At 44.5% G+C, this 141926-nt stretch overlaps 5 protein-coding genes, 2 long non-coding RNA genes and 8 other non-coding genes across 15 annotated transcripts; 5 read left to right on the top strand and 10 right to left on the bottom strand.

Moving 5' to 3' along the window:
• The first annotated feature begins 9911 nt into the window (after positions 1 to 9911).
• Positions 9912 to 10859, top strand: LOC126070354 (olfactory receptor 2V2). The gene has a single exon (XM_049874485.1). The coding sequence runs from the start codon at positions 9912 to 9914 to the stop codon at positions 10857 to 10859; it is 948 nt and encodes a 315-aa protein (XP_049730442.1).
• Positions 10860 to 64701: 53842 nt separating this feature from the next.
• On the bottom strand, positions 64702 to 64773 carry TRNAP-UGG (transfer RNA proline (anticodon UGG)). The gene has a single exon. It is a non-coding gene; the product is annotated as a tRNA-Pro (tRNA).
• A 3175-nt stretch (positions 64774 to 67948) lies between these two features.
• Positions 67949 to 68021, bottom strand: TRNAT-UGU (transfer RNA threonine (anticodon UGU)). Its single transcript has one exon. It is a non-coding gene; the product is annotated as a tRNA-Thr (tRNA).
• A 69-nt stretch (positions 68022 to 68090) lies between these two features.
• LOC126070362 (uncharacterized) lies at positions 68091 to 74818 on the top strand. Its single transcript, XR_007516198.1, has 3 exons — positions 68091 to 68249; positions 71826 to 71883; positions 74595 to 74818. It is a non-coding gene; the product is annotated as an uncharacterized LOC126070362 (long non-coding RNA).
• Positions 69746 to 82578, bottom strand: TRIM7 (tripartite motif containing 7). The gene is made up of 7 exons (XM_049874455.1): positions 82060 to 82578; positions 81022 to 81117; positions 77329 to 77559; positions 76625 to 76647; positions 76215 to 76330; positions 75903 to 75938; positions 69746 to 71712 (listed from the first exon to the last, which is right to left on the bottom strand). Exons 1-7 carry the CDS (start codon positions 82576 to 82578, stop codon positions 71201 to 71203), a joined length of 1533 nt encoding a protein of 510 aa, XP_049730412.1. The 3' UTR covers positions 69746 to 71200.
• A 3498-nt stretch (positions 82579 to 86076) lies between these two features.
• Positions 86077 to 86148, top strand: TRNAA-UGC (transfer RNA alanine (anticodon UGC)). The gene has a single exon. It is a non-coding gene; the product is annotated as a tRNA-Ala (tRNA).
• A 383-nt stretch (positions 86149 to 86531) lies between these two features.
• On the top strand, positions 86532 to 86604 carry TRNAK-CUU (transfer RNA lysine (anticodon CUU)). The gene has a single exon. It is a non-coding gene; the product is annotated as a tRNA-Lys (tRNA).
• Positions 86605 to 93137: 6533 nt separating this feature from the next.
• On the bottom strand, positions 93138 to 97572 carry LOC126070363 (uncharacterized). The gene is made up of 3 exons (XR_007516199.1): positions 97183 to 97572; positions 96600 to 96621; positions 93138 to 93329 (listed from the first exon to the last, which is right to left on the bottom strand). It is a non-coding gene; the product is annotated as an uncharacterized LOC126070363 (long non-coding RNA).
• Positions 97573 to 98223: 651 nt separating this feature from the next.
• TRNAV-AAC (transfer RNA valine (anticodon AAC)) lies at positions 98224 to 98296 on the bottom strand. Its single transcript has one exon. It is a non-coding gene; the product is annotated as a tRNA-Val (tRNA).
• Positions 98297 to 104733: 6437 nt separating this feature from the next.
• Positions 104734 to 104806, bottom strand: TRNAV-CAC (transfer RNA valine (anticodon CAC)). The gene has a single exon. It is a non-coding gene; the product is annotated as a tRNA-Val (tRNA).
• A 3096-nt stretch (positions 104807 to 107902) lies between these two features.
• Positions 107903 to 118105, top strand: TRIM41 (tripartite motif containing 41). The gene is made up of 6 exons (XM_049874445.1): positions 107903 to 109015; positions 112962 to 113057; positions 114870 to 115100; positions 115710 to 115732; positions 115933 to 116060; positions 116482 to 118105. Exons 1-6 carry the CDS (start codon positions 108203 to 108205, stop codon positions 117081 to 117083), a joined length of 1893 nt encoding a protein of 630 aa, XP_049730402.1. The 5' UTR covers positions 107903 to 108202; the 3' UTR covers positions 117084 to 118105.
• Positions 118106 to 119270: 1165 nt separating this feature from the next.
• RACK1 (receptor for activated C kinase 1) lies at positions 119271 to 124695 on the bottom strand. The gene is made up of 8 exons (XM_049874488.1): positions 124477 to 124695; positions 123294 to 123465; positions 122533 to 122680; positions 122213 to 122308; positions 121021 to 121131; positions 120464 to 120604; positions 119848 to 119958; positions 119271 to 119388 (listed from the first exon to the last, which is right to left on the bottom strand). Exons 1-8 carry the CDS (start codon positions 124583 to 124585, stop codon positions 119323 to 119325), a joined length of 954 nt encoding a protein of 317 aa, XP_049730445.1. The 5' UTR covers positions 124586 to 124695; the 3' UTR covers positions 119271 to 119322.
• Positions 122850 to 122925, bottom strand: LOC126070742 (small nucleolar RNA SNORD96 family). The gene has a single exon (XR_007516265.1). It is a non-coding gene; the product is annotated as a small nucleolar RNA SNORD96 family (small nucleolar RNA).
• LOC126070748 (small nucleolar RNA SNORD95) lies at positions 124153 to 124220 on the bottom strand. The gene has a single exon (XR_007516271.1). It is a non-coding gene; the product is annotated as a small nucleolar RNA SNORD95 (small nucleolar RNA).
• On the bottom strand, positions 124638 to 139030 carry LOC126067361 (uncharacterized). Its single transcript, XM_049869157.1, has 3 exons — positions 137660 to 139030; positions 126677 to 126780; positions 124638 to 125086 (listed from the first exon to the last, which is right to left on the bottom strand). The coding sequence occupies exons 1-3, from the start codon at positions 137806 to 137808 to the stop codon at positions 124638 to 124640; spliced, it is 702 nt and encodes a 233-aa protein (XP_049725114.1). The 5' UTR covers positions 137809 to 139030.
• Between the last annotated feature and the right edge of the window lie 2896 nt (positions 139031 to 141926).

The raw sequence follows: 141926 nt of genomic DNA, 5'->3' as shown, positions 1-141926 counted from the left end.
TGGTCCTTCTCGTTTCTTATTCGGGTTATTTGTTTCCTCTCCTGTTTTTCTTTAGTCAGTCTAGCCAATGGTTTATCAATTTTGTTAATTTTTTCAAAGAACCAGCTTTTGGCTTTGTTAATTCTTTCAATTGTTTTTCTGTTCTCTAATTCATTTAGTTCAGCTCTAATTTTTATTATTTGTTTTCTTCTGGTGCCTGATGGGTTTCTTTTGTTGCTCACTTTCTATTTGTTCAAGTTGTCGGGACAGTTCTCTGATTTTGGCTCTTTCTTCTTTTTGTATGTGTGCATTTATCGATATAAATTGACCTCTGTGCACTGCTTTTGCTGTGTCCCAGAGGTTTTGATAGGAAGTATTTTCATTCTCCTTGCTTTCTAAGAATTTCCTTATTCCCTACTTGATGTCTTCTATAACCCAGTCTTTTTTGAGGAGGGAATTGTTCATTTTCCAAGTCTTTGATTTCTTTTCCCTAGTTTTTCTGTTATTGATTTCTAGCTTCATTGCCTTGTGGTCTGAGAAGATGCTTTGTAATATTTCGATGTTTTGGATTCTGCAAAGATTTGTTTTATGACCTAATATGTGGTCTATTCTAGAGAATGTTCCATGTGCACTAGAAAAAAAAGTATATTTTGCAGCAGTTGGGTGGAGAGTTCTGTATAAGTCAATGAGGTCAAGTTGGTTGATTGTTGTAAGTAGGTCTTCCGTGTCTCTATTGAGCTTCTTCCTGGATGTCCTGTCCTTCTCCAAAACTGGTGTGTTGAAGTCTCCTACTATAAATGTGGAGGTGTCTATCTCACTTTTCAATTCTGTTAAAATTTGATTTTTGTATCTTGCAGCCCTGTCATTGGGTGCATAAATATTTAATATGGTTATGTCTTCCTGATCAATTGTCCCTTTTATCATTATATAGTGTCCTTCTTTATCCTTTGTGGCGGATTTAAGTCTAAAGTCTATTTTGTCAGAAATTAATATTGCTACTCCTCTTCTTTTTTGCTTATTATTTGCTTGATATATTTTTTTCCATCCTTTGAGTTTTAGTTTGTGTCTCTAAGTCTAAGGTGTGTCTCTTGTAGGCAGCATATAGATGGATCGTGTTTCTTTATCCAGTCCGTGACTCTCTGTCGCTTTATTGGTGCATTTAATCCATTTACATTCAGCGTAATTATAGATAAATAAGTTTTATCGCTGTCATTTTGATGCCTTTTCATGTGTGTCCTTGGCCATTTCATTTTTCCACATACTTTTTTGTGCTGAGACGGTTTTCTTAGTAGATTGTGAGATCCTCATTTTCATAATGTTTAACTTTATGTTAGTTGAGTCGTTACGTTTTTCTTGGCTTTTTTCTTGAGTTATGGAATTGATATTCCTTTTTGTGGTTACCTTATTATTTACCCCTATTTTTCTAAGTAAAAACCTAACTTGTATCGTTCTATATCGCCTTGTATGACTCTCCATCTGGCAGTTCAATGCCTCCTATATTTAGTCCCTCTTTTTGATTATTGTGATCGTTTATCTATTGATTTCCATGATTCCCTGTTATGTGCATTATTTTGTTTATGTATTTATTTTTTAGAATTAATCTTAATTTGTTTGTTTTTGTGCTTTCCCTATTTAAGTTGCGTTGATATCAGGACGTTCTGTTTTGTGACCTTGTATTGTGCTGGTACCTGATATTATTGGTCATCAGGCCAAACAATCTCCTTTAGCATTTCTTGCAGTCTTGGTTTAGTTTTTGCAAATTCTCTAAACTTGTCTTTATCTGTAAATATCTTAATTTCTCCTTCATATTTCAGAGAGAGTTTTGCTGGATATATGATCCTTGGCTGGCAGTTTTTCTCCTTCAGTGCTCTGTATATGTCGTCCCATTCCCTTCTTGCCTGCATGGTTTCTGCTGAGTAGTCTGAACTTATTCTTATTGATTCTCCCTTGAAGGAAACCTTTCTTTTCTCCCTGGCTGCTTTTAAAATTTTCTGTTTGTCTTTGGTTTTGGCAAGTTTGATGATAATATGTCTTAGTGTTTTTCTTTTTGGATCAATCTTAAATGGGGTTCTATGAGCATCTTGGATAGATATCCTTTTGTCTTTCATGATGTCAGGGAAGTTTTGTGTCAGGAGTTCTTCAACTATTTTCTCTGTGTTTTCTGTCCCCCCTCCCTGTTCTGGGACTCCAATCACTCGCAAGTTATCCTTCTTGATAGAGTCCCACATGATTCTTAAGGTTTCTTCTTTTTTTTTAATTCTTTTATCTGATTTTTTTTCAGCTATGTTGGTGTTGATTCCCTGGTCCTCCAGATGTCCCAGTCTACATTTTAATTGCTCGAGTCTGCTCCTCTGACTTCCTATTGCGTTGTCTAATTCTGTAATTTTATTGTTAATCTTTTGGATTTCTACATGCTGTCTCTCTATGGATTCTTGCAACTTATTAATTTTTCCACTATGTTCTCGAATAATCTTTTTGAGTTCTTCAACAGTTTTATCAGTGTGTTCCTTGGCTTTTTCTGCAGTTAGCCTAATTTCATTTGTGATGTCTTTAAGCATTCTGTAAATTATTTTTTATATTCTGTATCTGATAATTCCCGGATTGTATCTTCATTTGGGAAAGATTTTGATTCTTTTGTTTGGGGGGTTGGAGAAGCTGTCGTGGTCTGTTTCTTTATGTGGTTTGATATGGACTGCTGTCTCCGAGCCATCACTGGGAAACTAGTTTTTCCAGGTAATCAGCTAAAAAAAATGCAGTCAGATCCCTATCTGAATTCTCCCTCTGGCTCAGGGTATTCGGATGTTAATGGAGCCGCCTGGGAAGGGTGGGGGAGAGATCAGAGAGCTAGGAGTGTAGCACCTCAGAATATAAAGCTGATTCCCGCGTTCACGCTCCGCCTGCGCCTGCCAATATCCCAGCGGGACGGCTCCCCAGCTGGGACGCTGCTCTCCCCATTCCAAGACCAGTCACTTCCTCTCGGGGACTTCTCCCTCTGGCGCTCCACTCTGCTGGCGTGAACTGGGTGGGCATCACCCGCACTAACGGCTGGGCCCGCCCCCGGGGTCAATTCAGGGAAATATAACTGGTCCCCGCGCTCACACTCCACCTGCACCCGCCACAATCCCAGCGGGACAGCTCCCCGGCTGGGACACTGCTCTCCCCACTCCGAGACCAGTCACTTCCTCCCGGGGACTTCTCCCTCCGGTGCGCCGCACCGCTCGCGCGAACTGGGTGGGCATCACCCGCACGAACGGCTGGGCCCGCCCCCGGGGTCGCTTTAGGGAAATATAGCTGATCCCCACACTCGCGCCACGCCCGCTTCCTGCCAAACTCCCGGCGGGACGGCTCCCCGGCTGGGACGCTGCTCTCCCCGCTCCAAGATCAGTCACTGCCTCCCGGGTGCTTCTCCTACTGGCTGCGCCGCTACGCCGCCCGTGCCAACCAAATAGGCTCCCTCCCGGGATGAGTTCGGGGTGTAGGGCTGGGCCCCTTGTCTGTTCCGTCTGCCCCTCTGGGCTCTGCCCCAGATCGGGCTCCAAAGGTCACCTGCCTGGTACGCTGGCTCCTGGTTCTGAAAACGATCGCTGTCTGCCCGTATTTGTTCATTCTCCGTCTCTAAGTCTGTGTTTGTTGTTCAGAGTTCGTAGATTGTTATGTATGTGATCGATTCACTTGTTTTTCTGAGTCTTTGTTGCAAGAGGGATCCGCGGTAGCGTCCACCTAGTCCGCCATCTTGGCCCCGCCTCCTTGAAATGTTCTTTTTTACAATGAACACAACATCTTTCCTCTTCAATTTGTCATTCCTAGTGTAGTAGACTATATGATTGTGTCATTCAAAATGGTCAGTTCCAGTCCATTTCAGCCCACTGATGCTGAGGATATCAGTCTTTATGCATCCCATTCCATTTCTGACGACTTCTGATTTTCCTAGATTCATACTGTACACATTCCATGTTCTGATTATTAATGGGTATTTGCAGCTGTTTCTTCTCATTTTGAGTCATGCCACATCAACAAATAAAGGCCCAAATGCTTGACCCCACCCACTGCATTAAGGTCAACTCTACTTTGAGGAGGCAGATCTTGGCCAGTTGTATTTTGAGAGTCTTCCAACCTGAGAGGCTCATCTTATGACGTTTTATCAGACAATGTTTTGCTTCTATTCATAAGGTTTTTTCACTGGCCAATTTTTTCAGAAGTAAACTGCCAGATCCCTCTTCCTAGTCTGTCTTAGTCTGGAAGCTATGCCAAGGATGACCCTGCTGGCATTTGATACACCAGTGGCAAAGCTTCCAGTATCACAGCAACACACAAGCCACCACAATTTGACAAACTGACAGACACGTGATGGAGAGAGGTTGGAAGGAGATTGGAGCTTATACGCACTGCTGGTGAGAATGAAAAATGGTACAACCCTATGGAGAATGATATGGCACTTTTTAAAGGCTAGAAATAGAAATACGATACAATCCAGCAATTCCACTCCTAGGAATATATTCTAGAGAAATAAGAGCTGTCACACAAATAGACATATGCACACCCATGTTCATTGCAGCATTATTCATAATAGCAAAAAGATAGAAACAACCTAAGTGCCCATCAACAGATGAATGGGTAAACAAACTGTGGTACTTACACACAATGGAATACTATGCAACAATAGAGAACAATGATTAATCTGTGAAACATCTCATAACATGAATGAATCTGGAAGTCATTATGCTAAGTGAAATAAGTCAATCACAAAAAGGCAAATATTGTATGAGACCACTCTTATAAAAACCCAAGAAAAGGTTCACACAAAGAAAACAAAACAATCTTTGATAGTAACATGGGAGGGGAGGAATGGGAAGGGGAAATCACTAACTAGATAATACACAAGTGTTAACTTTGGCGAAAGGAAAGAAGACACACAATATAGGGTAAGTCAGCACAACTTGACCAAGGCAAAGCCATAGAAACTTCCAAGACACATCCAAACACCTTCAGGGACCAAGTTACTGGGATTGACGTCTGGGGACAATGGTTTTGGGGGACATGTAGGTCCATTGGCATAACATAGTTCCTAAAGAAAATGTTCTACATCCTACTTTGGTGAGTAACATCTGTGGTCTCAAAAACATCTAAAATACATCTATTGGTCTCATCACATCTGGAGCGAAGGAGAATAAAGAAAGCCAAAGACGCAAGGAAAACATCAGTCCAAAGGAATAATGTACCACATGAACTACATCCTCCACTAGCCTAAGCCCAGAAAAACTAGATGGTGCCCGGCTGCCACCACCAATTGCTCTGACAAGGATTACAATACGGGGTTCTGGACAGAGCAGGAGAAAAACGTAGAAAAAAATTCAAATTCACAGAAAAAACCAGACTTACTGGTCTGACAAAAGCTGGAGGAACGCCAAGACTATGGCTCCTGGACACCCTGCTAACTCAGAACTGATCCCACTCCTGAAATTCACCTTTCAGTCAAAGATTAGACAGACCTCTAAAACAAACAATAGCACACGTGAGGAACGTACTCCTTAGTTCAATCAAGTGTACGAGACCAAATGGGCAACACCTGCCCAAAAGTAAAGATGAGAAGGAAGAAAAGGGCAGGAAACCTGGACCAATGGACAAGGGGAATCTGGGGTGTAAAAAGAAAGAGGGAGAGTGCTGACACATTGCAGAGATTGCAATCAATGTCACAAAAGAACTTGTATATAAATTTTTGAATGAGAAGCTAATTTGTAAAATTTCACCTAAAAAAATACTAATTTTTTTTTAAGTTTTTAAACTGCTGTTGGAAAGATGCCTAAGGAACTAAAAACTTCAAAGAAACAATAACAAAAATTTTTCTTTTATGACAGCCTTTTGCCAAGTGGATTATCAGCACATTTACCATTGAGAAAAAAAAAAAAAAAAAAAAGAATGACTTGCCTCTGTGGGAGGTAAAGCCAAAAATAGGGCGACCATACAATTTATAGTCCCACATGAGACACTCACGTTACTGAAATGGAGTGCTATACATAATTAAACTGGAACAACAGGCATAATAACTGTAGACTACAGCACTGTCTACAGCAAACCATGAAATGTGGTGATCTTATAGAAAACTCTCAACAGTGTTTGGGATGAAACCATGTTTTCATGCCACCAATGGAGTCCCATGAACGCAAGTATATAAACTCCTAAGGCCAGGAATTTTGTTCAGTTCCCATCTTTAATCTGAGCACATCTCACCCAGTACTCTGCATAATATGGGTGCTTAGTAAAGGCTGGCTGATTTCGCGGGAATGAAAAAAAAAAAGGACAGATGTGGATGATAGGGTGCAGGAAATGGAAAGTTGAGGCAGCAATAGGTAGATTCCCTAGAATGAGAATTGCTGAAATGTGGAGGGCGCATGGATCACAGGGACAACTTGTCCCCATTCCTGTTCCTGACTGGCCCTGGGCTTCCCCTGACTGAATTTCCTCACACTGTCCCCACTGGCCTTGCTCCCAATCCTGTCCCCAAACTCTCTCTTTGGGTTTCTTTAATTGTAAACTTGGGAGTTCCTATTCCAGGGCTAAAGTTCGGTTACCTCTCCTGAGAGACATTAGCTTCACCCTCCTCATTCAGTTTCTGTGTTAAGGAGCTGGGTGGGCAGTGGGAAACCATTCTCTGAACTGGACTGCGAGGCAGGGCTCTGTGGAAGGCAGGCAGCCAGCAGTATGTGGCTTGGATGCAGAGGTCCTGGCTCTGACCCCATCTGCCCACCACCATCTCCTTGACCAAGTCACCTTCCTCTCTTCCCCTTTTGCTGAGAGGAGGCTGTTGTTGTCTGTGTGAGATGCCCTGTCTGACCTAGAAAAAAGACCTAGACAGTCCACAATTAGGCTGAGGGTGACATGGGTATCCACAGCCAGACTGTCTAGTAGTGGAGAGTTAAGGAAAAGGTCAGAACTGGGTGGGTGCAGGGGTGGCTCCTGCCTGTCCACTCTGACCCAGCTTGTGCAAACATGGAAAGAAGATGAAACAATTTTGATGCTAGAGACTTCTCTACAAGGTTTCTCTGCTGAATTTGTTTTCCTCCAGGGGACCCACCCAAGGGCGAGTAAGGATCTCTCTGTCTTTTTCCCCTATCTCCATTCTCTCTTTCTTGCCGTTCCTGTTATTGGTTTTGCTGGTTAATTTCAATTTCTATTTATTTCTATCAGCATTTCCTCTTCCTTGTATTGTCTGCCTGTATCAAATCGGGGCGGGGGAGGGGCAATGGAGGGGCAGGGTTCATTTTCTACTGTTTCTGTGTTTTGTCTCTCTTTCTTCTAGTCCTCTTCCTTTTATCTACTTTCTTTTTCTAATGTCTCAATAACCTGTGCCCTCTGTCTGGATTCAGCGTGAGGGTGATTAGCTATGGGTTCCTGAAATGAAGCGTGATCAAAAGCAGGAAGACTAAGGAAGACTGGGAAGAAATGAAAGTGAAGGGACAAAAGGAGGGGGCAGATACAGGACATAGAGTCACCTGGTCCTTGAAAAAATACTGGGAGAACAAGGAAGCTTCTTTTGTGTTGTCGTTTTTAGGGAGAAAAATGAGGTCATCAACTAAACACACAGCAGGAAGGACTGACGTTAGTAAGAAAAAGGAGCATGTAAAATACTAGAATAATTTCTTGAGATGTTTTAGTTTAATGTAACTATTATGGGGTTTTTTTATTATTATTCCTTCAACAAATATTTATGAGAACATAATATATGACAGGCACTGTTCTAAGAGCCAGAGATCCCACTGTGAACAAAAGTGGCATCAGGGAACATAAGTTCTAGTTAGAAAGCAGAGACACTCATGTGAATAAGATGAAGCCTGTCCAATGGCTTTGAGTGCTATAGGAGACATAAGTCAGGGAATGGAGGAGCAAGAGGGGCAGAAGGATTGTAACTTTAAGTAGGGTGTTGAGGAAAGGTCTTGCTGAAGAGGTAGGAAAGAGGTGAGTGAACAAGGTGAAGAATATCTGGGAAGAGTCTTCCATGAAGAGGTAAGAGTGAGCACCAAGGCCACTCAGGGCTGATGTCTCCCTGCTGTTCCTCCCTCACAGCAGGGAGTCTGGTGAGCCTGGAGACAGGGAGCTCCATGGAGAGCAGAAGGAAGGGGATATGGGCAGTGATGGGGGCCCACCAATGACAGTTTTGCTTTTTAATCTTGAAGTATTTTTACCTTTGTTCTGACTGAGATGGGCTCGCTCCACTGCTGTGTTGCAAATAGACTGGGGAGCAAAAGAGAAATCAGGAGACTGGTACAATTAGGAACCATTGTGTTCATCCAGGAAGTGGGAAGATGGCATGGGAAGGAGGGAGCACGGAAGAAGAGAGAAGCAGTCAGGCAGCAGTTATATTTTGAAAGAAGAACCTACAGTGTTTTCTGATGGATTAGATATGTGATAGAAAGAGAAGAGTCAAAGAGACATCAAGTGTTGTACCTGGGCAACTGGAAGGAACTACTGTTAACTGAGACAGAGAAAGTGGGAGGACAGGCAACTCTTCAGGGGAGGACAAAGAGCCCCGTCTGGCACATCAGGTAGGACAAGCCTCTTGGACATGTGAGGGGAGATGCTGAGAACATAGTGGAGCCAAAGGGAGCCATCCAATATAGAAAGATAAATACTATTAGTCAATCACATAGTAGTGATTGTAGTAAACAGAGATTTTAGAGCTTTTTCTTGGAAAATTTCACATAAACTTCCTCACTGGAGGCTCACAAGAGTGCAGGAATAGAGAACTGGCATAATTATCCTCATTTCACAGGGATGCAGCTGCATCTGACAGAAGCTCAGAGCACTGGACAAAATTCACACTTAGTGATAACTGAGATGGTTCTTGGACACAGGACTCAGATATTCTTTGCTGTTTCTTCAGAAAAAAAATAATAAAAGACTTTTCTTGGGTGAGGCACTTGTTATATATGAGCGTGGTGACCAGAAAGAAGTGTGAAAATTTTGAGAAGTATGATGAGAAAGCGACACAGAAAGACCAAGAGTGCACTTATCTCCTTGAAGGTGCTTGGAGCTGAGGGTCTCAACACATGGTGGGCAGCACTAGGCATCTTCAGCACAGGAAGAGGAACTTCTGCTATGAGGCAAGGTCTGGGGTGGGGCTTACTTGTGCTGGTTGGTTAAGCATTGAGCCCTTATTACCATGATGCAAGATGGTGCTTGAAGGCTGTGGGAATAGCAATTGCTCAGGTAGAAAATTCCTTCAACAACACACCTGGGTGCTGTTGGTAGCAAGAACACCTAAGCTCATCTTTTTGGGTAGGAGACAGGCTGTGATCTGGTCTGTGAAGACACAGCTCACCTATGACTTTCCTGTCACCCACAATACCATTGACTATGACGGCATTCAATTACAACTCTTCCTTTCTCATATGGGGAACTAGATGAAGACTTCCTTTATCTACATCATAAACATAACGGGATGACTAGCATGCTAAAACTCTCAGAACATAGAGAAAGATATACAGGGTAAACAGCAATTCATGCTGCAATCCTCTCCCTTGCTGTTGCAAATATAAATTATTTCTGTGGGAAAAAATTGTCCAAGTCCTGTTAGAAATACTTTTTTAAGTCCGTATGATCCCTGATTTAAAAAAAAAAAGTTATTATCTCCTGACAAAACCAAGACTTTGGATGCTGAAGAAGGATTTTGTAGTAGTCCTGTTTCTACCCTTCCTGGTATGGATATATAAATATGAGTATGTAGTCCCAGTCTGTGAGCTACAAGGGCTCTATTTCTATGGCATGGAGATATGAAGGAGTGCTCTTTCTATGTCCCAAAACTTATTTTGAATCCTGATGAGTTACAATAAAAACCACTGACTGAAGAAGTAGAATGAAGAGATAAATAAAGAAATGCCAGTGAGTCCAAACTTTTATTTTGTCCATGTTCTCAGGTGACTGGAAACAATTAAGCCATGGAGACCTGGTCGAACCGATCATCCACAGACGACTTTGTCCTCTTGGGCATCTTTTCCCACAGTCCAACTGATCTTGTTCTTTTCTCTGCACTCATGGTGGTCTTCACAGTGGCCCTCTGTGGGAATGTTCTCCTCATCCTCCTCATCATTATAGATCCTCGACTTCACACACCCATGTACTTCTTCCTCAGCCAGCTTTCCGTCATGGACCTCATGCTGGTCTGTACTAATGTGCCAAAGATGGCAGTCAACTTCCTGTCTGGCAGGAAGTCTATCTCCTTTGTGGGTTGTGGCATACAAATTGGCCTCTTTGTTGCTCTTGTGGGCTCTGAGGGGCTCTTGCTGGGACTCATGGCTTATGACCGTTATGTGGCCATTAGCTACCCACTCCACTATCCCATCCTCATGAGTCAGAGAATCTGTCTTCAGATTGTTGGAGGATCGTGGGTGTTTGGGATCATAGATGGTTTGATTCAGATGGTGATAGTAATGACCTTCCCCTACTGTGGCTTGAGGGATGTGAACCACTTCTTCTGTGAGATGTTATCTGTATTGAAGCTGGCCTGTATAGACACATCCCTTTTTGAGAACGTAATATTTGCTTGCTGTGTCTTCATGCTCTTCCTCCCCTTCTCCATCATCGTGGCCTCCTATGCTCGTATCCTGGGGGCTGTACTCCATATGTGTTCTACTCAGGCTCGTAAAAAGGCTCTGGCCACGTGCTCCTCCCACTTGACAGCTGTCTCCCTCTTCTATGGAGCGACCATGTTCATCTACCTGAGGCCTAAGCGCTACAGGGCCCCTAGCCATGACAAGGTGGTCTCTGTCTTCTATACAGTCCTTACTCCTATGCTCAACCCCCTCATTTATAGCTTGAGGAACAGGGAGGTGATGGGGGCACTGAGAAAGGGGCTGGATCGTTGTAGAATCAGCATCCAGAACTGAAAGTCAGGGCATCCTGAGCCTGGCTCTGCTACCTCCTGGCTCTGTGACACTGGGTAAATAACAATGAGTCTCAGTTTACTCATTAGTAATAACGATCACCACACCTGCACTACCTCACAGGGATACTGGGAGAGTCGCCACATACTTAGAAAGAGGTTTTCAAACCCTAAAGCGGTGCTCTCTAGCTCCAATTAAAAACAAACTTCCCATCCCCCAATCTTTTATACACTGGTTCTTTTGTAAAATAATGATCAAGAAGAATGTAGTACTTCGTAAACTGAAGTACTATGTAGAAGTAAGACACTGGAATTTTTGTCACTTATTATTTAAAACTGAAGTTTCTGCTACTAAAAGAGGATGCCCTGAGCTTAACTACTTAGCTCTTCCTGCTAATCTACCATTTATTCAAAGTTTACTATGTGCCAGGCACCCTGCTTTGTTCTTTATGTGTATTTATAGGCACCACTTTTCTACCTGTTTAACAACTCACACTAGCATAGCCTCACACTAGTATCTTAGATGAAAAGCCTACTTATGGCAGAAAATTATCCTGTACAACTCTCTTTGGAGAGTTCCCACCTTTCATTCGTGTAATTGGAAACTTTTTAAAGATTTTTTAAAGGAATGAAAAGGTGAAGTCTTTGAGATTCACAAGGAAAAGAGTGAAGACTTGATTATTGTGTATTCACGGTGTCTGACACATAGTGAATTCACATGAAAGTGCTGCATACATACGATCCTTGTGTAAAAATGTCCTCTTTTATCACTTTAGCTTCTGTGACAGGAAAATTGGCTAAATGGTTTCCCCTTTGGGGGATCAAGAATGGAATATAAATGGCAGAATTTGAACTGCTAGTTGAAAATTTATTTGTATCCACCCATCTAAGCTCTTTAGCAGCCTTTTGTACATATTTGCAAAAAAAAAAACTATCTTTTTCTGAGCAAAAAAATGATCTTTGCTGAAGGCAGAGGAAAAGTGAAGACAGAATGCAGTTCTGGGTTAGGATACACCACAGGTGTTTGCTCAACTTTTAGGCTTTGGAGAGAACAGAGCAGTGGCATTAATAGTAACTGCAATTCTTAAGGCCTACTATGAGGAGATGACTTTAGATTGTATATCCAGTTTAATTCTCACAAGCATTTCATGGCTCACATCATTATTTCCGTTTTACAGATGAGGAAACTGGGGCTCAGATTGGTTAGGCCCCTCCCCCTCACTTCCCAGTTTTCCTCTCCACCTTCGCCTGGGAGAAAGACTGTTTGTTGGAACAGCTGAGGTGATCAGAGAACTTTGTAGGAGGCTCCCATCCCTTGGAGGTTTAATCGCCAGAAAATGGGAACAAAAGTGTGGCAGAAGAGGGGTTTCCAAGGATTTTTAAAAACAGAAGCAACTTTCCTTGGTCATAGCAGAACCCCTTTTCTACTCATTTTTGTTGTTGTTAGTTTCCATGGAGTCTGCTCTGACTCATGGCAATCTTATGTGTACAAAGAACACAATGTAGCCCAGTCCGGTACCATCTTCTTGATCATTGGTATGGTTGAGTCCATTGTTGTGGCTATTGGGATAATTCATCTCGTTGAGGGTTTTCCTTGTTTTTGCTGACCCTCTACTTTACCAAACATGATGTCCTTTTCTAGTGATTGGTCTTTCCTGACAAAGTCTCACCATCCTCTCTTCTAAGAAGCATTCTGGTTGTATTTCTTCTCAGATTCATTTGTTCATTTTTTTGGCAGCCCATTTGGCTGTATATTCAATATTCTTCTTATTTTAACCAACCTTGATGGATTTCTTCAAAATATTTTCATAGCCCTAGTGGAAGGCTCTGGTTATTTCCTGCCTATGTGTGGTGTGTGTCCCAAGCACCTTAGTCAATGCTTATTTTCACAAGATGAGAGGAGACTCTAGAATAGTTCTATGGTCTTTCTTGAAACACTTACATAAGCCTTTCTTTCTCCTGGAATTTTCTGCTCTCCAAATTTCCCAGGTCTCTCCTGCTTCCATTTCAGGCCCATTTCCTTCAAGGAGATGGAGGTACATCAGCTTTCCTCACCTTATAGGAGAGGAAACTGTAGCTCAGACACCCCCCTGATTGGTGGTGAAGTTTGGTCACAAGGACACACAGCTCCAGATTGGAATAACGCCCGCCTGATTCCCCAGCCCTTCCTGCTGTCATTGATTAATGTGCTTCTGTTAAGGGTCTATCCTCCTTTCTGAATATGTTCACCACTTACCATTTCTGTCATCAAGTATTTTTAAATGTCTGTCCTTAATTCATTATCTTGAAAACTGTTAAAAAAGAAATGAAATATCCCTTTTCTGTATGAATTTGTCAAAGTATAATTTCATAAAGTTAAGAATAACCTTTCATGCAATTATAGAATAAATGTATCAGAGATTTTATTCAACTCATTTGTTAAAAGAAGTCAGACAGTAAAGCTAGTTGTAAGAACAACAGGCCAAAAAGTAGAAACCCAAATACTCATCAACAGGTGAATATGTCCTTGATTATTGAAATAACAGAGGTAAAGTAATAAAACAAAATAAGTTCCTTACATCAAAAGCTCCAAGATGCTTTTCAATAGTGCTACCTTCTTCTATGTCTAATATTGAATTGTTATTTTGATTAAATAGATAGCTAAGTATTAGTTATCAGGCTGTGATGATCTTAATCATGTGACCAAATTTCCTCTGACAATTCTTTTTTTTATTGTGCTTTAAGTCAAAGTTTACAAATCAAGTCAGTCTCTCATACAAAAACTTATATACACTTTGCTATATACTCCTAGTTGCTCTCCCCCTAATGAGACAGTACACTCCTTCTCTCCACCCTGTATTCCCTGCGTCCATTCAGCCAGTTTTTGTGCCGCTGTGCCTTCTCATCTCCCCTCCAAACGGGAGTTGCACACAGAGTCTCATGTGTCTACTTGAGCCAAGAAGCTCATTCCTCACCAGTATCATTTTCTATCTTATAGTCCAGTCCAATCCCTGTCTGAAGAGTTGGCATTGGGAATGGTTCCTGTCTTGGGATAACAAAAGGTCTGGGGACCATGACCTCCAGGGTCCTTCTAGTCTCAGGCAGACCATTAAGTCTGGTCTTTTTATGAGAAGTCGAGGTCTGCATCCCACTGCTCACATGTTCCATCAGGGATTCTCTGTTGTGTTCCCTGTCACCAGTTGTAGCCAGGCACCACCTAGTTCTTCTGGTCTCAGGCTGATGTAGCACCTGACAATTCTTTTGATTTTTGCCCTTCCTTAGATCAGATCCCAAATTTTGAAAATTTTCGATATTTTTTACACCTAAAACTTCTTTTGAACTTCTGAGCCCCTGGAAAACACAAAGATATGTTCCTTAGTCTTATGAAAACAGAGATGCTAGAATTAATTAGGTTTGTTTGGTATACTCCATAGTTCTTAATTATCTCAACATTCTTACAAAAGCAAATTAAAATTAATATTTTTAATTTCAAATTTCAAGAAATACTTTTCCTGAGTTTCCTTACTTTTCATGGCAATAAGAATCTGCCCTTCTTCAAATGCATACAGATCAGAGTTTAGTAGTGATTACCAGGGGTGGGGAAACCCTGGTAGCGTAGTGGTTAGGTGCTATGGCTGCTAACCAAAAGGTTGGCAGTTTGAATCCACCAGGTGCTCCTTAGAAACTCCGTGGTGCAGTTCTACTCTGTTCTATAGGGTCACTATGAGTCAGAATCGAATTGACTCCACAACAACGGGTTTGTTTTTGTTTTTGTTTTTTTAAAACCAGGGATGGGAAGGGAGGGGAAAGGAGGAAATCATTGTTTAGGTAGCACTGAGTTTTTGTTTATGTGGATGGAAAATCTGAAAGTAAATATTGGTGATGGTTGCACAACATGATTGATATAATTGGTTTATTGAATTGTACACGTGAAAAATGTTGAATTAGCAAGTGTCATGTTATCTATATTTTTACAACAATGATAATAAAAAATAATAATCACCTGCCCTTCTTTCTTACCATTTTTCAATTAGATTGGTCATACCTGGAGACTGACACTTGAGAATAATGTTCATTGAGTCAGGTATAACAAGCTCAGCATGAAGGAATAGAAATTTTAATTTATAGTGGCACTAATGCCTATAAAGCCTTCCCAGAAAAACTTGCTTGGTACCTCTTACAGGTGGTGAGAAAGATCATTTCTTGGCAGGCTAAGAACCGTTGCAAATTTGGAGGCCCTCAAGAAGAGGGGAAATTTACCCAAATTTATGGTTACTGTGAATGAAATCTGTTAGAGGAAGTGTCTTGGGTTTGGTTTCCTAGCTTTTAGAAAGAAGGCAAATAACAAATTTTTAAAAGTCCAACTTGAGATTCTTTATGGAAAATTCTAGACAGAAATTAACTCTCAGCCTTTAGTTTGCTCAATTCTTTATGTTTAATTGAAGCTTTTTATATGTGTTAATTAACATGTCTAGCTGCACCTTTGTAAATAATCGGGGCAAAAATACAAGGAGGCAGCCTTTATTTTTGTGACTAAAAATAATCATTGGCGATCGCTGATGATCAGAAGAGGCACACTGTTAAAACTTATTCAAAATTTAGAAGTAAAGATATAGGATGACGCATGTCCTGTCAATGTCAGTTTCACAGGTCCAATCAATAATTATTTAATTTTGGAGAATGTACCTGTGTTTGACTTTGCTATTTATTATTTGATGTGAGTCCAGACATGATGCAGTTCTATGTTAAATTGTAGACTTATGTCCACTAGAAAATATGACTCCACATCAGTTTTGTATCTAATCTAGAAATCTTATTCTAACATTCTTTTTTAAAAAATGAATTTTCTTGTTTGGTGAGAAACTAGTTTGTTCTGTAAACCTTCATCTAAAGTTCAATTTAAAAAAAAAATGAATATTCTGATGGCCTGTTGGTCCAAGGAACTACTGGTGGATTCAAACTGCCAGCTTTGTGGTTAGCAGCCTGAGCTGTTAAGCACTTCACCCCCAGTGCTCCGGGATAATACACGCTTAGGCTGAAACGGCCCATGAGGAATACTTCGTCAGCAAAGAACGTTACCTGGCTCCATCAGGTGAGTCCACCCAGTTACCTGGGTGGGACCTCCAACGCTGTCAAAACATAATTTTTAAAAGGTGAAAACATGACCCTCACGCAAATATAAAACAAACGCACATCAAAGATTTTATTCAATTTATTAATTAACGAAGAAACCAGTAAGATGACAACTCTAGTTTAAAGAACACTTGAGGAGCTGGGGATTTATAGGCAATTTAATAGAGAAATTAGAGAATAAAATTGTTAGGTTAGTGTCTTAGGCTGGGTTCTCTAGAGTAAACTGTATACATAGAGACATAAATTTATATCAAGGAAATGGCTCACATGGTTTTTAGAGATTGTGACGTCCGAAGTCCGTAGAGCAGGGAAGAGCATTCTCCTGATTCATGTAGCTGCAGGGGCTGGTAAACCCAAGATCAGCAGGCCAGAGAACAGGCTGTGAAGATCTACAAATTTCAAGATTGCCAGGCCAACTGCTAGCTCAAGTCCCAAGAACCAGAGGTAAGAGGAACAGGAGTCAGCTGCAGTATCCAGAACAAGCAAAAGCCCCAGCAAGGGGAGCAGGAAGATCCAGGCAGCAGAAGGCAGAGGGATGAAGGCTGAGGGGACAATGAGCTGTCACAGGCCCCCCCCCCCACCAGTACCGCTCACCAGATCCCATCATGGGGGTGATCACCTATCCAATTTCAACAGGAAAGTGATCATAACATTACACGACTGCCAAAACACTGAGAATCATGCCCAGCCAAGTTGACACACGACCATAACCATCACAGGTAGGTATAATACTGGTTAATGTCCTATGGGGTAATAAATTATAATCTTTGGGATTATATTTTTCCCAACCAACAGAAATTTACAAGTTTATGATGTAACTTCACAATGTCTGAGCTCTAATCAAATAGTAAATAACAAAGTCAAACACAGGTATAGCCTCTTAGAGAATATATAATCCTTAGTGAGCCTGTGAAACAATTACGTTGAAAGGATGTGGCATTCCTCCAGCCTTACTTGCAAATTTTGGGTAATTTTTCTTAACAGAAGGTACAAATGATATTTAAAGGCATGAGACTAGATCATGGCAGTATTGAACTTTACCCAAGCACTCAGTTGCCTGAAAATAGGAATGGTTAAGAAATACCTAAATTTTTTGTGTTCCCAGAAATGGGTGACTACAAACACTACCCTGCTTTTGCATATTTCAAGATAAGACCCGTCTCCATCCTTCCTCAGTAACTCACTTTTCTATGAGACCTTACGTTTTCTCCTTTTCTTTGAGACGTTCCTCCTTAGTGAATGTCCTCCCTATTGCAAAACCCTGAATAAAATCAGCCTTTAATTGTCCAATGAATTTCAGTGGGTTAGGGAATAATTGTAGAGAAATAAGAGTCTTGGCCTTCTCTATGAAACCCTCCATTTTTTGCCCACATTTCTCCCAATTAATTAAATTTATTTTATGCATATTTGAAAGGTAATAAACCCAAAATATGAATATAGAAAACAGCTTTACGCCTGTAGTTGCCAACGGATGTTGGTGTATGTGTTTCCGTTTGTAATTTATTAAAATATATGTGGATTTCATGTATTTGTGTGTGTGATTTATTAAAGCTAGGCTGGAAGTTCCATAAAAGTAGGGATCTTAATTGTCATATTCACATGAATCTCTGCTGTTGTGAGTCGAGGGCATCAGACATAACCTTTCCCCACAAGGAAAATAAACAGCCACATGAGGGCAGCAGAGAGCTAGGAGACCAGTCATTATCAATGGATCAAGAAGTATTTACTGAAGAACAGAATATCCCAGATAATAAGAGATTCAGTGCAGTTAAAAAAAAAAGAAATGGCATAGGCCCTTCCTCAAGAAGGGGAGGTAATATTAGACAAAAGAAATTGTTACCGCAAAGCGCAGATTCAAGCCACCTGCCGCAGAAGCCAATACTGAGACAGGTGTGAGGTGAGCAGCAGCATTGTATACCGGTATACGAGAGACAGAGAGAAACGGGCTCCTCCAACATCTGTCTGTTGGAGGCCGACCGGAGGGTTTTATAGGGATGGGTTTTGGGTTTGAAGAACTCAAGGAATTTGTTAGTTCCCCCTTGAGGTGGGCATGATGGCCCCTTTCCGGACCTTCTGTGAGTATTCTCAAAGATTCTCTGATGCCATCTTGGTTCCGGTCACGAGACTGGCCCTTGGTTTAGTCTTTCTCTCTTCCACATTTATTGCTTGTTGTTCTACCTGCCAAGGAAGAACAGAGGTTAGTTTTAAACTTCATAGGATCATGGAAAAGACAAGTGGGGGCGGGGGGGGGGGAAGGAAACCGTAAAATCACAGAATCCCTGGGATATGCAAAAGTTAACTATGTAAGCTAGGTAAAAACAATACCATAATCCCCAGGATGTTAGGCCGATACGCCCCCTTTCCCACGCTTCCCACTCTGCCCCTTTCAACATTGTTGTTGTTAGGTACGGTCGATTTGGTTCCAACTGATAGCGACTCTGTACAACAGAACAAAACAGCGCGTGGTACTGCGCCATCCTCACAATCGTTGCTACGTTTGAACCCATTGTTGCAGCCATTGTGCCAATCCAGCTCATTGTGGGTCTTCCTCTTTTTTGCTGACCCTCTACTTTACCAAGCATGATGTTCTTCTCCAGGGAATGGTCCCTCCTGATAACATGCCCAAATACGTGAGACAAAGTCTCGCCATCCTCGCTTCTAAGGAGCATTCGGGCTGTACTGCTTCCAAGACAGATTTGTTCATTCTTCTGGCAGGCCATGGTATATTCAATATTATTTGCCAACACCATAATTCAAAGGCATCAATTCTTCTTCCTCTCTCTACTCACAGCCACCACCATTAGTTGTCTGGGACAGAGCTATGTCCACATATTTCCTGGAGACCCACTGTAGTAGGGGTCAGATATTCACAGGGCTGGGGACCTATTCCTTCTCCAGCTTTTGCCTGCGTATGAAAAAAAAGAGGCCATTGAAAATAACATGACTTGGGTCAGGTGCACCTTTGTCCTCAAGATGACATCTTTGCTTTTCAACACTTTAAGAAGGTCTTTTGCAGCAGATTTGCCCAATGCACTACATCATTTGATTTCTTGACTGCTGCTTCCATGGACATTGATTGTGAATCCAAGTAAAATCAAATCCTTGACAACTCTTTAGTTGTTATTATTAAAATACAACATTATGCCATCTCATTGGTCTGAAAGAGCTAGGGACATTTTCATGGAGATTTGAACTAGACCTTGAAGAATGAATCTAATGTTAGGTGAAGGGAAGGGAAGAGAGGGGAGAAAAGAAGGGAGGAGAGGGGAGCCCAGACTATTCCACTCTCGCTATCTGTTACGCTTGACAGTTCTCAGTTTCTTCATCTGTACAATGGAGATTATAGTTGTACCTACTTCGGAAGGTTGTTGTGACAGTAAAGTGGATAAAGTCTGTAAAAGTAAGCACAGGGCCCGGTACCATAGCAAGACAATGTGTTGGTTCTTGCATATTATTATTAATATTAAAAAAAAAAAGAAAAGGCATAATGGTGAGGATGCATGTGGTGGGACTTCTGGGTAATGGGAACTTTGAAGCACAGTGGGAAGCACATATAACCAGGAGGATGGGTCGTGATTGCGGGGACCTGGAAAACCAGACCAAGGAGACTGGCCAAGGTAAGTTGAAGAGGAAAGGGCTGGAACAGGGAAGTTGCCAAAGGCCTACCTAAGGATGCTGTAATGGGCTGAGGTTCTCTCCGCTCTACTCACAGCCACCATCATTCCTTAGTTGCCTGGGACATCACTATGTCCATATATTTCCTGAAGACCCACTTTGGTAGCTGTCAGATATTCACAGGGCTGGGGACCTATATTAACAGCCATCCAGGCAGGACAATTCTGGCCCTCTCTGTGGAGCAAGCAAATTTGCTCCAGGCAGCCTCTGCTCCGGGGTCATTCAGAAAAGTCCCATTTATTTGGCTCTTTCTGTGCATGATCCTGAGCTAGCACCTGAGGGTTACACACAAACTGTCACATACTATAAAATAAGATAAATAACAGCCTAGCCAGCAGCAGACTGGCAACCCCACAAAGACAGAACATTACAGGGAGAAGGAGTTGGTGTAGAGGAGGCATATGAAGGCTTTGACCTGGAGAGCCCTTGAGCTCAGAAAGGTGTAGAGGGTTTGGCTAAACCCACATTAGGTGCAGGGGGTGGGAAATCCATTGCAGAAGGAGGGGAAGTTGCCTGGGGAATGGTGAGATAAGAGGTAAGTGCCCAGCCGGCTGAGGTTCTGGATGTGTTAGAGACACTAGAAAGGTGGGCTGGAACCAAATGATGGGAAGTCAGGTCTGGAAAGACAAGTGTGGGCTAGGGCTTCACAGTTGGCAGTGAGGAGGGGGAAGCCAAGACCTAGAAATCTCTCCTCTGGGTACATGTTCCAAGAAATCCTCCCAAGAGCCGAGTGGTGATCAGTTTCTCGGCGTCATTAGGGAATGGACAGCCGTGTAGATGAGCTGAAAGACACAAGACAAGAGAAAAGGAAGAAATGGGATGGAATTGAGAGCACAATACCATTCACAGACATTTACACATGCTGGCACCCTGGACAAGCACACAAACAGACAGGCCTGCGAATCTGTCAGAAATGTCTGGGGAAGGGAAATGGTAGGACATGGGTGAAAGAGAGGATAAATAAATGAATTAAACAAAATAAATAAACTTAAAGACTAGAGAAGGATCTTGCACAGACCAATCCTGAACAGAACTGAATAGAGGAGCCTAATTAACTCTATGCCGGAAGCCCAAAACCAGAGCTTTTTAATCAGGGCCTGGAGGCAGGATGATCAGGGCAGAAAGAAGCCTTAGATAAGACCTTAGATGAGGAATCTCCCAACCCACTAGATCATCTTAGTCCCCATCTCCTCCCCTCCGGCTTTGCAATGTCCCTCCCTCTTCATACTCCCAAAGCCTGGAGGAGAGAGGCAAGTCCATGGTTGGACCAGCATTCTATTCCTGGGTTCCTCATTTGTGAAAACTGGAGGCAGAGCACTCTGTGGGTATTTGACAAAATAATTTCAGAACCCCCTTCTGGTTCCACCATGACACTTTGCATTTAAGCTCCTTGAATTCTTGTCTTTGAGGACTGGCTGATAAAAAGACAGTTCTGAAAAACTTGCCCAGTCCCCCTTTGTCTTCTAGGACACATGTGTGGGTCCTTCTTAGACAATAGCTGGCTTTGTCCCTCCCAGAACAGGTGAACCAGTGGTCGGAATAGATCTGGTGACAGACAATAATTTCTCTGACTTTCTGCTGTGTCCCAGGCCCAGACCAAGGGCTCTGGGGGGAGGGGAAAGGGGAATCAACTAGTTAGGAAGAACAACAATAACAGGAGGGGCACTTGGGAGGTATTTGGGGGTGGGTGGCTCCTCCCATGTCCCATGGGCTACCTTCTCCAACTGTACTTAAGGGCAGCCAAGAAAATGGGCTCTTTATCTTGGCCTTCACCCACCCTGATGAAGGGTAGGAGATTCAGCAAAGATGCTCAAGACAAGGACAAATCTAAGTGACGGAAAAGTAGGGAAATTTAGAGACAAAAGGAACTTTTCAAGATCACCTCATTTCACCATCACATTTTCTAGATGTGAAAACAGGCTCAGAAATAGTCAGTGGCTGATTCTGGGTCACCAGATCAGGTCTCTACATTGCTCAAGGTCCCCATGGTCTCCCAGGCCCTGTGCAGCCTTAAATCTGAATTCACAGGGATTTCCAAATGGGCAAAGATGGAGCTAAATTGGTTTCCCAGACACCAGCCCTGTAAGATAATTTCCTTTTGCCTCTCCAGTAAAGTGACACACGATGCCCCACTCCTTGAAGTCTGGGCTCTGCCTCTGCACTTAGCTACCAGTACCAGTTGCCCCGGAGCTGATTCTGACTCGCAGCAACCCCATGTGTGTTAGAGTAGAACTCTGCTTCATAGGGTTTTCAGTGACTGATTTTTCAGAAGTAGAATGCCAAGCCTTTCTTCTGAGGTGCCTCTAGGTAGACTCCAACTTCCAAACTTTTGGTTAGCAGTTGAGCTGGTTAAGTATAGCCAGAACTAAACAAATTAGTCCCCAACCCTTGGCTGTATGGAGGAGTGAAAGACATTTTCACAGGAGGACTGGAACAGGATGGCTCCAAAACCAAGAAAAACAGAAAGGTAATGGGAGCCCAGCATCAGATGGCCTCCAGGTCACAGAGGAAGAGGGTACTTGGTTGGCTCCTGTTCCCAGGGCTCATGGACTCATACAGGAGTTGAGTGTAGAACCCACCTGCTCAGAGACCACCTTTCCAGAAAGCCTTCCTTGAGTCCCCAGATGGCAGATGCCCACCCCCCTTCCTTGAACTCCCTCAGCACCTTCTCTGTTCCTGTTTTGGCATCTGCAGTTTCCTATCTAGGACACAGCATTGACATTCAGTTAAGTTTAGGGGAGCCAGTGAACATGCCAAGCTCTCTCCCACACCCAGACCAAACCCTAAGAAAAGATATTCCACGTGTTTGTTGTTGTTTTTATTAGGTGTACAACAGAAGGAAACACTGCCCATTCCTGTACCATCCTCACAATCATTGCTATGTTTGAGCCCATTGTTGCAGCCACTGTCAATCCATCTCATGGAGGGTATTCCTTTTTTGTTTGACTCTCTACTTTACCAAGCATGATGTCCTTCTCCAGGTTATCTCCTGATAACATGTCCAAAGTACTTGAGACAAAGTCTTGTCATCCTCACTTCTAAGGAGCATCCTGATTGTACTTCTTCCAAGACAGATTTGTTCATTCTTCCGGCGGTGCATGCTATATTCAATATTCTATGACAATACCATAATTCAAAGACATCAATTCTTCTGTCTTCCTTATTCATTGTCCAGCTTTCACAGACATATGAGGCCATTGAAAATACCATGGCTTGAGTCAGGCACACTTCAGCTCGCAAAAATACATTTTTGTCTTTTAACACTTTAAAGAGCTGTTTTGCAGCAGATTTGCCCAATGCAATACATCATCTGATTGCTTGAATTCTGCTTCCGTGGGCATTGATTGTGGATCCAAAATGAAATCCTTGAGAATTTCAGTATTTTCTCCATTTATCATGATGTTGCTTATTGGTCCAGTTGTGAAGATTTATGTTTTCATTATGTTGAGGTGTAATCCATATTGAAGGCTGTGGTCTTTGATCTTCATTAGTAAGTTCTTCAAGTCCTCTTCACTTTCAGCAAGCAAAGTTGTGTTATCTGCATATGGCAGGCTGTTCATTAGTCTTCCTCCGATCCTGATGCCTGGTTCTTCTTCATATAATCCAGCTTCCCAGATTATTTGCTTAGCATACAGATTGAATAAGTGTGGCGAAAGAATACAATCTTGAAGCACACCTTTTCTGATTTTAAACCATGCAGTATCTCTTTGTTCTCTTCAAAGGACTGCCTCTTGGTCTATGCACAGGTTTCACATAAGCACAATTAAGTGTTCCAGAATTCCCATTCTTGTTACTGTTGTCCATAATTTGTTATGATTCACACAATTGCCTTTGCACAGTCAATAAAACACAGGTAAACATCTTTCTGGTATTCTCTACTTTCGGCCAAGATCCATCTGGCATCAGTAATGATATGCCTTGTTCCTCGTCCTCTTCTGAATCCAGCTTGAACTCTGGCAGTCCCCTGCTGTGACTTTTTAAATTATCTTTTAGCAAAATTTTACTTGCATATGATATTAATGATATTGTTTGATAATTTCTGTATTCCGTTGGATCACTTTACTTTGGGATGAGCACGCATATGGATCTCTTTCAGCCGGTTGGCCAAATTTCTGGTCATAGAGGAGTGAGCATTTCCAGCATTGCATCCATTTGTTGAAATATCTCAATTGTTATTCCATCATTTCCTGGAGACTAATTTTTTGCTAATGCCTTCAGTGTAGCTTGGGCTTCTTCCTTCAGTACCATTGGCTCTTGATCATATGCTACCTCCTGAAATGGTTGAACATCAACCAGTTCTTTTTGGTACAATGACTCCATTGTCTGTTTCATCTTTTGCTGCTTCCTGCATCATTCAATGTTTTGCCTGTAGAATCCTTCAATATTGCAACTTGACACTTGAATTTTCTCTTCAGTTCTTTCAGCTTGAGAAATGCCAAGCGTGTTCTTCCCTTTGGTTTTCTATTTCCAAGTCTTTGCACATTTCATCATAATACTTTACTTTGTCTTCTTGCAGTATCTTTTGAGATCTTCTGTTCAACTCTTTTATGTCATAATTTCTTCCATTTGCTTTAGCTACAGTACAGTCAAGAGCAAGTTTCAGAGTCTCTTCTGACATCCATTTTGGTCTTTTCTTTCTTTCCTGACTTTTTAATGACCTCTTGCTTTCTTCATGTATGATGTTCTTGATGTCAACCCACAACTCATCTGGTCTTTGGTCACTGGTGTTCAGTGTGTAAAATCTATTCTTGAGTTGGTCTCTAAATTCAGGTGGAATATACTCAAGGTCGTAATTTGGCTCTTGTGGACTTGTTTTAATTTTCTTCAGCTTCAAGTTGTACTTGCATATAAGCAATTGATGGTCTGTTCCGCAGTCAGCCCCTGGCCTTGTTCTCGCTGATAATATTAAGCTTCTCTATCTTCTCTTTTCACAGATGTAGTCAATTTGGTTCCTGTGTATTCCACCTGGTGAGGTCCACGTGTATAGCTGCCATTTACATTGTTGAAAAAAGGTATGTCCAACGAATAAGTTATTGGTCATGCAAAATTCTATCATGTGATCTCCAGAGTCATTTGTATCACCAAGGCCATGTTTTCCACCTACTGATCCTTCTTTATTTCCAACCTTTGCATTCCAATCACCAGTCGTGATGGTTAAGATTGTATGCCAACTTGGCTGGGCCATGATTCTCAGTGCTTTGGAAGTTGTATAATGTTGTGATCACTTTCCTGTTGAAATTTGATATGTGATCACCCCCATGATGGAATCTGCTGAGTGGTACCAGTGGGGTTGGGGCCTGTGGCAACTCACCACCCCCTCAGCCTTCATCTTTCTGCCTTCCACAGACTACTTCCTTTTCCTGCCCACCTTGCAAAGGTTGTTGTCTTGTTCTAGATCCAGCACCTGTCTCTTGTCTGACCTTTGGTTCTTGGGACTTGAGCTAGTAGCTTACCTGTCCATCTCGGGATTCCTTGATCTTCACAGTCTGTGAGCAAGAGTCCTGCTCCCCGACCTGCCTGTCTTGAGTTTGCCAGCCCCTGCAGCTGACTCAGGAGAAACCTTGCAGTCTTGCCTGCCAACCTTGGGGATTCCTCGACTGTCACAACCTGTGAGCGGGATGCCTTCTCTTCAACCTGCTCATCTTGAGTTCACCAGCTTCTGTGGCTCCATGAATTGGGAAAGGACTCTATCTTGATCCAAGGACTTGGGACATTCCACCTCCTACAATCATATGAGCTGTTTCCTTAATGTAAATCTCTCTCTACATATATTTTTTTATATATATTTATATGCATTACTGCTTTTGCTTCTCTAGAGAACCCAGCCTAAGACACCAGTAATTATCAATACATCCTGATTGCATGTTTGATCAGTTTTAGACTGCAGAAGCTGATAAAAATCTGCAATTTCTTCATTAGTGGTTGGTTCATATAGTTGCATAATAGTTGTATTAATTCGTCTTCTTTGTGGGCATATAGGTATTATCCTATCACTGACAGTGTTGTACTTCAGGTTAAATCTTGAAATGTTCTTTTTAACAATGAATGTGACGCTTTTCCTCTTCAATTTTTCATGTCCGGCACAGCAGACCATATGATAGATTCAAAATGCTCAGTACCAGTCCATTTCAGCTCACTAACTCCTAGGATATCAATCTTTAACCATTCCATTTCATTTTTGATAACTTCTAATTTTCTTTGATTCATACTTTGTATATTCTATGTTCCAACTACTAATGGATGTTTGCAGCTTTACTTCTTATTTTGAGTCATACCACATCAATAAATGAGGACCCGGGAAGCCTTAACGACATCCACGTCATTAAGGTAGACTCTACTTTGAGGAGACAGCTCTTCTCCAGTCTATTTCCCCAACCTGAAAGGCTCATCTTCCTGCACTATATCTGACAATGTTCTACTGCTATCCATAAGTTTTTCACTGGTCAATTTTTTTCAGAGTAGATGGTTGGGTCCTTCTTCCTAGTCTGTCAGTCTGGAAGCTACACCAAAACCTGTCCACCGTGAGTGACCCTGCTGGTATTTGAAATACCAGGTGGCATATCTTCCAGCATCACAGCAACAGGCAAGCCACCATAGTACAACAAACTAACAGACAAGTGGTGGGATCCACATGGTACTCCCCCTCACATAGCCCTCCCAGAGGAGAAGTCTGGGAGGTGGGCAAGGCTGGGGGCCAGTTGGGGCTGCCAGGAGACAGTCCTGTCCTGGCAGGGGAAGCAGCCGGCAGACAGGGTAATTCCTGCTTCTACAACGGAGACAGCAGCGCTGTCCGAGCCCTGGCGCCTGCAGGTAGGTTTCCCTTGAGCTGTTTCAGAGAAGGTGCTTGGGACACCTGGCTTCGGGCCAGCAGCATGGGTTCTGGGGCTTCTCCCATGGGGTGCAGGGAATGAGCAAAGGAGCTCTGGGCTAGGGGAGATACTCCCTCAAGCAGAGTTGCTGGGCTGGGAAGTGCCTTGGCACCACCAAGGGACCTGTTAACCTCCTTACCACAGCACAGCCCTAGGGCAGCTAGTTAAACGCTTGTTAGAAAGTTTCAGGTTAACAAGCCCCAGAGGGAGTTACTGGGCTCTGAGAAGAGCCCGGGAGCTGCTTGCTTCCCACGCAGATGAGCCTGAGGACTGAGGACAGGTTTCTGAGGGGAGTCCCGGGTTGATCGAACCCAACAGGCTCCTGTGCTCCCAACTGGGTTGCTACTAAAACAGATCCCTGGGCCGCAAGTTGTATGTCTGCTATCTCAGTTCATAGCAAAACACAAGTGTAGGTTGCAGGAAATGCGCTTTTGGTACAAGTCCCAACACTTTTTTCCTTAGTATTATGATTGTTGCTCCTGTTAGTACACGCTTAGCAACCCCTTAGCCCAGCCTCCGCTCTCTTCCGCCACCATGTCGCCCAACACCTCCACCTTTGTCTCTCACTGTCACCTCTGCAGGAAGCCCCTTTCTTCCTGATCCTCCCAGTGCTTTCTCTGGTCAGATTTCCTCAGAGAGCCGTCCCAGGCCCTCAACCTAAAACCGCCCCTAGCCTGCTCCAACACAGTATGCTCTGCTAAGTCCCACGTGGTGTTTCATTTTTGTTAACCTGTGTATTGTCTGCGGCTCATTGCTCCTCATCCCCCATCCCTTTGACTGTAAGCACCATGAAAGCAGAGTCCTTGTCTGTCTGGTTTTGCTCCAGTTCTATCCCCTGGACCTAAAACATAGCCTGTCTTGGCACCCCTATTGATTAAGTAGGCATTTCTATAGTCCTTGCTTTGTGTTTTAACCCTCATCATCACCCTATAAGAAAGGGACTGTATCATACTATACTCCCATTCTACAGATGAGGAACCTGTGTCCCAGTTGATGCTAACTTGCCGGAGATCACCCTGGTAGTGGAGGACCATCCAGACCCAGGTGACAGGTTCCAGAGGGTCTAAGACACTCTTAACTCCACAACTGTTCTGCAATCCTGAGTGCTCAAGCAAACACTAATTTTCTTTTCTAATTTAAAAAGATACAGAAAATTAAAAGTGAGAGCCCCCCAGCTTTTCAAGCACCAGTATGCCCACTGCACCTTTCTTCCACAGGTCCTTCTGGACCTATGTGCACATTACACACAAACATACCAACGTACACTGGCATGTCATGCAAATACACACCATTGCGTGAAGGTGTGTATATTTTTACCATAAATTGAATTAGTCTGTTCCCTTGCTGTGACAGGCAAGTTGTCCATTTTGGCAATCCTGGATTGGATGACTTCCATTATTCACACACCACCATCTTCATTGCTGCAATGACTGCTCATCTCCTGTGCCCTCATTTGCTAGGCATTTCTTTAAATTTACCCATTTTTTCTTTTTTTTACTACTTTAGCTTCATCACAAGCAATACTATCAATAAATTCAGTTGCAAGATGCAAGTTAAGTTTTCTAACACAACATTAGTGTTACATAAACATTAAGATTTTTAAAGTATGTCTCAGTGTCACTGGAATCATTTTCACACTACAATTGGCATCTGAGTCATTCTTTGTGAAACACTGCCTGGTCTAGTTGGGTTTGTTTGTTTTGGCCTTATATAAAAGTTTTATTGAGTTATACTTTACATAAAATGAGTTCTACCCTGTCCTACAGGGTTGCTATGAGTCAGAATCAGTTTGAGGGCAATAGGTTTGTTTTAGTTTTGTTTTACTTCCAATAGATCCTCAGGTGATTCTTATAGATCTTAGAGATTCTTGTAGATCTTGTTAAAATGTAGATTCTGATTCAGTGCGTCTGGGATGGAAATGCAAACTCTCAGCGGGGGCTGAACTAAAGTGAACCAGTTCGAAGCCCTGGATGAAACTGTTCCGTGTATCAAGCTTGGGGTGGTAATGGCAGCAGCCCCAGGTAAGAAGGTGGCAGGGTCCAGCTGGTTCTTACCAGAAGTTCCAGCAGCTTTTTACTATGAATAAATATTTTTTCCATTTAATGAGTTGACCTTGGTCAATTTCAAGAACCCTAAAATAATTGCTTTTGACATTTTGTCCAGTTTTATACTTTTGGGTACAGAGAAACAATTTGCCAACTTCTTCACTTTGCCATAGCTGAAGGTCCCTACCTCATTGTTTTTAGCAGTTGAGTATATAATGTGGATATGCCATGCGTCATGTAACCATACCTCTAGTGTTGGAGGAACAGGCAGCCTCTACACCTCCCATCCGGGCTGCCTAAGCAGAGGCCTTGGACCCAGAATATTCTCTGATAAGGAGGCTGGGAATTGGGTCGCTTTCTCTCTCCTAGTGTTTTCTTTATATCAGAGAAGCCTTCCCCCTGTTCTGGGCACACAGTAACTTTATCTGTCTCTTGCACATGTGCACCATATGGCACCTGGCCAACGCCATTTCTACATCTGTTCTTGGAGGAAAGGGAACAGGGTCTCTTCAGTCTACGAGAGGGGTGTACATAGTACATCTGCCCTGCACTGACTGTGTGCAGGGGGATCCTGCTGGCTGTGGAGATCAGTGCCCACTAGACGCTGATCTCGCTCTGTCTCTTCTCTATGTGAGTAAAGCGTTAGTTCATGCGCAAGTGGAGCATGAGTGTGTCTTTCGTTGACAACTTTGAACCCTGGTATGACAGTTTAGCAGTTTACCAGTTTATCAACGTCTTCTCAAGAGGCCTCTGCCAGTCACACAGACACTGGATGCCAAGTAAAAGGGAAGGAAGCACTACCATGTGCACTGAGCTCTGTGCTGGATGTTTTATCCATCATTCAGTTCTCCTAATTACCCTATGAGGTGACCATTATTATCTCTATTCTACAGATGAGGAAACTGAAGCCCAAAGAAATTAACAGACTTGAATGGAAAGTGACTGGAGCCTAGATAAGAACCCACATATGAGTGAGTACTCTTTCTACTACAGCATATTCCTTCCTTTACCTCCATCTGCATCCTTGGATTAGGAATGAATTGTTAAATGTAAGTAAGACAAAAGTCGTTATCCAGGAAGCCACAAGTTCCCTGCAGATAGGATGGTCTGATACGTATGAATATTAAGTCCATTTCCCACCCCTTTCTCATTCCACTGACAACACTCTACTGGAACACAAAGTTGAGGTTGCGTCTGAGAGACAGGCTGGAAGGTTAGGCACATTTTGGGATGGGGAGTGGAGCCAGGGCACAGTTTACAGGAAGTAGACACTGTTCTCCTGGGGACAGCATTCATTGACATTTCAATAAACTATTATACCAAAGAATATGAAACATCTTAGGCACATTGGAGTGCTACCTCAGCCTCCCTTTCAGATTACAGCTAGATCACCATACTGAACTCAGACCCAACTCTTGCCCCACAATTTACTCCCAGTCTTAGTTAGCTAGTGCTGCTATAACAGAAATACCACAAATGGGTGGCTTTAAAGAACAAAAATTAATTTTCTCACAGTTCTGGAGGCTAAAAGTCCAAATCAGGATCTCAGCCGTGTCTATTGTTTCCTTGTCAATAGCCCTGGGTGTTCCTTGGCATTCCTCACATGGAATCTCTCTTCCCCTATGTGTGTGTATCTGTGTCTAATCTGCTTTTTTTATAACTCAGAAGTGATTAGGTTTAGTACCCACCCTACACTGACATGGGCTCATTAATGTAACAAAGAAATCCCTATTTCCAAACAAGATTACATCCATAGACATAGAGGTTAGGATTCCAACACATGTTTGGGAGAGACAATTCAATCCACAGCACTTCCCTTCCCCAAAACCAAGCCTCACCTTCCACGCTCCCTGCCCTAGGTCCCAGTTTCTGGTGATAAGACTTCTTCTGTGACCCCTCCCTGGGCCCCCCACACCATCAGAGGCTCGGGGGAGACCACGCGCCACAATCCAAGTACGGCTGGGGAGGCCTGGCGTGCCCTCTTTAGAGAAGAGTCTAACAGGCATTCACAGTTCAGCATGGGAGTCTGTTTGTCTTGATGTGGGGCAATCCACTAGTAGGGCTAAAGGTTGAGGGAGATCAAGCTCTGAAGGAAGGCACCTGGGAATGAAAACCCAGCTCTACTACACTGTTAGCTGATTCAGTGACACAAACAGTTAAGTGCTCAACTACTAGTCAAAAGGTTAGCGGTTCAAACCCACTCAGAGGCACCTCGGAGGAGAGGCCTGGCAATCTGCTTCTTGAAAGGTCACAGCCTTGAGAACCCTATGGAGCACAATTTCATAGGGGTCACCATGGAGGTCACACACAGGGTTTCCATGAGTTGTAGTCGACTCAAAGGCAACTAACAACAATAAAAAGCTACACTGTTGGTCTCTTACAGGCAGCCCAGAGATGGCATCCATGGGCCCTAGCCCCAAGGCTCCTGCCCAGGGGCCAGACAAGGGTGAGCAGGATGAATGCAGGGTTGGCTGAGGGGAATGCGCAGGAAGGACACTAAGAATGGCAGTTCCTGGTGCAAGGTCAGCAAGGGCTGGGAGTGAAATGGAAGCCAGTTGTTAGCATAAAGGGTAGCAGGTGGGGTAGTCAGGCTGCCAGACAGCAAAAGGCCAGCAGAAGATGATCCTGTGTGCACTTGGAGAGATGAGACAGGAATCCAAGGGATCAGCCTTGAATTTAGGAAGATGCGTTCGTTGGATATAAAATAGGAGTGGCTGGTGGGTGTGAGGGCAGCAAGACCAGCAAAAACATTTTTGCAGTGGTTTCCATGAGAAGTCTGGACAGCTCAGACAAAGGAGTGTATTGAGCCATTTTATGAAGAATGTGAGGTGCCTCACTATTGTTCAAGCGATGCTTTCAGAAGGGTGTTGTCCACCTCTTCAAAAACTGGCTCTACCATCTCCAGCAAGGCCAGACCCTGTCAGATGCTCCAACTGCTTCTGCAACTCTGGGCAGGGATGTGTCAATGAAGAAGAAAGGGGGCTTGGAGGTGGGCTCCCTAGGCCTGATGAGAATGTGAGAATGCTGGCTGGGCCAACTGGGGACCAGTACTCTGAGATAAAATTTTTAAAAAGGAACGCACACACACTTTGGTGAGAGAATAATGAGTTTGATCCCATTGTACCCTTTCTTAATTCTCTGCAGACATTTGTTAATAAATAGAAGTACCCACCCCTGTATGCCCATGGACAATTAATAAAAACTACCAAGGAGCTCAAAAAAGATTGGAACACGGTAAGGCATATCATGTCCTTCATAAATGGCTCAACATCATGAATATATACTCTCTAAACTAATACATAAGTTTAATTTGATCCCAATAAAATTGTCTCCTTTTGTTTAAGTAAACATGCCAATTCTAAAGTTCAGCCAGGAAAATTCTGAAAAAAAGAGAGTAGTAACAGGGACCTAGCCCTGCTGGTTATTCAAACAGATTACAAAGTTATGAAAATCAGGACAGGTTGATTATAAGTACAATACACGGATGAATCATGGAACAGAGCAGGAAGTCCACAAATAGGCCAAATGTACATGAAAATTCAATATGATACATTGAATGTCAAATCAGTGGGGTCAAGAGGGATTCATTCATCTTTTCATCAGATGTTTATTGAGCACCAATAACATAGCAGTGATTGTTCTGAACACTGGGCATCAATGATGAACACAGCTGCCTCCTCAGTGAGCGGACTCTAGGCAGATGCCTCCTTAGCAGTAAGGCCCAAGCCCAAAACGCATCTACCGATACAAAGACTCGACTGAGATATTTATGATTTTGCTCTATGTCTTAGCTTCCTAGTGCTGCTTCCTAGTGTGACCTTACAGAAGTTTATTTTCTCACAGTTCAAGTGGCTAAAATTCTGAAGTCAGGGCATGGCCCCAGGGCAAGATCTTTTTTGTCTATTTCAGTTTCTAGTATCTGCCAGCAATCTTTGGTGTTCCCAGCCTTAGAGATGCATCTGTTTCCACCATCAGATAGCATGTGTCTTCCCCACTGTATGCACGTGTCTCTGTGTCTATGCTGCTCATTGTATAATTCAGAAATGACTAGGTTTAGGATCTGCCGTACACTGGTATGACCTCAATGGACTGATTGATTACGTTATACTAGATTGCATTATAGAAGGTGATTACTTTATATTCCATTCCAAGAAAACTAAACTTGCTGCTGTGGAGCCTAGTGTGACTCATGGCAATTCCATGTGCTACTGAGTAGAACTATGCTGCATAGGGTTTTCTTGGCTGTAATTTTTATGGAAGCAGACCACCAGGCCTTTCTTCTATGGCACACACTTGGGTAGCTGTGAACCACCAACCTTTTGGTTAGTAGCTAAGCACAAACCATTTGCACCACCCAGGGACCTTACATTACATTAAATGTAAGATAATTACATTACATCCACAGGTGTAGGGGTTAGAATTCCAACACATATTTTAGGGGGGCACAATTCAGTCCATAACATCCTACAAGGCCTTCTCTGGTCCTGGCTTTGTCTTTTATCTCATTTCTTAATGTCCTTCTCTGAGCTCCCTCCATTCCAACAATGCTGGTCCATGTTCAGTTCCTGGAATAAGTCAAGATAAGTTAAGTGGAAAAAAAAAAAAAAACAAGTTATGAAGATACATAGTTTTATCGTGTATTACTATTTGGAAGAAGACATACACACATATATACATATGTATATGTATGTGTATATAAGTAGACAGATGGATAGATAGTCAGGTATAGTCCCTAGATGGCACAAATCGTTAAGTGCTCACTACTAGCCAAAAGGTTGGTAGTTCGAACCCACGCAGAGGCATCTGGGAAGACAGGCCTGGTGATTGGCTTCCGAAGGTCACAGCTTTGAAAACTCTATGGAGCAGTTCTACTCCGCACAGGTGAGGTCACCATGAATTGGAATCCAATCGATGCGAACAACAACAATCATGAGGATGGTGCAGGACCTGGACTGTTTCATTCTGTTATAGGGTCTCTATGACTCAGAACTGACTCAACGGCACCCAGAAACAACAACATATATATATGATATATATACAAATATATGTATATTATGTATATTGGAGCCCTGGTGGCGCAGTGGTTAAGAGTTTGGCTGCTAACCAAAAGTTTGGCAGTTCGAATCCACCAGCTGCTCCTTGGAAACCGTATTGGGCAGTTCTATTTTGTCCTATAGGGTTGCTATGAGTCAGAATCAACTCAACAACAATAGGTTTTTGGTATTATGTATATTTATATATATAGATATATAATCTCTGGAGGATGCATAATAAACTGGTAATGGTAACAGTAGTTGTCTCCAGAGAGAGGAACTGGAGGGTAGGGACCTGGGGAAGTAGAGAGACTTTTCAGTCTATTCTTTTGTATGTTTAAATTTTGAACTAACTGCCTGTATTAATCCTGCAAATGAAATAAACAAAGCTGATAATTTGTTCTGAGATGCTCCTTTGAGCCAGTGAAATGTCACACTGTGAAAAGGATTCACTGAGTCTTTGATGGTAACTGAACAAAGCACCAGGCACTAACCCCCTGACACCTAAAACACAGCCATGCCATATGTAAGCTCTGCCTGAAAGGAAAAGGACAGCAATGCAATGGTCATACATGAAGAATGGATCTTTTATAGTGAAATAAAGACAGACTTTTGCTGCTGTATTTATTAATTTAAATAGAATTCCATGAAATACATTGTTCTGCAACTTGCATTTTTCACTCAATATCTCTTGAACATCCTTCCATGTTAGCACTTAATATAGGTCTTCTCATTATTTAAAATGATTGCAAAGTATCTCAGTGTGAAAGTACCAAAATTAATTTAACCAGTCCCCTCTTGACGAAATTTAAATCAATAGAACAAAATAAGGAACCCAAAAATTGTAACAAAGGAAAATATTTTTAAAATCATGCCTTCTTAAGCAAAACTCAGAACCCGTAGAGAAAACTACTGCAAACATTGACCATAAAACATTTAAAACTTTATCACAGTTCAAAGACTCAGAGAAAATATTTGCAATATATATATAACAGATGAGAGAATAATATATATTATACATAAAATATAAAACAAAAAAATATAGTGAATGCATATAATAAATAAACATATGTGTAATAAATGGTTAGCTACCATCGAGTTAGCTCCCAGCTCATGGGAACACCATGCACAACTGTTGGAACCCCTAGGGTTTTCATTGCCTGATTTTCAGAAGTAAATAGCCAGGCCTTTCTTCCTAGCCTGTCTTAGTCTGGAAACTCTGTGAAATCTGTTCAGCATCATAGCAACACGCAAGCCTCCTCTGACAGATGGGTGGTGGCTGCACATGGGGTGTATTGGCCAGGAATCAAACTTGGTTCTCCCACATGAAGAGTAAGAATTCTACCACTAAACCACCACTGTTCCCTCAAAACATATACATATAAAGAACTCTTAAAAATCAGTAAAAACATTAATCCCATAGGAAATAAAATGGGCAACGGATGTGAACAGACGATTCACAGAAGGAAATTAAATGGACATACTAAAATATATTTATTAAAATGATAGTAAGATATGTCTTGCTTAGCTGATTGCCAACACTGGCAAGAAATCGGGAATCCAGCACCCCTGCTTGTGGGAGCATTAATGGCCCGCCTTCTAGAGGGCAATTTGGGAGTATTCACTGAAAATTCTATGGAGCCCAGCTCTACTGTGATGCACACGGGGTCCCCATGAGTCAGAGTCAAGTAGATGACAACTGGTTACAAACACGTGAAGATGCCTTTCCTTTAAACCAGCCTTCCAGTTCTGGGAAACCCTCCTGAAAATTCTGGTACAAAGATATTTATACAAGTAAAAGTTTATCTCTATTACTTACTGTAGAAATTTTTGAAGTTTTGTCCTGGTGCAGGAAGAGCCAGCTAGATCAATGGAATAGAACTGAATCCAAAAACAGATATGTATATGGGAATGTATATGGGAATTTAATACCAAATGTATATGGAAATTTAGATAGTGGTGGTGTTTCAATGGAGTATAGAAACTGTTTAAGAGAGCACAGTTATTTAAGGGATGAAAAACTAAGTTGAGGATAATAATAAAAAAAATGATTTTGGTATATTTTGGTAATAAAAAAAGGGAAATATATTCCGATTAGCGTCTGGTCTCTAAAATCTACATGATACTGCAAAAACTCAACCACAGAAAGACAAATAACACAAATAAAAAATGGGCAAAGGATATGAACAGACACTTCACTAAAGAAGACATTCAGTAGCTAACAGATACATAAGGAAATGCTCACAATCATTAGCTGCTGGGAGCCAGGCTGCAAGGGCGGCCCCTCTGCACCCACTGCCCCCAGCATAAACATTGAAGAATTCCTGAAAAGTCAGGAAGAGCCAGGCTGCAAGGGCGGCCCCTCTGCACCCACTGCCCCTAGCATAAACATCGAAGAATTCCTGAAAAGTCAGGAATATCTCTGTCATCTGTGTTCTGTTTCTGTTTCATTTTCAGCCTGTGTATAGCAGAATGTATAAGCATAAAATTCCATTATAGATTTAGAGACCTTTGGACGGGGGGCGTCCTACTCATAATCCCCTGGTGAAATCCCGGGTAGGGACAGCCCGTGTGTTACTTGGGGATCAGCATGAAGTTGTCTTAGGGGAAAAACAAATAGCTCGACTATGGAAAACAAGAATAGGATGGTGAAATCCTGGTATTTACCAAGGCCCTTTTTTGTGATTAAACCACCACCCACACATGACCCCATAAAAGTGGAAAAACAAAAGGCAGTGAGTTCTCTCAGCCAATCTCTCAGCCAATTACAGGTCAACTTTCTCGTCCACCTCGCTCACTGCTGCGCTTGACTGGTCTTTGGGTATAGAGATTGGGCTAATTGTCCTTGGCATAATCGTGGACAATATGACGTAACCCAAAGTGGCTGGACTTCAGGAACTTGACCACCCTGGACAAGATGGACAAAGCCTATGTAACAATGATTTTGCAAAAAGATTAATTGTTATAAAAACTGTGGAAGGTATTGCAAGATTAAGCATAAGTGTAAAGCAATATGAAGTCAATTATTATTTTGTGTAAAAATATATCAACAAAATATTCTCTTCAATTAAACAAAAAACTCATTGTACTTGTGTATGTATGCGGAACTGTACTATGTGTCACTTGGAAAATTATGTCTCTGGGAAATGATGTTTATGATTATATCTTGTACTGCCCCTTTATTGATCATGCGATGTTATGCTTTTGTAAGCTTATGATATAAAAGACCATGTAAAAAATAAAGAGCAGAGAGAAGGCTTCTTTTTCTGCAGAATGAAAATATAAGACACTCTACCGCTCATTCTTTTTTCGCCAAACTCTACCCCTCCTCTGGTAACCCTGTTCACTGCTGAGGCTGGCCCCCGGCAACTGGCGCCTGAACAGGGACCAGAAGGTAAGCATTGTCGTCTCGGGGTAGATAGGGCTGTTGCCTAGAGCTAAATAAGAAAGGAGAAAAGCTCCCTTTAGCCACCCCGTCGTTAGAGAGGACGGGGATAGGAAAGGAAAGATAGGCAAAACATATGAGAAGTTGTTAGACCCCTGTATAAGCAGGAGAATACTAGAAAAACACTATGGGACAAATATCCTCTGCAGAAAGGAAACTGTTTATTGATATCATCACGTGTATGCTCAAAAAAAGGGGAACCGCAGTGACTAGAAGCCAAGTAGCTCGGTTTTTACATTTTGTTCAGGAACAATGCCCCTGGTTCCCAGAGGGAGGCTCGGTTAATTTGGACATATGGAAAGCTGTGGGAGAACAGCTACAAAAATATTATACTAGATGTGGTCCTGAGGGGGTGCCTGTTGATGCTTTTGCACTATGGATGCTTATCAGAGATACTCTTGACCCAACTCCCGATTCTGTTAAAGCATTCCAAGTACTAGACAATCCTGACTCTGACCCCACTTTAGAGGAGGAAGAAACACCTCTGCTTCAGAAACATCCTTCTGTAGTGTCTACCCCTTCAGCCCCGCCCTTTGTTGGTCTATCTAATCCAATCACGAATGACACTCTGAGCCCGGAGGAGCAAGTCGATCTAGAGGAGGAGGCTGCTAGATATCATCAAGATGAGGATATTGTTCTTCCTTTACGAAAGTTGCAAATTGAGTCACAGCCTCCAAAGTATGAGGTTAAATCATTGACCTTTACTCCTCGAAATAGAGTACCTTTACCTCCCCCACCTCCTTCTCTGGCAGGAAAATCAAAAATCAAAGCAGCCTTAAAACAAGGCTTGTCTGAGGGGGACGTTACCCTCCCTTTGTGCTTTCCAGTACATTACAGTGGGGAATTTGATGAGGATGCAAAATGGACTCCTCTTTCTTATAAATTCCTCAAGGAGGTTAAAAATGCCTGCAAAGAATATGGACCCCTGTCTCCATACACATTGTCGTTAATAGATATTCTGTCAACCAGCTGGATGACTCCTTATGATTGGTATCAGCTGGCAAAAACCTGCTTACCAGGGGGTAGTTTCTTGTTATGGAAAATGGAAAAGACCTGACCCATTAATCTCTTGTGGAAGAGGCTATGCTTGTGTTTTCCCACAGGACGAAACTTCCCCTTTGTGGATACCCGACAGACTCATCAGACATGCAAGACCCAAAAACCACCAAAAATCCTCCAACACTTCCTCCCTCACTGCTCACAAACCTAACACCTCCCACGACTATTCTGAGAAATCTGTCTCTTGAAAATGCTCCATCTACACCCCCACCTTCGCCTGTCTCTAGTTCCTCCTCTTCATCTTCTACTCCACCCCTTCTCACTGACTTTATACAACCCTCTACAAACCTCAACAACTCTTCATCTCGAGACAAAGTGCGGTGGAGAAGCCGGAGATATACTCCCTATTCAAGAACCCATCAAACCATTGCGGCTGAGCCCCCAACTTGGGGCCAACTCAAAAAACTTACTCATCTGGCTCACACCTTAACCGTGGATCAACATATTCCCGTAAATGCGGGTACTCTTTTTGTGGCTATGCTCGCTATCATTTCCTGTCAGGTATGTGTTGTTACGGCTGATATACATTGGGCTTATGTCCCAAAACCTCCTATATTTTATCCCGTCACCTGGGAAGATCCTTCCCCCTCTGTATTTACTAATAATTCTGCATTACTGGGTGGCGAAACCATATTTTGGAACCCTCAGGGCTTTAATTCTAATTATTCCTATTCTGGTATATCAGATAATCCTCCTATTTGTATTCAATTAAGAAATTTGCAAAAAACTATCCCTGGCTGTATTCCTTTTGGCTTCAAATCAATGATTACTGACTCACCTAATGGAAATCAAAACCAACAGCCTTACAGATTATTATGGGCTCTACGCCTCATCCTTCCAGAAAAATCTGACTTTCTTAAAGGTATCCCAAAAGTACACACTCCTCTTTTTCCTACCTGTGTTGAGTCGCCTCCTGAGGATTCTAAGAGCAATCAAGATTGGGCTATGATTGACCCTTCAAAAGGATTTCCTATTTGGAGAAATTGTATGTATAATTCACAAGTTGTATATGCTCTGCCTGAAATGTCTGCACGTCTTATTGATTGTAGTATTTTAGATCCTGAATATGATTATCGCCAATATTTAAAATTAGCTGGATATCGTTTTAATTGGCAAGATACCTTAGTCCCTCTCCCACAAAAAGTTAATCGTTGGCATATAAATGGATGGGTTCCCCCTATTCTTTCTACCTTCACGGGTAACATACATCCATCTTTGTGGAGACTGGCAACTGCTGCCGGCAATGTCACTTTGTCCCGTCCTTTTAATAATGAGAGTTTTGATATTCAAGCTTGTGTACCTGCTCCATATGTGTTATTAATTAGCCGCAACAATCACTCTAGTATTGTTATAGAAAACAAGAAAACACATTATGTTAGTTCTTGTGAAAATTGTATACTGACCAGTTGTATAAATCCTGCAATTCCTGTCGAAAGTATGATGATTTTACAACAGCCAAAATATATTATGATTCCTGTACATTTACAAGAAGATTGGTATGATGATTCAGGCCTAGAAGCCTTAAAACAAGCTTCTGCTATTTTATCTCGAGCCAAACGGTTTGTAGCAGCTTTAATACTGGGGATTTCTGCTCTCATAGCTTTAGCAACTTCTCTTTCACTTTCTGCTATGGCGTTAACACAACAGATTCATACTGCAAACTATGTAAATAATTTAAGTAAAAATATTACTTTAGCCTTAGCCACACAAGAAGCCATTGATAGAAAATTACAACAAGAAGTTAATGCCCTTGAAGAAGCAATTCTATATATAGGACAAGAAATCACTAATCTCAAAGTGCGACTTACTTTGAGATGCCATGTAAGTTTCAAATGGATTTGTGTTACTCCACTGCCTGTAAATACTACCATACATAATTGGGAAAAAATCAAAAATCATATCCAGGGCATATGGAATCATTCCAATTTGAGTTTTAATATTGACAAATTACATATGGAAATACAAGATATTACAAATGCAGAAAAAGATTTTTCCTCTTCTCAAACAGCCAAACAATTTATTGATTCCTTAAATTCCTTTATTCAAAAGCATAGTCTTAAAAACATTCTGTTAAACACGGGTATTTCTTTATGTTTATTCTTGATTTTGTTGTTCTTTCTTCCAGTCATCTTCCGAATCTTAAATCAAGCTATCCAAAAGGTGGCTTCAGATCTTCATCTGGCGAAATTAAAAAATAAAAAAGGGGGAGATGCTGGGAGCCAGGCTGCAAGGGCGGCCCCTCTGCACCCACTGCCCCCAGCATAAACATTGAAGAATTCCTGAAAAGTCAGGAAGAGCCAGGCTGCAAGGGCGGCCCCTCTGCACCCACTGCCCCTAGCATAAACATCGAAGAATTCCTGAAAAGTCAGGAATATCTCTGTCATCTGTGTTCTGTTTCTGTTTCATTTTCAGCCTGTGTATAGCAGAATGTATAAGCATAAAATTCCATTATAGATTTAGAGACCTTTGGACGGGGGGCGTCCTACTCATAATCCCCTGGTGAAATCCCGGGTAGGGACAGCCCGTGTGTTACTTGGGGATCAGCATGAAGTTGTCTTAGGGGAAAAACAAATAGCTCGACTATGGAAAACAAGAATAGGATGGTGAAATCCTGGTATTTACCAAGGCCCTTTTTTGTGATTAAACCACCACCCACACATGACCCCATAAAAGTGGAAAAACAAAAGGCAGTGAGTTCTCTCAGCCAATCTCTCAGCCAATTACAGGTCAACTTTCTCGTCCACCCCGCTCACTGCTGCGCTTGACTGGTCTTTGGGTATAGAGATTGGGCTAATTGTCCTTGGCATAATCGTGGACAATATGACGTAACCCAAAGTGGCTGGACTTCAAGAACTTGACCACCCTGGACAAGATGGACAAAGCCTATGTGGCAATGGTTTTGCAAAAAGATTAATTGTTATAAAAACTGTGGAAGGTATTGCAAGATTAAGCATAAGTGTAAAGCAGTGTGAAGTCAATTGTTACTCTAAATCAACTAAACAAAAGCTCATTGTATTTGTGTGTGCGTATGCAGAACTATACTATGTGTCACTTGGAAAATTATGTCTCTGGGAAATGATGTTATACTGCCCCTTTGTTGATCATGCGATGTTATGCTTTTGTAAGCTTATGATATAAAAGACCATGTAAAAAATAAAGAGCAGAAGGGCTTCTTTTTCTGCAGAATGAAAATATAAGACATACTACCTCTCATTCTTTTTTCGCCGAACTCTACCCCTCCTCTGGTAACCCTGTTCATTGCTGAGGCTGGCCCCCGGCAACTGGCGCCCGATTTGAGTTTTAATATTGACAAATTACATATGGAAATACAAGATATTACAAATGCAGAAAAAGATTTTTCCTCTTCTCAAACAGCCAATTTATTGATTCCTTAAATTCCTTTATTCAAAAGCATAGTCTTAAAAACATTCTGTTAAACACGGGTATTTCTTTATGTTTATTCTTGATTTTGTTGTTCTTTCTTCTAGTCATCTTCCGAATCTTAAATCAAGCTATCCAAAAGGTGGCTTCAGATCTTCATCTAGCGAAATTAAAAAATAAAAAAGGGGGAGATGCTGGGAGCCAGGCTGCAAGGGCAGCCCCTCTGCACCCACTGCCCCCAGCATAAACATCGAAGAATCCCTGAAAAGTCAGGAGGAGCCAGGCTGCAAGGGCGGCCCCTCTGCACCCACTGCCCCCAGCATAAACATCAAAGAATCCCTGAAAAGTCAGGAGGAGCCAGGCTGCAAGGGCAGCCTCTCTGCACCCACTGCCCCCAGCATAAACATTGAAGAATTCCTGAAAAGTCAGGAAGAGCCAGGCTGCAAGGGCGGCCCCTCTGCACCCACTGTCCCCAGCATAAACATCGAAGAATTCCTGAAAAGTCAGGAATATCTCTGTCATCTGTGTTATGTTTCTATTTCATTTTCAGCCTGTGTATAGCAGAATGTATAAGCATAAAATTCCATTATAGATTTAGGGACCTTTGGATGAGGGGCGTCCTACTCATAATCCCCTGGTGAAATCTCGGGTAGGGACAGCCCGTGTGTTACTTGGGGGTCAACATGAAGTTGTCTTAGGGGAAAAACAAATAGCTCGACTATGGAAAACAAGAATAGGATGGTGAAATCCTGGTATTTACCAAGGCCCTTTTTTGTGATTAAACCACCACCCACACATGACCCCATAAAAGTGGAAAAACAAAAGGCAGTGAGTTCTCTCAGCCAATCTCTCAGCCAATTACAGGTCAACTTTCTCGTCCACCCCGCTCACTGCTGCGCTTGACTGGTCTTTGGGTATAGAGATTGGGCTAATTGTCCTTGGCATAATCGTGGACAATATGACGTAACCCAAAGTGGCTGGGCTTCAGGAACTTGACCACCCTGGACAAGATGGACAAAGCCTATGTAACAATGATTTTGCAAAAAGATTAATTGTTATAAAAACTGTGGAAGGTATTGCAAGATTAAGCATAAGTGTAAAGCAATATGAAGTCAATTATTATTTTGTGTAAAAATATATCAACAAAATATTCTCTTCAATTAAACAAAAAACTCATTGTACTTGTGTATGTATGCGGAACTGTACTATGTGTCACTTGGAAAATTATGTCTCTGGGAAATGATGTTTATGATTATATCTTGTACTGCCCCTTTATTGATCATGCGATGTTATGCTTTTGTAAGCTTATGATATAAAAGACCATGTAAAAAATAAAGAGCAGAGAGAAGGCTTCTTTTTCTGCAGAATGAAAATATAAGACACTCTACCGCTCATTCTTTTTTCGCCAAACTCTACCCCTCCTCTGGTAACCCTGTTCATTGCTGAGGCTGGCCCCCGGCAATTAGCCATTAAAAAAAAAAGAGAAATGCAAATCAAAACTACAATGAGATTCCATCTCACTCCAACAAGGCTGGCATTAATCCAAAAAACGCAAAATAATAAATGTTGGAGTGGTTGTTGAGAGACTGAAACACTTATACACTGCTGGTGGGAATGTAAAATGGTACAACAACTTTGGAAATCGATTTGGCTCTTCCTTAAAAAACTAGAAATAGAACTACCATAGGATCCAGCAATCCCACTCCTTAAAACATATCCTAGAGAAATAAGAGCCTTTACATGAACAGATATATGCACACCCATGTTCATTGCAGCACTGTTTACAATAGCAAAAAGATGGGAGCAACCAAGGTGCCCATCAATGGATGAATGGATAAATAAATTATGGTATAGTCACACAATGGAATATTATGCATTAATAAAGAACAATGATGAATCCGTGAAACATTTCATAAAATGGAGGAATCTGGAAGGCATTATGCTGAGTGAAATTAGTCAGTTGCAAAAGGACAAATGTTATATAAGACCACTATTATAAGAACTCGAGAAATAGTTTAAACAGAGAAGAAAATATTCTTTGATGGTTATGAGAGTGGTGAAAGAGGGAGGAAGAGGGTTTCACTAATTAGATAGTAGATAAGAACTATTTTAGGTGAAGGGAAACACAACACACAATACAGGAGAGGTCAGCACAATTGCACTAAACCAAAAGCAAAGAAGTTTCCTGAATAAACTGAATGCTTCGAAGGCCAGTGTACAGGGGCAGGGGTTTGGGGAACATGGTTTCAGGGGACATCTAAGTCAATTGGCATAATAAAATCTACTAAGAAAGCATTCTGCATCCCTCTTTGGAGAGTGGCTTCTGGGGTCTTAAATGCTAGCGAGCAGCCATCTAAGATGCATCAATGGGTCTCAACCCCCCTGGAGCAAAGAATAATGAAGAACACCAAAGGCACAAGATAGTTATGAGCCCAAGAGGCAGAAAGGGCCACATAAAGCAGAGACTACATCAGCCTGAGACCAGAAGAACTAGATGGTGCCCAGCTACAACCAATGACTGCCCTGACAGGGAACCCAACAGAGAACCCCTGAGGGAGCAGGAGAGCAGTGGGATGCAGACCTCAAATTCTCTTAAGACCAGACTTAATGGTCTGACTGAGACTAGAAGGACCCTGGAGGTCATGGTCCCCAGACCTTCCATTAGCCCAAGACAGGAACCATTCCCAAAGCGAACTCTCCAGACAGGGATTGGACTGGTCTGTAGGCTAGAAGATGATACTGGAGAAGAATGAGCTTCTTGGATCAAGTAGACACATGAGACTATATGGGCATCTCCTGTCTGAAGGGGAGATGAGAGGATAGAGGGGGTCAGAAGCTTGCCAAATGGACGGAAAAAGAGAGAGTGGAGGGAAGGAGTGTGCTGTCTCATTAGAGGGAGAGCAATTAGGAGTATATAGCAAGGTGTTTATAAATTTTTGTGTGAGAGTCCGATTTGATTTGTAAACTTTCACTTACAGCACAATAAAAATTTTTAAAAAGGAAAATATATAGGAGAGGAAGTTTGCAGCAAGTTGGTCCCCTCAACCAGTGGAGTCACTAGGAGGACGAGGTGGGTGCAGAGCACACTGGGTGACACTATCAGAGGGGGTGCACCAAAATGACTGTCTGTCAAATGTGCAGTTCCAGCAGAAATTCCTTATTTTTTATACAGATATCCCTTTAGTTAGTTATAACAACAAAAATATTTTTGTAAGCCCAGCGTACATGTATCAACATATCTACAAGGCTAAAAACTCTATGCTAATTTATTTTTTGAACTTTCAAATGTGCTCCGGTCAGAGCTGTCATTACTACCCAATTACAATGACGCTTTGAATCACGTGGTTTAATCTCCATGTGCTACAAGCATGTGCTGTTGTTTTGTTTGCTGCCAGTGTTCTTACGGTCACTGATTTTGACAAATTTTCAGGCGTTTTAGCTATGTATTTGTGGAAAACAAAATTCGTATTCATGAACCTATATCAGTAACTTTTTTGAGACTGAAGAAGCAATTACAGGAAAGAAAGAGAAAAACCAAGAAAGGTTCCTGCTCAGCTACTCGTAATGTTATAACTAATAATGTTGTAATTCAATGTAGAAAGATTTGACAAAACAGTTTTGTGGTTGGTATTCATAAAATCTAAGAAATACTACATTTAAGCAATTTTCAACTATATCACATATTATTCTATGATTAAAATTGATAAGAAACTTGCATGTATAACAATTATTGATTGTATAACTCTGATAACTAAATAGAGAAACTGACAGTTTAAAACCTGAAGTGGGGAAAATGCTGTTTCTTCACACATGTTTAGAAATATAACTTAAACCTTAAATTCAGTTTTTTTTATTTTAATCTTTTTAACTTCTTTAAAAACATCACTGTCTTACAAATACATATTTGATTTTAATGAAATTTTCTGGGCTTAAGTTTGAATTATGTCACTACTATTGCCATTACATTCAGTGATATACAGGAATTACAATCCACAAGTAACATTATACAAAAAATATTACTAAGGATTCTGTGTGGTCTGGTAGGGAGGAGGTCCATGGGGGAGGGGTGACACCCTGAGTTACGACACTGGATGACACCAACCCTAGTGACGCCACTGTCCCTACTTCACCCCTTATTCTTCAGATCAAAGGTCAACAAACTACCCTCCAGAAAAAAACAGCCTGCAACCTGTTTTTCTACTGTCCCAGAAGCTAAGAACATGTTTTTACTTTTTTTTTTATTGTACTTTTGATGAAGGTTTACAGAACAAACTAGTTTCTCATTAAACAGTCAGTTCACACATTGTTCTATGACATTGGTTAACAAACCTACAACATGTCAAAACTCTCCCTTCTCAACCTTGGGTTCCCTATTACCAGTTCCCTCCTGCCTCCTAGTGCCTGCCCCTGGGTTCCTGTGCCCCCTTAGTCTCATTTTGTTTTATAGGCCTATCCAATCTTTGGTTGAAGGGTGAACCTCAGGAGTGACTTCATTATTGAGCTGAAAGGGTGTTCGAGGGCCATACTCTCAGGGTTTCTCCAGTCTGTCAGGCCAGCAAGTCTGGTCTTTCTTTTTGAGTTAGAATTTTGTCCTACATTTTTCTCCAGCTCTATCCAGGACCATCTATTGTGATCCTTATCAGAACAGGCAGTGGTGTTATCCAGGCACCATCTAGTTATACTGGACTCAGTCTGGTGGAGGCCGTGGTAGATGTGGTCCATTAGTCCTTTGAATTAATCTTTCCTTTGTATCTTCAGTTTTCTTCATTCTTCCTTACTCCTGAAGGGGTGAGACCGGGAGAGTATCCTAGACAGCCTCTCACAGGCTTTTAAGACCCCAGATGCTACTCAGCAAAGTAGAATGTAGAACATTTTCTTTACAAACTATGTTATGCCAATTGAGCTAGATGTTCCCAGAGACCATGGTCCCCACAGCCCTCAGCCCAGCAATTCAGGCCTTATACAAGACATGCTGGCTTCCCCAGTACTGTGTACTGTCTTGCCCTTCACCAAAGTTACCACTTATCTATTGTCTAGTGGTTTTGTTTTTACATTTTTTTAAAGTTTGGAAAAAATCAAAAGAAGAATAATATTTCATGACACGTGAGAAATTGATGAAATCCGAATTTCAGTATCCAAAACTAAAGTTTTACTGACACACAGCAGCACCTATTCATTTATGTATTGCCTTGCCTGCTTTGGCGCTAAAATGGCAGCTCTTGTAAATACCCGGAAGGCTAAAAATATTTCATACGTGGACCTTTACCAAAAAAAATTTAAGACATCTAAAATTTTCGATTTTTGTGTAGGTTGCTGGGGAGAGCTAAGGGTCGAGGAAATTGCATTTCCCAGTGGTCTCCTCTGTTTCTTGTGCCTGTGATAGCCTCCTCCTCTATCAACCATCCATCCATCCAAAACTTTCTGAGCGCACGCGGACTTGGAACATCACCAAAGGCGCTGGGAATCAGTGGAGAGCTGAAGAGCCAAGGGCTGCTTCCTCTTACAGGGGTTCCTGCCTGGACCAGCCTAACCCTGCCCACTCTGTCATTAACCCGCGGCTGAAGACAATTCCCTGGGCGCCACCTTCTCCACAAGATCCCTGCCCTAAATCCGTCGTTATATTGCTTTCCCACTATTCCTCCCCGGTCTCCGCTACCCCAGACTCCACAGGCAACACTGCCCGCCCAACATTCATTCTTGACCCTGTCCAGGCGCACCAGGGCAGAGGCGGCAAGCAAGGGCCGCCACACCCCATACGCTGACTCTGGGCAGCCTCCGCCCAGGTCTACAGGCGGCGCCTCCCAACACTTGGGGTCGACTGTGGAAACCAGTTCTCAGCCTGTTGGTCACTATCCCCACCTCCCCAACAAAAGCCGTGCAGCCTAGCACCGCCACCTCCCCAAAGCCGAAGGCTAATCAGCATTGGCTACAGGGTTACCAAGAAGGCTAAGGAGAGCAACTGCTGTTCAAACCCACCAGCCGCTCCTAGGGCAGTTCTACTCTTTCCTATAGGATCGCTATGAGTCAGAATCGACTTGACAGCCATGAGCTTTTTTTTTAGTTTGTGGTCTTAAAATTCCTCATAATTTTATCTTTAAACTTGTGGTTTTCAAGTGGAGTCAGATGGAACAAGGGAGTGTTACCTGTGAGCAGAGGAGATATCTCTGAATGTGTGTATGCTGTTCCTTGCCACCCAGGAACACAGAATTCCAGTGGGCCCAGGATGTGTGGAAGGTCTGCAAGGCTCAAAGTAAGCTGTTAACATCTATGACTGAGTAAGGGGGTTTGGGGGTGGGAGTGCTCACCAAGAGGCCATTCCAACAACCAAGGAAACCTATGGTAGGTATCCTTTCTTACTCATAGCAGTCCCTGTATTAGCCAGCCACTTTACAATGAAAATGGCATCAAAGGAAGGAGAAAGACAGGGCAATTCATAGTTCCTTTTCCTTTCAGTCCTTCCTTACTTACCAGTGATCTGAAGGTAGAGAATGTTGGGAGAATGTGATGTATAAGAAGTGAAATTAAAAAAAAAAAAAAAGTGGGTTGGTTTTGTGTGGCATTTCCACTATTCTGGTAAGAATGAAATAAATGTGCTTGTATGAGCTACAAAATGAGAACTGTGTGATTTTGGCGATTCTGCATATACATTAAATGCTCTTATATTTGCATTTAAAATTAGCATTGCACAGTATAAAGATGAACAGAAGATTCATGCTAATAATTTAAACTTTTAATTTTCTTTACATAGAACTGCATTAAATATTATATAGAAAAACACCACGATGAGTCATAAGAGAGACTGCAGTTAGAGAGGGAAAAGCTTTGTGTGTTCGTATCTTTAACCTTCCTGCTGTTTTGAATAAGGAGCCCCATATTTTCATTCAGCACTGGGCCCTACAGATTACATACCAGGAACTATCCTTGAACCTGGGGCCTTCACTTTTCCATCCTTCCTAGGGCCCCTCACTCCCAGCAGGTCCCCTCTTTCCTGTCACACAGGTCTTGAGTTACAATAGTGCACCAGACAAGGATGCCCCAACCTGGACCAGGAGTCGGCAGTGCTGTCCCTGCTGCCCACAATGCTGCCACCCTTGCTTACCCCTCCACAAGTGCTCACAACCTTCTCCTCCTCCTCTTGTGTTCCCTGTCTTTCACCCCTCCCTTTACTGCCTTGTTTAGGGTACATACCTTCATCTCTCAATCTGAATGTCTGTCTTCCCCACCAGACTGTGAGCTCCTGAGGGCAGGAATCCTTGGACCCTTAGGATATAGATGAGGGCCTGGGACAGGAATGGCACATGTAAATGCTTGCTGACCAAATGAATGAAATAAAAGTAAAGATGTGTGTGGTCATGACACTTCTGTCGCTCAACATCAGCCCTAATCAGCCCCGATGGCATCCTGATTTCCGTCAGCCTCTCCTCCAACAGAGCCTATTGAAGGCCACCAGTGCATCCTTCATATTTGTCTAGTATAAAGCTATCCTCAGTCCATCCCTCCCTGACTACCCTTTGGATCCAGAGCCCTCCTTGTTCTCTGAAAGTCATTTTATCCTTTATAAAAGAGGTGCCCCTTGGTTCCATCTTTCACCCACACCTCTTCTTGCACTATTTGCAAGAGTCTCAACCCTTTTGGCAGTCTGTTGAAACTTATGGACCCCTTCTCAGAAAATGTTTTTAAATGCATAAAATACATATGACTGAAAAAGAACTCAACTCTATTGGAATAGTTATCAAAATATATTTTTAAATCAATTTATAACAATAAATGTGTTGCTTTATTAACACAATAACAAGATCTAGCAACATTTTTGAAGGGCTAAGCAGCATAAATGATATTTCAAGATGTCCACCACAACTATGGATGCGATATTAAAACATGCATGGTTTCTATTGGCAAAGAAGTCACGGGTTCTGTTCTGTTGTTGGTAACCTCCATTCACAATGTAAAGACTTAATTTCAGCTACAGATTAGGGAAAATACGATTCTGTTACTTTTCCCATCCAAGTTCACAGACTCCCTAACTGTTCATCACTGGCCCCAGAATAAAAGAACACTTCCCCACAGGATAAAAGAAACAGCCTCCCACCCCCAGCTCCTACCGACCTATGCACTTCTACCTGGGCGAGTCTTTCATGCCAACGTTGCAACCACTGTCGACAGTAGATGGCGCCAATAGCAAGAAACTCCTGACTCACCGGAATAACGTTAAGGTAGAACTGACTGAATTAAGTGGCATCTGTGAGCTGGGACTCGAATCTGTTGATATGATTGAGTTTATATGATTTGGGCATGACTACATTAGGGGCGCTATGAGTTGGCAATGGGTTACGGGTCATGGTTATAACAACGTATACTGTTGTCTAAGTGATGGTTGTATTTTATGAGATAATGTGCATCAAGAAGGGAAATTATCTACAAGTCATCTGCAAAAGGCGGTTCAGAGAGATTATGTCTGTCTACACACTCTCCTCCAACACTGTCCGGGGGAGAGGATGCAAAGTGCCCGGTCCCTGCATGAGGTGGACCCTTCCTTGGCAGAGGACCTCAGACCCTCAGGACAATGGATGGTGAGATCTCCATACTCATCAATTACCTTCTGGTTGTTCCCTAATTGCCTAGCACCCACCATAGTATCTATTCTGCTTTATTTCTCACTGTAAATTCTGGGCTTTTTTCAGCATCCCTTTGAGCTTGGTTAATGGGAGAGGGACAAAAGAAGTGAACACCTTTCTGATATGCTGGCATAAGTAAATGTAGGGAGTCCTGACTAGGGGTGTGGCGGTGATCCTGGAAAGGGATGATGGTGGCAGTGGGGATGGCAAACTGGGGATGTAGAGCACTGGGATGGCTAATCCACAAGACTTGGTGACTGAATAGCAGGTGAGAGGGTGAGGGGGTTGTCAGGAGTTGCCCAGTGGGCATGTGGGTTAAACAGCTGGACCCATTTTCTGAGAGAGGGGCACACAAGAGGAGCTGGTTGGGGAATGGAGTCATGAGTTCAAATGTGTAGAGCTGGAGTTTGAGGGCCTGGAGAGACCTGGAGTGGAAATGCCAAAGAGGAAGCAAGGTGAGAGCTCTGGGCTGGAGAGAAAACCAAGGAAGACATTGATAGTATTTGCAACCATGGCAGTGGTCACCAAGGGAAAGAGTGGGGATGAGGAGAGTAGAGACATAGGCTCATGCCCTGAGGATTTCCAACATTTATACCAGGTAGAGGAAGAGGAGGTGAGACTGAGAAACTGAGGTCCAGGAGGTGGAAGGAAACCAGATGTGGAGTTATATCTCAAGGACTAGTCTAGTGTGTTCATGCTTCAGAGAAACTGAGGATAGGAACTGAAAAGTGCTCATGACCTGAAACACCTAGAGGTCATTGGCGACCTTAGTGAAAGCTGTGTTGAGTGATTCACTCATCATCCAACAGAGATTTGATGCATCTACTCTGTCTAAAGCAAGCTTGTGGAGCGGCATTCTGTGCAAGGTATTAAGGATATTGCAGGACTAAATCAAATAAGCTTTCTGCCCTCATGATGCTTACACACTAGGGGAGGGCCAGGCAATAAAAAGGAAACCAATCAGTGAACACAATGATCTGAATTACTGCTCAGGGCCAGTTCAACATCTGAAAAATCAATCAGTATAATTCAATTACTAATAAACTAAAAAAGAAAAATCATATGTTCATCCCAATCTGATGCAGAAGAAGCATCTGACAAAATTCAATATTCATCCTTAATAAAAAAAATTTCAGCAAACTAAGAATAGAAATTGCTGGATGCTCAGGTGTGCTATAATTTCCCCCTCACCAACTCCCTAGCTGCTAGTGGACATAATAGCTACTAAAGGACATAAAGTAAAATGTGTGCTTTAGGGCAAGATGGTTGTCCTTTGAAGAAACCCAGAACTCTATCTTAGTGGAGTAAAGAAGGGAGGGATGTTCTCTGGCACCAGTAAATCTAGAATAGCCTAACCAGGGGCAATAAATGATGCCCATTGTCTACAGGGGATGTTTCACTTTTATTACCCCCTTTTACCTTTTATTGCTTCCTTTCATTACCCCTTCCCCTACCTGCTCCCTGTATATGCTATTTGGCATGTAGACATGGCTGTCCAATTAGTATTTAATCCCAGGAGAGAGGAACTTAGATGTTCTCCTCCCAGGACAGGAACTGCGGAGTGCTCGGATGCCATCTAATTCTGTGGACAGGAGCCTAACTTCAAGGACCCTAGGCTAATGAGGTGTGTTAGTCTACTCATTCATGCCCTGTTCTGTAAGTAATAAATACCTGTTAGTCACACCACTAGAGGTATCTGATCTAGTTGTGCTGGACTCAGTTTGGTGGAGTCTGGTGTTGTTTTTCTTGTATAACAGCTCTGGCTAGAACTATGTTAAAAAGAATTGACCATAGCCACCATCATTGATTTGTTTCTGAATACTTTCAATACTTTAAAGTGATACACGTACTTTCAATATTTCATTATTACATATATTTTACAAATATTTTTTTAATTTTTATTGTGCAAGGATATTTTATATATACGAAGATTCTAAGTCTGCAGCTAAGTGAATACAGACAGATACACATACACATGTATAACCATCACCCAGATCAAGACAGAACATTTCCAGCATCCCATAAAGTTTCTTCATGTCCATTCCCAGTCAGTTCCTGCCCGTTCCCTGCAAATAACAAGATTTCTAACGTTTATCACTATAGATTAGCTTTGCTCATCCTTGAATGTTGTAAGTATGCAATCAACAGAATACAGATTCTTTTATATCTCGCTTCTTTTGTTCAACATTAATGTCATCTGTATTGTTGCTTGTAGCAGTAAGCTCACTATCACGGTAGTGACTATTCCACATATGACTATATCAGATTTTATTTATCCCGTATAAAGATGACGGGCATTTGGACTGTGTCTATATCTGGGTCATTGTGAGTAAGGCTGCAAAGAACATTTTTATACATGACTCATGTGTGTATTTGTTTCTGTGGAATTGCTCTGTCACAGGGTGGAATATACTTAAGTGAATTGAAGATTTGGCACACCTAGCATCTGTCTTAGTCTTGTATAAACATGAATGTGGAGGGTAGAAATGGGGAGGGGGTAGCTTGGGATGTATACTTGAGTAGGTTTTAAGTTTCTGACAAATGTAGACAAGCGGTTCCTTCAGGCATCAGGAAGACCAGGTTGGAGATCTTTGTTTTTGCAAAACTGTCCATTATTATCTAGGCCTTTTTTTTTTTAATTAAAAATATATATCTTTTTTCACCCTCTTAGAGTCTTTCACAGAAGGAGAAGCTTTTAATCTTGATGAGGTGCAATTTATCAATTTTCCCTTTTACAGATCATGTCTTTGGCGTCAACTCTGTCAAAAATAAACAGCTCACAACACCATTAACAGATTGCTGTACAGGTTTAAGGGACAACTTTAAAGTTGGGCAGCACATCATTACTGAATAAATCAATGCTGCAATTAATTTAGATTTTCAAAGTGCAATATATACAATTTTACCAGGAACTTTGAACAAAAAACTTTTGATTGGTTGAAGATTATGTCAGAATACATAAATCTTGTAAGTGTATGCTCAAACATTATCACACTTAAATAGAACCCTTGCAGTACAGCATGTCAACCATTTGTACTACCCAGTGACTCCTTGTGAACAAGAACTGCTTATTTTATCCAAAATGGAGCCCAAGGACCATGTCCATGGAATTTGGGTTGGCCTTCATGGTGGCTGGATCCCTCAGCCTGGAAAATAAGAATAGACTCTGTTCCAGGAGGAGAACTCTATGCTTGGTTGGGGCTCTTGTAAGGAGAAGTACAAGAGGGTGACATGCTCAGCTGTTAACTGAAGGGTTGAAGGTTTGAGTCCATCTAGAGGTGCCTCAAGGGAAAGGCCTGGTGATCTACTTCTGGAAAATCAGCCACTGAGGACCCTATGGAGCACAGTTCAACTCTGATGCACACACAAGGTCACTGAGTCAATATTGACTCCACAGCAACTGGGTTTTTTTCTAAGTCAATACATACAGGTCTATTTTATTCTTTGTAATATCCGCATAGTATTCCACAGACTATAAGGTTTTCAGGTTCATTCTTCTATTATAAACAATTCTATAATAAACGTCCTTGTTCATACCAAAAAAAAAAAAATAGAACCCTTGCTAAGATAATCACAAGATCAATGAGCAATGGTTGCAAGGCTTCTGAAGTCTTGGACAACAGAACATGTTCCTTAATCTTCCATTGTTTTCTAAAAGAGTAAGTTTCAAGTGTTTCAGTGACCCTGATCACCTAAATACAAGTATATGAAATTAGACAAGCCACTTCTAAAAGTCAGTTATAGTTCAAGGCATAACCATAAGTTTAAAAAACATGTACTTATTCATGATTATACAACACATAGGTTTCTAACATTTAATAAGATGACCTTTAGTGTTGTGGGTAAGAGAACTCTCTGTCTACATAAAACAAAACTTATAATTTTATTTCACAAGTCTAAGAACTTCACCTAGCTTGAGGTGCTAAAGATTTTCTCCTATTCTTTTTTTTTCTGAAACTTCTGTAGTTTTACATTGATGTCTGTGACCCATTTTGAGTTAATTTTTTTCATAAAATGTGAGGTTTAGGTCAACTTTCATTCTTTTACCTATGGATGGCTCCAGCACCATTTGTTGAAAAGACTATCCTTCCTCTTGTTTTTACACCTTTGTCAAAAATCAGTTGGGGAGAAAATATTTGCAAACCACGTATTTGACAAAGGGCTTGGAGCTGGAATATATACCGAACTAGCAAAACTTAACTTTCTTTTTTTGTGTGTGTGCTTTAAGTGAAAGTTTACAAGCCAGTCTCTCTTACAAAAATTTACATACACTTTGCTATATGTATTAAAAAAAATTTTTTTTAATATATAGGAATTTCAGAACACTTAATTGTGCTCGTGAGGAACCTTTACATAGATCAAGAGGCAGTTGTTCAGATAGGACAAGGGGATACCGATTGGTTTAAAGGCAGGAAAGATGTGCATCAGGGTTGTATTCTTTCACCATACCTATTCAATCTGTATGCTGAGCAAATAATCCGAGAAGCTGGACTATATGAAGAAGAACGGGGTATCAGGATTGGAGGAAGATTCAGTAACAACCTGCGTTATGCAGATGACACAACCTTGCTTCCGGAAAGTGAAGAGGACTTGAAGCACTTACTGATGAAGATCAAAGACCACAGCTTTCAGTATGGACTACACCTCAACATAAAGAAAACAAAAACCCTCACAACTGAACCAATGAGCAACATCATGATAAACAGTGAAAAGATTGAAGTTGTCAAGGATTTCATTTTACTTGGATCCACAATCCACAGCCACGGAAGCAGCAGTCAAGAAATCAAAAGACGCATTGCATTGGGTAAATCTGCTGCAAAGGACCTCTTTAAAGTGTTGAAGAGCAAAGACATCACCTTGAAGACTAATGTGCGCCTGACCCAAGGCATGGTATTTTCAATCGCATCATATGCACGTGAAAGCTGGACAATGAATAAGGAAAACTGAAGAAGAATTGATGCCTTTGAATTGTGGTATTGGCAAAGAATATTGAATACACCATGGACTGCCAAAAGAATGAACAGATCTGTCTTAGAAGAAGTACAGCCAGAATGCTCCTTAGAGGCAAGGATGGCAAAACTGAGTCTTACATATTTTGGACATGTTGTCAGGAGGGATCAGTCCCTGGAGAAGGACATCATGCTTGGCAGAGTACAGGGTCAGCAGAAAAGAGGAAGACCCTCAACGAGGTGGATTGACACAGTGGCTGCAACAATGAGCTCAAGCATAACAACCATTGTAAGGATGGCTCAGGACTGGGCAGTGTTTCATTCTGTTGTGCATACGGTCGCTATGAGTCGGAACTGACTCGACGGCACCTCACAACAACATATACTCCTAGTTGCTCTCCCTCTAATGAGACAGCACACTCCTTCCCTCCATTCTCTCTTTTTGTGTCCATTCGGCCAGCTTCTGACCCCCTCTGCATTCTCATCTCCCCTCCAAACAGGAGATGCCCATATAGTCTAATGTGTCTACTTGATCCAAGAAACTCACTCTTTACCAGTATCTTTTTCTATCCCATAGTCCAGTCCAATCCCTGTCTGAAGAGTTGGCTTTGAGAATGGTTCCTGTCTTGGGCTAACAGAAGGTCTGGGGACCATGACCTTCAGGGTCCCGCCAGTCTCTGTCAGATCATTAAGTCTGGTCTCTTTACAAGAATTTGGTGTCTGCATCCCACTGCTCTCCTGCTCCCTCAGGGATTCTCTGTTGTGTTCCCTGTCAAGGCAGGCATCGGTTGTACCTGGGCGTCATCTAGTTCTTCTGGTCTCAGGCTGATGTAGTCTCTGGGTTATGTGGCCCTTTCTGTCACTTGGGCTCATAATTACCTTGTGTCTTTGGTGTTCTTCATTCTCCTTTGGTCCAGGGGGGTTGAGACCCATTGATGCATCTTAGATGGCTGCTTGCTAGCATTTAAGGCCCCAGAAGCCACTACCCAAAGTGGGATGCAAAATGTTTTCTTAATAGATTTTATTGTGCCAATTGACTTAGATGTCCCCTGAAACCATGATCCCCAAACCCCTGCCCCTACTATGCTGGCCTTAGAAGCATTCAGATTATTCAGGAAACTTCTTTGCTTTTGGTTTCGTCCAGTTGTGCTGACCTCTCCTGTATTGTGTGTTGTCTTTCCCTTCACCTAAAATAGTTCTTATCTACTATCTAATGAGTGGAAACCTCACTCCCTCCCTCATCTCGTAACCATCAAAGATTTTCTTCTCCGTTTAAACTATTTCTCAAGTTCTTATAATAGCGGTCTCATGCAATATTTGTTCTTTTGCAACTGACTAATTTCTTCCAGATTCCTCCATTTTATGAAATGTTTCACGATTCATCATTGTTCTTCATCAAAGCATTGTACTCCACTGTGTGAATATACCATAATTTATTTATCTATTGATCCATCGATGGGCACCTTGGTTGCTTCCATCTCTTTGCTATTGTAAACAGTGCTGCAGTAAACATGGGTGTGCACATATCTGTTTGTGTAAAGGCTCTTATTTCTCTAGGATATATTCCAAGGAGTGGGATTGTTGGATCCTATGGTAGTTCTATTTTTAGCTTTTTAAGGAAGCACCAAATCAATTTCCAAAGTTGTACCATTTTACATTCCCACCAGCAGCGTATAAGCGTTCCAGTCTCTCCACAACCTCTCCAACATTTATTATTTTGTGTTTTTTGGATTAATGCCAGCCTTGTTGGAGTGAGATAGAATCTCATTGTAGTTTTGATTTGCATTAGCTACTGATCATGAGCATTTCCTCATGTATCTGTTAGCTACCTGAATGTCTTCTTTAGTGAAGTGTCTGTTCATGTCCTTTGCCCATTTTTTAATTGGCTATTTGTCTTTTTGTAGTTGAGTTTTTGCAGTATCGTGTAGATTTTAGAGATCAGACGCTGATCGGAAATGTCATAGCTAAAACTTTTTTCCCAGTCTCTAGGTAATCTTTTTACTCTTTTGTTGATGTCTTTGGATGAGCATAGGTGTTTGATTTTTAGGATCTCCCAGTTATTTAGTTTCTCTTCTGCATTGTTAGTAATGTTTTGTATACTGTTTATGCCTTGTATTAGGGCTCCTAGTATTGTCCCTATTTTTTCTTCCATGATCTTTATCGTTTTAGATTTTAGGTTTAGGTCTTTGATACATTTTGAGTTAGTTTTTGTGCATGGTGTGAGGTATGGGTCTTGTTTCATTTTTTTGCAGATGGATATCCAGTTATGCCGGCACCATTTGTTAAACAGACTATCTTTTCCCCATTTAACTGACTTTGGGGCTTTGTCAAATATCGGCTGCTCATAGGTGGATGGATTTATGCCTGGATTCTCAATTCTGTTCCACTGGTCTATGTATCCGTTGTTGTACCAGTACCAGGCTGTTTTGACTACTGTGGCTGTATAATAGGTTCTAAAATCAGGTAGAGTAAGGCTTCCCACTTTGTTCTTCTTTTGCAGTAATGCTTTCCTTATCTGGGGCCTCTTTCCTTTCCATATGAAGTTGGTAATTTGTTTCTCCATCGCATTAAAAAATGCCATTGGAATTTGGATCAGAATTGCATTGTATCTATAGATTGCTTTTGTCAACTTTTTAAAAAAATAAACAATCCGATTAGAAAATAGGCAAGAGATATAAAGAGACATTTTGTGGAAGAAGAAATAAGCATAGCACAAAAGCACATGAAGAGATGTTCAACATCACTAGCCATTAGGGAAATACAAATTAAGATCATGGTGAGATATCACTACACACCTATTAAAACAGCTAAAAAAAAATTTTTTTTTAGGTTATAACACCAAATGCTATAGAGGATGTAGAAAAAATTGATTTCTCATACATTGCTAGTAGGAATGTGAAACAGTACAGCCACTTTGAAAATAGCTTGGTAGTTTCTTCTAAAGCTAAAAATGCACTTACCGTATGACTCAGCAGTTAACGCTGTTGAACATTTATCCCAGAAAAACAAAAACTTACTATTATGCAAAAGTTTGTACAAAATGTTCATAGCAGCTTCATTTGTAATAACCAAAAAAACTAGAAACAATCCAAATATCTGTCAAAAGGTGAATGGTTAAGCAAACTGTGGTACATTCATACCGTGGAATATTTGTTGCTATTCTCAGATGCCATCAAGATGGCTCCAACTCAAAGCAACCACATGTAAAATAGAATGAAATGTTGCCCAGTCTGGCACCATCCTCGCTATGTTGCTGTTTGACCCCATTGTTGCAGCCAGTGTGTCAATCCATCTCATTTAGGGTCTCCTTCTTTTTCACTAACCCTGTACTTGACCAAGTATGATGTCCTTCTTCAGTGATCGGTCCCTCCTGATGACATGTCCAAAGTAAACAAGATGAAGTCTCACCATCCTTGCTTCTAAGTAGCATCTTGACTGTACTTCCTCCAAGACACATTTGTTTGATCTTCTGGCAGTCCATGGTATATTCAGTATATTTCACCAACACCACAATTCAAATGCATGAATTCTTCTCCCGTCTTCAGCATTTATTGCCCAGGTTTTCCGTGCATATGAAGTGATTGAAAATACCATGGTTTGGGTCAGGCACACCTTAGTCCTCAAAGTGGCATCTTTGCTTTGTAACACTTCAAAGAGGTTTTTTGCAGCAGAATTGCCCAATGCAAATACGTCTTTTGATTTCTTGACTGCTGCTTCCGTGGGCATTGATTGTTGATCCAAAGAGAATGAAATCCTTGACAACTTCAATTTCTTCGCCATTTATCATGAAGTTGTTTATTGATCTGGTTGTAAGGGTTTTCATTTTCTTTACGTTCAGACGTAATCCATACCAAAGCCTATAGTCTTTTACCTTCATCAGTGAGTTCCTCAAGTCCTCTTCACTTCCTGCAAGCAAGGTTGTGTCATCTGCATTTCTCAGATTGTTAATGAGCCTTCCTCCAATCCTGATGCCATGTTCTTTTTCATATAGCACAGCTTCTTGGATTATTTGTTCAGCATGTAGATTGAATAAGTAAGGTGAAAGAATACAACCTTGCCACATACATTTTCCAATTTTAAACCAAACAATATCTCCTTGTTATGTTTGAACAACTACCTCTTAATCCACACACATATTAAGTGTTCTGGAACTCCTATTCTTCTCAATGTTATCCATAATTTGTTATAACCACACAGTCAAAGGCACACAGGTAAACATCTTTCTGATGTTTTAGAGGAAAAAAAAATCGCAAAGTTTAGTAAAGCAAAAAGAAAGTTTTATTCGGCTTATATTCAAAAAGACCAAAGTGGGAAGCAGACAAGCATGATGCCAGAGCTAATGTCTTCCCAAATCCGAGGAAGGTTACAGAATCATCAGTAGATATTATCACAAAAATAGGTAGAATCATGGAAAGCTTCATCTTTTCACAGATTGGCTAGAAACTGTGATCTTACATTTTGAACTGCCTTTCTTAACAATCATTGGTATAGGTTTCAGTAACTGACAGTCAGGAAGGTCTTCCTTGGTCCAACAAATTTCTATTCACCGAACATTAATAGAAAGAGTGGAAAGTCTCCTGTGTTCTGTTTGATTAGCTTTATGCGAAAAGTTCCCAAAAAGATATTTTTCTTCCCTAAAAGATAATTTCTAAGATTGTCACATCTATTATTATCTTTATCTCAAGGCCCAGTTGATGTGTCCTTGTGAGTCCTTGCCGGCCCAGCTTCAGCTGGGTCACATTCTCTATGCTCAAGGACAGGGAATAATAATTTTCATATTATTTTCTAAATCACTGATATTCTCTCCTTTCAGCCAAGATCCATTTGACATCAGCAATAATATCTCTTGATTCGAATCCTCTTCCGAATCCACCTTGAACTTCTGGCAGTTCTCTGTCCATGTACAGCTACAGCCATTTTTTAAATTATCTTCAGCAAAATTTTGCTAGTATGTAATATTAATGACATTGTTTGATAATTTCCTCATTCTGTTTGATCACCTTTCTTTGGATTGGGCACAAATATGAATCTCTTCCAATCAGTTGGCCAGGCAGCTATCTTCCAAATTTCTTGACATAGTTGAGTGAGCGCTTCCAGTGTTGCATGTGTTTGTTGAAGCATCTCATTTGGTATTCCATCCATTCCTGGCGACCTGTTTTTTGCCAATGCCTTCAGCATCCCTTGTCCTTCCTTCAGTACCAGCAGTTCTTGATCACATGCTACCTCTTGAAATGGCTGAACGTAGATCAATTCTTTTTGGTACAGTGACTCTTTGTATTCTTTCCATCTTCTTTTGGTGCTTTTTTCTTATTCATTTTTTTGCCCATATAATCCTTCAATATTGGAATACTGTTCTTGTTGTGTGCAGTTTTTTTTTTTTTTTTTTTTGGTTGTTGTGTGCAGACTCATACTGACCTATATGACAGAGGAGAATTGCCCCATAGGGTTTCCTAGGCTGTAATCTTTACGAGAGCTGATTGCCAGTTCTTTTCTCCCACAGAGCCGGTAGTGGGTTCGAACATTCCGACCTTGCAGTTAGCAGCCAAGAGCTTTAACCACTGCCCCAGGGCACTTTTATTGGAACACTGTTGTTGTTGTTGTTAGGTGCCCTAGAGTCAATTCCGACTCATAGGGACCCTCTGTACAACAGACGGAAACACTGCCTGATCCTGTACCATCCTCGTAATTGTTGTTATGCTTGAGCCCATTGTTACAGCCACTCTGTCAATGTATCTCCTTGAGGGTCTTCCTCTTTTTCACTGACCCTCCACTTTATCAAGCATGATGTCCTTCTCCAGGGACTGATCCCTCCTGATAATATGTCCAACGTATGTGAGATGAAGTCTTGCCATGCTTGCTTCTAAGGAGCATTCTGGCTGTACTTCTTCTAAAACAGATTTGTTCCTGCTTTTGGCAGTCCATTCAATACTCTTCACCAACACCATAATTCAAAAAAAAAAAAAAATTCAAAGGCATCAATTATTCTTCAGTCTTCCTTATTCATTGTCCAGCTTTCACATGCATATGAGATGACTGAAAACACTGCTCAGCAATAAAAAAGAATGAACTATTGATGGGATTTGGATGATCCCCAAGGGAATTATGCTAAGTAAAAAGAGCTAATCTCTAGAGGCTATATAGTTCTTTTAGTTGACATTCTTGAAGCAACAAAATTGTAGAGACAGAAAACAGATTAGTGGTTGCCAGGAGTTAGGGATTGGGGGAGGAGGAAGGTTGGATCTGATGTGTGTGTCTGTAAAAAAGTAGCCTGAAGAAATCTTGTGGTGAGGAAACAGTTCTGTATCTTCATTGTTGTGGTGATTATGGGAAGCTAAACCTGTGATAAAATTCTTTATAAAAGGCCTACACACACACACATGCACACACACAGATGCACACACACAGACACATCAGTGCATGAGTAGCTGGAGAAATCTAAATAAACTCTGTGGGTTGCACCAATGTCAATTTCCTGTTTTTGTTTTGTACTATATTTATACAAGATGTCAGCACTGGAGAGGTTGGGCGAAAAGTGCACAGGACCTCTCCGTAAATTCTTTGCAACTTCTACGAATCAATAATTACTTCAAAATTAAAGTTTTTTTTTTTTTTTAAGATCGCAGAGTCCAACACAGCGTTCTCTTGTAAGAAGTTAATGCTCTCAGTTGGGGAGATGGGGAGTTACTAAGAACTCTGCTAGTGGCAGGGGCTGGGGTCAGTTGATGATTCCATTTGGTTATTGGCAACACATTTTTAATCTGCACTGGGGACCTTATTGTCCGTGTGAAGATGGTCCTGACTGAGTAGAAAACCATGTTATTAAAACCCAAAACAAACGTTCACTTGAAGCTCAATAAAAGTTAAAAAAAAAAAAAAAACTGAGACCATCTCTGCATGCCCATAAGTCCTGTAGGGCATACCCAGAAACATGGAGTTCTGGTGATGTAGTGATCGGCTGCTACCCAGAAGGCCCACAGTCCAAATCCATCAGCCGCTGTTTGGAAACCCTATGGGACAGTTCTACTCTGTCCAATACGGTGGGAATGGAGTCAATAGCAATGGGCTCTGACCAGGAATATATCCACCTACGTATAGCAGTGGTGGCATAGTGGTTAAGTGCTATGGTTGCTAACCCGAGGGTTGGTAGTTTGAGCCCACCAGGCGCTCTTTGGAAACTCTATTCTACAGGGCAGTTCTACAATGTCCTATAGGGTCGCTATGAGCCGGAATGGACTCAACAGCACTGAGTTTGGTTTGGGGTTTTATAGCAGTAAAAAAAAAAAAAAAAAAGTTCCCGTTTATTCTACGCCAGGCCAGGTTACCCTTCCTGTCTCACTGGATAGGGATTGGGGGAGTTACACTATCATTTTTTTCTTTTTGAACGGTGAGCCTGTGTTGTTTTCACACTTTTTTTTTTTAAAAAAAGAGGGAAAAAATCAGCACCCTCCTTTTTTTAAAAAAACCCATTACTTCTTTGGCAATGGCACTGACACATTTAGAAGGGGCTCTGAAGTGACCACGTTGACTATCCCATTCGAAGTCAGGGCGCCAGGGATAGCAAGCAGGCTATTTCCGGACTTCAGAATTTGAGCCAGCCATTCAAACAGGATTTGAGAAATTTTAATGATATAAAGTCTAAGTTTAAAAAGCATAATTCAAGTCTGTAATCTACAGCATGATCACAACTAAGGATATAAACATATTGGTGCTGGAAAAATCAACAGAAAAACAAACTGTAAATCCAGTTCACCAAATGTTAATTATTATCTATGGGTTGTGGATTTACTGGTGTTTTGTTGTTTCTATAGACTTTTCTATATTTTGCTTTTTTTAATGGTGAATTTTTATAATCTGGAAAAAAAAAATCCGTTTACAGTGTGTAGCCAAACGTGTTTTAACAATGTCCTCTCAAGATCCAATACCTTGAGCTGGAAAACTTGCTCAAAGGGTGGAAGCTTGTTCGAAGAGTGCAAAGCTGCATGGATAGAAGCTTTTGAGACCGCGGCCAACGTGGTCACTAAAGAGCCACTTCTGAATGTGTCGGTGCCATGGGCAAAAAAAAAAAAAAACTTAAGGGATTTAAAAAAAAAAAAAATGGAGACTGAGTACTGTTTGCCCCCCTTAAAAAAAAAAAAAAAGGTATAAAAACAACACACGCCCACAGTTAAAAAAAAAAAAGTGTAAGCCCTCACCCCTCGCCTGCTCCCGCGCCCACTCCCCAACGATGACAGGCAGGGTAATTTCTTGAGTGCCCTTCCTAAAACCAAGCCGTGGGGTCTGCGCTTCCCAAGTTGTCCTCAGTCCGCGCTCTTGTGGAGCCCAGTTTCCGCGCCCGGGGCCCTGCGTGAGTGAATTCTGCTGGATGGGATGTGGGTAGTCAGTTGATTGGCCCAACGACTTGTTTGGACCCAGAACCTTAGGGATAATATTCATCCTAAAGAGAAACACAGAAGCGCTTACAGCACTGAAATATCCTGGCGGTGTGATTCGAGGCATTGCATTTGAGTACAGCCGCTGCCCACCGCTAAGAGGATTTTGTTTCCTTCATGATTACGAACCTCGTGGCGTAGTGGTTAAATATTACAGCTGCTTATGCAGAATATCAGCAGTTCGAATCCGCCAGGTACTACTTTGAAACTCTATGAGGCAGTTCTACCATGCTCCGCAGGGTCGCCGTGAATCGGTAGTAGGTTTGGTTTCGGTTTCTTTTCTTTCTTTTTTTTTTTTTTTTTTTCAAAAGATGGACTGGATGGAATTAGGCGCCCGCCGTCGGTCCCATGGGACTCCGGGTATGGGATTTTGTTTCGCAGTGTCTGGTTGCGGCATAAGCCCGGTCCGTGGGCGCCAATGTCCTTGACGTTATGTGTGACGAAGTCAGGACGCAGAAGATGGATGTCGAGTCTTCTTAGGTGCGGGTGGCTGAGGCTAGAAGCCGGCCATGTAAATAAATGTCTTTCTCTCTTTCCTGGATAACAGTACACCTCTGTAACCAGGTGCAGACGTTAGTGAGGTACCCTGGGCAGAGACCACGCTTGTCTCGCTGAATCTCCAGCTTTCCCCCCAGTGTAATAAACTTTAAGTAACTGAAGAGTTTGTGAGCACCTTTCCGCCCGGTTTAGAACCGGGGATCTTTCGCGTGTGAGGCAAACAAGATAACCACTATACTACGGAAACTACAGAGGCGAAGTCCTCTGAGGTCTTCCTGACTGTTCGTAATGCCTCCCACAGCTTGGGTGAACACACAGGTCTAGGTTTACCGGGTGGTTGTGTAAGGCTGGCCCGACGACCCAAGCTTTGCAACCAGACAACATTCGCTTGCCGGCCACGCCACGGCGTACGCAGACGTTCCCGCTTGCGCACAGCATTCCCATGCATTAGGCAAATACCGTCCTTGGGAGTATGCTTTGCGCTTATCTCACACCGCCAAGCCTGTGTTCTGGCGTGGCCACTCACTCTCCCATCTACTCTTCTACCCTAGCAGTGGCGTCCCCAGGCTTGCCCAGGAGCAAAACTGTCAAAAAAAAAAAAGCCTGTGTTCTGGCGTGGCCACTCACTCTCCCATCTACTCTTCTACCCTAGCAGTGGCGTCCCCAGGCTTGCCCAGGAGCAAAACTGTCAAAGTAACAAGAAACTCGGTCAGAATATAAGGGGAAGTTAAAAAGCGGGCTCGTCCGGGATTTGAACCCGGGACCTCTCGCACCCAAAGCGAGAATCATACCCCTAGACCAACGAGCCGGACGCTAAGCGATGTGCTCATGTATCAATTTCTGAGTCGATTCCCTGTGGGTCGTTTCATCACCAAAAAATGGATTTGTATTTCCAACAGTTCCTAATGTCTCGGGGTTTCAGTGGTCCCTATGTCCGACCTATCTGTACTCAGCTATCTCCGCACCCACCTTCAGCTCGTGATATCGGGTGGCTCCAAGCAGTATAACTCGCCGTATCTCTTCAGCCTTCTGAGATGTCCTGGAATCAGAATGAGCGCCTCCCCGCTAGTGCTACTCGGACAGCTGAAAGGGGCATCCATCCGCTCTGGGAGTGGGACGCTGTCTCCCAAGGGAGCCCAAGTAAGGCGTATCTGGATGCCCAGGAGCGGGGCGCAGAGGCTGGGAGAGCCGGGGGGCTCCAGGAGAGAACCGCGAGCTCCCGGGAGAGAGTTGGACGCCGGGCTTGTAAGGGTAGTGGACCGGCTGGGTCATCCACCCCGAGAAGCGAAACCTGGGTAGTCCCTTCACGATAGGGCGCCTGGTAAGGGGGCAGGCCTTTTCATTATCGTTTTATCAAAATATACGGAGCAATACATACTTATTCGCAAAATGTTCATAAAATGTACGGAAATGTGTGGCAGAAATGACAGACGACCAGGAACCCTGACCTCTCAGTGGTGACTCTGGCCTCGCTGGTTGGTGCACGTCCTTAGAAACTCATATCAGCGAGCGCGCTCACACTCCAGGTAATTTTATCTTAGCAAAAATAGGGTCACCGCCTACATATTACTTTGTGACGTGGTTTTATGTAACTTAAAAGTCGCTCAAAGACATCTTTCCAACTTCACGAAGTGGAGGAATGCGATTGCAGTGTACCCACAAGCTGGGTTTTCTGGTCCATTTAAGCCGCAGTTCGAATACTGAGTAAGACCAAACCCAAATATCGCCACTGCGTCCACTGCCGCCTGGGTCCCGGTCGCACCGGAGTCCCAGGATTGAGTGCCTAATCCCCTTGCCTGGGCTCCTCGTCCCCTCACTCCCCGCTCTCTCCACGTTCTTCGGGTATCGCGCCTGAGCGGCCTCCTGCACTGGGCAAACCAGTGTGTGAGGCAAACAAGTGTGTGAGGCCAGAGCTATACGATCGTTCTTCCCCTCTCTCGTCTTGGACCAACTCTTCCGCAAAGGGCTTTAACTGCACTGGGTTACTTAGGAGTAAAACAATAGTGCCTTGGATTCCCTGTTGTATAATTCACATAATCAGAGCTGTATCAAAGATTTATTTTTGTGCCACCAGCAGAAAAAATCCCCACGCAGATGGATGTAAAAACAGCTTGGGAGGAAGATGATGGTTAACCTACTCCAAGGAGTCAAGCGCTAATTTTTCCATTCCTACTTTCCGTGATCTTGCTTAGCCCTGTGCGCCTGGGACACTGCTGACCTATCCACTCCGTCCCCTTGCCCGCCCTCTTCAGAACCTGGGTTCCGGGTCTGGCACCTTGTCCTCCCAAGGCCTCCTCCTATCTCTCCACTGGCCCCTCCCGGTCTCTGTTCCGTCAAACCTTCTCTAGAGTTCGGTACTTGACCCTCGGCTTTTTCCGTAGTGAACATGCCCGGATGAACACGCCCACCCCCGCCAAGTGTCCGCCCCACCGGCGATAGCCCTCTCTCCCCAAAAGGCTGTTACCCGCACTTCCAACACCGGCTGGACAGGGGCGTGCTCCTGGGAACCCCCCTCCCGACGCCTCACCTCTCGGCCAGGTGACCTGCGGATGTGCGCAGTCTCCCTTCTTTGGGCCCCTTCCAGACTCGCAGAAAATCCTCCCTGACACCCTTCGGCCCCGGGCGCCGTCCGCTCGCCGGATCCTGACATGGGCATCTGCCAGTGCGGCTGTGATGCTCAGACACTGAGCGCCCTGAGCGCTAGGCCTGAGACTCATTCATCAGTTTGCATAACTACTGTTAGGGTACCGCCTGTCAACTAACCCCTTTCCCCTTCCCACAAACACACACGCATCCTCGATGTCCACTGTTTTAGTTGGGAGGGAGGCTTCTACAGTGAGGTCTTACCTTCCCGTGGGACAGGCGCTTTGGAGTCGACGAGTCCCAGCACCCCAGGGCGCATGAGTACCCGAAAGTGCCCACGAATGAGTCCGTCTGGGTCTGGACGCAAAGTCTAGGCTCTTTGGAAGGTACTTTCTCAGGGTCCACTTTGACTGGAAAGAGGGCTTTTGCGGCCTGGGAGAACGCAGCCAAGCCTGGGCACGCCTCAGACAAGGCTGCTGCGACACGTCCTGCCCCCGAAGGGGTGTCGAGAGGGTCGCCCGAAGGCCTTCAGCGGTCCTGGCCAACCCAACTCTGGCAGCGCCCCGTTTTGTAAACTTGAATTCCATTAACAGCATAAATAAATAAAGTTAGATGGTCAAAGATGGTCAGCATATATTAAACCAGTTCCGCCGAGTAGATTCAGACTCATGGCGACTCCATGTGTGTCAGAGTAGAACTGTGCTCCATTGGGTTTTCAATTTTTTGTTTATTAAACGGATTAAAAAAAAAAAAAAGACTGGAAGAGAAAATAACAAAATTACATCCTGGAGGCTCGGGTGTCGCGAATCTAGACATTTGTTTGCACTTTTCTTCATAATGCCACAGAGAAGAGAAGCAGGTGCTCACGAGGGAGGCCAAGCAGAGGCGGGACAGACCTAACTAACGCTGAGGGCGCGCGGGAGGAGGCGAAGACAAACCCTGGGAGGGAGAGGAGCGAGCCGAGGGACAGGGCCGAAAGGTCGCGTTAACACCGTGGTCTCCATCCCGGGAGACAGGGAGGGGTCACACGCAGCGAAAGAGAAAGGATGAGATCCGAGGCGAGCGCCTGACCCAAGGGGAGCGACAGGAGAGAAAACCGAAAGGCCAAAGTGTCGCCATAAACTTGCCGGGAGCGGGCGCAGATAAAAGCGAGCGAGGGGCCTTGGCGAAGACGCATGTGGCCAGCGGAGCCTGTGATCCAAAAAGGAATAAACGCAGAGTCGGGCTTTTTGGACATTAAAGCGACAGTAGGGAGGGACCTTGGGGCGGCCTGCACATGAGGGGGAAAAAGAAATTGTTCCTCCAGGGTCGGGCGGTCCAGAATGGAGGAAATTGATTTTCCTTCACGAATCTCCCTTCAGAAGAGAAGGGTGAAACATACGGGGAAAAAAGAAAAGTGCAGGCCCCAGCGAGATTTGAACTCGCGACCCCTGGTTTACAAGACCAGTGCTCTAACCCCTGAGCTATGGAGCCAGCCACAATTCGGAGGCTCGCGCTTGAGTTGTTGACGCTGTCATCGTTGCTGCGCAGCTGCAGACTGCGCAATCGCAGATCGTTGTATCAAGGCGTTCGGTGACAAAAGGTGGAGCTAGCGTTCTTCTGCCCCTGGAGTCCGGTCCGGCTGCCATCACCACGTAGGCCTGGCGGCAAATCCTGGGAGCAAGCCGGGCGGAGAGAGGACCTGCGTTGCGTGTCTGCGGGGTCTGTAAAGGGTGGGGTGAGGACCCGGCGCGCAGCAGCAGGGGCCAATGGGGGACCCAAAGCTGGGGCAAAGCGGGGGCGGTGCCTCCGCTGGGCGGAGCAATGAGGAGAGCCCAAGGCAGGCGGCGGGATGTGTGTTCGTCGCCGCGAGGGCAGAATTGGGGAGAGGGTTCCTTGGCTTGCTTTGTATGAGGATGTGAACCCATAGTTCAGGGCTGTGAGCGAGGGATTAGGAGAAGGGTCCGGGTGAATTAACCATTAAGGACGGTATGCACCGATTTACATTAAGCGAGATACGCACGTGCTTGTGTTTACTTTCTAATCTGTAGTGCACAAGATGTGGTGAAAACTGGGTGAATTTGTGCGCTACAGATTAGTAATTAAGCCTGTGCGTACTTCGCTTATTGGGAAATCGTCCCTGGGGAAGGTGTCAGTAGGCCTGTCCTGAGGGGAATCCAGGTCTGGGCTGTGAAGGTGGGACCTGGGGTAGGTGGGGCCGTGAAGGCACGGTGGGGGAATCCGGAGGCAAAAATTCAGAGAGTGGCTGGGAGAATCAGAAGGCTGGGGTGTAAGGGGGTGCTGGGCCGAAATTGGGTCAGGGCCTGTGCCTCCTAGCCCTGCAGCACCTTTGGGAGAATTATGAAAAGGCAACCTTTAGGACCCACCTTGAATCATGGGGAGTTGGCTCCTTCAGGACTCCCAAAGGGCCCACAGGGGAGAGAGAGTGAAGGCCGCCGTGAAGAGCAGGAGCCCCATTTCAGCAAAAGACAGAAAGTGGCAGCTGTAGGTGGTGGACCTTGGCCTGGCAGCCGTGGCCAGCCCGCCCTATGGCCCTTGCAAGGGCAGGAGACAAGTCAGTGGGCAGGCAGAGACAGGCCCCTGGGTGTCCCCCAGTCTGGATGCTGCGGAACCCTGTGTGGGTGGGGTTGCAGGGACCTGAGTTCTGGTGACTCTTCTGGTTCACAGGGATCTGGGACTAAAGGGTGGGGTCAGAAAGGCCCAATTTAGGCCAGTCATTGTTCTCAGAGACCTTGATCTTACCAGCACCCAAAGGATGGGAGAGGAAAATGCATGCATGCATACTCACACACGAGCACTTTGACATCAAAAGTCACCACTCTGCCTTGGTCACCAAGAGAGAACATCTCTTCCTTTCCACGTGCAGTTATTACTATAACTGTTGTTACATCTCTTCAGATACACATGCAGTTATTCTGTAAACACACATACTCTGATAGACCCACAATCACATTCACAAACACAAAAGCTGAAAATAGACAGCAACCCCCACAGTCCCTACACCTGGCCTTACAGGTATCCGTGGCACCTCCACATACTCTTGGCCTGCACCAGACACCCAGATCTTCTGTGACCTGTGATATGTGCTGCGCTATTAGTAATTACAATTACTAATATGTGAATCTTTGGCACAACTGTTATATAAACTAGAGGTCCAAACAGCTGTCTTTATCTCTGATAAACATCAGATGGTTTAATTAAAAAATGAAAGTTAGAAATCATCTTTCCTTGTGGATATCAGTGGTATTCAAATACATGGATTGACTACAATATTCTAGAGTACTCTCCCTGTATGAAAAGGCCATAAGATTTAAGAGCGCCCTTCACCTTTCAGAATGCTGCCATAGGCTGGACTCATAAATGGCCCTGTCCCCAGCCCTAGGGACACAGGGTTCTGATTGCCTGGTCAGCATAAACAGACATGCACACATTCACATACATAAGCACACGTGCACACTCAATCTGGCAGAAACCCTTGCTCCGGCCTGTGTTTCTGTACTCAGACCAGGGGAGAGGGGAGAATGAGTCAAGCCACCCTAAAGATAAGCTCACAGTCTGTATTTCCATCTCCCCGACCCCTATCCCTGGGGAGCACTAAGCAGAAAACTACCACCATTCTCCCAGAAGCCCAGCCATCAGAAGTCAGGGAACAGTTAGCCAAGGGGATAATGAGGCTGGTCAACTGGTCAGGGCGCAGGCTGAAAAGGATGGTTCGGCCAGCTACATTGGCACTAGGGACCTCTGCTGTTAACATACATTTTGGAAGTTCCAGAAAGAGGGTGTGAGGGACAGGTTTGTGCTCAGTGCATCTCTATGCTGGTGCTAGTTGCATCTGTAAAACTGTAAATACCAACTTGCATTTCAAACTTTCAGAACCTTTGATCTCCTTACCCAAGGGAGACAGTGCTTTGGCACTTGAAGATGGGGTTTAGGTATCTGTGAGAACACGTGTTGGCTGTCATTGTGGTCAAGGATGTACATATGGCTCTGAATTATCTGACTAAGGGGTATTGGAAGGTAGTAATGCCTATACGATCTTGTCCTGAGATTTCTTGTGTGGTCTTTTCCTCGCATATAAGGCCAAGGGTCTCCATGCAGTTCTGGCCCAGACTGTCCTCTGAGCTGAGAGTACAGTGTCCTTCCCTGAGTAGAAACCTCAGGCCAGCTGGATCTAAAGGTCTCATGACCTCTGATGGTAGAGCTGACAGCTGACAAAAAGCAAAGCAGAATAATTAATTTGGCTGGCCCAGGCCCAAACCTGCCCCCTTGCAACTGAGGACAGCACAGGATCAGAGCTCAATAGTCCACAAACCAGATGGCCCAGTAACACCCACATGATAGGAAGCGCCCCTATTAGTCTCTTTCAGTACCCCAGGGGAGGTACACAAACTGGGCTCCTATCCTTATCTGCCTCCACCTCTTCAGGCTCAGGCCTAAAGCACATGCCAGCATCAGGGAGAGGACAGGCCCTAAGGGCCCAAGGCATGCATTTCTTGCCCTGCTCAACTGACCACAGAGCCCTTGTCCTCAATCACCCACTCTTATGCCTCCAAGGCTGTGTTCTGCAGAAGCCCCTCTGGGGCAAGGTGTGGAGGAGGATAGACCCAAAAGTTCACCCATGACTGGATGGGGGGGTTGGGGACGGGTGATACTCAAGGCCAGATTCGCAAGTAAGTACCAGTGGAGCAAACAGAGAAAAGGGGGAACACTCGCTCATGAAAGTTGACACGGAAGGTGTAGAGGTGGCGCATGTCCTCTGCAGCATAGAAGGACACGGCCCCCACCTCCAGGTCCAGGGCGACCCGCACGCGGGACAGGTGCCCACAGCTGAGGGGCGTCCGTTCAGGGCTGGTCACGGCCCAGTACTGCCCGCTGTTGAGCTGCAGCGCCCAGACACCCTCCTCAGGCGTGAAGGGCGTGAGGCCCTTGCGGCGCACACTTTCGCGGGCCACGCCAAAGGCCCAGCCCTCCTTGGAGCCCACTTCCACCTCCCAGTGGTGACGGCCAGAGGAGAAGCCACAGGATGCCAGCACCCGAGTGTTGGTATCGAAACGGCGTGGGTGATCAGGCAGGTCCTGGACCCTCTGTCCAAGGCGCACACTCTTAAGATCCAGAGAGAGGATGAGACGGGGGTTGGCAGTGTCAGGGTCCAAGGTCAGCTCCACTGCAGGGCAGAGACAGATTGAGAGATGTCACCATAAAGGCATCTTGCATAGCCCCCTTCTCCAAGGCCACACTCCCCTTACTTCTTTGTAAACCCAGCTCCATTTCCTCTAGGTATCCTTCTGGCACCTAAGCCCAATGCTCAATCAATCCTCTACCCTCTGCCTCCCAGGTACAGTTGACTTTTTATTTTTATTTTCTTACCCAATAGTATTTATTGAAATCAAACAAATGCAATAGATAGATCTGATTTGGATCTCAATTCAAACAGACCAACAAATCCAATTTAAAAGACAACTGGGGAAATTTGAATACTAGATATTAGAAAGAATCGTTCATTTTTCTGGGTGTGATGATGGTTTTGTGGTTATGTTAAAAAAAAAAAAGCCTACAGAAATAGCATACTGCTATATTTATGGAAATGTTATCTATGATTTGCTTTAAAATAATCCAGTGGGTCGGAATCAACTCGACAGCAGTGGGTTTGGTTTTTTTTTGGTTTAATCCAGTGGGAAGAAGTGAGTATGGGTGTACGTGAAAAACATTAGTCATGAATTATCATTGCTGAAGGTAGATGGTGTGTATGTGGCAGTTTGTTATGCTCATCTCTCTACTTTTGTGTATGAAATTTTCCATAATAAAAAGTTAAAATGTGTACACTTGCTTTGAGCACATCTATGCTCTAGGCACTGTTCCAGGCACTGGGACTACCACTGAGAACAATACAGTCCAGTGTCCCCGCCCTCATGTAGCTTTCTTTCTAGCAGGGAGAGAGACAATAAGTGATAAGCACAGTAAAAACAGCAGTCTATAGTTTTAACTTGAGTGCTCAGGGAAGGCCTCAATGAAAAGGTGCCATTTGATTCTCATGGACTCCAGACAGCCCCATGAGGGCTGTATAAACCCCTGAAACTATTGCCCTGAGATAATCTTTAAAACATAAACCAAAAGTATCCCCTGAGGTCTTCTTAAACCCAGACAATAGTTTAGTTTAACTAGTAAAAAAATGTCTTCCTTGAGCATTATGCTCTTTTAAGAATTTTCTATGTGGGATCAAACTGACAATAACTCAAAAGATTAGATAGGAACCTTAGGGGGCAGTGAATTTATGTTAATGGGGGAGGAACAGCTCAGAAAAGGAGGGTAAGAATAGTTGCACAACTGTAATCAATGTCACTGAATTGTACATGTAGAAATGGTTGAATTGTTATATATTTTGCTGTGTATATTCTCAACAAAATAAATTTTAAAAAAGGAAGAAAAGGTATCATTTGAGTCAAGACATAAAAGAGGTGAAGAAGCCAGCTACACAGCTATCCGGGGGAAGCATGCTTCAGACAAACGGACAACCAGTGTAGTGCTGGCTGTGAATTTAGTGTTGTTGTTGTTGTTAGTTGGCATCTAGTTGGTTCTGACTCATAGCAAATAACTCAATAAAACATTGCCTGGTCCTGCACCATCCTCACAAACGTCGTTATGTTTGAGCCCATTGTTGCAGCCATTGTGTCGGTCCCTCTCACTGAGGGTCTTCCTCTTTTTTGCTGACCCTCTACTTTACCAAGCATGATGTCCTCCAGGGACTGATCCCTCCTGATAACATGTCCAAAGTATGCGAGAAAAAACCTTGCCATCTTTGCCTTTAAGGAGCATTCTGGCTGTACTTCTTCCAATACAGATTTGTTCGTTCTTCTGACAGCCCACGGTATATTCAGTATTCTTCCCTAACACCATAATTCAAAGGCATCAGTTCCTTCTTTGGTCTTCCTTAGTCATTGTCCAGCTTTCACATGCATATAAGGCCATTGAAAATACCATGGCCTGGGTCAGGCGCACCTTAGTCTTCAAGGTGACATCTTTGCTCTTCAACACTTTAAAGAGGTCTTTTGCAGCAGATTTACCCAATGCAGTGCGTCTTTTGATTTCTTGACTGCTGCTTCCATGGCTGTTGATTGTGGATCCAAGTAAAATGAAATCTTTAACAACTTCAGTATTTTCTCCTTTTATCATGGTGTTGCTTATTTAGTAGAACCATACAATTCGGAGCCAAACAGGACTGGGAAGAAGTACCCTAATTCACCTGGGGTTAGAGGTCTAAAGCTAAAAAAAACAAAACAAACCCATTGCCATCAAGTTGATTCCAAATCATGGCAACCCCATATATTACAGAGTAGAACTGTTCCATAGGGTTTTCTTGGCTGTAATCTTTGCAGAAACAGATCACCACGCCTTTTTTCCATGGTAACGCTGGGTGGGTTCAAGCCACCAACCTTTAGGTTAGTAGTCAAGAGGTCTAAAAGGTGTGACAAAACTTTCTTAACCATGATCCGCAGGAATATATTTTACATTGTATTTCAGTATACACATACTTGAGATAAAAGTCTCAGAAAATAATACTTTTACTACATGTGATACATTTTGATGTTTTCTATTCTATTTCTTTTTTTTTAATGGTTTTAAACACACACCTGTGGTGGTTATGTGCTTGGTGTATTCCGGGAATAGCAAGGAGGGTGTGTGGCTGTACAGAGTGAGCAAGGGGGAGAGCGTGAAGATGAAACCAGATCCAGTGGGGCCTTGAAGGCCATGGTGAGGACTGTGGCCTTTACTGAGTGAGGGGGACTATTGCAGGGTTCTGAGCAGAGGAGAGGCATGGTCTGGCTTGGTTGGTGTCATGGATTGAATTGTGTTCCCCAAAAATAAGTGTCATCTTGGTTAGGTCATGATTCCCAGTATTGTATGATTGTCTGCCATTTTGTGATCTGATATGATTTTCCTGTGTTGTAATTCCTATCACTATGATGTTAATGAGATGTTAATGAGTTATATTGCTGAGATCTACAAGATTAGATAGTGTCTTAAGTCAGTCTCTTTTGACATATAAAGGAGAGAAGCAAGCATAGAGACATGGGGACCTCATACCACCAAGGAAGCAGTGCTGGGAGCAGAGTGCATCCTTTGGACCTGAGGTTCCTGTGCTGAGATGCTCCCAGACCAAGAGAAGACTGATGACAAGGACCTTCCTCCAGAGCCTTTCCCTGGAGCCATTTGCCCTGAATTCGGACTTCTAGCCTACTGGACTATGAGAAAATAAACTTCTCTTTGTTAAAGCCATCCACTCGCGGTATTTCTGTTATAGCAGCACTAGATGGCTGTCATGGATTGAATTATGTCCCCCCAAAAAACGTGTGTATCAGTTGGGCTGGGCCATGATTCTGGGTATTCCGTGATTTTCCTATATGTTGTAAATCCTGCCTCTGTGATGTTAATGAGGGAGGATGGGCGGTGGTTGTATTAGTGAGGCAGGACTCAACCTACAGGATTAGATTGTGTCTTGAGGCAATCTCTTGAGATATAAAAGATAGAAGCAAGCAGAGAGACAGGGGGACCTCATACCACCAAGAAAGCAGCACCAAGAGCAGAGCGCATCCTTTGGACACAGGGTCCCTGCACCTGAGAAGCTCGTCGACCAGGAGAAGATTGAGGACAAAGACTTTCTTTCAGAGCCAACAGAGATAGAAATTCTTCCCCTAGACCCAACGCCCTGAATTTGGACTTGTAACCTACTAGACTATGAGAAATAAATTTCTCTTTGTTAAAGCCATCCACTTGTGGTACTTCTGTTATAGCAGCACTAGATAACTAAGGCAATGGCTAAGACAGTTGGTTTAGATTCTACCCATGTAAATGCTGACTTAGCTCAGTCATCAGCATGAAGACTATGTGCCCACCCGTTTCCTCAGGGTTTCATCCCACTTACTGCACAGCTCTGCAGGAATAAGAACAATCATTGCCCTTCCTGTCTTCAGTCTCCCCGTTTCTCCTGACCTGTGCACACAAACTCCCATTCCCAGAAGCTGTCCCCATCTGTCTGGGAGTGGGGACAGTGGGGAGAGGCTCATCCAGGTGGCCAACAAGCCCACCCAAATCTAAGTATCCCAAGGTGCAGAGCACTCCTGCTCCTGACCAACCCACAGCTTACAGGCCCACAGGCCTCACTGCTGCCTGAGGGAGTCAGAAGCGCTAAGGCAGGCACGGATTTCGGGGAGAAGGGGAAAGAAGACCAGCAGGGTTGTGAGGCAGGGCTGAAAGAAAGAACCAACTGTGTGCAAAGCCCAGAGACAGTCACTGCAGGGTGCAGATTCTCTACTTTGCCACTTAATCAGTACTCAATTCCACAACAACCATCCATACCTTTCTCCTCTTTTTCCAGCTCATCCCGAAGATCCTCTGAGGAGGAGAAACAAAGGGAGTTCGTGAATGACATCTGTGTGTGTTTGGCAATGACACCACCTTCCCAATATTTATAACCCAACTGACTCACTCATTCCCTAAATACCCCCGATTAGCCACCCCACCTCTCAACACCAGCCTAACCTTGACATACTCTAGCTACCACTTTGTCACAGCTTCTGGAAAGTCACACCCTTGGGATCCCTGAACTACCAAAAGCACACCACCACCACCACCTATACCACATGGCCCACCCCACACCCAAGCCCCTACCTTTGAACTTCTTGAGCAGCCCCTTTAAGACAAAGGTCTTGAGGGAAACATTCCAGACTTTATTCTTCATCTCAGAAGAGACTGTGGTCGGCTTGGGGCCTGGCACATTGTTGCACCTGCAGGACAGGGATCCTAAGGAAGGCCCATGTACACCATCCCACCCCCACTGGGCTCTGACAAATACATTGGCAAGGTCTTATCAGGAAGGGGTAGAAAAGGGAAAGGCCAGCCTGGTATTGGAATACCCATGGCCAGGTAGGCAGATATTTGCCTCAGAACATACCCAGGTAAGACAGCTGGGGATGTGGGGGAGGTGGCCAGAGGGCAGGGGTGGGGAATGAAGAGAGAGTTCAGTGGAAAAGGAGAAGGGACAGCTTAGAGAGGCCCCAGAAGCTGTTAGGTTCACTCACTTGCTTAGTGTGTTTTTGAACTCCTAGAAGGAAAGATAGAAGAAAAACCAAGTCAGCACTGTGTAACTTCCATTCACCTTTAAGAAAACAAAACGAGCCCCTTGGCCTGTGTCCAAGAAAAATAAACAATAAGCAGGTATACCCTGCTCCATAGCCTGCATGGGTCCCTGGTGGCAACAACTTCCCGCTGTGGCTAGCTTCTGGGTGTCTCATAAACTCAGTGAGCCCCTCACCCCTGCCCACACCTCTGTAAATGTTCTCTTTATTACGAAATCTTCACCAGAGCATCTGCTCTTGGAACCAAAAAAGACTATAGTCACACCGCTTATGCGATGGTGAGGACTACTATTCTTGACCCATTAGTGGCTTGGGAAATTAGTGGATTATGGTGACCATTTTTAAAAAATGAAATAAGATAGAAAACATCAAAGTGTATCACGTAGTAAAGGTTATTATTTTCTGAGACTTTTGTCTCAAGTATGTGTATCCTAGAATACAATGTAAAATATATTCTGTGGATCATGGTCAATAAAGTTTTATCACACCCCTTTAGACCTCTAACCCCAGGAGAATCAGGGCGCCTCTCCCCAGTCCCGTTTGCCTCTGGCTTGTGTAGTTCTGCTCACAAGATCTGACACTGGTCACTCTACCCTTCCCAAAGGCTTACAGTAAATGGGTCAAATCCCTGGCCGAGCCAGACTCACCTGGAGAAAGTCGAGGTCAGGCTTGCAAGCTGTCTCCTGGATCTGGCTGCTGAGCTTGGAGAGCTGGGTGATCTCACCCCCAAGCTGGGCCAGGTTCTCATTCTGCTTCTGTGTCACTTCCCTGGACAGTTCCTCCAGACGGCTCAGGAGTCGGCCTTCCTGCTCCACCAGGAAGGCCCTCAGTGCCTGGAACTCAGCACCCACCTTTTCTCTCTCAGCTGCCATCTGCTTCTGTCCACAGAGGAGGAGAGGTTGGAAAGGCAAGGATACTTAGACACTGAGACATGGCATTTGGACAGGAGCGTCTGTGTTGTCCTACAGGGCCCGGTTCCATCTCCCTCAGTGTTTTAGGGGTCAAAGACACACCCCCCACACGCATGCATACACTCACTCACACATACACACGATTTTAAATATTCCAACTCAGTGTACTCAGCAGTCTCAACACATGTATCTTTGAACCTAAGTTTTACCACCTAACCTGGGGCAACTTGAAACTATCCCAGGACCACCACCTAGGGCTGCAGTTTTCTCATTTTAAAAGTGAGAGGAATAAATAAGTGCAAGAGGCTTATTAAGGATAAACTGAGGCAGCTTTTTAATTCCCCCAAACCCATTTATTTTGTCACGCCTCAAACTTAACTCTCTTTACTTCTTTTAAAAGAGTGCTTTTTTTTTTTTTTTTTTTTAGCAATTTTAAAGCTACCACATGCCCATAATACAAAACGTAGGAGCTGCAGAAAAACAGAAGGAAGGGAGGAAGGAAAATACGATGCTGGTGATGAGAGGTAACAGCACACCCATAATGACCCCAGTGAGAATATGCTTGCCTGGAGTTAGCTAAACTGCAAAGTTTAGAGCCAACTACCAAGTTTAGAGGTCACACACTCTTCCACAAGACCACCCTCACTTCCACAACAACTACCCGTACCTTTCTGCTCTTTCTCCAGCTCATCCTGAAGACACCAACTGCAGGTTTTGGGAGTTCCCAAGACCACCCTCAGGTTTGATAACTCATTAGAAAGACTCACAGAATTCACTGAAAGCTATTATACTCACAGTCACTGTTTATTACAAAGAAAGGATATACATTAAAATCAGACACATAGAGTAGTGTCTGGAAGGGTTCCAAACACAAAGCTTCCACTGTCCTCTCCTGCACTGATGTATAACAATATGCACAGAGTATTGCCAACCAGGGAAGCTCACTCAAGCTTCAGTGTCCAGAGTTTTTATTAAATCTTCATTACTTAGGAATGACTGATTGACCGATGGCCTATGTGGTTGAACTCAGTCTCCAGGTCAATTGAAACCATGTGACCCAAGGCCCTCACCCTAAATCACATGGTTGGTCTTTCTGGTGTGGCCAGAGTCCCACCCTAAGATCCTGCCCTAAACAAAGATACTCCTATCAAGTATGACATAGATTACCTCCCAGAAGCTGAGGACAAAAGTCAGACCTCTCTTTGGGCAAGGCCAAATTCTTCTCTACACAAATGCTCTGTGCAAGCTTTATATTCTATTCTTTGCATTAACGTCATACGCAGTATTTTTCACTACTGTGGTTTTAGACAGACTCACACTCCCGATTCTTCCTCTGTTCTTCACATGAACACACATGTGGCCTCCACATTGATAAAAGGAGCAAAGAGCTGAGGCCTGAGGAAACCTGGCCGGTGGCAAATAAGGATTCAGCCCTACCAGGACAATCTCAACTCCCCTTCCCTGAAACTCCAGGCAAAAGAAAGACTGGCTAGAAAAGGAGACTGCCAGTGAATTTTTAAGTCAGGAAACCTGGGTTCAAGCCACAGCTCCACAGACTTCTTACCAATGCCCCCACCTCTTTCCTTCAACTGGCATGTTGGGAAAGCAAACACCAGCTGCTAACATTTACTAAGTATTTACATACCCTGTGGCAGGCCCCATTCTGAGCACTTTATGGGCATTAACTCACTCAACCCCATACCAACTCAACAAGGTGGGAACATTTATCATCTTTTTTTTTTTTTTATTGTTGGCTTATCCCATTTTAAAGATAAGGGACAGAGTCACAGACACATTGTCAGTAAGTGGTAAGCCACGATTCTAACCCAGGGAATCTAACTCCAGAGTCTACAATTTTTACAATTACATCATATTGCCTCCCAAGGAAATAACACAAGTAAAATAGCATTTGCCCAAACACTTTAAATCACAGTTACGCAACACTGCAGGGGGCAGGGGGGCTGTCCTGAGCAGTATAGAATGATGAGCAGCATCTCTGGCCTCGACCACCCACAAAGTGTCCATATCATACCATACCATTCCAGTGTTGACAACCAAAAATATCTCCAGACATTGGCAAATATTTCCAGGGGAGAGGGGGGCAAAATTATCCCCAGTTGAGGACCACTCCTCTAAATGGTAAGAACATTTTCAACAACAATTATACTCCACTTCTGTTGTTTCATTAAGCAGGCATTTTGTAATTATAAAGAATGTGTGGGCTAGAAGCACAGGTAGATAGGTGGGTGTCAGGAGAGGACAGAGATGGAAGGTGCTAAACAGAGTCATGGGACGCGGTCCTAACAGAGACCGAGAAGCTGCCCATGCTGTAGGAAAGCTCTCTGGGTCACAGATGTAAAACAATGACTGAAAAGACAAATGATTATCCCTTTCTCCAGCCAAGGAGGGATAAAGGTCAGGAGACGTGAGCCGTTTCTTGTGCAGGGAAGTGAGCGATCAGATGGGAAGGAAAAGGTGCACACTGGATGCAGGTGTAACAGGTGCAGTTGCAGGTGAGGAAAGGACTCTAGGGCATCTCAACTCAAGGGCCTGTCCCTTCCCCCCTCTTCAACTTGAAGAAAGAACCATCGGCAAGTTGCTCTTCCTCTAGTTTTCAACAGGCCCTAGTGGATCCTTTCATTATTTCAACATCTACTTTCTGAGCTAGGAACTGAATATGTGAGCGAGACAAATGACAGTCAGTGACCCACGTGTGCCCACCTTAACCAAAATGAACCTAATCTCGCTTTCCTGTTCCCAAGTGCATTTTACTTGCATCCTCTCCTGAAATCTTCATTCCACTGTAAGGTAAGGAAGACAAAATATCATCCTAGTTCACTGAAGTGCTGGGGACCCTCAGCTGCACAGCAGGAGCTGCTGTAAACCCAAGTCCCCAAACCTCCTGCCTTCTGCTGGGGTCGGGGAGCAGCTCTGATATGCACCCCCACACCCTTTCTCCCTTAGCCTCAATTCCAAATTATAATAAAGTCTGAAAATGGAAATTTTTTCATAACTCATTTGATGACTAAATATGCCCCGAACTGACATGAAGCTATTTATTGTATTTATGTTCCTCCCTATTACGGATATTTATGTTTCTCTGCAGAAATATTAATGTATTCAATCACAAAATGCTGCCCCAGATCCCAGTTGGGGTGTTATATGATATTAGGGTGACCATACATTCTGATTCCCTGGGATAGTTTCAATTTAAGCCAGTTGTTCGGAAATGATTATTAGGAACCTCTTTCACTCTCAAAATCTCTTGTGTAATAAATTATATGGTCATCCTATATACTATTCACCCTATTATCTTTCTAAAACCTACCTCTGCTGTTCCATAAGCACACACTCCAACCATACACACAGGAGTCAGGGGTGGCAGGTGGTCCTGCAATTGTCTCCCACAGGGGCCCATGCCTCGCTTACCAGGAGCTCCCTGCTTTCCTTCTCCTCCATGGACCGGAACACCTCATAGTCCTCCAGCTCCTTCTTCAATACTTTCAGCCTTGACTCCAGGAGCTCCTGAGGGACGTGAGATGGGAGAGGCGGTGAGGAGGGTTCTGGAAACCACCACCTGTGCCTTCCAGGAGACATCCAGGAGAAAGCAAAGGCCCTGCCCATTGAGGAAGAGGCCAGGGAGAAGCCAAGCCACCTCTGGACGCCAGGATGGATGTAGCATGCACAGGCTGGGCACAGGGATACTGGGCAGCCTCAAGGTGACTCCAAAGGCCCTGGAGCCTCACTTCCCCAAGAATATCTGCTACACAATCCAGGCTGAAACACAAACTCGCCACCAGCCCAACCCACCTTTTTCTCTCCTCTGCTCTCCTCCTCATCATCAGAAAGACCCTCTGGACTGCAGGGTTGGAACAGGGTGGGGGAGCAAAGAAAGAATGGGGCCTGTGTGCGCCCGAGGCCTTGGCACACACTCCACGTTGGCCCCAGCAAGGAGACAAGAAAGAAGGGATGCCCAGTAAAGACAGCACTGACACACAGCGCAGATGGCGCGCCATTCAACTCAGGAGCCTCTGACCACCACCGACCTCTTGGAGAGATCGTCCCACTCGGTCTCAGGAGGTGGGGACGCTGAGCAGAGCCATGCCCCGGGGAAAGGGCTGAGAATGGGGGCGTCGTGTGTGCGGATGCGGTGGGGACTTCCCGCGGGGGAAAAGCCGCAATAACTGGTATTGCTAGAAGCCGGGTGCCGACAGAAAGAAAATCGCCAAGTTCGTGAGGGCGCCGCGCGGACAACCCAGTATGGCGCTCAGAAGGAAACAGGAGTGGTGGTGGTGCTCTGAGAATGACAGAGAAGAGCCGCTGTCGGCCTGGGAGGCAGTGCTGGACAGGCTGGGAGAGGAGAAAGAAGGCAGGGGCTCCTTTTTTTATACACTGCGCGCGCAGGTGGGGCGAACCGGGCGGGGGACCACGTTCCTAGGGACAGGTAGGGGTGTGGCAGGATCTCACCTTGGCCTCCTGCACCGCCTCGTCCAGCGGCAATACGGCGTGCGTGCGGTGCTCGCGGGCGCGGTCGCACACCACGCAAATGGCGCGTCCGTCGTCCTGGCAGTAGAGCTTGAGCGGTTCGCCATGCAGCGCGCACCCGGCCGCCGCCGCTCGTGCCGCGGAATCCGGGTTCCCACGCTCCCCCGGCGTGGTTGCCGGCAAGCTAAAGCGGCGTAGCAGCGTGGCCACGGCGGCCAGCTGCCGGTTGGGCCTCAGCTGGCTGGGGCGAGCGGGCTCGCGGCACTGCGGGCAGGGCAGCGGGCAGGGCAGCGCGCGGGACGCGGCTGCCACCCCAGTGCCAGGGCCCTCCCAGCAGCGCGCAATGCAGGCGCGGCAGAAGCTGTGACCGCACTCGATGGACACGGGCTCGCGGAAGAGCTCCAGGCAGATAGAGCACGTCGCTTCGCCCTGCAGCTCTGCCGCCAGAGCCAGCGCCTCGGCCCCGGCGCCCGGGCCAGTCCGCGGCCCCACCGCCGCCATGTACACCTTCCGCGCACCCGGGTCAGGCGGCGCGGGGGAGGCCGTTGGGCCGGACTGTGGGAGGCTCCGAGCGCCGCGGCCTGGTCGGTTCTCCGAACGTACAGTCGGAGCGGAAGGCCAGGGCTGACGCGGAGCAGGCGGAGCGGTGATCTGAGAGCGCTTCGGGCTGGGAGCCGGGAGAGGAGCGTGCGCGCTGCTGACAGGCGGGGCGGCAGAGAGCGAAGGTAGTCAAGTTCTAGACCGCGCCTTGCGTCCCTGAGCCTGCGTCCTCCAGCCCCGGCATTGGCCCATGACTCCCGGCCCCGAGGAAACCTCTTCTATTCGCCTCTCTCCGTCACCCCCGCTGCGGGCCTCTCAAGGCCGCCCCAGCCTGACCCAGTCAGCCGCGGGAAACGGGCCGAGACAGGTGGGCACACAAGCCTGGCTAGGCGCCACTCCAGGCTACCGCCCGAGGCCAACCCACCACGACCGGGACAAGGGCCACGGTGTCAGATTCCGCGAGTGCAGGTCTGTCCCGGCCCTTTGCTGAGTGAAATTTAGGGTCCAGGACCTATTCTTGCCACCCACCTACAGCATAGCCTTATATCCACTTCTGTAGCTACCTTTCCCTCTACTCCTCTACCTCTTGTTTATTCTTTATTTAATATTTGTTTTTGAACAAGTGGTACATTTACAATCAATTTTTCCCACTTTACTCGATGTTATTCTCCGCCACACTTCACCCCTCCCCCCAAAAAAAGCCTCTCTTGCCCCTCCAGCTCGTCTCCACAGGCCCTTTCTAGGGCTGCCAGGATTATCTGTTTCCACACTCTCTCTCCTCATTCCCTCTCGAGGCCACAAGGATCAGGGTTCCCCCCGGCCCTGCCCCCGCCCCGTCCTCCTCGAAACAATGCTATATTAAAATCTCAGGTCAGATTACGCACCTCTTCTGCTCAAAACCACTGGCCTCCACAATCCTATTCTGAAGGTTCTTTCAAAGACCTCACTTCACCTGCCTTCTGATGCTTCCTCCTCTGTGCCTTTCAGGACCCTTGCCTCTCCTCCCACCCTACTGGCCTCCTACCCCCCTTATTGGCCTCCTTTGCGATTTCCTTCTCCTCTCCCAGCCCTAGCAGAGTCTTGGTCCTCTACCTACGCTCACTCCCTTGTGATCTCCTCTACTTTCTCAGTTTGAAAGATCCTTTCCCAGCTTTTCTTAGTTATCTGGTGCTGCTATAACTGAAATACCACAGTGAGTGGCTTTAAAGAACAGAAATTTATTTTTCTGACAGTTAGGCTAGTAGTCCGACTTCAGGGCACCAGCTCTAGCGGAAGGCTTTCTCTCTCTGTCAGCTCCAGGGTAAGGTCCTTCCTTGTCTCCTCAGCTTCTATTCCTTGGCTCCTTGGTGATCTTCATGTGGCGTGGCATCTATCTTCCCCCATCTCTGCTTGCTCACTTACTTGTTTAATCTCTTTTATATCTCAAAGAGATTTGCTTAAGACATACTACACTAATACTGCTTCAGTGGTATAGTGGTTAAAGAGCTAGGTTGCTAACCAAAAGGTGTTTCTGTTGTTAAGTGCCATTGAGTTGGTTCCGACTCATAGCATCCCTATGTACCACAGAACGAAACACTGTCCGGTCCTGCGCAGTCCCTACAATCGTTGTTATGCTTGAGCCTATTCTAACCAAAAGGTGGACAGTTTGAATTCACCAGCTGCTCCTTGGAAGCCTTATGGGGCAGTTCTACTCTGTCCTATAAAGTCACTATGAGTTGGAATCCACTCCATGGCAATGGATTTCTTTTGGTTTTTAACATAACAAAGATAACTCATTCCCAAATGGGATTATAACCATAGATATAGGGGTTAAATGAGTGGCTAAGAGCTCAGTGGCTAACCTGGCAGTTTGAATCCACCAGCAGCTCCTTGGAAACCCTATGGGGGGAATTCTACTCTATCCTATAGGGTCGCTGTGAACCTGAATGGACTGACCGTCTAGGGGTTGGGATTTGGAATACATATTTTGGGGGGACACAATTCCATCTATAACACTGCTTGCTGAAGCCTCCACAGTACACATCCCCAGTCCAGGTCCCTGTAGGATGCCTGGCTCCCACATCCAACTCCCACACAGCATCTCTACCTGCATGTTCTAAGAAGTGTCACATGCTCACTGTGTCCAAAACTGAACTTCTAATCTGCCCCCACCTGCTCTTCTCACAGCCTTCCCCACCCCATCCGGCTTAACGGCAGCTCCAACCCTCCAGGTGCTCAGGCGGACCTCTCATCCATGACCCCTCTCTTGCTCACCCCCCATGCACAATCCTCAGCATCTCCTCACTCTCGCACCTCTCACTTCCTCCATTACGTTGTCTCAGATGATTGCAACAGTTTTCTCCCCTACTGCCCAGATCTCCTGCCCTGTCTTCTCCACCCAGCAGCCAGAACAAACCTGTTAAAATGTTGGGTCAGATAATGGTCCTCCTCTGCTCAAAACCCTCCAGTGTCTCCCACCTCCTTCAGAGTAAAAACTAAAGTTCTTACAATAGCCTAAAAGCCCTATCCATTCTGCTTAGGCACCTCCTACACCCACGACTCTGCGCTCATCTCCTACTATACCGCCCTGTTGATTACACCCCGGCCACTTGGGCCTTCTTCCTCTTCCTGCAACATGTCAGAAAGACTCCTACCTCAGGGCCTTTGCATGGCTGTTCTCTTTGCTTAGGCCTCTCTTCCTCCACATACCAGCACAGCTCACTTCCCACATCCTTCCAGTCTTGGCTTAAATGTCATTTTTTCAGTGAAGCCTGCCCCGACATCACTGTTTAAAATCTTGGCCTTACCACACTCTCACCCTCATCTCTGGCTCTATTTTCTCTCTAGCATTCTACTACCTCTGGAATGAGAACTCTAAAAGCGAATGGACTGTATTGGTGTCTACGGCTGAACCCCCTCCCCCCCCCCCCAGTTTCTAAAGCAGTTCTTGGCACGTAGTAGGCGCTTAATAAACTTTAATTGAATTAATTTAAACATGGTTTAAAATTCAGACGATATAGAGCGGTTCACAGTAAAAAGTCCACCCGTCGCTTACGCCCAGTTCCCTCCCCACCTCAAGCAATCAATTTTCAACACAGTTCTAGGGTATTTTATACAAATATTATATATTTTGCCGCCACCCCTTTTTAAAAACAAAATGTAGCATCCTGCTGCATCCGTACTTTCCTTTTTCGGGTCACAGTTCGTCTTGAGCATCGTACCTGATGACTTCTTTCTCCTTTTTCCTCCGCTGCCCACAGGTGCTTATCCCGTCTCGGTTATCTCCCGGGGCATCCCTCAATCGAGATCCGTTCACCTTAAGTCAGAGGAAGACCCTGGAACAGCCCGCAAATAACACACTTGTGATCAATTTTCTTTTGTCCCATCCACGTCTTTTTTTTTAATCAATTTTCTTTTGTCCCATCCACGTCCTGCGTCAAGCAGTGGCCAAGAGAGTACTGAAGAACCGTTTGGTCGGTTGGGGATGTAGCTCAGTGGTAGAGCGCATGCTTTGCATGTATGAGGCCCCGGGTTCGATCCCCGGCATCTCCACGACGTGTTTGGGTTTCGCTTTTCCTTCCCAAATTTCGGAGGACCAGCTCTCCTCCGAGGCGATCAAACACGGGATTAAAAAATTAGTGAGGCTGAGTACGTCAGTGATACGAGGGTGACTATGTTTTCCTTCGAAATCTTTTCACCAGTGCCCTTCCCGCGGATGGAAAAGAGCTAAGCTTCTGATAGGGTAGAATAAGAAGAAGACGATGGAAGTGAGAGGGACACTCAGGCACTGACGGCAGAATTTGCATTTCTCGGGCTGCCAGTGTCCTTTAGTGGTTTAATTGTACCCCAATTCATAAACGCATTTTCAATCCTTGGAGGTGGAGACAAAGCCAATTTAACCTTGAAATAGTAAACTAGAGTAACTTGTTTTCAGTGCCCGGCTAGCTCAGTCGGTAGAGCATGAGACTCTTAATCTCAGGGTCGTGGGTTCGAGCCCCACGTTGGGCGGGAGGTTTTTATTTGCTTAAATCGCCAATGTCTTTTAAACGGAACAATTTGTCGCCCGACAAATAAGGCCTTTGGAAAATCAAAGAAATGCTAACGCGGAAACTTGTCAATATTCAGTCCAAGGTTTGTGGATAAGCCATCTTTCGTGGATTAATTTATCCTTATCTACTAACAAAGTAATAATTTTAACATCTTTTGAGTAGGTAATACATTACATGGTTAAAAAATGGAACCATATATAAAGGTATTCAGTGACAAGCATGTAACTTTCAACCTCACTCCACAGGTAACAACTTTTGTATCTTCGTATATATTCTTCCAGAGTTTTTGGTCCAAATATATGTTTATTTTCATCTATTTTAGACACAAAAAAAGGTACTTACAGCTGTTATATTTTGGAGATCTTTCTATCTCAATACATAGAAAATGCTCTCAGTCTTCTTTGCAGCTGCAGAATATTCTGCTGTAGACGAATCATAGTTTGTTTAACAAGTCCCCTACTGATGGACATTCGCATTGTTTCCAACCTTCGTTATTACAATCAGTGCTTTAGGTAATAGGCATGTAGTGTTTGTCATTTCACACTTTTGCACTTAAATATCTGCGGGGAAAACTCCCCGCAGAAAGAATACTGGGACAAAGGGTATCTGTGATTGTGATTTTATAGAAATGGTCAAATCATCCCTCTGTTAGTTGGAGGGGTTGATATTCCCTCCCTGGCATCCATGTATGAGAGTTCCTGTTTCTCCACAGCCTTGAGGGCAATGGGCTGCTTTAACCAAATCTAAACATGTGACTTCTCCCCTTAAAATTACCAGTGTCTCTCACTGTCTGTCCTACAGGATAATAACCACTGCAGGGCCTACAGGGCACCACCCAGCAGGGAGAGGGACCCTCTTTTGCTCCTCACAGGGATATACTCAGGTAAATGACTCTGAAGATCACAGTGTCACTCTCGTTTATTGTTTCTAATCCAATTCTATACAACATTATTATCTTTTCAGGCTTGTTCCTGTGGCAACTATCATGTTCTCTTCGCTTGGAAAGCCCGGACATCATTGGAAAGGGCTTCTGATCTAGAAGTTAAAACTGAAGCCATTATTCCCTGTCCTTGAATATAAGGAATGTGACCCAGCTAGAACTGGACTCACAAGGACACATCAACTGGGCCCTAAGGTATAAAAACCATAGGTAGGACAATCTTGGAAAACATCTTTTAGGGAACCACTCACATAAGCAGGAGTCCTGGTGGTGTAGTGGTTAAGAGCTTGGCCGCTAACCAAAAGATCAGTGGATGGAATCCACCAGGTGCTCCTTGGAAACCCTCTGAGAGCAGTTCTACTCTGTCCTATAAGGTTGCTATGAGTTAACAACAGGTTTGGTTTGGTTTTTTTATTTCAAACAAACACTTAGAGCACAAAAGACCTACATATTTTATTTTTCATTCTTATCTTCTTCTATTAGCATTTAGTAAACAGTAAGATTTGTTGGACCAATGAAGACCCTTCTGACTGTCATTACTAAACCTGTAACAATGATTATTAAGAAAGATAATAAAAAATGTAGAATCACGGTAATTGAGCAGCTTTTAGCCAGCTGTGAAAAGGTGAAACTTTTAATGATTTTATCCATTTGTAATGTCAGTATATACTAATAATTCATTAACATTCATCGGACTTGGGCAGACAGCTCTGGCAGCATGCTTGTCTATTTCCCACTTTTGCCTCTTTCAACATATGGCGAATAAAATCTTTCTTCCTGCTTTACTATAACTTTGTGGTGATTTTACCCTAGGACATTTCTCCGTTATTACTTATTCTGCAAATGTCTCCCTGAGGCAGGAAGAATTCCAAAGTAGATATAAGAAATTAAATGTGTATGTGATTTTCTTCTCAATCTTGGTATCATATGGGGTATATATAAATTATTAGATCGTGCATGTATTTTGTGATGTGGTCTACAATAATGACTAAATATAGTTTATATGTAAATTATTAACCAACAATATTTTTAAATTAAAAATATTGTAATTAAAATTTTAATATTTATAAAATATTTAAATATTTTTATTTAAAAACCTCATTTGAAACAGAAAATTTTCTTCAGGTCTAATATAGTCTTCAGGTTTAATGTATTCATGGATATATACCTAGCTATGATCCCAAAAGAAGCCCTGGGGGTATAGTGGTTAGGTGCTACGGCTGCTAACCAAAAGGTCTTCAGTTCAAATCTACCAGGCGCTCCTGGAAAACTCTATAGGACAGTTCTACTCTCTCCTACAGGGTCGCTATGAGTTGGAGTCGACTCGGCAGCAACGGGTTTTTTTTGTTTGTTTTTTTTTTTTTAAGGAGGCGGAATGGACTCCACGGCAACAGGTTTTGTTTTGTTTTTAAATAATTTTTATTGTGCTTTAAGTGAAAGTTTACAAATCACGTCAGTCTGTCACATATAAGCTTATATACACCTTACTACATACTTCCATTTACTCTCCCCCTAATGAGTCAGCCCATTCCCTCCTTCCAGTCTCTCCTTTCTTAACGCTTTTGCCAGTTTCTAATCCTCTCTACCCTCCCATCTCCCCTCCAGACAGGAGATGCCAATGCAGTCTCAAGTGTCCTCCTGATACAAGTAGCTAACTCTTCATCAGCATCTCTCTCCAATCCATTGTCCAGTCCCTTCTATGTCTGATGAGTTGTCTTTGGAAACGGTTCCTGTCCTGGGCCAACAGAAGGTTTGGGGACCATGACCACTGGGATTCTTCTACTCTCAGTCAGACCATTAAGTCTGGTCTTTTTATGAGAATTTGGGGTCTGGATGCCACTGTTCTCCTGCTTCCTCAGGGGTTCTCTGTTGTGCTCCCTGTCAGGGCAGTCATTGGTTGTGGCCGGGCACCATCTAGTTCTTCTGGTCTCAGGATGATGTAAGTCTCTAGTTCATGTGGCCCTTTCTGTCTAAGGCTCATAGTTATCGTGTGACCTTGGTGTTCTTCATTCTCCTTTGATCCAGGTGGGTTGAGACCAATTGATGCATCTTAGATGGCCGCTTGTTAGCATTTAAGACCCCAGACGCCACAGTTCAAAGTGGGATGCGCAATGTTTTCATAAGAGTTTATTATGCCAATTGACTTGTAAGTCCCCTTAAGCCATAGTCCCCAAACCGCCCCCCCCCCCCCATTGCTCCATTGACCTTCGAAGCATTCAGTTTATCCCGGAAACTCCTTTGCTTTTGATCCAGTCCAGGCAACAGGTTTTTTGTTTGTTTGTTTAGTCTAAGAATGGAGCCCTGGTGTCGCAGTGGTTAAGAGCTCGGCTACTAATCAAAAGGTCTGCAGTTCAAATCCACCAGCCTTTCCTTGGAAACCCTATGGGGCAGTTCAACTCTGTCCTATAGGGTAGGTATGCGTTGGAATTAACTCGACTGCAAGGGGTTGGTGGTTTAAACCCACCCAGAGGCGCCTCCAGAAACAGTCCTAGTGATCTGCTTCTGAAAGTTCACAACCTTGAAAACCCTATGAGGCAGTTCTACACTGCACACACGCGGCGGCTGTTAAGTCGAAATCAGCTTGCTGCAAATAACAACAAAGTCTAAGACTACTTCCCTTTACTGGACTAGACCAAGCCAGACTCCCTGGGTCTGTGCAACATCAGGAGAAATAGTTAAACCATCAGCAAACGCTCATCCCATTATTTTCTTGCTGTTTATATCATATTACATCAGTTTAAGGATGTAAGTTCCCAGATAAAAGGCAGATCTCAGCAACAGTTCATGTTCTGGGGAATGTGAATTTCGGGTAAGGAAGAAGACAAAATATCACCAAAGCAACCTAATTCTGGAGGACTTCCTGCAAAAAGAAGAGTGGCCAAAAAAATGACCCAGAATGACCTGTTCCTCCATCCTGTGTCAGAACCAACTGGAATGGGTATTTTAGGAAACTCTCCTTGCTATCACTGTCATTTGAGATGTTTAATGTCTAAGGGCACTGCAACAGGCTTTTAAAAATAGAAAAGAATACATACAACTCCTTGTTTTGTGATTAATACTCAATTTATTAGTTGTAAATGTTAAAGCCTAATTTTTCTCAAGGTTTTAAACTCAACTTGCAAACTTTTTTTTTAAATAAAGCTAGTAATTTTTGAAACAATCTCTTTCACTGGTTTCTTCATGAATTAAGGTTATCAAACTGAGTCATCCTGAGCATCTAAGCCCTATTATCTACTCAACTGGTGACATACTCTTAACATTTTAAATTACAGTTCCAAATTTTATATATCAAAACCCTCATTTCATAGACAAGAAACAGAGGTGCTGAGAGATTAGGTTACACAGCTAGGTGTGGAAAGCTGGTATCTGAACCTAGCCTGCTGGTATAGACACCCTGCTTTAACCACCAACCCAAAGCACTTTTAGAGGTCCTGGTTGCATCATTTATTTGCAATGTTGGGAGTGAAGCGGGACTCATTCTTCTGTCCTTAAAGGCTCCGCATTGAGGAGGTCCTACCATGTGCCTCATTAGACTGGGAGCGTGCTTAGAATTTGGATCAGGTCTCCTCCATTCATTCTTTGATCCCTTTGCAAAACAAAAACTACAAATGGTGTTCTGGATGCAGTCATCAGAATGCAGAGTCAAGGAAGTATAGCTGTGGCTCCTAACCTTCTTGATCCCCTGTCCTTCCCTCCGTCCTTGAACTCATCAGGGTCTCTTCTGCCTCAAGGCCTTTAAGCCCTCTGTTCCCTCTCTTGAAGGCCTCTTCCACAAGATCTTTGGAAGGCTGATTTTTTTCTTACCTTACCGACTGATCTCAATGTCACCTCCTCTGATACATCTTTCCGGTTCTATCTTTTTGATGCTGTCCTCTGTTTGCCTGCCACTCTCTATCAGATCACCTCACTCTTTTTCTTACACTCCTTATCACTCTCCCAAGTAATTTCTGTATCTGTTTACCTGTTTGTTATTTAAACCCTTTTGTTACCAAAGGTTTTTTTTTATTTTTTCTTGATGGCATATGTTTTCAGTATTGGAATGCATGCCTTCTAACTGAGTGTGTTTAAATTTTTGATAATATGGATTTTGATAAATATGATCTGGTAATACAAGCCACCAATAAGGCAAGTGTCACTCTGGCACCACCGATCTGTGGTATGACAATACACCAATAAGAACTAAACAAAATTCATCGCTGGCACCTTCCCATTAGGTTACATGGGTTCGGAACCTCTGGTTTTCTAAATATGACGTAGAAAAATCAAAACAAACCCATCAGGGCTCTGTAACTATCACACAGGAAAGTCATAATTATACTTGCAAGCTTTATCTCACAGAAATAAAGGGGAAAAAAGGAAAGCATTTATAAAACTAACTCTTCCAGGATGCATCACCTAATAGAATGCTCAACCTACAAAACAGTGAGGCTCCAGCTCTGGTCTGTTGAGCTTCATGCATTTCAAAAGTGACTCACCTTGACATTAAACGCGTTAGAACTGGAATAACGTACTACCTATAAGGTCCAGAGGCATAAAAACTGGCTGGTATATTGTTAAACCAATAATAACTAAAGAGTTAAATTACCCACCAATGTCTTTTTCATTACAATGAAAATGAATGAATAAATGAAGTTTCCCTGTACTAGTGGCCACTCCATAGGCTTGTTGCAAGGATGCAGTGAGTTAATACACACCCAGCACCTAGAATACTGCCCATTCCGCAGTTAGGGTCCAATTCATGTGATTTATAGTTATTAATATTTCCTAAACCTCAAATTGCTACAGAGTAACAGGACAACCAGAGTGAAGGGGAGATGGACAATGAAGTGACTATAGACAGATTTAGTTCATGATATCTATGAGATTGTAAAGAATGAGCAAGTGGGATGGGCAGTGGATGGAGGTAAAGATAAAACAGGAGTGATGGAAGGGTAATAACTGTTGAATCTGGAAGGCTGATTCTTTCTTACCTTCCCGACTCATCTCAGTGTCACCTCCTCTGATGTATCTTTCCTGTTCTATCTTTCTGATGCTGTCCTCTGTTTGCCTGCCACTTTCTATCAAATCACCTGACTCTTTTTCTTACAGTCCTTATCACTCTCTCAAGTAATGGGTAATTGGGGATTCATAGAATCATTCTCTCTACTTTAAATTTTCAAATAAAATTTTTTTTTTTTTTTTTTAGTAAAGAAAAGGGACTACAACTACTTTTGAGTGAAGTTGAACGCGTAGGTATATAATTGTGCAGAGAAAAGATGTTCAGGTTTATCTGAAAAAAATGTAAAGACCTAGCAAAGCTACAGCTAAAGGGAACCATCAATGTGAACTCATGTCCTTTAATCTAGTCCCCTTTTAGTTCTATCTCTAAGGTACCAAGAAGTGGGGGAGTCAGACACCACAAGGACCTTTTGTATCTGTGCACTGCCTTGACATCCAGATTTAGTTCTACTCTTTTATTCACTGTCTTAGGCAGGGTTCTCTAGAGAAGCAAAACCAGGAAAGTGTGTAAATATATATAGAAAGATTTATATCAAGGAAATGGCTCACGCTATTGTAGAGGCTGGAAAGTCCTAAGTCCATGGGTTAGGATAGAGACTTCTCATCATTCAAGTAGCCGTGAGGGCTGGTGAGCCCAAGATCTGCGGGTCAGAGAGCAGCGTTCTTGTTCACAGGCTGCAAAGATCGATGAATCCCAAGATCGGCAGGCAAGACTGCAGGTAAGCTGCTAGCCCAAGTCCCAAGAACTGGAGGTCAGACAAAAAAGAGCCAGCTGTAGGATCCAGAGTAAGCAAAAGCCTACAAGCCTTGCCAGAATGTTCACTTATGTCCACTCAGGCCCCACACCCAAGAAAACTCCCTTTCAACTGACTGGCTACTCACAGCAGATCCCATCATGGAGGTGATCACATTATATCGAATCTCATCATGGAATTGATCACAACATCGTAGGACTGCCAAACCACTGAGAATCATGACCCAGCCAAGTTGACATACAACCTAACCATCACACTCTCCATTGTAAAGAACCCGAGATTCCTGAACATTCCCTGGGAAGTCATAGATAGGTCTGAAGCGTGTGATACTGCCAGGAAACTAGGATGTTTTCAAATGTCAGGGCAATACTGAAAGGACAAAAGGGCCAGTATAAAGCCGCTCCAACTACAATTTAAGCATCAGAAAGAGAATAACAATTAGGGTTAACAGAAACAAGATGAGTCTAGAAAAGCTGTGAGGCCATAATGACAAGTTAACATTAAGTATAACTCAAAAGAAATAAGACTCAGATGGGGCAGCTTCCTGTAGATCTTGTTATCCGGTTGAAGTTGGTTTGTTGGTGTGAATTGCCTTGCTTTGGATTTGTTTATTGTCTGCACAAGAGGTCTCTCTGAAGAATTATTTGGCAAGACCTGAGGGAGATGAAGAAGTGATCCATGCAGACACCTGGGTGAAGAGCACTCTAGGTAAAGAAAACGGCAATGCAAAGGTGCTGAGGTGGGAGTGTCTTTGGCATGTTCAAGGAATGAATAGGAAGAAGGCCAGTGAGACAAGCAATGTGAGTGAGATTGGGAAGCCACGGGCCGTGACTGCAGGTGATCAGTATACCAAAACTCAAACAACCAAACCCATTGCTTTTGAGTCAATTTCAACTCATAACGACCCTGTAAGACAGAGTAGAGCTGCTCCACAGGGTTTGTAAGGAGCAGCTTATGAATTCAAACTGCCAACCTTCTGGTAGTTAGCAGTCAAGTTCTTAACCACTGTGCAACCAGGGCTCCGGTCAGCGTACAGGGATTCAAAAAACTCCTTGGAGTCAAAGTCATAAAAATATCACCCCTCCCTTTTTTGGCTAATATTTATTTAGTTCCTCTTTAACTACCTCTGCTTTGTGCTATGTGTTTTTTGTCCTTTCCAGAAGTTCTACAAAGTAGGCACTATAGTCCCATTTTAGGGAGAGGAAAGCTGAAGCTTAGAAAAATCCAATAACTTGCTCATAGTAAAGCATTGGGAATTCTCCCTGACTCAAACCTCACCACCTGCCTCAGTTTAAAAAAACAGTTAAAAACAAATCTACTTCTAAAAATAGTTGAGACTGTGATGAGGAGAGAGTTTGGGGAAAGGACCCTCTCCTACCTTGCTATTGGATTTCGTATCTTTTATGGAGAGCATTAGGCAGTATCTATCAAAATTACCAAAGTAAATACTCTCTGACCCAACAATTTCACCTTTGAAAATTATCCTACAGAGAAAAAATATTTTCTCACCAGTGCTGAAAGTTCTTTGAGCAAGGTTAAAAACTGCTACATTGTTTATAACAGAAAAATACAAGGATCAACCTAAATGCCCATTAAAAATATTTAAAAACTCTGTTGCCATTAAGTCCACTCTGACTCATGGTGACCTCATGTGTGCCAGGGTAGAACTGTGCTTCATAGGGTTTTCAGCGGCTGATTTTTTGGAAATAGATGGCAAAGCCTTTCTTCCAAGGCATCTCTGGGTGGACTCGAATCTCCAACCTTTAGGTTAGCAGCTGAGCATGTTAACTGTTCACACCGAAATACCTATAAGGAACTGGTTAAGTAAAGTTTAAAAAGTTTAGTACACTCATATAACTCACAGGAACCCTGTAGGACAGAGTAGAACTCCCTCATAGGGTTTTCAGGGCTGTAAATCTTTATGGAAGCAGACTGCCACATCTTTCTCCCTCAGAGCACTATGAGTCAGAATCAACTTGACAGCAATGGGGAAGGTAAGATATACCCATATAATGGAACACTATGCAGCTGTAAAAAAGAATGAGGATACCATAGATGATAAGATAAAATGATCTTTACGCTGTACTGTTAGGTGAAAAAGCAACGCACAGAACACTGTGTCTGTTCATATATTACGCTGCCATTTCTGGAAAAAGCATTTAATAGAATAGGCATATTGGCATGGATTGAATTATGTCCCCCCCCCCAAAATGTGGGTATCAACTTGGTTAGGCCATGATTCCCAGTATTTTGTGACTGTCCTCCGTTTTGTGATTGTAATTTTATGTTAAAGAGGATTACGGTGGGATTGTAACACCCCTACCAGGTCTCATCCCTGTAAAGGGAGTTTCCCTGGGTGTGGCCTGCACCACCTTTTATCTCTTGAGGGAAAGCGAAGCAAGCAGAGAGTTGGGGACCTCATACCACCAAGAAAGCAGCACCTGGAGCAGAGCACGTCCTTTGGACTCGGGGTCCCTATGCCTAAGAATCTCCTTGACCAGGCGAAGACTGAGGACAAAGACCTTCTTCCATAGCCAACAGAGGGAGAAAGCCTTCCCCTGGAGCCGAAGACCTGTATTTGGACTTTTAGCCTACTTTACTGTGAGGAAATAAATTTTTCTTTGTTAAAGCCAAAAAAAGAAAACGACAACAGATGAGAACTGTCTTTTGTTAGCTGAGGCACTGGTTAAAATTCTCCTTGAGAAGAGTGACAGGGGACCCAGCGATGGTTATGGCCTCTGTTATGGACTGAATTGTGTCCTCCAAAAATATGTGTTGTAAATCCTAACCTCTGCCTGTGGTTTTAATAAGGCAGGATTAGGTTATGTCAATAAGGATTAGGCTATATTAATGAGGCAGGATTAGGGTATATCTTGAGTAAACGTCTTTTGAGATATAAAAGAAATTAAACAAGCTAAGAAGTAGAGATGGGAGAAGAGAGGTGCCAAGGCACAAGAAGATTGCCTAGGAGCAGAAGCTCAGAAGAGACAAGGACCTTCCTCCAGAGCTGACAGAGAGAGAGAGAAAGCCTTCCCCTAGAACTGGCACCTTGAATTCCGACTTCTAGCCTCCTAAACTGTGAGAAAATAAATTTCTGTTTGTTAAAGCCATCCACTTGTGGTATCTGTTATAGCAGCATTAGATAACTAAGACAACCTCCCAGGGTGTGGGACAGCCAAGGAGGTCAGCTTGAGGGGTGTGCAGAAAACACTTTGGTAGTCCAGAGCCTGGAGTGTGGAGTGGGGTTATGTGCCCGCTCACCTCAAATCAGTCAGTAGAACATCTGAAAGAAAAAAAGAGAAAAATAAATTAGGTCAGCAGGTGAACTCTGGTAGAATTCTCCCAAGTCAGGTCCGGAATCCTTCACGCACACACACTGGCCTCTCCTGGCCCCCGCTAAATTCCATGGCTGGGGCCTTGAAGGGCACTCTGTCTTCCTGATTGGCGAAGTACATCTAGAAATTCTGGAAAGCAGTTTAAGTGGAGCCCTGGTGGTGCAGCAGTTAAGAACTTGGCTGCTAACCAAAAGGTTGGTAGTTTGAATGCACCAGCCGCTCCTTGGAAACCCTCTGGGGCAGTTTTACTCTTGTTCTATAGGGTCCCTACGAGTCGGAATGGACTCGACTGCGTGAGGTTTCGTTTTTTTAGTTTATAGGGTCGCTATAAGTTGGAATCGACTCGACAGCAATAGGCTTAATTTTTTGAGTTTTATACAAGCAATTACAACACAGCTATGATAAAGAAATGAGAATAATACTGATTTTTGGTGTGTAAGCTGCATAACAAATGTGTCTTCATTGCTTTGCGTTTAAGATGTATAAAAATTAAAGTGCTCTTGACTTACTACTTTGATAAATTTTATTTATTTGACTTTCGAGATTAGTGGAAGTGATGGAAAAGAAGTTGCTTGTCACGTGTTAAGTCTGCCCCTTCAGTTGTACGAAAGCGCGAATCCCATTTTCCGTGTGTGGAAACAGGCTGCACTGCAAGTCCAGTGTGTGGGCCTTGGCTGAAAACTTTCCGGCCAGCAGCTCCGCATTTGAGGCCCCACCGCAGCTCAGGCTGCCTCCCTGGAATCTTCCTGACTTTTCTCCTTGGTCGTGGAAGAGGCAGCCTCTAGAAGCCGGCTTCCCAGCACCCGTGCGGTGTTCCACTGGCCCCAGGCGGGGCGCTTCAAGTGAGGGCTGGTGAAGAGGTGAGCTGAAGGTCCAGATCACATACCCGGCAGGTGGGAGGGCTGTAGGGCAGACACAAGGTGAGCCTGCACTCGGGCGGGAGGAGCTTAAGGCTCAGACCGGAGGGGCGGAGGTGGCCCCATTGACAGGTGGGTGGTGGAGGCGGGGCTGGAAGTGAAACTCGTCAGGGAAGAAAAATAGAGCCTCGCTTACTGTGGTTTCCTTAGTGCGGCGGTTGTCACGATCGCCATCGACGCCAGGGGGAGCAGCCAGGTGAGTTTTTTAAACCGACAGGGCTTTCCTTAGTCCTCCGTAGGGTCTAGCCTCTCTACCCAGTCCCTAGCGTTCTGCTGACCAGAGCCAACGCTACTTTCCCGGCTGTTTTTCATTGGAATTGCTCATGGTGCCCTGTACCTTTTCCCCTTCAGTCGTTTTCATTTCATTGTCATTGCGTGGCTTTTCTGCCTTTTGGTGCTGGTGGCTATATTTGATCTGCAAGGGTTTTAAGCTCTTTGATGGCAAACTCTAATCATACAACATCTTCTTTGTACCCATAAACCGAGGCCTGGAATATACTGGTAGAAGTGAACTGGCACAGATTTAAAAAAAAAAAAAGAGTAGGGATAAAAATATTTTAAAATTATGTATATAACTTACATATATTCTAACGTCAAGAAACTAAGATATCCCCGGTAATAAAAACACACATATGTTTCCGCCCGGTTTCGAACCGGGGACCTTTCGCGTGTTAGGCGAACGTGATAACCACTACACTACGGAAACCGACAGACAAGGTCCTTACTGTAAAGTCTATGAACTTATAGTCACCGCCCAGCTCTCCTGGCCCCAGCCGTTGGGAGCAGGGTTTTGGAACCAAGCGATAACGGAATTTAGGTCTTCTGCGACCCGGAATAACAATGTTTGTCAGTCGCGTCCAGCAATTAAAAGAAATAAAGGAGCAAATGAAATCAACGGGTCTCGCAAGAGGGAAGGTAAACCTAGCTTCAGAGGCTTGAAACTCCTATGTCTTTCTCTCTCCTCCAGGAAGACCGCCACAGGGTTTAAATTTTCACATAATTTGCGCTCCATTGGCAGTAACTATCTAAAGGATTTAAAAAATAAAATGTGAATGTATTCAAAGTACTTTATACAAGATGTGAATATATTTTCATCAAAATGTAATTAAAATAAATTTAAATTATTTTTTGTTTCCAAAAAAGTTAAATATTTCTAAATTATGCAAAATCACCTATTACAGGGCAAAATTGAAATTAATGAATATCAATTTTCAATTCAATGTTTTTAAATAAGGCTGAAATTTTTTATTAAATTTTAAAAACTTAATAAAATCTTTTAAGGATTTTTATAAAACTAAAACTTATCAATCCTAGGATTCAATGTGTAAACAATTGGGATGAGGTTTAACCCATGTTATGTCTTGATCTTCATATATGAGACATTTAAGAGTAGTACTGATTGTTTAATAACGCAAAATGTTTCTCTGCTGCCCACTGCTGATTTCCAATACCGGGAAACCTGGAGTAGGGATGAAGGCTGAGCCCTGCTGAGTAGGGATCCTCCGTGTCTGTGACTCAGGCAATCCTCTCCACCCAGGTGCAGGGTGGGAGCCCCTCTTGTGCAAGTCTAGTTCTCTGGCCAAAATAGAAATTTTCAAAATAGAAAAAGGCCCCTGTTCAAGGTCACCAGGGGCCTCCCCGTGGCCCAATCTATGAACACTTTGCCCCCTTCCCTTACTGGATCATGTGCTGAATTTAACTATGGAACCTCTCCCTTCTTTTTGCACATCTCCATTCTTTTGGCCTCGGTGGATGCTTCGCTGCTTGCATTCTTCTCCATTCCTCTTCCATTTAACCGAGGCCGTATCCCTGGAGGCTGCTATGCTGAAAACAACAATTTGAAGAGGAATCGTTGCATTCATCGTCAAAAAGAACATTTCAAGATCTATTCTGAATTACAACGCTGTCAGTGATAGGATAATATCCATACGCCTATAAGGAAAACCAGGTAATACTATCATTCAAATTTAGCACCAACCACTAAGGCCAAAGATGAAGAAATTGAAGATTTTTACCTACTTCTGGGCTCTGAGATTGATCAAACATGCAATCAGGGTGCATTGATAATTACTGGAAATTGAAATTCAAAAGTTGGAAACAGAGAAGAAGGACCGGTAGTTGGAAAATATGGCCTTGGTGATAGAAACGATACTGGAGGTCACTTCATAAGAATTTTGCAAGACCAAGGACTTCTTCATTGCAAATGCCTTTTTTCACCACCATAAACTGCGACTATACACATGGACCTTGCCAGATGGAATACACAGGAATCGAATCGACTACATCTGTGGGAAGAGACCATGGAAAAGCTCAATATCATCAGTCAGAACAAGGCCAGGGGCCAGCTGTGGAACAGACCATCAATTGCTCATATGCAAGTTCAAGTTGAAACTGAAGAAAATTAGAACAAGTCCACGAGAGCCAAAGTATGACCTTGAGTAATCCCACCTGAATTTAGAGACCATTTCAAGAATACATTTGACACATTGAACACTAGTGACCAAAGACCAGACGAGTTGTGGAATGACATCAAGGGCATCATACATGAAGAAAGCAAGAGGTCATTAAAAAGGAAAAGAAAGAGGAAAGAAAGAAAAGACCAAAATGGATGTCAGAAGAGACTCTGAAACTTGCTCTAGAATGTTGAGTAGTTAAGCGAAAGGAAGAAATGATGAAGGAAAAGAGTTGAACAGAAGATTTCAAACGGCAGCTCGGGAAGACAAAGTAGAGTATTATAATAACATGTGCAAAGACCTGGAGATAGAAAACCAAAAGGGAAGAACATGCTCTGCGTTTCTCAAGCTGAAAGAACTGAAGAAAAAATTCAAGCCTTGAGTTGCAATATTGAAGGACTCTATAGGAAAAATATTAAACAACTCAGGAAGCATCAAAAGAAGATAGAAAGAATACACAAAGATGCTATACCAAAAAGAATTGGTCGACATTCAACTGTTTCGGGGGTACCATATGAGTAGGAACCAATGGTACTGAAGGAAGAAGTCCAAGCTGCACTGACAGCATTGGCAAAAAACAAGGCTCCAGGAATTCACGGAATACCAACTGAAATGTTTCAACAAACAGATGCAGTGCTGGAAGTGCTCACTCATCTATGCCAAGAAATTTGGAAGACAGCTACCTGGCCAACAGACAGGAAGAGATCTATATTTATGCCTAGTCCCAAGAAAGGTGATCCAACCGAATGCAGAAATTATCCAACAATATCATTAATATCACACGCAAGGAACATTTTGCTGAAGATCATTCAAAAGCGGCTGCAGCAGTATATTGACAATGAACTGCCAGAAATTCAGGCCAGATTCAGAAGAGGACAAGGAACCAGACATTGCTAATGTCAGATGGATCTTGGCTAAAAGCAGAGAATACCAGAAGAATGTTTACCTGTGTTTTATTGACTATGCAAAGGTGTGTGGATTATAACAAATCATGGATAACATTGTGAAGAATGGGAATGCCAGAACACTTAATTGTGCTCGTGAGGGAACTGTACATAGATCAAGAGACAGTTGTTCTGACAGAACAATGAGATTTTGCGTGGTTTAAAGTCAGGAAAGGTGTGTGTCAGGGTTGTATCCTTTCACCATACCTATTCAATCTGTATGCTGAGCAAATAATTGGAGAAGCTGAAGTATATGAAGAAGGAGGGGCCATTAGGATTGGAAGAAGACTCATTAATGACCTGCAATATGCCGATAACACAACCTTGCTTGCTGAAAGTGAAAAGGACTTGAAGCACTTACTGATGAAGATCAAAGACTACAGCCTTCAGTATGGATTACACCTTAACATAAAGAAAACAAAAATCCTCATAACTGGACCAGTGAGCAACATCATGATAAACGGAGAAAAGATTGAAGTTGTCAAGGATTTTATTTTAATTGGATCCACAATCAACACCCGTGGAAGCAGCAGTCCAGAAATCAAAAGACGCATTGCATTGGGCAAATGTGCTGCAAAAGACCTCTTTAAAGTGTTGAAAGGCAAAATGTCACCTTGAAGACTAAAGTGCACCTGACCCAAGCCACAATGTTTTCAATCGCCTCCTATGCATGTAAAAGCTATATGATGAATAAAGAAAACCAAAGAAGAATTGACGCCTTTGAATTGTGGTGTTGGAGAAGAATACTGACTATACCATGGACTGCGAAAAGAACAAACAAATCTGTATGACCAGGATGCTCCTTAGGAGCAAAGATGGTGAGACTATGTCTCACATACTTTGGACGTGTTGTCAGGAGGGATCAGTCCTTGGAGAAGAATATCATGCTTGGTAAAGTAGAGGATCAGCAAAGAAGAGGAAGGCCTTCAATGAGATGGATTGACACGGTGGCCTGCAACAATGGGCTTAAGCATAACATCGATTGTGAGGGTGGCGCAGGACAGGGCAGTGGTTCCTTCTGTTGTACATAGGGTCGTTATGAGTCTGAACTGACTCAGTGGCACCTAACAACGACAACAACATATCCCTGGAGAGTTTCATCCTGGGTCAAAGCAGTACCCACTACCTAGGCCCACATCTGTGCCTCCAGCAGTGACCTAAGCTTCAGACTCATGTGAATCTTGGACATGTCCTCTTAGATGTCCCACAGCAGTCTCACACCCAACCTGTTCAAGACTGACTCATTACTCTTCTCAACCCCGACCATCAGCGTCTGTTCTTGATCTCTCCCTCAGCACTAATCGTGCATGAGGTCTTTCTTATCCCTCTGGCTGCTGCCTTCCCCAGTTACTTGCCACCTATCTGGACTATTGCTGTATCCTCCAGCCCCTCTCCCTAATGCTGTGTCATCCCCTCACACTCTCTGTTCATCATTCCTTGAGGAGTCCCTCTAAAACATAAATTCAAGAGAGTCCTTCTGTTACTGCATCCCCCATCATCACTAGAAAAAAGATCAAAGATGCTACCAGGGTCCATGTGTTTGATAAGTCTAAACTGATGAACCCTTGAATCTTTTGTGCCCAGAACAGTGTGAGTCACTTACCTGGAAGAGCATTCCCCTACTGGGCCTGGCCAGAGTGGCAGCAGTGGAAGGGGTGGAAAGAAGAGAAAAGCAGACATTGTAGCAAAAAGCTCAGATGGGTGTGCTCTTGGCTTGTTGGGAGGCAGGGAAGAGAAGCCTGTCCACTTTGGCTTCTCCTTAATAAAGAAGCCCAAACCAAAAAACTAAAGCCATTGGCTTCCAGTGGACTCCAACTCATAGTGACCCTAGAGGACAGAGTAGAACTGCCCCACAGAGTTTCCAAGGAGCACCTGGTGGATTTGAACTGCTGACCTTTTGGTTAGCAGCTGTAGCACTTAACTACTACAGCACCAGGGTTTTCGTAAAGAAGCCACTATCTTTAAAAAAAAATGTTTTCCAGTCCCAGTGAAGATAGTAAGAAATAACCCTGAAGCCAAAATTTGCAAACCAACCGGCAAGTATCTGGGTGAAACAAAATGACAACGTTCAAATTGCTTGAATACCAGCTTGTTCAGATTCATAAATTCCAAGATAAGGTCATAGTAACAGTAACTCCCCAGAGATTCACGCCATCTGACTGTACTGGCAACTCTGCCTAGTTTACAAACTCTGATCTTTGCCCAGACCACCCTCCGAGGGTATCATATTAAACCACACCCCCCCCCCAGCCTTAAGGATCCTCTCTGTCTCCCCCCTTCGACACATTTCTGAGACTGTCAAGGTGATGTTCTTCCCCCTTGCTCAGCAAATGCAATAAATCAGCTTTATTTACTTATGACAAACAGATTTCTCTCGTGGTCTGGTGTGTACATGGTGGTGACTTTTACAACTGGAAAATAGAAAACAGGCGGAATTTGCAGAACTGAGGAAACAGTCAACATAAACGAACAAATTTCTATTGAAGTTAAGAAGAATTTCGTGAATAGGTCGGTAAACAGGATGTTAACGTTAGGGTGTTTCAAAGTAAAGGAAAATTTCACATTTGTGGGAGGAACATGAAGGCTGGAATGTGTGTAGCAACATTTCACAAAAGATCAACTCTTAAAATTGAGAGCATATGCTGAGGATGAGGGTCTCAGATTAAACAGAGCATGTCTTCCCTGATCGGAAACTGAAACCTGGCCGAGGCCGTGAAAGCGTCTAACCTCTAAATCATCTAGAAAAGTGGTCTCAACTCCCCCTGCTATGGCTTTGATATTCAAGAATACCTCCTGGGGCAGCCCTTATTTCCCTAGCCTTGGGAAGCCACGCCCCATGGCAGCGAATCCACAACTCTTCCGTTCCTTCGGAGCTATTCCCCACTACCCGGGCGGATGCAGTAAACAGAAGTTGCCTTATACTTGTTGAACATAGATGGAAGAATGGATACGTAGATGGCAGCAGGCGGAGCCGTGACCCAGGGTGAAGAGCCCCAAGAGTTGGTCGGCTGATACCCACCAGTTACTCGTTCACCTATGGTCAGCAAAGCCCTACGGCTGTGGGTTTTCCAACTCGAGGTCTTCTAGTCAGTACCTGGGCGACCTCCTGTCTGGCCAAGCTTCGGCGAACACCGCCAGTCCACGATGCCAAAGCCCACTCAGTCTCCCTCCGACTCTTCTTTGGCACAAAAATTCCTTAGCCATTTTCATTTTCAAAAGAGAATACACGCCCAATGTGGGGCTCAAATCCGTGAGTTCACGAGTCTCGTGCCCTACCGACTGAGATAGTCTGACAACATCCGCAACCCTTTTTCTTCGGCCTCAGGAAACCGGGATACACAGCAGGCGTGCGGACACACTTCAAGGAGTTTTGCAGAATTAATTGCACAAGAATTCATGGATCACTTACTGTGCGCCTGGCTGCGCCCTAGACACAAAGGTCCGGGGATCCGAAGCCTACAACCTACAGCCCTTATCCGGAGGAGGTGGCGGCCCAGGCTTCCGAAGGCAAGAGTAGTAAAAAAAAAAAAATTTTTTTTAGCTGAATTGACATTGTGAACATTTATGATCTGGTGTGAGCCCAGCTCTGCTGTGATCGCGCTTTACTGTTTCCCTGAAACACAGATTAGATACACACATCTGTCTGTATATGCCTCCATGTGACAGCACCCTCCCCCTATCTCGAGCCGCAGACGAGATAACCGTGAAGACGTGGGCATCGAAATGAAAAATAGACCAGAAAAGGCTGTTTCCGCCCGGTTTCGAACCGGGGACTTTTCGCGTGTGAGGCGAACGTGATAGCCACTACACTACAAAAACACAGATTATCAGCACATCCTTAATACAATCCTCAAACTACACGTGGCAGAGAATGGCAGCTCTAAGTGCGACTGCAATCCGCAAAGGCGCGTCGCACTGCCACTCCGCAGTGTTCAAGTCCCGTGGCCTGACTTCTAGCGCTAAAGCCAGTGCGTCTGGGCGGGCGCCCGCTCAGCTCACATCTGCGCGCACTCTGCGAACCGCCGGGTTCGTGGCTTTTCGCGCCTTGGGTCAGCCGCTCAGAGTCCCCGGACCACCCACTTCGGAACCTCCTGTTCTTCTGGAGTTCCTCACGAGGCGAAAAGTGTCTCCAAAAAAAAAGGGGTAAACTCTGGATGTGGTGCCCTGGTACCGCTCAGCATTTGGCACTCGCTGGCAATTCTGCACATACATTACCCATTGCCATTCAGTCCATTCCGACTCATAGCGACCCCAGAGGACAGAGTAGAACTGTCCGATAAGGTTTCCAAGGCTGTAACGTTTTGTGGAAGGAGTCCTGGTGGTGCAGTGGTTAAGCGCTCGGCTGCTAACCGGAGTTCGAACCAACCAGCAGGTCAGTGGGAGAAAAGAGGTGGCAGTGCCCTTCTGTAAAGATTACAGCCTTGGAAACTCCACGGGGCAGTTCTACTCCGTCCTATAGGGTGATTCGCATTTTTTAAAAAATCTTTACTGGAGGTTATTGCCACATCTTTCTGTCTCAGAGCTGACCTTTCGGTTAGGAGCCGAGCACTTAACAACTGCACCACCGGGAACATTATGGGCAGGAACTTGGCTCACAGGTTTTTGTTATTGCTGTTAATTACAAGAAGTTTAAACAAAGCATCTAGAACTACTGCTATCACACATGAAATCCACTTAGTAGTGATGTTGGGTACCACAGCGGCATCTTTACTACTACAATTCCACAGCCTGGACAGAATTGCCTCAAGTAAAATCAATTCCACAAACCCAGTCCGAGGCCCTGTTCGTAGACGAGGGCACCAAGAAGACAAACCTTGAGGCTTTCTGTGAGCAGAATATGTGTGGTGCACAGCTCGGAAAGTATTAGTTGAATTAATCGATGGCATTTAGAAAGTTTTGTATTTTCATTTTTTTAAGGTAATGCATTCACTTGGTTCAAAATTCAAAGAAGACAGAAAGATACAGGGAAAGTGTCTTTCCTACTCGTGACCCTTGGCCATTCCGTTGCCTTCTCAGCAGAACTCGGCTGCCAGTATCTTTGCAGAGACATTGATGAAAAGGATAAGTAATGCGTAGCTAATGTATCTCGCTTACTATGTGCTTAGCACTGTTCTGTCGGTTTACATATTTGCTCTGATTCTCACAAACCTCTGAGGTAGGTACTATTATCCTCATTTTGCATGAGTAAACTGAAGCGCAGGAATGTGCAAATATCAAATACATCTTTGAAACATATTCCTCTTTTTTACAGATGAGGACATACTCTACACACTGTGCAGTAAGTCCCGAGATTACTGATGTCAGACTTATGGACAACTGGTACCTGCCCTTTATGTAAATTTGTCTTTACTTTTAAATGATTGAACCAACTGCTTGCTACTTGCAACAAATTTTTCATCACAATCACCTTCACTTGCTGCACAGGCAACTTTTAAATCACTGAAAAGGCATCGAGACTTTTCTTGCACTGAAGGCTAAATAAGAAACATATGCACCTGTTCCAGCTTACCTACGAGTTTGACTTAAAGGCACACTTTTGGAAGGAATCTCGTTCATAGCCCGGACATTGCCTGTATCTTGCTTTTTTCACTTAATAAATCTTGAAGATGGATTTGCATTTTACAGATAGTGTTCCACTGTGTGGATATACCAAAAGCCAGACCCATTGGGTAGAGTCGATTACCATTCAGCGTGACCCTATTGGTTAGAGCGGCCACAGGGTTTCCAAGGAGCAGCTGGTAGATTTGAACTGCCCACCTTTTGATTAGCAGTGGAGGTCTTAACCACTGCGACTCCAGAGCTCCTCGTGTGAAGATCTGTCACCATCCCTTTACGGATGGGAGTTAGGGAAGTTCACCTACAGGAGGCTACAGTGATCAGGCAACAATCTCTAAAATGGGCATGGAAGATGCTGACAAAATCGTTTTGATTCTCCTGAAATCCAGATTTCTGGGTTCATGGAAGTGGGGTGACCCACCCAGGCCATCAGCCCTTAGGTGTTCTTTTGAACCTTTAAAGAACTGGTTCCCTGGAGTCACCTTCAGGTCAAACGAGTTCAGTATGCCGCTTAGCAGAGACATTGGCCTTAGGCATTGTGCATTCAGCTTCGAAATGCAGAAGTTCCAGGGTCTGGCTAAAGGCTGTTTTAGAATATATGGCATGTCCTTGTTGACTGTTTCTGTAACCTGCCCTGTGCTTGATGTTATCTCTTGATAAATTAACATAACATTGACCTTTATAACCCGCTTTCACAGTCTCCTCTCGGAGAGTCTTCCCAACACGTTCGGGTGACCGCTGCCTGAGTGGAATAGTATCTACTCAATAAATATATTCCGTTACGCTAATTTTTCATGTTTCTGTAAACAATTGAGGTTTTTGACAAGGCCAACTATAGTGGTAGGGTGTCTCTGGCTCCGCCCCCTGATCCATCACCGAGGAAATCTGAGCGCTCGAACAACAAAGTCCTCCGCCTAGAAGGGCCGAAGCGCTGCAGAGCGCTCAAGGAAGCCCCGCCCCTCTGCTTCCGGCACCGGCAGCGCTGAGGCCCGGGTGTCATTTGTACTCGGCCGGTAGGGGGGCGCCCGGCCGATTCGGTCATGGCACCGAGAGCGGACAGCCGCCAAGTACTCCCACCGTTCTCCCAAGTTTCTCTCCAGTGACTGAGGAGGGGAAGGGCGGGGCTTTTGCTCTGCGTTCCGCACCCCGCCGCATCACAGAGATGTAGGGCTCCTATGTCCTATCCCTCCCGCCCTGTTCCCGAGTGCCCGCTAGAGCGTCTCCTCGCCGTTTCCTGTCGCCCAGGGACCGGGGAAGGGGGGGGAAACTCACGAGCCTGTCTGGCGCGTAGACGCCGGAAGTGTTGGGTGAGAAATCGGAAGTGAGGGGGCGGGGCCAGGAAGTGAGGAGGGGCGGGGGTTTATGAGGAGGCCAGGGAAGCGTTGGGGTGGATTTGCACTCAGGGCCACCTGAGGGAGTTGGCGATAGCGTTCAGCTTTTTCCCTTGCCCACGCAGAGACACGGTTGTCGTCTGGGAGTAGGGAGCTCTGTGTGGAGGGGTGGGTTGTCAGAAGAACATTTCTCAGGCGGCACTTGAAGCGAGCTGTGGAGAGGCAGGGCTGGGGGTGGGGCCGGGTCGCCAGGGCGTCTGAGAGGGAAGACCCCCCGCCCCCCTCCCCGCCCCCACCGTACATCTAAACTGGCTGACTGGACGCTAAGATGGCTGCCGTTGCCATGACACCCAACCCTGTGCAGACCCTTCAGGAGGAGGCGGTGTGCGCCATCTGCCTCGATTACTTCACGGACCCCGTGTCCATCGGCTGCGGGCACAACTTCTGCCGAGTGTGTGTAACCCAGTTGTGGGGCGGGGAGGATGAAGAGGACAGGGACGAGTTAGACCGGGAGGAGGAGGAGGAGGAGGACGGAGACGAGGAAGAAGTGGAGGCTGTGGGAGCCGGCGGGGGGTGGGACACCCCCATGCGGGACGAAGACTATGAGGGCGATATGGAGGAGGAGGTCGAGGAGGAAGAAGAGGGAGTGTTCTGGACCAATGGCATGGGCGGGTCTAACTGGGACAACATGGACTACGTGTGGGAGGAGGAGGACGAGGAGGAAGACCTGGACTACTACTTGGGGAACATGGAGGAGGACCTGAGGGGGGAGGATGAGGAGGACGAGGAGGAGGTACTGGAGGAGGATGAGGAAGAGGAGCTAGATCCCGTCACCCCACTGCCTCCGCCTCCTGCCCCTCGGAGGTGCTTCACTTGCCCCCAGTGCCGAAAGAGCTTTCCCCGGCGGAGCTTCCGTCCGAACTTGCAGCTAGCCAACATGGTCCAAGTGATTCGGCAGATGCACCCAGCCCCTGGTCGAGCGAGTCGTGGGAACGAGCAGGGCATCTGCCCCAAACACCAAGAAGCCCTGAAACTCTTCTGTGAAGTGGACGAAGAGGCCATCTGTGTAGTGTGCCGAGAATCCAGGAGCCACAAACAGCACAGCGTGGTGCCATTGGAGGAGGTGGTGCAGGAGTACAAGGTGAGAGAAGAGAGAAGATGGGAATTTAGTGGGGGTGGAGAGAAAGTAAGGGGAGCTGGGAAATGGAAGCGTCTTTCCCCCCCAAGAACCTCATGTACTGGTGAGCTGATTCTCCTTATGTGAGCATTTACTTACTGGCACCCAGGTGGGGTAGGGTCAGAAGGGTCCTGTACACCGACAAAGGAGATACAGCAAAGAAGACCAGCGAAGACTGGCCTCCTCAAAGGATATAAGGCAAAGCTGATGATGCCAGATTACTGGGCTGCATCTCCCGTAGAGCAGGCCACTACTGTTTCACTCTTCCACTGTCCCTAAGTGTAGGAGTGCAGGTGACAGGCCCCTAGTGCTTTAATACTAGTCTCCACTTCCTCTGGGTAAATCTTAAGCCTGTCTTTGACGGAGACCCCAAGAGATGGGGACTCTCAGAGAACAATAATTTGGGCTCTGAAGCAGAGCGTAAAAATGACAGGTGCCCCCCACTTGTCTCCTGACTGGAGTTCCCTACCCACCCCATGATTTGGTTTGGTTCTCCCCTTGAGAACTTTTGTAGGATCTGCAGCAGTCTGATATACTGACCAGAACTTCTTACTTTTTGTAACATACAGAAAAAAGAGAGAAGCTTTTTAAGTTAGATGACCTGGTTCTGCCACTTATTTGCCGTCAAGTGTTGGGCAAGTCTCTGAATCTTTTGAACTTTAATTTCTCCATGATTGCTGTTGTTGTTAGGTGCCATCAAGTCAGGATTAATAGTTAATATTTACTGGGTTTTTTAATTTATTTATCGAACACTTACTGTGTATACCAGGTACTCTACTAAACGCTTTTCCTGGACTTTCTTATTTAAAGCTTAAAAAACTGTGATTTTGGTATGTTTTCATTCCCGTTTTACAGATTGGGAGACAGAACCAGAAAGGTGTAATGTATACAGGACCACAGAGCTACTAATAAATGGATTTGGTTATGACTCCCCTGCCCCCCGATCCATTAGAAGCTGTTACCACCATTTGGATGTCTGTTGTTAGTTTGACATTTCTGACATGTGACCTTCCTCTTTGGAGACCGATTCTGGTTTGGGTAATATCTTGCCCCCTTCTTCTGATCTTGACTCTTCTTGGACATAGGTGAAGGAGATTTGTTTGTAAATACTACTAAGCCAAAGCCTGGATGGGTTGAAAGCAGCAGGACCAGGAGAAGGAGAGGGTGGCTACTTCTTTGTGGTCTGTGCGGTGCTGTTTTGCTCTGACTTGTGTTTTCACACCTTCTCCTGATTCCTACAGTCACCTCAAGTTAGGTTCGTTGTTGTTGTTATGTCAATTTTAGAGTAACATGTCTAGGGCTTCTCAGCTCTGAGTATGTACGGCTAAGACCTATATCCCTTTATCACTAACTATTCCTTTCAAGGAGTGATTGTCAAACCTGGCTAACTCTCATAATTCCTAGGGGAACTTTTCAAAAGTACAGTGGGTCCTACCATTAGAGATTCTGAATTGGTGTGGGGAGAATTCTTAGGAGAGCCCAGCCCAGTTTAGGAATCACTGCATTGGTTAACATCACCTGCCTTTTACCCGTGTATCCTTATGGGAGGTTATGAACACCCGTTGTCTTTTTATATCCCCTCAGTTCCTAGTTAACTGTACCAGTCACACAATGTGCAGTCACTCCGTTAACTGGAACCAGGGATAGACTCTCCGTGGGCATTCCACCTCCTTTCCTCCACTCTCCTGCAGGACTCCTCTAAGGACCTTCTGAAACTGGATTTTATTTGTATTGGTCACATCTACCAAATGCCAGCTGCCTGAAAATCCTGTTTTAGGCCCTGAAGGGAGTCCATGGGTGGTATAAACAGTTAAGCATTCAACTCTTAGCCTAAAGGTTGGTGGTTCGAACCCATCCAGTAGCACCTCAGTAAACAGGCCTGGCTCTTTGCTTCCAAAAGGTCACAGCCTTCTAAATCCTATGCAACACAGTTCTACTCTGTACATACGGGGTCACCATGATTTGGAATCAACTTGACAAGTAAATTTTATTATATCCTAATTTGAGTGATTCCGTTTCTGACTTACAAACTCTGTTATGGAGGAGTAGTCTGTCCTTTTCAGATACATACAATGACTAGCTTGACACTGTTTTCTAGAAACATTTCTTAACTGAATCATGCACAAATGATTTTTAAATAAAGTTGTAAAAAATTGAAGGTCCTTGAAAATCTCTCTTAAATAGTTATGTAGTTGGATTATTGATTGAATTTTTGTCAGGAATTTAAGAGAAGTATTAAATCTAAATTCTGAATTAATGGAGTGGAAATCAATGACACTTGTAGAAAAATAGAAAGTAATATCAAAAGGTAAAATTTTGTATAGTTTATGCTATTTTTATGTTATGGATTGACCACAGTCTTATTGCTGTAATGTTTTCTACAATCACTTATCCTCTGCAGCAACTGTTTTTAGAACTCGGGGTCAGTAACCTCTTTAGTTCAAGGGTCATTATCAGGGTGTCAATGGCAGGCTTAAGGCCTTAATCAAAAACCACTGCCGTCAAGTCAATTCGGACTCATAGCAACCCTATAGGACAGAGTAGAACTGCCCCATAGAGTTTCCAAGGAGCGCCTGGTGGATTCGAACTGCTGACCTCTTGGTTAGCAGCTGTAGCACTTTACCACGCCACCAGGGTTTGGCTTAAGTTCTAGGTAGTGAATATTAGATAACATTTACTGCTGTTTTGTTATATGGCAGACACTGTGCTAAGCAAATGCTGCATGAAGTAGATTCTGTTATTCTCATTCTAAGATGAGGAAACTGAAGCTGGTTTGCCTCAGTCATCTAGTTGTGTTCCGGTCCAGATCTGACTGGGTCTAGGCTTAAGATCTTAATTTCTATCTTGTATTACCCTTCAAGGAAAACTAGAGAGGAAGGCTGAAGAAGTAGAAGACATAAAGAAGAAAAAGGCACACAAGTAGGGTTTATTTCACCCATTCTGGTCTCCCTAACAGCTCTTGAAAGAAAAACACTTTGCTACAAATTGTTGGAAAACAGAACTTGCTTGCGTATGTGCTATGCAAGTTAAACCTTTAGGAGGAGAGGTTTTTGTTTTCCATTTAGCAACTGCTAGTTGAGTGGGAGAGAGAACAGATAGGCAGAGAGAGCATGGAAGTTAAAGTGGGTCCCTGCTCCTAGGAGAGAGACTGCGGTGTCATAAGGGAGGCACACTTGTAAATGATTATGATATTGTAAAGGTTTTGTTCAGAGTTCCTTGGAGTCAAAGGTGGGGAGGATCAGGGTCATGGTCAGGGAGCTGGGTCTTAAAGGAAAAATGTCTTGGACCAAGTAGGGAAGGTCAGCCCCAGGCAGAGGAAACTATGTGGTTAAAGGTATGGAATTACACTCAGGAGAAGAGAAATAGTTTAATGTGGCTAAAACTAAGATTGGGTGTAGAAGGGGTGGATGTAGGTGAGGCTAGAAAATGTAGGGGCAATGAACCTTATATTCTGCAAGTGGCAGAGAACAACTGAAGAATTTTTAGCACAGGCACAAAATCATCAGAAAAATGTTTAGAGATAACTGCTGGGCAGGCTGTGAAGAGGATTGCCTGTGAGGGGGAAGGGACCAAAGGCAGGAATGTTCATATGGAAGGACTGTGTGGTGTGGTGTGGCGTGGAAAGCCAGATCCACCAAAACACTGAGTGTGGGGCTTTGTAGTCATAAAAATCTCACGTTTAAAGAACACACATGGGGCTTCTGTGCATAAGTACAGGGGGAGAGTCAGAGGTCTTTGTCATGACCTAAGAAAGGGGAGGAAGGGAGTAAGATGCTCATATTTTACACCTGTGGTGTAAACCAGGCTTTGAGGCCCAACCCACTGCGGGAAGGATGAGGGAGGTGGGCTCTGAAGGCGCAAGTGTCTCTCCCAGCCCAGGCCTCTAACCTTCCTTTTCCCATTCCTTCAGGCCAAACTGCAGGGCCACTTGGAACCACTGAAGAAGCACTTGGAGGCTGTGCAGAAGATGAAGGCCAAGGAGGAGAGGCGGGTGACCGAGCTAAAGGTGGGCAAATGTCTTTGGCTGGGACTGACTGGTTCTATAGTGGAGGCAAGGAAGACAGGGCTGCCCACTCTTACAGTGGTGACTAGGAGAAGGGTAGACGACTTTCCAGGGTCCTGAGAAGAGGAGGACTCAAGAGGGCCAGGAGGCATGCTCCTAGATTGCAAAATGGAGTGAAGTGAAAACCAAGGCCTGGCTTGGAGAGGTTGGGTGGCTGGTCCAAGGCTGCAAGGTAGGATTTCTACTTTGGACGCCCAGCCCCAGAGCCTGTGCTGTGCCAGCCATGCTGCCCCTCACATCAAGGGTAAGCACAGAGGGCAGGAAGAGGGCAAGACAGACCCCACAGAACCACCTTCAGAGAGCCCCCAGGTTGGGGTGCTGGCAGTGGGCAGAGGGACATGGTCTGGGGAGGCTTGCTGTGCCCTCTGGAGGGAGCCAAGGTGTTTAGTGGGGAAGAGGAATTAGTGAATGTTAGCACTGCAAAGACCTTAATATTTTCTAGAGCAGTGTTTTTAGATTTTTTTTTTCCCTTCATAATTGCTCTCTCTACTGCCTGTTCTTGTAAGGTGGGTGGGCACTGCTGGAGTGGGCTAGCACTACAAGTTTCTGAGACCGTGCCAGGACATCCCCCTCTGTTCCTCTCCCACCTTGCTCCCAGTGCTTGCCTCCCTGGCCAGTGGCTGGGCTATGCCAGTTTCCAGGGCCCATGATGGTTACACTCTACACATGAGGGACTCTGCTGTTGACCATTGCTGGGCCCTGAGCCAAGGAGTCTTAGTCTAGGAGTCGGGGAGTCGTCTTGCCTCTGGCCAGCTGTCCAAGTTGAGACTTCTGGGCTCTCCAGGAGGAGAGAAGCCTTCAGGGAAAGATGCACTGGGATCTGTCACTTGGGGAGGAAGTGAAACAGACTGTGGTGGCTGTGTGTGTGTCCCTCTACTCAGCCAGGACCTGCCTCCCCATTGTGGAACCTTATTCTTTACCCCAAGAGTATTTCCAGCTAATGGTAACTGGGCAAAAAGTGTGACCACCACTTGGGATGGCTCACTCCAGGCAAATGGGGTGGGCTGGGCGGGAGTTTTCTCTCCTGTTATGTGAATACCTATATAATATCCTTGATTTTGCCTCTTGGCGCACAAAGCCTAAAATATTTACTATCTGGACTTTTGCAGAAGTTTGCTGACCTCTGATCTGGAGGGATTGAGTGACTTTTTCAAGGTCACTGCAAGTAGTGTTATAGTCAGAACCCTAACTTCAGTGCCTTGATTCCTGAATTATTCATTCACTTCAAAAACTTCTTACCAAGTGCCTACTCTGTGGTAGGCACTGTGCCAGGGTCTAAGGACACTGTGGCAAAGAAAGACATACCCAGTTTCTGCTGGTGGAGAGCTTATGGTGCAGTGGGGGAGTAAGTGGTTAAAAGATACTCCCACATAAATATGAAATTTCAGATTGAGATACATGCTATGAAGGGATACAGTGATACTTAGTGGGGTTGTCCTGACTTAGACCTGGAGGGAAGGCTTCTCTCAGGGAATATTTAAAGCTTAGACTTGAAGAATGAATCAAAGTTAGGCAGACATGGTAGATATTCCAGGCAGAAGTTGGTTTCAGGGCGGTGTGCCGTGAGTATGGGAGTGGGCCTGGGAAGGCCGAGAAGTAAGGAGGGTGCCAGGGGCTGCTTTTCATTCCAAGGTGTTTCTTGGCCCAAGGGGATGCAGGGTCCCTTTGCCTTGGGTTGAGGGGCAGCAGTTGCAAAACTAGAGACTTATCTGTATGTTGAAGTAATACCCACTATCCCCTTTTCCATCATTCTAGAGCCAGATGAAGTCAGAGCTGGCAGCAGTGGCCTCAGAGTTTGGGCGGCTGACACGGTTTCTGGCCGAAGAGCAGGCAGGGCTGGAGCGGCGCCTCCGAGAGATGCATGAAGCCCAGCTGGGGCGTGCAGGAGCAGCAGCCATTCGCCTCTCAGACCAGGCTGCCCAGCTGAGCCGCCTGCTGGCGGAGGCCCAGGAGCGGAGCCAGCAGGGGGGCCTGCGGCTGCTCCAGGTAAGCACTGTCCCCTTCCCCCTGCCCCCTACTGCCTGGGTTTGCCATGGTCCCGCTCCCAGCACCCTGTGCCTGTCTGTTTGCTCCGTCAGGCAGTGCTTACCAGAGTTACCAGTGTTTGTCCAGAGTTGCCTCTTTCCTCCTTGAGAGGAGCTATAATAGTTTAACCTGAACACCACAACAGTTTTTTGAGGCTGGAGCCAGAGTTAATGTGGAATGGTGTGTGTGTGTGTGTGTGTGTGTGTGTGTGTGTGTGTGTGAGTGACCAGTATACACATGAAGAGAAAGAAATCATTGTAGGTGGGGTTTAAATGAGAGGGAAATAATTTTTGACAATGATATCCTGAAAAGTGACCAAGTTATATTGTGAAAATTCTAGTACTGGCTTACTTAGAATCACAGAGCACAGTACAGGATGAGACAGGTTAGGTGTGAGAGGCATAGGACAACTGAGGTGGATTCACAGTTACTGAGGTCATTGAGGGTGCTGCTTTCCCCTCCCTATTCATTTCAGTCCTTTGGCTGGAGACTGGGAGAAAGGAGCCATCCCTGTGCAGCTGACTCTTTGTCTCTTTCTCCCTTTCCCTCTTTTTGTTTTGTTATTCCCAGGACATCAAGGAGACTTTCAATAGGTGTGTTCCCACCCTTTACCCTTTGTGACCCAGTAGCATCTGGTTCCCCATCCCTTCCTCTCTTGGGTATCCCTCTCCTCTCCTTCCTTTCCCAGGACCTGCGTTTCTGCCTCCTGGACCCTCCTCTCCTTCCCCTCAGCTTCTGCTCTTTCCTCTGGGAATATCGTGGTCCCACCCCCTGCCCGGTCCCCTTCCTCCAGGTGTGAAGAAGTACAGCTGCAGCCCCCAGAGGCCTGGTCCCCTGACCCGTGCCAACCCCATAGCCATGACTTCCTGACAGATGCCATCGTGAGGAAAATGAGCCGGATGTTCTGTCAGGCTGCCCGAGGTAGGGAGGTCACCTGTATGACCTTCCTTTACCTTTCCCTTCACAGACCTGAGGTTGGGCCTGAGGGAAAGTGGGGGCCCAGGGAAAGTGGGGTGCTGTGATGGAGCAGGATATAGGTGGGCACCTTTGGGGCTTGAATGCCAAGGGTAGCCTGTGTCCTAGCCCAGGTAGGTTTTAGGGGTGTGGAGTGCTAGGAAGGGCAGGGGCCAGATGGAAGAGCTGTCAGGTGTCGTGGGAGCAAGATGGGAGCAAGATGGTGGAACCAATAGGAACCTGAGTCTCTAGGGGGTGGGGAGCTGAGGAGAGTTGGATTGGAGGGTGGGGGATGGGCAGCAGGAAAGGGAGAACCCATGGAGTTGACTGCTGATGAGGAATAGCTGTTCCAGCCAGCCATAGTATATTTGTCCTCTCCTCTTCCAAGTGGACCTGACGCTGGACCCTGACACGGCTCACCCAGCCCTGATGCTGTCCCCTGATCGCCGTGGGGTCCGCCTGGCAGAGCGGCGGCAAGAGGTTGCTGACCACCCCAAGCGCTTCTCGGCTGACTGCTGTGTACTGGGGGCTCAGGGCTTCCGCTCTGGCCGGCACTACTGGGAGGTAGAGGTGGGCGGGCGGCGGGGCTGGGCAGTGGGTGCTGCCCGTGAATCAACCCATCACAAGGAAAAGGTGGGCTCTGGGGGGCCCTCCGTGGGCAGTGGGGATGCCAGCTCCTCGCGCCATCACCATCGCCGCCGCCGCCTCCACCTGCCCCAGCAGCCTCTGCTCCAGCGGGAAGTGTGGTGCGTGGGCACCAATGGTAAACGCTACCAAGCGCAGAGCTCAACGGAGCAGACACTGCTGAGCCCAAGTGAGAAACCACGGCGCTTTGGTGTGTACCTGGACTACGAGGCTGGGCGCCTGGGCTTCTACAACGCGGAGACTCTGGCCCACATCCACACTTTCTCGGCTGCCTTCCTGGGCGAGCGTGTCTTCCCTTTCTTCCGGGTGCTCTCCAAGGGTACCCGCATCAAGCTCTGCCCTTGATTGGCCTGCCACCCGCAGGGGCCCCCCTGGTCAGCACTGGGGGGGCGGGTGGTGGTGGAGGGTGGCCCACAAGTTTGGGGGCTCAAAGGCTCCTTTCCAATGTTTGTTATTGCGTTGCCTCCCGCTCCCCCTTGATCCCAGGCCCCTGCTTCTCCCTCTAGGAGCCTAAAGAACCTTCCTGGCCTCCAGCTCCGCCTTCTCTCACCTACTATGTCTGTCCCAACAGGTCTGCATGGGTCCCTGAAAATGAGAACAGCTGCCTGGCCTTCCCTCCCTTGTCTGCCCAGCCCAGCCCTTGGGGTCAGAGTCTAAGCTGGGAGTAGGGGAAGAGGAAAGATTTCATTCCTTAACTTCTTTTCCCCACCTCTGTCATTTCTGAAGCTGGAGGGTTTGGGCAAGACTCATGACATCCCCATCTTCCATTTTCTGATACCAACTTTTAGCTAAGGGATTTGGAAGCTGTTTTGGGGAGGCAGGCTGGAGAAAAGGGTAGAGCTGGGTAATAAATGTGTACTCTCCTGGGAATTGGGAGGGATTCTAAACTTTCCTTCCTTCCCCTATTTCTACCTCCATAGACCGGCCAGACTTTAGCTTCAATGAGAGATCTGGAGTGGTCAACATGATTGAACCTACATACCATTACACCATTCAATAAATTATTTGCTCCCTCTTTTTTCCAGCACTCACTCTAGGAGCAAAGCTCACCCCACTCCCACCCCTCCAGGTCTTTCACTGCCAGGCTCCTTTCCCCTTTGTTCAATGGAATTACTTACACAACTTATTTCTTAGTTCCCAGCATCTCTCCATGCCTTCAGTTCCATTTGGCAACCTGATGGGGTGCCTGGGAACAGGGGTTTGGATCCCCATGAGAAGAACCTTGGGTATAATCTATTTTTCTAGTAACCCCTTACCTTTTGTCACTTACCAGCTTTTGCCCTCTGCTTTAATGCCGAGGTCGATTCATGTTCTAGGGGAAAGGGAGATGTGGGTTGTGTTGTGGAAATGAATAAAAGTTTATTTGCTTCTTCTATGGAGTTTATTCCTTTAGATGGGCAGGAACTGAGATGTAACTTAGAAGTAATTTGATTCCTTTTTTCTACACAGTTAACTCATACTTCTAGTGAATAAAAAAAAAGATGGCAGAAAACGTAGGGCACTTCTACCTGGTTGAATTTCACCTTTTGCCTTGGGGATAGAGCTGCCACATTTCTTACCCGGCAGAACCCCATCTACACAGGGATGTAACTCCTGCCCTACTTAGTTTCTCTTGCTGGCTCTCAAGCCCAGAGCCTAGAAACATTTTTCAGAGCCCGATTGTGAACTATTTGAGTCCTATGAAGTTAAAGTTACACCTTCAGTAGACTGCATTTATCTTAAAGTCACTGCTTAAGAAAATTGTACAGAGCAAATGGCAATGGCTTTAGGCTGTAAGCTGGGTTTGAACTATTCCATGCCTGTTACAACTACTAAATTCCAGCATTCCCTATAATAATGGTGTAGTCTGAAGACCAGCAGCATGGCTGGAATCTCAGGTCCCACCAGACCTTCCTCAATGAGAATTTGCACGAGGTCTAATTCTTATATGTAATAAAGCAGAAGCAGCAGGGCTAAACCAGTAAAGCCAGTTTTATGATTATATATAGGAGTAGCTTAAGACCACACCAGCCAATCTCTCATCTCTAATTAAAGAGGAACGAAGGTGGCAACTCTTCCGATGAGTTTACTTGAAGATTTAAAAAAATCATTTTAACCCCATGACCCAAGTAACAGAGATTAACTTCAAGTTTCAAAATGTTTCCTAGCTTATATTCATAAACTTTTGAAAGAGTGATAGTTTTTCAGTTCTTTTGTGTTAGGTGACTTAAGCCTGCCGTTCTTAAATGGACTGTAGCCCTCTTCCCTCAGGAACATTCTCTGTAGGTTTTAGGCCCTAAGAATCTGTACCAAAATATGGGCCACTACGATGGTACAAGTTCAAGAAACCTTATCCCTACATAACTTTGCAGGAACACCATATTGCATTCCAGCAACACTACAGGAAGCCTACATAAACTGTTGTATCAAAGCCTTGTTTACCTGTTTCATCATCTGCTTTCAGTTTGTGAACACGTTAACTGAAGAGATTTTTAAAAAAATCCATACGCAGTAGTGACAGAAGTGGCTGTTGTGCTTATCAGAGAAAGACACTTTCAAAAAGTCAGAAAGCCAGTTTATTTCTAAAGCTCTGCCATATAAATTTCTACCGAGTGCCGATGGTCACCTGCCACACTCGCACCAGGTTATCTGTGTAGCCAGCAAAGAGAGTCTGCAAGAAAAGAGAAATTTTATCTGATTAAGGCAGGTAGGAGCCATGGAACTCTACAGTTCACTAGTCAGCAAAGATGACTCTTCTTTTTAAGATCCCTGTTGTTCTAAACCAGACTGCAGGTGGTGACTATACATTCCTACAATAAAACTGGTTCTAAGGGCTTTTTTTTATTTAAAGGACTTATACATTTGTTAACTGGTCAAGTTAATCAAGGTATTTACTGAAAGGCAGCTAACCAATATCCTCCAGATCAATCTTTCCTCATGCAGGAACATGTACTGTGTGTTCACTGGTAGGCCTAGTTAAGTTTTGCTAAATAAGCACAGCAAACCTTTCATCATACTATATGTTAAAGGTGGTGGTCTTGTGACTGATAGACTAAATCACACCAGACTAATCACACCAAGAGCAGAAAAGGTGGAAGGTGAGTCAACCTGAGAAGACGGACCCACTTACCTGGCCATCAGCAGACCAGGCCAGAGAAGTGCACTGGGGTGGCTCGGCCTTGCTACTGGTGCTGATAACTTCCTGCTTCAGTTCATCTACGATGATCTTGCCCTCCAAGTCCTGGGAAAAAGGGCAAGCACAATACTTAATGCCACTGACGCTTCTCTCATGCGGCCCGACTAATGCTCTCCAAGACATTCCAAAATCAACAGGCGAAGACTATGCCTCTCTAACCCCTGCTGGGGACATTAGGTAATTTATAGACACGTGTTTGGTTATAATTAATGGAGAAAGTGGGTTTCCTACTGTCCAACTAGTGGGTGGGGTCCAAGGGTGTAAAATACTAAATACCCTACAAGGTACAGAGCAGTCCTCTTATAAGACTTTTCCAGCTCCAAATGTCATTTGCTCTGCAGTTGAGTAAGCGCTATAATTGGGTATTCCTCTAGCTAATCCCAGGAAGTTTTAACCCACCCTTCCTTGGTCTCTTGATGACTTGATGGCTGGCAGTTCAGAAAGCTTTAATCTCAGCAGGGAGTCTGATGGTATATTGGGAAATCACAACACTGACTAGGGATCCCAGCATGCAGCCAGATATTTAGCCTGACCCTCAACCCATACTCACCCATATCTTGATGCTGGGGCCTGTGGCAGCACAGAGCCAGTAACGGTTGGGGCTGAAGCACAGAGCATTAATGATGTCCCCACCATCTAGGGTATAGAGGTGCTTGCCTTCGTTGAGGTCCCACAGCATGGCCTGGCCATCCTGGACAGACAGGGAAGTGAGTTAGGGCAACGAGACCTCTTCCACATGTTAATCCCACCCGTCCCAAGGTTGTATCCTAATCAAGTTTTAACCTTTCCCCCAATTTCTTGTAAGCTCATGACGCAAATACTAATATTTATCTCAGTATACTTTTCAATTAATACAGGACACCCCCCAAATGTATGAAGAAATCCTGACAACTTACAATTCACTATAATCAACTCTGAAATTACAAAAGCCTAACCTCATCAACTGCTTCAACAAATCGGCTTTACAGAAAACAATCCTTTCAACAGAATACCTTATCTGTATTATTTTTAAAAAATGATCTTCAGAAACTCTATTTCTGTATTTATCTTACTATCTCATCAAGTATTCTTTCTACTATACTGTGGAAACTCCTGGCCCCTGAATACCTTGCCTCCTGAAGCACAGAGGGATCCATCTGGAGAGACAGTCACAGTGTTCAGGTAGCCTGTGTGGCCAATGTGGTTGGTTTTCAGCTTGCAGTTAGCCAGGTTCCAAACCTAAGTTGATAGAGAGGTAGGGTCCACACAGGTGAGGAACTTGGCTCCAGATGAGCCAAGGTGTAGGATTCAGGGCCCCAACAAAAAAGGCATGACACCTGTTTAAAAGTACTCCTGGGTACGGCAGCCATTTATCACACACACACACACAAAAAAAAAAAAAAATTAAAGAATTTGCCTTGGCCATTTAAGGACAGTTGGGATTAAAATGGGTACCAAATACTCTGGGTGCAGTCCTACAAGGGACTTGGGGCTCATTTGCTACTTGAGAACACTGCAGACCAAATAACAAAAACGAACAGCTGATACTGAGAAAAATAACAGCAAGAGGAAAAAAGTCAAGTCAGAGTGTGGGGTAAAAAATTTAACTTTACCCAAAGAATCTAGTCTTTGTGCTTGGTTCCTGCGATAACCTCTAAAACAGAGTATCCCTAGTAACTGAGTGTTTTTATTAAGAGAACCCTAGATCTGACATCATGATAATGAGGTGATTCAAGTAGAGGGTGGCCAGGCCAGAAAGACCCAAGGGGAACCTCAGGGAAGGGAAGCAAAATTCAATCATGCCTATGTAACGAGGTCCCCAAAAGACTCTAGTCAGGGAAGCTCCAAGGGCTTCCTGGTTGGCAAAAGACAGTGATGGACACGGGTGGGTAGTGTCCCTTTTGGGGCCGGAAGCTCCATGTTGGCAACGCTATCCAGTATCCAGATGCTGCCCTAATGAAGCTGTAACCCAGTAAGTGTAACACTTTCTGTGAGTCATTATAGTGAATTATCAAACCCAAGGTAGTGGGAAGATCCCAGATTTGTAGCTATCAGGTCAGAAGTGAGGGTGTCACAGGGGACTCCCAAGCTTGTGACCAGCACGAAGTCTCGGGAAGACCTGGCATCTAGAGAACACTAACATTTAGCTTGTGAGATCTGACCTAACTCCAGGTGGTTGGTTAGGATGAAAGGCATGCTGGACAGAAATGTCTCAGGAGAGAATCTGCAAAGGTTTCCGAGTTGGAGCCTATGACCATCTAGATGCAATGGGAGCAGTTTCTGGCTGGTAAAGGCCTTGTGGCCCTGGTTCCAAGCTCACCTTGACCAACTTATCCCAGCCACAGGAAACGATGATGGGGTTGCTGCTGTTGGGGGAGAAGCGGACGCAAGACACCCACTCCGAGTGGCTCTCATCCTACAGGAGACAGAGAAATAAGGGGAAACATTCTGGCCCATGAAACTCTAGACCACTATTCCTCCTCTCAGCTATGTGAGATGGATGCTAGCAGTCTTATATTCTCGTCCCGAAACTTTTAGATGCCAGACAATACTTGAAACCACCACACGTGATTAACGTTTAAGAGGAAGAGCGGGAATGAACCTCAAAGATGCACTCTTTCCCCCATGCCTTCACTTTACCTGTACAGTGTACTTGCAGACACCCAGAGTATTCCACAGCTTGATGGTTTTATCTCGGGAGCCAGAGACAATTTGCCGGTTGTCAGAAGAGAAGGCCACACTCAGCACATCCTTAGTATGGCCCACAAATCGTCGTGTGGTGGTGCCCCTGAGAAGGAGGACCTGGTCACTCTCTACAGACACCTTGCAAACTTTCTCCTACCACAGTCACATCATTTTCCGGGCCTTGTCCCTGTCCCCAGGGGATTTTCTTTACTCAGATAACCCAAGCTATGGCTCTGACCACAGCAAGCTTTTGTCTGAGTATATGCCAGAGAATCCCTCAGAATTGCAGGACATGTCCTCACTCCCACATGGGGATCAGCTGACAATGTCATCTGTCATCACCAGGATGCTCCATTATAATTGTCACCAGCTGACCAACACCCAGGACAGAGCTACCAAGGCCAAACATTTTCAAACCACTGTGTGTACTCCTAACTGCTTCACTCAATTCAAATTGCCCACATGGCACTGTTGTTATAACGCTTGGCTGCTAACCAAAGGTTGGTGGTTTGAACCCACCAGCCACTCCACAGGAGAAAGATGTGGCTGTCTGCTTCTGTAAAGATTTATAGCCTTGGAAACCCTATGGGGCAGTTCTACTGTCTTCTAGGGTCTCTCTGAGTCTGAATCAACCAAGGAGGGAGGACTCAGCCATTTTCCTCATTTCTGCCCAGCTTTCCCCCCAAGGCCCCAAAGCTAAGCGAGCAGGTACTTGCGTTGTGAGATCCCAGAGGCGCAGTGTCCCATCCCAGGAGCCAGAGAGGGCAAACTGGCCATCAGAGGAGATAACCACGTCACTAACAAAGTGAGAGTGGCCACGCAGAGCACGCTGGGGGATGCCATAGTTGGTCTCATCCCTAGTCAGCTTCCACATGATGATAGTCTTATCTAAGGAGAGATAAAACAAAAAGTAAACCCATTGAGAAACTCTGCCCTCCTCTATACTAGCCATCCTGCCAGTCTGAACTCTGCAGCTACCTTGCTGATTACTGGATAATCCAAAATGTCTCGAGGTCATGGGTTTACAAGATGACAAATTACAGAGAAGCTTGACAAGGAGGTAAACTATACGCTAGTAAGAAGTTACTTGCTGGAATAGAGAGATAAAACTAAAAAGTCTTTCATACAAATGTAAATCAGGGGTTCAGAATTTTGCTAGGGGCTGAGACTGAGATCAATTCAATAACCCTTTCGTGTCCTATCTGAGGTCTAATGCAGAAACAGAGCAGCCTGGGTGTAGAGGACTCGTCGTGGGCACCGGGACTATTTTTGAGGATTGCCAGAAGTGAATCAGTGTTGGAAAGTTGTTCTGCACGCTACAGGGTTGGATGATTTCACTAAAACGTGTCCTACACTATAAACTTTACAATTAAGGGCCAGCCCTAATCCTAGCTTCAAAAAACTCCCAGTGTGGGAGCATTTGGAAAGCACAGGAAGCCTCCAAACGCACTCAGGCCGACCGAGAATGAGAGGAAGAGAAGCCAGGGCATAGAGTAGGTGCCGGTCAAATCCAGGTTTGTGCCATGGAGCTCCCCTGGAGACCACCAATTCCCAAAAGAGCCGAGGGCCGGGCGACAGCTCAGAAACAGCCTCTGGGTCTCAGCACCTATGCTCAGATGGCATGTTGTAATCATCACCGCTCCGCCAGGCCTGTAGGCTCGTGGGCACAACTAGCTACACCGTGCAGAAGCGTGAAGGCTATAAAGAAACCTCCCACCCTCCTGGCGGCCACAGGCTGTTCCTCGGTACTTCATTAGCAATGATGGGAATGCCTTACCGGGCTCAGCCGGGTCACATGTCCCCCCTCAAACCCCGGCGGAGTCTTTCGGACCCGCGACTCGCGCACCACAGCCCAGCCTCGTAAGGCGCGCAACCCTCCTCCTGCACCTCAGTACGTACCTCGCGAGGCAGACAGTATCATGTCCGGGAACTGTGGAGTGGTAGCGATCTGGGTAACCCATCCGTTGTGGCCCTTGAGGGTGCCACGAAGGGTCATTTGCTCAGTCATGACGGCGGCGGGTGCGAGGGTCGCCGCAGCGACGAGGATGGCACCAGATAGCTCAGAGAGACCAGCAGCACCGGCGCTCTCGCCGCGGCCCTGCGTAGAAAAAGATCGAGGAACCCACTGCCGGAACCGGAAATACCCGCCCGCCCGACCAAAATGGTGGCTCCCATGATTCACTTCTGCTTAAGATGGCAGCGCCATGTAGCCGAAACAGCTGTTGAAATCGCACGACACGTCCCCTCCGCCACGCAACATAATTTGACAGCTCCGCACGAATACACTCTGAAACTATCACGACCGAATATTTAAAGAGGTTCCTTAAACCTTTGCTGGGGTGTGATTTCTTAGACGTGAAAGAGTTGAAATGTACGGCACATTCCCATGAGGATCGCCTTACGGCTTCACCGTCCGCTAGGTGGCACAACGCGAGCCCCGCCCTTTCCGCTTGGTAGTTCAGAGGACAATGAAGCGGGTACTTAATTTCGAGATCCCAACTGTGAGTACCTGTGGGCAATTTGGGGGAAAAAAGCCGTATTAAAGAAACATAAACTTTCGAACCATGCTCAGGTGAACTCTCAAACCCTAACATATTTTCATGCCAGAACGCCGCTCAGGGAAGTAGATCGGGAGGACCGCAGCCGTTATCACCTGTACAAAATAAAGGGGGGATTGTATATAGTATTTGGAGCCCTGGTGACATAGTGGTTAAGAGCTCGGTTGCTAACCAAAGGGTCAGCAGTTCAAATCCACCAGCTGCTCCTTGGAAGTCCTATGGGGGCAGTTCTACTCTGTCATATAGGGTCGCTGAGTCGGAACGGACTGGATGGCACCCAACAACATACATATTTACTTTCTATTTGTAATATGCTTTAACGTTAGTCTCTTCTCTGAAATACGATTGGAAATGATAGTGCCTACCTCACCTGGTGTTATGGAGAGTAATCGAGTCAAGAAAGGTAAAGCGCCCAGAACAATGCCTGATAGAATTAATCTGTGTAACTTATTTAGTTCACATCCCTTGGGCACCACGTCGTGTTTTAGGTCTTGGTGATACAGCTGCAAAGAAACGAGGACCCCCTTCTTGGCGCTTACATTCTTTGGTGGTGATGGGTGGTTGAGTGGGACATTGGAGACAGGAAATTAGATCTGGGAGAGGGCCATGTGGAGAGATGGGGGAACAATGTGCCAGTCAGAGGGAAGGCATATGAGGAAGAATGTTTCATTTGGAATAAAGAGTTAGTGCAAAGGTCCTGAGCTAGAGTGTCAGAGAAAGAGTTATTGGAGAAACTAAGGACAGAGCAGTGGGATGGAGGTGGGGGCAGTTCACATAGTGCCTCAAGGATTTAGGGAAGGATCTTGGCAACACGTGCTGGAAGGCTTGGAAAGAGGATGGCAAAAGTCAGGGAAGGAGGCAGTGGCAGCCCCATGTTGTGAAGGCCAGGACCCATCCCTTGTGGCCACCAGACCTGGTCCAGTGAAGATTCCCCTGCAGCTTCCTTTGGGCATTTGGCCCTGTCCTGGCTGCCCCCTCCTCCTCCCCAGCCTGATGCCTGTCCTCCTAGGGCCCCAGGTGTGGACATCACCTGTCTCCCTGGCACCCCCAAATGGTTGTCCTTTCACTATTGCAACACTGAACTCTCCCCTGACCCACATGTTTTCTTTCTTCTGCGGTCGTGGGAGCCCCATGCTTTCACCAACCCCAATATCCAGTTCGCTGCCCGTGATTTGGGTCAGGCCATCCTGGCCCCATAGGTGCTTCTCACAAATGGAGAGGTGAGTTACTCCAGTGAGTCTCTGGTGTGCTATGCAAGGGCTTCCCCACTTCCCCTGGGAACATCATAAGTTACATTATTACATCCCTCTCCCCGCCTAAAATCAAAAACACCTCATCCTGCTGTTTAACTTTGCCCAGGGAGCCCCTGTGGAAATCTGCAACCTTGAGGTAGGACTGGGGAGTCTGGGTTTAAAATGAGGCCCCCCCTGCCCCCCACTCCCATGTGCTCAAGGATGGGACCTTTCTGCACTGCCCAGCCCCTTTCCAGGAGGCTCTGCCTCTCCAGAGCACCTCTCCCACATCCTCCCCCGCATCCATACCTCCTCTTTCCTCTTTCTGGAGACCCGGACTTCCAAAGGTGCCTTCTGCTTTTGGCTGGTCTCCCTCATCCCTTACTCTATGAGCTGATTCTAGCAGCGCCCTCCTGTGGAGGTGAGGGAGAAATTCTTGTTTTGCCACAGAGCCCATGGAGCCCAGGGGAATGTCAGTTGGAGGAGAGGGAGAAATGGAGTATACGGTTCACTTCTCAGACGATCAGTCCCTGTAGGATTTGGGCTTTTCCTCTGGAGTTTTCCTCACCCCCTTCCTTCCTGTTTTAAGAAAAGGGATGCTAGTACTTTTCAATGGCCACTGAAGGACAATCCTGAGCTGAGGGAGTTGCCCCAACCTTGGGGACCACTTGGGGTGTAATTTGGGGAGGGGATGGAGGTGGAGCAGCTGCTTTTCCAGCTCAGCACCCACCTGGGTTGAGCCCCATCCATGCTTGCTTACCGGGTATACGTGCCTGGCCTGGGTTAGGGACCCTACCTAGACTTCTCATTCCTTGGGAAGAATTTGTGGATTTGCTCTTGGCCAGCAAAGGGGCCCTAGTGTCCTGCCTGTGACTCCAGGCTGGTCCCTTGTAGCAGTGTGACATCTCAGCTCTACAAGGCTGAAAATTAGCTACATTCCTCCCACGAGAAGTCTGCATTCACCAGTTTGGGGTGGGCCTTGTCCTTGCCCAGGGAAGGGCTCCTCTCAATGATCATTTTTTCTTAATCCCACAGAGGTGGAAAGCCTGTTGGAGGCCCCCCTCCCCCCGCCAGACTTAGAGCTCTCTGCATGCAAGAGCCTTCTTCCTGCTCTGTCTACCTCCCTCTCTCCTCCTAGCCCACTGCTCTGTTGGCAAAGCCTTCTTCACTGGGCCTACCGCTTCTGGCCCTAGTTCAACTTAGTCTTACCCCGTCTCTGAGCCTTTTGACTACCCCCGTTCTCCCACCTCTTAAGCCCATGAGTACCACCTCCACTCCACACAAGGTAAGAATGCCCTTGGAGAGGCTCTTCTAAGAGTGGTCTCTCTAGGATTCTGATCACCATTCCTTTACTGGAGGGAGTCCACAGGATCACACAGTTGAAAAGAGCTCCTCATGCCTCCCTGCCAAAGGCCTGTTACCTCACTGGAGTGACCATTTCTCCAGGATCAGAGGCCTCCCCCCATCCCCACATCAGCACTTAGGGACCATTGGGGGTATGACAGGTCTTCTCTTGGATGCTGAGGTCAGGGCTGTTGGAAGTGGTAGGTGAGGGAAAGGTCACCAGGACTAGAGGGCCTGCTTGCTGTCTGCTAAAGTTCTGTAGGCAGGTGGCTTCCTCTTGTACTTTAAGATCAAAATCTCTACTGTCACCATCCAGATCCAGTGTGGCTGGCTCTGGAATGCCCCAAGCTGTGTTTTGTAGCCATGCTGGCCCTCTTCTCCTCCTCCCACCCATCAGTTCTTTCTCACATAGAACTTTTATACACACTATTCTTCTGTCTGGAAGGCCTGTGATATCCCACTCCTCTTCTCTTATTAAATCTAAGCTTCCTTCCAGCCTCAGCTGGTGTTGCCTCTTCAAGGAAGCCCTCTGTGATGCTCAGGTCTAGGTCAGGTTACTTTGTTTCATGGCTCATGGTAGTGTAGGGTATGCTGCTCCTTCATAGCACTCAGCTCAATTTGCAGTTATTTGAATTCCTCAAGGCTCTCTTGGGAGTGCCCTGAGAACAGGGACTGGCTTCTTTCTGACTTGCAGCATCCCCAGCACCTGGTAGAGTATGTGGCATGTGGAAGACTTAACCTTGGTGGCTAGTCTCACAGGCTGAGTAGTAAAGGGCGAGTCATTAGAGGGAGGGGAGGGTATTCCAGGGAGAGGAATGGGGGTTGGTGCAGAAGGAGGGAAAAAAGTGCATAAGTCAAGTGGTTTGTGTGCACAAGTCGGAGGGATGGCTTCAAGAGAAGGAATAAAGGGAGTGGACAGAGTAAAACCCCAGGTGGAAAAAAGCTAAACTCAGCTAGTTTAGATGGACTTTGCTGCTAAGGAACCTGGATTCTGTCCTGAAGTCTCTTTAGGATTCTGATCACATCCTTCCTGCCCAGACTTGATTTTCCTTAAAGGCATTTGTTGTCAGAGTGGAGGCTATGTTGGAGGAGTAAGACTAGAAACATGAAGAGTTACGAAGTTACTACAGTAATGAAGACAAGGAGGACTGAAGCCAGGAGCTTTAGGAGGCTGAGTCCTACTAAATGGCACTACAGGGTGACAAAGCATTTATCAAAGGCCTTATGCATGAGGGCTTGACTGTCTCTTCCAAGCCATCTGTCTCCTCCCCATCCCATATTCTTCACTCCAGTGTCTACAATTGGGCTCTGCATGTAGAAACTGTTTAATGTTTGAGGCTTAAAGAATTAAGCACAAAAAAGTTGTAGGTAAGCAAACGCTGGAATGTAGGTATAGATGCTGTTCCTCCTAGGCGGTGTGGGGTCTGGCATTAAATCAATTCCTGGAACAGATCTTACAAAGAGATCCCATGTCATTTTTTATGTCTATCTCCAGATTCAGTGTCCACCTTAGGCAGAAATCTGAGGTCTAAGTCCTGGTACCACACTGGTTAAGCGTTTGGCTGCTAACCAAAAGATTGGCAGTTTGACTCCACCAGTGCTCCTTGGAAACCCTATAGGGTAGTTTTCTGTCCTGTAAGGTAGCTCTGAGTCAGAATTGACCCAATGGCAACAGGTAACAGCCCCCCAGAAAGTCGATCCTAAGGCATTCTGTTGGATCTTCTTTGGGAGGTATACTGTGGGAGTCCCCAGGCCCTGGGTGTTCAGCAGAAGGGCAGAGTCAGAGGCTGCGGAACTGGGGATGGTCCAGGCAGGACGGAAAGAAATGCAGAGAGAAGGCAGCATCTGGCCTTCTTGTTAAAAGATTTAAAGGAGCTGTAGGTGAGAAACAAAAGGTGACTCAGTCCTTTTTCAGTTTTCTACCAGGTAGAGAATTTCATGTGAACTAGGATGGGGCAAATACACTGACATGCAGATGGAGGCTAGCTCACTCATTTCCAAGAATGGTAAAACAGCCAGGGCTGCTGAGAAATCTCATCCTTTGCTGCAGGTGGAGACGGGATTCTGTACGCTTAGGAAATGACAGAAAAAAGGGTATGGGCTCTCCGGAGATCCTGTCCATGCATCTGGATTCCCCTTTATCTTTGTGGGGTCCTGCATGGTGCCAGGTAGAGTTGTCAACCAAAGGACTGTGACCAAGTTTGGATCCAAGTCCTTTAAGATAGGGGAAAAGGCTACATATGAACCAGCCTCAGCAGGGAAATAACTATGGAGGAAGGAACTTCCCCATTCACTAATGCTATTTTTAATTCAAATCCCTGACCTTTCCATTTTCCCCTTTCTTTGGGAGGGAAAAGGTGAGGAGAAGAGTAATAACTTAGAGGGCCATTTCCCTCCTTTTCTGCAGGTCACCTGATAACAGGAGCCTAGTCACATCTTCTACACTTCTCATATGCACGGATGAGTTCATGTGCTGTACTTCTGAGGACTTTGGTTTGTGGGCAAAATCTATAAATAAAGGTAAATTTATCACCAACTTTAGCTCTCATGGCCTGGGGGACTGTCTCTTCCTCATCAGCCTGTTATTCCTAGGACCCGTCACTACCTCTTCTGACATAACACTGTCAGCACTAACTGTTTTCTAGGAGTCCAAGACCTTACCACCCTGTCAGGATCAGCTGTGAAAGGATAAAGGGAAAAGGTGGCTAACATGCTTTGATACAAGTTTCTCCTCACATCCCATTTTTAAAAAAGTCTGGCACCAAGTGAAACCTTATACTTCTATTTTGAGACTCTGGCCCCAGTTCTTTCTTGATAAGAGTAATACAGTTTTGTTTTTAAATTCTTTCCGTTAAGAGTTCTCCCTTGTCATATCTCCCAGGTGGATCAGAAGCGATATTGGCTCAAGACTGTTTTTGTCAGATTAAAAAAATAAAAACATAATAGGGAAAGCCTTACTTAGTTTTTCTTTTATGTCTGAAATGACTACCTTACAGCCTACCTCTCCTGACTGGGAAAGGAGAGTTGCCTCACTTCTTTTTCATTTTCCTTTTAGACTTGCTACTCCTGAGGGTCCTTAAGAAGAATCAGAATTCAGCTGCCTTCTTTGTGTAGAACTGTGTGGTTCAGTGATTTGGTAGCCACATGTAGCTATTAAACAGTTAAAAATTCAGTCCCTCAGTTGCATTAGACCCATTTCAAGATCTCAGCATTCACATGTAGCTAGTGATGCCCACTATATTGGAGAGCACAGATACAGAAACACTTCCACCACTGCAGAAAAATTCCATTAAACCTGGTATGGAGGGCTAATGTCCCCGTCTTCCCCTTCCTGTAACGCCATTTTATCAGTCAATAAATTTTTGTAATAACTTCAGAGGGGCAAGGGATTAAGGGTGCTAAATAGCATAGAATCTGTAGGTCCTATAGGGGTTTCACCCTTACAGCCTTGGAAAACCAATGGGGCAGTACTACTCTGTCCTATACGGTTGTTATGAGTCAGAATCAACTCAACAGCAATGGGTTTGGTCTTCTGGTATAAGGGTTTCAGGCAGCATGACACAGAGGCCAGGGGTTGTGGTCAGTGACAGATGTCATATTTTAAGGAGGTGCTTTAGGGGCTGATGTTACACAGATCAACCAAGGGCCACCTGCACTCTGCCAAGAGCTTGGAGAATTGGGTGTCCTATCGATTAATCTACTGATGCTAGTCTTCCACTGAACAGTTTTGAACACCTATACCAGGCACTGGCAATAGGGCCTAAGCGAGGCTGGTAACTTCAACTCTAGACCAAAAGCGAATGCACTGCCATCAAGTAGCTTCGGACTCATAGCAACCCTATGGGACAGCGTAAAACTGCCCCATCGGGTTTCCAGGGCTGTGAATCTTTACAAACGGAGACTGCCACATCTTTCTCCTGCAGAGCTGCTGGTGGTTTTAAACTGCCGACCTTTGTGTTGGCTGCCGAGCGCTTTAACTACTGCATCACCAGGGATCCTTAAGTGTAGACCAGCGGTTCTCAACTGGGGGAGATTTTACCCCCATGTTGGGATATTTGGCAACGTCTTGAGACATTTTTGGTTGTCACAAGTGGTATGGAGGTGTGTGTATACTGCTTCAGTCTAGTGGGTCGAGTCCAGGAATGCTGCTAAGGATCCTACAATGCACAGGACAGCTCCATACAACCAAGAATTACCTGGCCCAAAATCTCAATACTGCTCAGGTTGAGAAACCCTATTCTAGACCACAAGACGCATTAGGTCTTTATGCTAAGACTAACCATGGGCCCCGGCTTCGTAGGATAGGAACCAGGGTAGCAAGTGTCTGATAAATTGGGAAGGAACAAAATTAGGAGTTTGGAACAGTGGTCACTATAAAGCTAAAGAGCAGGTGTAACTGGAGTGCATTTAAGTGTACTGAAAGGCTAAGAGCTAAGCTCAGAGTGAAACTGGAGCTGAGGATTTCAGATGTGTAGCAAGTCTGTCTGAAGATGAAGTCCAGGCTACAGCCACAGGAGTACAGAGGAGGAGGTTTAAACAGTCTCTTCGAACTGTTTAATACAGCAGTCAACAGCTGAACCTGGTAGGGAAGACATTCAATAAACAAGGTGAGCACCTGCTGGGTATGACTATACCAGTTTTCTCAATGTTTTTGTAACCAATACCCCTACTTTTCATATGCCTCAAAATCTCATGCTCTTCTTCCATCAATGTTTTTTCAAAATTTTAAAATGAAGTGTCATGACTAAAATTAATCAAAGCAATGGTAATTTTAGAAGGAAAAAAATTATTCAGAGTATGTGATAAACATGTCACTATTAAGCCTGTTTTCTAGCCAGAACTTTTCTTTCCTGGGTAGTATAGAAGATGCAACAAAACACAAGCTTCTTTCAACACTCTTGGATTGTTTTCTCCCCATAGCTAGATATATATGAAAGCTTTTAAGATGTGTAGAGAAAATGGAGTAACAAATAGAATAAAGCCTTCTTCTTTGTTTAGACATTTTACACCAAATTTCTCTAGGATATTTATCTGGAAGCTTCTTGTCAACACAATCAAACTTGAGTGCCAGCAACTCCTCTTGAAGCCCTTTCAGTGAGGATTAAACATGAGTGTGATGTTTTTCTTCCCAAAAGCTATTGCAGGCAGGTTTTAGCAGGAACACATCATCAAACATAATTCTGAATATTTATTTTTTCCTTGAAATAACGTTCATAAATCTAGTCCTTGAAAGATTGACCAATTTGAGAAAATTAGACATTTTTAGCACCAGTATGCTGTGTCTATAGCTAGATTTTTGGCAAGTTTTGCTTAAAATATTTCATAACGAGCAGTGATGTTGGTGTTTGCCCCTTGACATTTCAGGGACAATTTATTTTAAACTTTCAATATGCTAAACTCTGCTGAAAATCTTAAGTTTTCGAAGTTTAAAGTATAGGTTATTTTTCACTAGTGTTCCAAAATCAGGGCTGTTCTGTTCATAAATTCAGTTCAACATAGTGCTTTCTGACAACCAAGGATCCTCAGTATGTAATATAAAACACTCGAATGGCATTCAGATCTTCAAAAAGCAAGGCAAAGGAACTGGGGTTGAAAGCACTGTTTTTCACAATGGTCAATGCAGACAGCAAGTGTGACGATTTCCAGTAGACTATGGACAGGGTGTTGGAAGTTGATGCATGGTAGTGATTACTGAAGTACATCCTGAGCACCAATTTTCTTCAATTTTTGCCAAAGAAATCCAAGATCTAAACCACATTGCTGCAGCACCATTAACATACACTCCTGCAGTTCTTCCTCTAGCTCGGTTCATTTAATACAGCTCCAAAAATACTGTCTTAATGGCCAAGTACTAGGCTTTTGAAAATATCACTTCCATGGTTTTTAAAGCCTTATTCTGAACATAAGCAAAGCACAGTTTTATTCATCAGTAGATTCAGTTAATAGCAAAGAAGGATGAGTTGATTTTTAAAACCTGAAGTTTAGTATATTAGGTTATCAATTCAGATTTAAGAGTAAAGAAGCAGATGAAAAAATTCGAGAATTCCTCAATTTCCTCTCAGAGTTGTGGCAGCACTTGCAATACAGTTTCACAAGTTTCTCCATTATTTTCTTCTTTCTAATTAAAAAGGCTATTTAATATTAAGCTTTCATGGCTTTTGAAGATTCCTCTTAATCTAATACTGTACAATCTTAAAAGCTGCAGAGAATTATGCTTTGCAGAGCACTCTACTAATGGCATGAATTAAAAAAATTTTTTAAATAATTTTTATTGAGCTTTAAGTGAACGTTTACAAATCAAGTCAGTCTGTCACATATAAGCTTATATACACCTTACTCCATACTCCCACTTACTCTCCCCCTAATAAGTCAGCCCTTCCAGTCTCTCCTTTCGTGACAATTTTGCCAGTTTCTAACCCTCTCTACCCTCCTATCTCCCCTCCAGACAGGAGATACCAACACAGTCTCAAGTGTCCACCTGATACAAGTAGCTCACTCTTCATCAGCATCTCTCTCCAACCCATTGTCCAGTCCCTTCCATGTCTGATGAGTTGTCTTCGGGAATGGTTCCTGTCCTGGGCCAACAGAAGGTTTGGGAACCATGACCACCAGGATTCCTCTAGTCTCAGTCAGACCATTAAGTCTTGTCTTTTTATGAGAATTTGGGGTCTGCATCCCACTATTCTGCTCCCTCAGGGGTTCTCCTTTGTGCTCCCTGTCAGGGCAGTCATCGGTTGTAGCCAGGCACCATCTAGGTCTTCTGGTCTCAGGATGATGTAAGTCTCTGGTTCATATGGCCCTTTCTGTCTCTTGGGCTCATAGTTATCGTGTGACCTTGGTATTCTTCATTCTCCTTTGATCCAGGTGGGCTGAGACCAATTGATGCATCTTAGATGGCCGCTTGTTAGCATTTCAGACCCCAGATGCCACATTTACAAGTGGGATGCAGAATGTTTTCATAATAGTATTATTTTGCCAATTGACTTAGAAGTCCCCTTAAGCCATAGTCCCCAAACCCCTGCCCTTGCTCCGCTGACCTTTGAGGCATGAATTTAAAATTTTAATGGCATGGTATTACTGCCCAACACTTTCAGGTAACTCAACTGAAGATGCTGATCCTATCTTCTGCATCATAATGTGAATATATACTTGATAAAAGCCTCAAAATTTTGGCTGCCATTTGTAGCAACCTCAAAGGAGAAAACTGAAAAGCAAGGAGTACAGATGATGGAAGCATCTAGTCCCTCTTTGCAGTGATGAATGATTTTATTGGCAGCAGCTGGTAGCAGGGCAATATAGGCATTCACTGATGCTGGAGTCCCATCAAGTGAAATCTTGGTTCATTTTCTTTTTATACACCTGTCTGCTGCCCAACACCCGACACCATTTAATGGTGTGCTAGGTCAAATCTAAATGACCTTATTTTCTAGCTGCAGAATCAAGACAAACTCATGGAATGGACAAAATGGAAGATGTATTTAAGTAAGCTTTTCAGGATTCAAAAGCCTCTTCTTATACAAAGTCAAATTTTAAAAGAACATTGACCTTGAAAGAATATAATTGTAGTGGATATATGAACTAAACAGCAGTGAAATGGCACTATAGTCACAATGGGACCGTCTCCTGTGGCAATTCAACCTTTCACACACCCCGTTTATTATAGGCCTTGCTCTGAATGTTTCCTTGCTCTATCTTCTTTCTATTCCCACCAGCTAAGGAGTTCTTTCCAACTTTATTCCCTATATTATGAAAAATTGAGTATTTTTTAATCTTAAAAAAATTACAACACTGAATATAATTTTATAAATTATAATCCTCCCCACACCCTGCAGTGCTGACAGAATTTGTGGTGGGAGGGGGAAGGAATACCTTTCTCTCCTATTCAGTTCCTGAAAATCACGACTTAATCCTTAAATCTGTAACAACCTCCCTACTCATGTTTCCTAAAACTTAAAAGCTTGATCACTTCCAAAGTAGATTAAAAAATTGTGCTGAATTTATAGCTGGAGAGAATTCACTACAGCCAGAACTGTGTGATGGCATGTTTACTATAACATATTTAATAAACCGTTATACAAAAATTGTTCCATGCTGTGTTAACCATTATGATGAGTATTTGGTTCAGTAAAATTCTGTTTCATGCTACTATAACGTACATGTTTACCAATGAGAGGAAGGACAAAATACGAAATGTATAAAGAATGAAAGAGTATGTCAAGTCCTTAAAGGAATATCAGTTTACACATAACTTACATAAAATACAAGTTTTTACCTCTTCGAAGTGGTTCATTTGGGAATATCATCTACCTTGTTCTGGCATATGTTTGAAAATAAAAGTGCACCTTTTAATATTCTATATTTCAGAAAGAGATACCCTCAATTTGTTTAATTTGGTTTTACTGTTTCTTTATATCTACTAGTGTTCTCTGCAACTAACATCTCAGGTTTCAAATGAACGTTATCTGGCCTCCCCAGATGAAGAAACCATTTCTTTTATCTACATTGGCTTTCAATTAAAATTTCAGTTTCAGAATTGCTTCCAGAAGATTCTATCAGAAGGATGGAAGATTTTTCTCCCTTCTTCAGCTTTACTGCAGTAACTTCTAAAAACCGGAAGCCTAAGATATAATTTCTTCCCCGGACAATTTTACTTATTACCAAGGTAAAGTGTGGTGCCAGGGTTTGTAAACATCAGATTAGTTTCATAAAGGTAGCAGTGATCTGTAGTTGGATTTGTGTCTTAATTGTGCCACTTACCAACAAAACAAAAAACCAAACCCAGGGCTGTTGAGTCAATTCAGACTCATAGTGACCCTACAGGACAGAGCAGAACTGCCCCATAGAGTTTCCAAGGAGCGCCTGGCGGATTCAAACTGCCGACCCCTTGGTTAGCAGCCGTAGCGCTTAACCACTATGCTACCAGGGTTTCCAATGCCACTTACGAAGAATAAAAAATGTATTTTACTTTGAGAACACTTGTATATATATACGTATATATGTAACTTAAAACTTTCACAAAACAATACTTACCCTTACTATACTCCATCTCTATTTCATTTTAAAATAATGCTGGGCATGACCACTTAATTTACTTTAAGATCCACTGATTGGTCAAAACCCAGAGTTTGAAAACCACTGATGCAGGAAAGCATGATGAAATACATTCTATAAACTGTAAAGCACTACAGAGATGTGAGTAGCTGCTCCTGAATATCCAGTTTAACTCTAAGACTTTGATAGGGCCTGAAGAGGACCTCTGCTTCCTTGAGTATTGCTAGGGGTCAAATCTGCCCAGGTTTTTGGTAAGGAAGATAGTATTCATGCTGTCATTGAGACAATTCTCTAATGCTCAGATCAAGACTGGAAAACGTAATAATCGTATCAGAATCCAGAGGAGGAAGGACATGTTAGTAGAAAGTCAAGTAAAAAAGTGAACATCAGTTTAGTGATCCAGACTTACACTGATCCATCAGAGATGCTTATGTCCTCTGCCTTTCTCTAGAGGCAAAATGGACTTTACTGAAGGTGGGGAACTAACCCCAGATTCTGGGAGGGGGGCATGACCAGTTGCTCTTACTAGTCCAGGACCCACACCTGGCATTTTGGTGTATCAATATACTAGGACTCTGTTACCTATACCTGTTGTATATCTAGATAAGCTGAAAGGGTAACAGCAGTCTTACTTCCTGTGACCTGGCACCATGTCTTTGCTCAGCTTTATCTGGGAGAGCCAATTGCACTAACATTCATGGCTGTGTGTGTGCTTTGTCCTCAAATGTCCCATCTCCCCTTCTCCCCCCACAAAAGAGAGGTTCAAGTAGCAAGTACTCAAGATCTTCACTTAAGGAAAAGGGGGTAGGAAGATGGTACCATTTCCCAGCTCCACTTGTTTACTCTCCACTCCCTTCTACTCCCCCCTTCCCAATATTCCCTTCTTATTCCTCTCACCGTGTACTCCTGCACCACCTCTTCAATGGCACCACGTTGTGCTGTTTGTGGCTCCAGGATTCTTGGCACATGACACAGATAGCCTCTTTGTCCACCTCACAGAAGAGTTTCAGGGCTTCCTGGTGTTTGGAGCAGGATGCCCTGATCATTTCCTCGGCTCCCTTGGTAAGGCATGGGGCACATCTGGTGAATTATCTGGACCATGTTGGCCAGCTGCAAGTTGGGAAGAAAGGACGTGTAAAGTTCTTCAGGCACTGGGGGCTGGTGAACTGATGCTGAGGGGTTGGGAGAGGAGGCAGATGGCTGTCAGAATACAGCTCTTCATCCTCATCATATTCTTCAAATATCTCTTGTTTTCTGGGTAGACGTCAATTCTCAAGTCATGTCTCAAGCCATCCAGGTAACAGTCTCGATCTTCCTCCTGGTCCCACACATAGTCCATACTGTCCCAATTCCTTATGCCTCCGTCACCAACCCAGGGTTTATCTTCGTCTTGGAAGCCCTCGTCAGCATTGCCCCGGTACAAAACCTCTCGAATGGAGTTGTCCCGTCCACCAGTGGCCCCCACGGCCTCGTCCTCTTCTTTCTCCCATTCATCTTCCTTCTCGTCCCTGTTCTCATCCTCCCAGCCCTACAGCTGGGTCACACGCCCTCGGCTGAAATTGTGCCCACAGCCGATAGTTATGGAATCCTTGAAGTAATCCAGGCAGATGGCACACACGGCGTCCTCCTGAAGTGTCTCCGCGGGGTTGGTAGTGGCACAGCTAGCCATCTTAATGCGTCTCGGCCGATGTAAATGTGTCAGCTGGGAGTTGTGCGGGGATGCACCTGCAGATCGGCCTGCTGGCCACGCTGGTGACCTAAGACTGTCCTTGACCCTGCTCTTCCCCTCAGGCCCCCTCTGAGGCAAAGACCCTAGGTCCGGTACCTTCTAAGGGGGGCGGGGGCAGAAGCAGGCGGCGTCCCCTTCTCCCCTTCGAAGCTCTGCGTGCAAATCCCGATCACGCCACACTTCTCTCCCATTTTGCCTACCCTGCCGCGTCCTCCTCAGAAGCCGAGCTCCTTAACCAGCCCGAAGCGACCAGAAACGACAAGGCGCTGTAGCCCAAACTCGGGAGGGGATGGTCTCGGCCGGCGGAGGACCACATCTCTATGGTGCCCCAGGCGACACAGCAAGCGGGAACACCTGCCGCCAGCCCAGCCTCACCAAGAAGGAAAGACTGCTGGGAAGGGACTGAGGCAAGAAACAGTCCTCTCTTACGTCCTCCCACCAGCCACACGCAGAGGGTCCGGCGGCCGATCAGCTGAGCCGGTGGCCAAAAACGGACAGGTAACGTTGGGAAAGACCGTGGCGAAAGCCTGGAGCTCTCGCGCACTTCCGGCTTTACTGAGCACAGGGCTTCCGGGGCGGGGGAGGGGGAGGGGGAAGGGACTCAGAGTTCTCTGGCAGCCGAGTTCGGGGCCCTGGTCGTCAGGAGAGGGGCTGGACCTGACATGGGACGGAGTGGAACGCGTAATGGAAGTGTTACGAAAGGTTCTTGTGTGCCTCCAACTTTCCTCCTCAAACCATTTCATCCTTTTTTGTCTGTAGAGCCTCAGTCTTTATGACCTCTCCCGCGACCTTAACTTCCTGTGCCCATCTCCGCTATAAGGCAACCGCTCAAACACTTCAAACTCAACATCTTTTCACCTTCATGCATCTATAATCCTTCCATCACTAATCCACCAGTTCATTTTTTTCTTTAAAAAAATTTTTTTTATTGTGCTTTAAGTGAAAGTTTACACACCAGTGTCACAAAAATTTATATACACCTTGCTGTATAGTCATAGTTGCTCTCTCTGTAATGAGACAGCAGTCTCCTTCTCTCCACCCTCTATTTTCATGTCCATTCAGCCAACTTCTGTCGCCCTCTGCCTTCTCATCTCCCCTCCAGACAAGCTGCCCATGTAGCCTCCTGTGTCTACTCGATCCAAGAAGCTCACTCCTCACCAGTATCATTTTCTATCCTATAAAACCAAACCAAACCCATTGCTGTCTAGTCAATTCCAACTCATAGCAACTGTATAGGACAGAGTAGAACTGTCCCATGGAGTTTCCAAGGAGTGCCTGCTGGATTCGAACTGCTGGCCTTTTGGTTATCAGCCGTAGCACTTAAACACTACGCCATCAGAGTTTCCTTTCTATTCTATAGTCCAGTCCAATCCCTGTGTGAAGAGTTGGCTTTGGGAATGGTTCCTATCTTGGGCTAACAGAAGGTCTGGGGACCATGACCTCGGGGGTCCATTTAGTCTCAGACCACTAAATCTGTTTTTTGTTTTTTGTTTGAGAACTCGAGGTCTGCATCCCACAGCTGTCCTTCTCCTTCAGGGGTTCTCTGTTGTGTTCCATGTCGGGGCAGTCATCGGTTGTAGCTGGGCACCATCTAGTTCTTCTGGTATCAGGCTGATGTAGTCTCTGGGTTATGTGGCCCTTTCTGTCTCTTGGGCTTATAATTACCTTGTGTCTTTGGTGTTCTTCATTCTCCTTTGCTTCAGGTGGGTTGAGACCAATTGATGCATCTTAGATGACCACTTGCTAGCTTTTAAGACCACAGACGCCACTCACCAAAGTGGCATGCAGAATGTTTTCTTAATAGATTTTATTATGCCAATTGACCTAGATGTCCCCTGAAACCATGTTCCCCAAACCCCTGACCCTGCTATGCTGGCCTTCGATGCATTCAGATTATTCAGGAAACTGCTTTGCTTTAGTTTAGTCCAGTTGTGCTGACCTCTCCTGTATTGTGTGTTGTCTTTCCCTTTACCTAAAATAGTTCTTGTCTACTATCTAATTAGTGAGAACCCCTCTCTCTCCCTCCCTCCCCACTCTCATAACCATCAAAGAATATTTTCTTCTCTGTTTAAACTATTCCTTGAGTTCTTATAATAGTCTTCTCATACAGTATTTGGCCTTTTGCAACTGACTAATTTCACTCAGCATAATGCCTTCCAGCTTCCTCCATGTTAGGAAATGTTTCACGGGTTCATCATTATTCTTTATCAATTTATCCACTGTGTAAGTGTACCATAATTTATTTATCCATTCATCTGTTGATGGGCACCTTGATTGCTTCCATCTTTTTGCTATTGTAAACAGTGCTGCAGTGAATATGGGTGTGCATATGTTTGCTTGTGTAAAGGTTCTTATTTCTCTAGGATATATTCCAGGGTGTGGGATTGCTGGATCGTATGGTAGTTCTATTTCTAGCTTTTTAAGGAAGTGCCAAATCAATTTCCAAAATGGTTGTTTCATTTTATATTCCCACCAGCCATGTATAAGTGTTCCAGTCTCTCCACAACCTCTCCAGCAGTTCTTATTTTGTGTTTTTTGGATTAATGGCAGCCTTGTTGGAGTGAGATGGAATCTCATTGTTGTTTTGATTTGCATTTCTCTAATAGCTAATGATCGTGAGCATTTCCTCAGGTATCTGTTAGCTACCTGAATTTCATCTTTAGTGATGTGCCTGTTCATATCCTTTGCCCATTTTTTAATTGGGTTATTTGTCTCTTCGTGGTTGAGTTTTTGCAGTATCATGTAGATTTTAGATATCAGACGGTGATCAGAAATGTCATAGCTAAAAACTTTTTCCCAGTCTGTAGGTAATCTTTTTGCTCTTTTGGTGGTCTTTGGATGAGCATAGATGTTTGATTTTTAGGAGCTCCCAGTTATCTCGTTTTTCTTCTTGTTTTTGTGCATTGTTAGTAATATTTTGTATACTGTTTACACCTTGTATTAGGGCTCTGAGCAATGTCCCTATTTTTTCTTCCATGATCTTTATTGTTTTATATTTTATATTTAGGTCTTTGATCTGTTTTGAGTTAGTTTTTGTGCATGGTATGGGTCTCGTTTCATTTTTTTCTTTTTTTTTTGCAGATGGATATCCAGCTATGCCAGCACCATTTGTTAAAGAGACTGTCTTTTCCCCATTTAACCAGCTTTGGGCCTTTGTCAAATATCAGCTGCTCATATGTGGATGGATTTATGTCTGGATTCTCAATTCTGTTCCATTGGTCTATGTATCTGTTGTTACATCAGTACCAGGCTTTTTTGACTACTATGGCAGTATAAAAAACCCAGTGCAGTTGAGTCGATTCTGACTCATAGGGACCCTATAGGACAGAGTAGAACTGCCCCATAGAATTTCCAAGGAGCGCCTGGCGGATTCGAACTGCCGGCCCACTTAACCACTACGCCACCAGGGTGGCAGTGTAGTAGGTTCTAAGATCA

The sequence above is a fragment of the Elephas maximus genome, chromosome 2 (genome assembly GCF_024166365.1).
Source record: "Elephas maximus indicus isolate mEleMax1 chromosome 2, mEleMax1 primary haplotype, whole genome shotgun sequence".
NCBI classification, from domain to species: domain Eukaryota; kingdom Metazoa; phylum Chordata; class Mammalia; order Proboscidea; family Elephantidae; genus Elephas; species Elephas maximus.
This window is presented reverse-complemented; position numbering and strand designations above follow the sequence as displayed.

Bases quoted from the DNA above. Each gene is read 5' to 3' on its own strand.
- LOC126070354 (XM_049874485.1), top strand. From the start codon at position 9,912: ATGGAGACCTGGTCGAACCGATCATCCACAGACGACTTTGTCCTCTTG.
- TRIM7 (XM_049874455.1), bottom strand. From the start codon at position 82,578: ATGGCGGCGGTGGGGCCGCGGACTGGCCCGGGCGCCGGGGCCGAGGCG. The intron at 81,118-82,059 runs GTGAGATCCTGC...CACGTCCCTCAG, and splicing joins AGGCGGTGCAGGAGGCCAAG to GAGCTCCTGGAGTCAAGGCT. The intron at 76,331-76,624 runs GTGAGTGAACCT...CCTGTCCTGCAG, and splicing joins TTCAAAAACACACTAAGCAA to GTGCAACAATGTGCCAGGCC.
- TRIM41 (XM_049874445.1), top strand. From the start codon at position 108,203: ATGGCTGCCGTTGCCATGACACCCAACCCTGTGCAGACCCTTCAGGAG. The intron at 109,016-112,961 runs GTGAGAGAAGAG...CCATTCCTTCAG, and splicing joins AGGTGGTGCAGGAGTACAAG to GCCAAACTGCAGGGCCACTT. The intron at 116,061-116,481 runs GTAGGGAGGTCA...TCCTCTTCCAAG, and splicing joins GTTCTGTCAGGCTGCCCGAG to TGGACCTGACGCTGGACCCT.
- RACK1 (XM_049874488.1), bottom strand. From the start codon at position 124,585: ATGACTGAGCAAATGACCCTTCGTGGCACCCTCAAGGGCCACAACGGA. The intron at 123,466-124,476 runs GTACGTACTGAG...ATCTCTCCTTAG, and splicing joins GATACTGTCTGCCTCGCGAG to ATAAGACTATCATCATGTGG. The intron at 120,605-121,020 runs GTATTCAGGGGC...CTGTCTGTCCAG, and splicing joins TCTGTGCTTCAGGAGGCAAG to GATGGCCAGGCCATGCTGTG.
- LOC126067361 (XM_049869157.1), bottom strand. From the start codon at position 137,808: ATGATCAGGGCATCCTGCTCCAAACACCAGGAAGCCCTGAAACTCTTC. The intron at 126,781-137,659 runs GTGAGAGGAATA...TCACCTCCACAG, and splicing joins AGGTGGTGCAGGAGTACACG to GAGGGCGCTGCTAGAATCAG. The intron at 125,087-126,676 runs GTATGGATGCGG...AATTGCCCACAG, and splicing joins CCAGAAAGAGGAAAGAGGAG to GTACTCACAGTTGGGATCTC.